The 144,179-nt window shown below is 39.9% G+C and overlaps 2 protein-coding genes and 3 long non-coding RNA genes across 5 annotated transcripts; 4 read left to right on the top strand and 1 right to left on the bottom strand.

Moving 5' to 3' along the window:
- Positions 1 to 2,233: 2,233 nt before the first annotated feature.
- Positions 2,234 to 6,243, bottom strand: LOC135781763 (uncharacterized). Its single transcript, XR_010545234.2, has 4 exons — positions 5,707 to 6,243; positions 5,101 to 5,204; positions 3,002 to 3,073; positions 2,234 to 2,916 (listed from the first exon to the last, which is right to left on the bottom strand). It is a non-coding gene; the product is annotated as an uncharacterized lncRNA (long non-coding RNA).
- Positions 6,244 to 24,260: 18,017 nt separating this feature from the next.
- Positions 24,261 to 41,046, top strand: LOC135787766 (mucin-6-like). The gene is made up of 4 exons (XM_073813402.1): positions 24,261 to 24,329; positions 24,478 to 24,739; positions 38,339 to 38,444; positions 40,945 to 41,046. Exons 1-4 carry the CDS (start codon positions 24,263 to 24,265, stop codon positions 41,044 to 41,046), a joined length of 537 nt encoding a protein of 178 aa, XP_073669503.1. The 5' UTR covers positions 24,261 to 24,262.
- Positions 32,091 to 37,873, top strand: LOC141281524 (uncharacterized). Its single transcript, XR_012335894.1, has 3 exons — positions 32,091 to 32,128; positions 32,221 to 33,178; positions 37,397 to 37,873. It is a non-coding gene; the product is annotated as an uncharacterized lncRNA (long non-coding RNA).
- An 852-nt stretch (positions 41,047 to 41,898) lies between the features above and the next one.
- On the top strand, positions 41,899 to 141,619 carry LOC135781766 (uncharacterized). The gene is made up of 4 exons (XR_012335845.1): positions 41,899 to 42,015; positions 42,117 to 42,231; positions 140,840 to 140,957; positions 141,176 to 141,619. It is a non-coding gene; the product is annotated as an uncharacterized lncRNA (long non-coding RNA).
- On the top strand, positions 121,727 to 126,694 carry LOC135769164 (E3 SUMO-protein ligase ZBED1-like). The gene is made up of 5 exons (XM_073813297.1): positions 121,727 to 122,103; positions 123,055 to 124,118; positions 124,209 to 124,247; positions 125,714 to 125,991; positions 126,167 to 126,694. The coding sequence occupies exons 1-5, from the start codon at positions 121,891 to 121,893 to the stop codon at positions 126,631 to 126,633; spliced, it is 2,061 nt and encodes a 686-aa protein (XP_073669398.1). The 5' UTR covers positions 121,727 to 121,890; the 3' UTR covers positions 126,634 to 126,694.
- Positions 141,620 to 144,179: the final 2,560 nt, after the last annotated feature.

Raw genomic sequence — 144,179 nt, 5'->3', positions numbered from 1 at the left:
AAACAACTTTCCCCAGTGGACAATTAATACATCTATCTATTTATTTATCTATCTATCTGTATATCTCCTTAATTATCTATCTATCTGTCTATGTAATTGCATCTATATCTGCTCCGCCAGAATATCAGTTTTGTACATTATTTCGTTCTGTGAACTATATTCTTTATGAGGATGAATTGCACAACATGCCAATATTATTGCAGAACATATTTCACTTTTCTTTTAGCAAATATATATGTGTTCATTTGAATTTCTGTTGTAATTTTCGATATCTTTATTTTTTTGTTTCACTGCTGATCGATCAAACGGGTGTTCGTGTAAGGCTGTTAATTGTAAGACTTTTGCTTTGTGAAGTCTTCATGTTATTTATGAGAGGCACTGTTGTCACTTTCACGTGTTTCTTCCATCTGCCGACTGTGTCGCCATTTCTCATTTCACCCGTTTTTGTGCGTACGCCTGGGTCAGAGCTTGCGTGACGGACAGCACATTTTCCCGTCAAGTTTGCTTTTTATAAATAACAACTATTGCGTAGAGAGTGGCGTACGCCTTCTTTTGTGCGTACGCAACGTTTATAAATGAGGCCCCAGAGCACTTGGGCACAGGGGCGTAGGCAGAAATTGTATTTTGGGCGGGCCGGAGCAAAAGTGAGTGGGCCAATAGTTTATCAGAATAAAATTACTTAAATAATAATTAAACCTTAGAGTGGAAAAAAAAAAGAATAGACAAACTGCAAAAACAGTGACATCTTTACTTTCAATAGTCAATAATAAAACACTGTCTAAACATGTTCAACCAACAGAGCTCAATAAAGGCTGGACAAACCAGGCTTATTCAGGCTAGTCAGCAGTGCAAAAACAGTTCACCTGAAATAAAGTAGGCTAAAAATAAATTGAAATAACGAAAACACACTGCCTAAGTTATGTTAAATCAACCATATACAGTGCAATCAGCCTGTTGGAAATTAAGCTTTCGTGCCAAATATACCAACTCCTTTAAATTAAACAATGTAAGTTTAATCTATAAGGCTGGCATACATCTATACACAACACACCACTTAGTTAAATCACTTCACGAGCAAAAAATAAGGAAATTAGTTAAACAACATGCCTACCTTTGTTGTTTTCATTCTACAAAACAAGACGCAAACGCCTGGGTTTAATGTTGAAAAAAGAAATGATCTCATTATAGTCCAAAGAGTCAGAGTTCTTTTTCAAAAAACAAAAGGTTGTTGAGGCGGGTAGTAACTCATGGATGCAAATTGGGTTGTGAAGGTGGTTCATCAATTGCAGTTAGATCGGCGGGTAACCTGTGTCAGACTGACCGGGAGAGAGCACTGGAACTGCCGCCAGGGAGCAAGCGGCAGCCGGCGCCACCAGCGCCTGACTAGCCTTCTTGTGGTTTAATGAGTCTGAAGAACTGGGCTGGTAAGACTCGGTAGTTGGAGGCAGTGGCCTATCTTCCTCATCAACTCTTACTTTTTTAAATAACACATTCAAGAAACTTTAGCCATTATTGTGGCAATGTTAATATTAGCTAAAAAAGCAGTTAGCAAAGTTAGCTGGCAGACTGCCAGAGCCCGCCGGCCGCCGCCCCCCACAGTCTATCTGTCAGAACTCCTAGCAACCAAGCAACCAATTACGTTTCGGAGGCTTCCTACAACTTGCTTCAACAATTCCATTTTATTTAGAAAGCAAATTAAACACCCCCCAGTCAACAATAAATCTGGTTTATATTAATATATTTTCCTAAATACATTTGAATAATAAAAATAAACTAAAAATTTATTTTGGTTAAACTTGCCTGGGCGGGCCAGTGAGTTATGTGGGTGGGCCAGTGCCGCCCTGGCCCATTACTGGCTATGCCCCTGCTTGGGCATGACGCGCTTTATTCACCTTATTTTTCACGACAACAAGGGGGATGAATGGTTTTCAATTTGTACACGGTGTGACTATACAAATCACAACACATAAATAGGAAAATGTTCATGTTATTTTGTCACTTATTGGGAGTAGTTTGCTAGCTGGAGCCATTCACTTCCAGTCTTTGTGCTAAGCTAAGCTAGCAAGGGCTGCATCAGACAGAGTTACAGCACGCACAGAGATAAGAAAGGTATGTATGGACTTATCTAACTCTGGGGGATACGGTGAATAAGCTAAGTTCCCAAAATGTGGGCGTGTTCCTTTAAGACAAACTTAAGACAATCTAAGTGTACTCAACTGTGCTATTTTCTAAAATTGTATTCAGTTACAACTTGAAGCACATTTGAACCCACCTTTTAAACATTTATAAATGTAATTTAATAATTTCAGATATAATAATATTACATAAATAATATAGCATACAAAATGAAATAATAATATATTGCCCACACATTTGTATACATAAAATAAATCATTTCTAATGTACTGTATGTGACATTTGAATTACAGTCAAGTTTACTATTAGAATGTTATACATGTACTATTTTACCTGCATGTTTGCCACCAAAACATGTTTTAACTCATTCTAAAATGATACCTATTCTGTATTCATACATACGAACCGGTTTCTTCCATCATTAACAACTAATTAAATGTTAAAGAAACAACTAAGTATGTATTCACTGCTATTGAAATGATTTTACAATATAAAACAAAGATCAGTGAAATGCAATGAGCTACTTTTATCAAATTGTGGAACATTAATACATCAATATGAAAAGTACACTATGAATATGCAACCATTGAATAATTATATAATCATAATGATGTAATTCTCTAAACAAAAAGTTACTGGACAAATGCAGAAGTGCATTTGAACTTACTCGAGATAAACCTACAAATGGCTGAACCAAAACACAGAGCAGTTTAAATGTCACGTTTAAGTGGAGGGTCACTTCTTCTTGCCATTCAGACACTGAAGACTTAATCACAAGGTCTGTGAAAAGGAAACAGAATATATACAAAATTAACCAATAATTAATGAACATATGCATTAGAATTTTGTTAACTTCTCAGTTTACCTTTTAAAGCTTTGACTGTGTCCTCATCAAGCTTGACATGAGTGTCCGTTTGATCCGTCGCTACATGGCACTCTACAAGTTACATCGAACAAAGGGTTATAGGAGGCTTAACTCACTGACACTGATATAATGCAACCTGTGTGTATTACAGGATATTCTTTACTTTGATAATTGTGTTTTATTTTAACCAAGGGCATTTTCCATTGACATGTCTATTGTGGTCTTGCTTACAAGAAAAGTTCACCTCTGTTTAAGGAGATTTAAGGAAATCAGAAGTCATGCCAATGGACTCTATGCACGCTTAACTTCCACATTTGACTCAAGGCTGCTCTTAAGTTTCCGATGCAGGAGATTTAAAGCAGAGTGACAGCAGAATCGCTAAAATTACTTGTTTGCTGGATTTACCCAAATTTACAACCTATGATGTGTGAAGAATTGTCCAGATGTGCAAACTGAGAAAGGTTGCAAGTTTTATGTGTTGTCTTATCTCTGTAATCATTAAGATATATTCAGCTAGCCTGTACTAGCAGTGCTTACATTGTGCTGTTTTTTACAATTCGTCCAGCAGGCTAATCACGTTAGTAATATATTATTGTCTTTGTAATGTTGTCTAAAAGTGTCCGGTCCAACATCCAATAGGAAAATTCAACTGCAGTACAGGGCTCAAAATTAACTTTTTTTTGGTAGCACTGGTGCTCACAACTTTAAAGAGTTAGGAGCACCAGCAAAAATTTAGGCGCATCAATCCAAAAATTAAAAAGCACCACAACTACAATGTTAATAGATTTATTTTATTAAAATAAAATGCAACCACCAGGCTTTACATATCCTATGGCCAGCTTTTAAAATTTGGTCTTTTATTTTATTTTTTTTTACTGCATAGATTCCTAAATTAATACCCAACTGCTTTTGAAATAGTATAGCAATAATAATTTACCAATTACAGATTACAGGTAAAATGATTAAGATTACAATAGAAAATCTAGCAAACACGTAAAACACTGATTAATTGGGACATTTACAAAAGTGACCTTAATATAGAAGGCTAATATTGGTATTGATAACTGCATTACCAGGATGCTATTACTACTAAATATGTTTTAAAAAATATATATTTTTATAAAAACATACCATCAACATTGTCGTGTTCCACATCAACATGGACCACAAGGATGTTTGTCGGATGTCCATTCACCAGCGCATGCGCACATACACTATCAAACACTCTTTGATAGACAGGTCGGTGTCTCCATCAATAATGAACACATTTGTCATGACACTATTTGTGTTTTTGGCACTTTCGCCATGTTTAAGCAAGGTCTGGCGCTTAAAATTTTTTGATTCCGCCACCAACGCCGTTTTACAGGATTTACAGTAAACACATTAAGTTACATAGAGCCATTTTCATAGCGGAGACACTCGAAATCTTTAAGCCACTCTCTCTGAAAGGTTTAACGTCAAGTCTTATTTTCCGGTGGTGGAGTCGCATTTGAATCCGGATCGTCTGATTAATTACAGTAGTAACATTGGCTGTAGTCGGCTTGTTCTCGTCATGCTCGCGGTGCATCTCATTTTCGCGCTTCACGTACCAACGTAGCACGGCAACAAGGAATGACTGACGCTCATATTAGCCAATCTGCGGTCTTCATTAAACGTAAGAACTTAATGGTGAAATTTGATTGGTTATGTAACGTTGGAGAGAACACTGAACCTGGGACAGCAGCACGCAGCATCACAATCTAAATCAAGTCGCACCACAACAAAATGGGCAGTCGCAGAAATGCTCCCAAATATATTTTAAGATCGCACAGATTAAATTTCGGTCGCATATGCGACCAAAATATTCGCAATTTCGAGCCCTGCCAGTAGCCACCGTTCAACCTGAAGAGGGCAGCACTCAGACGTTTTTACAACATATATTGTAGTATTGAAACACTTTATATCCAAATGTCAAAAAACTTACACTAATAAAGCATCATTCTTACAGATCATTAACTAAAAAAGTTGGTTTAGGGTTTAGTTACACTTTAAACATTAGCATTAGAAAAACGTAAAAGTTATCTAAATGTTATACAAATACTGTAGAACTAAAAACTTACCACCAAGAATAAGTATTTTTACGGGCTGTATCTTCATCTGTTCATCTCTACTTCGACTTATTAGATATTCTCGGCTCTGATTGGTCAATTTGAATGCCGCTGTGCTAAAAAAAGACAGGCTGTTATGATTTCTGAAATACAACAAGAGAAATGAAATGCCTAACTTTACTCACAAAAAAAATGTAACGTTATGTTCCAAAAGCCACACAACATACACGCTTTAAGAAACTGGGTTAAAATTAAGACATACTGTAATACTAAAAGTTCTACTTATTTAAAGGAACAGTATGTAAGAAATTTATATCAATTAATCATAAAATGGCCCTGATATGTCACAAGACATTAAGGTATAATTTTCATTTAAATACTTATATCACTGACAACAGTGGTCTGGCCAGGATATTGTCATTTAAAAAGTGGAGTTGCAGCCCTCAACTGATGTTAATGTTGTCATTTTGTGTATTGGCCAAAAGTTGTGTGATTGCAGTACCAGTTTTAGCCACAAGGTTTGTGATTGCAATACCAGTTTTGGCCACAATCCTACATACTGTTCCTTTAATAGTTCACTAAAAATAAAAAGCAAAAATCTGTCATCACTTAACTTACCCTCATGTTCTCTCATTCATCTTCAAACAAAAACCGATGTACTTTAATGAAATCCAAGAAACGTATATTTCCCCTCGATGTCAGATCCACTTGATAACCTACTTAAAAACTGCTCACATTTCAAAAAGTTAATCGCAACAGCAATAAAAAACATCGCCGAAGTAATCCATGTGAATCGCGTTGTTTCAGCCAAGTCCTCTGATGATCACTATATATAATTTAACAGTTTTAGTTTCAACTTTTAATCCACATTTACCAACGATCACGCACGTTGTGTATCGAACAACTGAATCAGGAAGCCAATGTGACGTACTGAATCCCAAGAACCAATGAGGTTTAGTCAGGTCCGTCACGTGTGTTGTTTGAATATAAACACTAACAAATTTATGTGGACTAACTTTGTGAAATCAATATATAATGCAAGTTCAATGATATGATGTTGAAATTGCAATGTTAGCCTATTAAAATTAATGTACATGTTTAAAAAAATATATGTTTTTTTCTAAATACACTAAAACCTCTGTAAAAGTATGCTTGTGTTTAACATACTTTTTTTAAATGTGTAATTAAACATATATTTTTTCCCAGCGTACCTCTACAGTAGTGCTCTTTTTAGAAATACGTTAAATGTATGCTTGAGTTTAGCAGACTTATAAAAAGTGTAAATAAAAATATATTTATTACCAGTGTACCTCTAGTGCACTTTTTAGAAATACATTAAAAGTATGATTGAGTTTAGCATACTTTTTTAAAGTGTAATTAAAGATATAATTATTACCAGCGTACCTCTTGTGTACTTTTTAGAAATACATTAAAAGTATGCTTGAGTTTAGCATACTTGTAAAAAGTGTAATTAAAAATATATTTATTACCAGTGTACCTCTAGTGCACTTTTTAGAAATACATTAAAAGTATGCTTGAGTTTAGCATACTTGTAAAAAGTGTAATTAAAAATATATTTATTACCAGTGTACCTCTAGTGCACTTTTTAGAAATACATTAAAAGTATGCTTGAGTTTAGCATACTTTTTTAAAGTGTAATTAAAGATATAATTATTACCAGCGTACCTCTAGTATACTTTTTAGAAATACATTAAAAGTATGCTTGAGTTTAGCATACTTATAAAAAGTGTAATTAAACATATATTTATTACCAGTGTACCTCTAGTGCACTTTTTAGAAATACATTAAAAGTATGCTTGAGTTTAGCATACTTTTTTAAAGTGTAATTAAAGATATAATTATTACCAGCGTACCTCTAGTATACTTTTTAGAAATACATTAAAAGTATGCTTGAGTTTAGCATACTTATAAAAAGTGTAATTAAACATATATTTATTACCAGTGTACCTCTAGTGCACTTTTTAGAAATACATTAAAAGTATGCTTGAGTTTAGCATACTTTTTTAAAGTGTAATTAAAGATATAATTATTACCAGCGTACCTCTAGTATACTTTTTAGAAATACATTAAAAGTATGCTTGAGTTTAGCATACTTATAAAAAGTGTAATTAAACATATATTTATTACCAGTGTACCTCTAGTGCACTTTTTAGAAATACATTAAAAGTATGCTTGAGTTTAGCATACTTATAAAAAGTGTAATTAAACATATATTTATTACCAGTGTACCTCTAGTGCACTTTTTAGAAATACATTAAAAGTATGCTTGAGTTTAGCATACTTTTTAAAAGTGTAATTAAAGATATAATTATTACCAGCGTACCTCTAGTGCACTTTTTAGAAATACATTAAAAGTATGCTTGAGTTTAGCATACTTATAAAAAGTGTAATTAAAGATATATTTATTACCAGTGTACCTCTAGTGCACTTTTTAGAAATACATTAAAAGTATGCATGAGTTTAGCATAGTTTTTAAAAGTGTAATTAAAGATATAATTATTACCAGCGTACCTCTAGTGCACTTTTTAGAAATACATTAAAAGTATGCTTGAGTTTAGCATACTTATAAAAAGTGTAATTAAAGATATAATTATTACCAGCTTACATCTAGTGCACTTTTTAGAAATACATTAAAAGTATGCTTGAGTTTAGCATACTTTTAAAAAGTGTAATTAAGCATATATTTATTACCAACGTACTTGTAGTACACTTTTTTTAAATACATTTAAAAGCTATTTAACATATTTTTAATACACTTTAAATAAGCACGTTGGGAATACAAATGTACTAAAAACATATTACTTAAATTTTAAGTATATTTTTAATACATTAAATACAACTTTTTTTTCACCTGGGCTATCTGTACAGATGTGAAGCTAAGATTCATCCAAACATTCGCTAAGTTTGTCTAAATGGGCCTAAAAGTCGCTAGATGTAGCAATAAAGTCGCTATTTTAGCAACACAGTCGCTGAGTTGGCAACGCTGCTTCAGCCAATCCCCTTTTTTTAAGCAAGTAAACGCCACCCATTGATTAACATTGAATTTGCATACAAGTTGAAAATGAAAACGAAAAAGAAAATGAAAACAAATAATTTAAACAGAACATAAAATTAAAACTGAACTTTACATTTTAATTTTGTCCCTATTATTGCTTGGGCATGAATAAAAAGCCTTTTAGAAAAATGTATTTACAGATTCCTTTTCAAGCTTGCCTTTTTATTTTAATATTGTCAGTCTTGACTCAAGATTATATTGAAAATGAAATGTCAAATCATCAATTTAATTTTATTTTTTAATTTGGCCGGTATAATGCTTCATCACGTTAAAAATGAAAATGAAATAATTTAATATAATGTTTTAATTTTTATTTTAGCATCTAATTTTCAAATTTGGGACATACTTGCGATTTTATTTTTTATTTTATAATTTAATTAATTATTTTATAATTTAATTAATTAATTTAAAAAAGACCAAAAAAACCTTCTATAGGTTAGAACTTTGATTGTGAACTTTATTGTGGCTTTCTTATAGTAAAGCATATTCAGGGTTCCCATTATCTTCTTAATCTCAATCATCAAATAAAAATCTGTTTTTTCCAGGACTTTTCAGGCACAATTCTCTTAAGCTCAAAGAGCAAACAGCATATTTTTTAGAGCTGACATCAAATAAAAAAGCAGAAATGTCACTTTTGTATGAACTTCAGGTAAAAATGAAAAATAAATAATGACTTATTTCTTTCAAAACATGAGCATATTTTTGAAAAAAGTGGAGTGTCCCTTTAAGTTAGCTGCTCTACTAAGAAAAAATGCCAACTCGTTGTGTGGCAATGAAGCACTGTGACTTTGATCAACAATGCAAGCGTACATTCACAATGTATAACATTAGCACAACATTATCATATAACCACTGAGTTTTGAGTTAATAAACATAAAAGGAAATCTCAAGTTTGACAAAACGTAGGATGCTTTTGAAGACATGAATGTCACAGGTCGGAGCGGACCCAGATGCTATCGAGTCATGCCCCTTCCTAGTTTCCACCTCAAGGAGGTTCCCAAAGCCACCCCAATGACCAGACACACAAGGTACAAGTAAATTTAAAATAGACTTTATTAAATTATTTAAAATGGTATTCAGGGGAGGGAAAGGGAATTTAAAAACAGGGTTTCTTCTGGCCTCCAGGTGAGGGGACGGGACCCTTGGCTGTCCTTCTTGAACCCGTGGCGCCCTCCGCTTCTCCTGGAGGCAGAGTTTAAGAGGGGAAAGGCTGCAGTAAGTCCTCTTCAGGGGACTGGGCTCGTAGTGCCTTCCTTCAGAAGGTTTGTAACTATAACACGGAATCAACACTGTACTGGTAACTTTGGCGTTCCTCTCTTTTACAGATAGCTGGTAACAGTGGATATGGTAGATATTTCTCAAGTAACTGGCTCGTGGTCTCCTTCTTCACAGGGTACGTACTGTAACACAAGATCAACACTCTCACTGTTAATTATGACTTTTCTCTCTCTTACAGGTGGCTGGTAGCAGTGGATATGGTAGGTATTTCTCAGGTAACTGACTCGTGGTCTCCTTCTTTAGAAGGCTCGTGGCTGAAACACAGAATCAACACTTTCACAATTGACTGTGGTTTTTCCACCCACTGTGAGCAGAGCTCACCCCGAAATCAACTGCTCAGAATCAACACTTTCTCAATTAACTGTGGCTTTTCTCTCTTACAGGTGGCTGGTGCGGTGGATACGGTAGGTATTTCTCAGGTAACTGACTCGTGGTCTCCTTCTTTAGAAGGCTCGTGGCTGAAACACAGTGGGTGGAATTACACACAGACATTTTCGTGGCGAGACGTTTACTCGTGAACTTTCCCTCCAAGGCCTCTGCTACGAACGGGGGATTTTAGTGCTGTCACCGTCGAGCCGAACGCTGCCCTCTGCTCTCCGTATGTCTAGCTTCAGAGATACGGACAGGGGCGCACCTTAGAAGAGGCTCCGCGACAGGCAAGTTACTACACACTGTGCTTCATCAACAATGTACTTTTCCTCACACATGCACCAGCACTCTGAAATTTTACTCACATAAAGGTCTGGGTCTTCTGTACAATCCACTACCGTCTCCACGATCTCCAGGACAGGGGCTTTTGGGCGCCACACCTATCTCCACATAGACCCCGAAGCCGCCGCCAGGCGCCGCCATTTCGAAGCTCAGCCGCCACTAGCCAATAATTTCCTAAGCCAAATTGAGCCGCCATCTGATAAAGTTTGGCTGAGCCGGCTAGAATTATTTGCATCAAATAATAATTCTATCACATAGAGACATACACACACGAAATATATTAAAAAATATGCGAGATCTAGCACAGTCTTGTGCTCGTTGCTAGGATACACACAGAGGCCGTTTCTCAATCCAAAGGTTGCAGCCTGTGGAGGTCGGATATGTAGACTGCATACGTCATCAAGCCTGGTTTATTTAAGTTAACTGAGCATTACATTCGCTAACCATACGGATATTACAACAATTTACGATTAACTAAGAATAAGAATAAACTTTATAATTGTTAATATTTTGAAATAAGCATAAAAATGCGACCTCGCAGTCCGGAGGCTGCAGTCTTTGGATTGGGAAACGGCCCGAGAATCACAGTGAATTGGACCAATTAAAATAGCTCATTTTCCGTACAGAAGAAGCAATGCATTTTTTTCTCGCACAGAGGTGAAATGGCGGAAAGACGCAAGCAAGGTAATTTTGATCTCACTTTCATAATTCCTATTTACATTATTTTTTAAACTTTGACCTACCCAGACTTTTGTTAAATCTTCATGGCACGGTTGCACAAACACCTGAATCAAAGATTGATGTTATGAACCAAATCTGGAATGGAGAGATTTAGCACTGAACGTGATATTACTGCAGTAACAAACCACCGTTTTCACATTGCTAATTAAACGACGCATGCTTCAGTGTACATTGAAGTGAAATGTACAAAACTTTGTCCAAAATAATACTGATAACAGTGTGCGTTTATATTACAGTTTTTCTCATTCACTTTGGTGCATTTCTCACATCACTATTTACATTTGCACAACAGTTAGTTCAACCTCCACAACATTTAGTCTTTTTTTTCCTGAAAATGTCTCCTAAATTGAACAATTTCTGAAAATATGTGGCCAGACAGAGAGGAATATGGATGTGCAAGAATGATTACTGTACTATGTATGTTGTATTCAGTTCCAATATGTACTGCAATATTGTTTACAGTTGTGCACAGGGCCACAGGCAGGCACAGCTCTACCCAAAGGGAGTTTATGTTTGTTGTAAATAAGGGTGTATTTATTTCTTTTGCACAATGCAGTGAACAAATTAGAATTGCAAAAAGCATATGCAATAAAAAAGTGAAACATACATATTCAGTGTTGTGTACTCACTTACCTCACAAAATACAGTGATGTGTAACTTTACTGTATTTTTCAAATAGCTGTGCAATAGTATACAGTGCTGTCTTGAGCATTTTCAGGTAGTGTAACCAAGATCTAACTTTTTTGCATGGAAAACATTTATAAAGTAAACTGTCATAATGAAAACAAGCAATTTGACTATCTAGTTCATAAACAATGATGTCAGGACTTTTTATTTTGATGACACTGAGACTTTCATTGACATGAATACTTGCTTTTGAGGACTAACCTATCCATTTTGAGCAAGTGACACGCTTTTGCAAGTTATCAACTAGGTTTTGCAGTTTGTACTAATTGTTTAAAGAAATGCATTAACTGTTGAGCAAATGTAAAAAGTAATGTGAGAAATGCACCAAAGCGACTGAGAAAAACTGTAAGGCAAGACACGGCAGGCAAAAAAAAAAATTTTCCTGGTCAATTTTAAGATTTTTTGATATTTTTCTTCAATAGCACGTGTTCTTTCAGACTTGTGGTGAAAAAATGTCAGAAATACACATTTAGGTCTTTATTTTACTACACTTCGTCTTTTTGCATCTGTAGATTTCTCATAAATTGCATGAATGCGCGTAGCGCTAGCTAATATTACCAAATAGCTCAAGTAGGCTAGTTCTAGTTCTAAATCTTCATTTTAGGTGTTTTGTGCAACTGTTCTTGTAAGTAAGAATGCCTTTTTTCAGAACTATATTGCCATTTTGTCATTATGTCAGGACTAGTGTTTTATGGATATTTTTGTTCTCTTTTAGGACGCGGAATTAACAAATATATCAGCACATCACGAGCACATCTGCTTAAGGATTCTGGTGTGACATGGAGGCCTCACAATGTTGATTCTGCTCGTAGCCTTCGTTCACATTTTTGGACATATATGGGCAATTTGTATGTGAACAACAATCGCATTGATGACAAACTCTACTGCAAACTCTGCTTTGAAGCGGAAATGACAAAAGAACATGGAATGCTGTCAAAAGTGTACAGCTTGGGAGAAAAAACATCAAGTGGAAACTTCCTTGCTCATGCCAAAGCTGCACACAAAGAGAGTACAATATTTCTCAAAGAACAATCAAGTAAACTGACTAACTGGTTCCAAACTGTGCCGAAAGGAAGCCCAGCTACTTCCCAGTTTGATGTTAATCGCGACATCGTGTTGTGGCTGTGCCAGGACCTGCTCCCTTTTGAATTAATAGAAAAGGAAGGTTTTCAAGCATTCAACAAGAAAAATATTCATCTCAATTTGGCAACCAGCAGAGCCCTTGCAACAACAGCCCTGGCAGATGTCTACATGGGTTTGAAGTCCAAAGTCAAAGAACAACTGGCAGACATTGTCAGTGGTACTATAATGTTAGATGTCTGGACTGATGCTCATCATCGATACCCATATGTTGGTGTGAGAATCTGCACTGTAGATGCGAACTGGAATTTCCTTCTGTTTACACTTTGTGTTAAACCTGTAGAAAATCACACATCAGAAAACCTTACAGTGTTTGTAAGGGAATTACTTGAAGAATTCCTTCCCAAAGATAAAAATGTGTTGCTCTTTGACACAACAGATGGGGCAGCGAATATGATTAAGTTGTCCCGGTTACTGGGCCATGAGAGAGTAACATGCGTAGCACACTGTTTACACAACTTACTCATAACAGACACTCTTACCAAAATCCCTGAAGCACAAGCCTTAATTTCCCAATGCAAAGATATTGTCAGTGCACTGCACTTCAAGGCACATCTAATAGAGGAATTTGGGTAACACTTTATTTTGATAGTCCACTTTAGACATTTTACTAATTATATGTAACTTTGCAACTACTTGTCAACTACCAATCTTTAGATAATCAGTAGACTGTCTGCTTAATATCTACTAAAACTTTATTGTGATGATATCTCAACAGACATTCAACTGACTATAAGTATCTTTGCAGGTGCATGTCAACTTATTCCACTAACCCAAACCTCTCCCCTAACCCCAACCCTTACAGTCTACTAATACTCTAATGACAGTTAGTTGACGTATAGTTGCAAATTATTGAAAGTTAGTTGACATGTAGTTGCAAAGTTATTTATAGTTAGCAGAATGTCTAAAGTGGACTATCAAAATAAAGTGTAACCGGAATTTGTGTTGGAGCAGAATGAGGCAGACATATTTGCCAAGATACAAGACCTGCAGGATGAAATTGATGCAGATTCTAATGATCCTATTGATGAAATTGATGATGCAGAGGATCGGCAGCTGGGAACTAAGAAATCAAACCAGGGCTCACAGACACACAAAACACTGAAGACCACAGTGCCAACACGTTGGAACAGTGTCCTCAACATGATCAGAAGCATAGTCAGTATGGAGACAGAAGTCACTGAAATCCTGAAGAGGATAGGAAAGCCCTTGTTATGCCTCCTACCTGATGACATCAAGCTACTTTGTAACTTAGTTAGCTTTTTGGAAGACTTTGAGAAATTCACTCTCATTATAAGTGAAGTCAGTCCAAACCTGAGTGCCATACCACTATTCAGGGCTCGAATCAAGAAAATCTGTGCAGTGGCTCCCAGAGATCCACTACTGATGAAGAGAGTCAAAGAACGAATAGTGAAAAACATGGACAAACGAATTCCTATGTCAGATCTGGTTAGAGTCACCGCAGTGTTTGATCCAGCTGTCAGAGATATCACCATGACAAAAGATGAAAGCAGAGAGCTGCTGCAGAATCTCTATGAGAAACTTAACTCCTCCAGGTGACATTGATATTTGTGTGTATTTGCTAACCACTTACTTTTCTCATGGTTTTGATTTTAAAAGCCATTTCCTTATGCATATATTTCCCTTTTCAGATTCAGTTTAACAGTGTTTGGGGTTGGAGATGAGAGGACAACTACTGATGGTGGTTCTGGCGGTCCTTCTGGTGGGAATGGTGACCACGACGATGGAGATGTGATAGGATGTGCGAAACGCCTCCGACTAGAATTAGCAGAGGCACAAGAAGATGCAGAAGCTCATTCTTTAAGTTCTATCCTTGATCAAGAGATTGATGCTTTTCTGGCAGTGAGAACAAGAGACCAAGGAGCATTGCTACCTCTCCATTTCACCAGGTAGTGTGCCGGTGGAATGCACGTTTAGTTCCACTGGCCTACTGCTCAATGGCAAACGATCATCACTTGCTCCTTCAAGGTGTAATATGATAAGCTTCATCCATGATAATGCCAAGTTATTGTATACAACTTAGCCTACATACATTAAGCCTAAACACAACACATTGTAGGCTATTTGAAAATGTTTAGTAGCATACAGACTACAAAATAAATATGTTCATATGTTGTGAAATTAAAATCTGGTGTTGTCTTTATTACATCGTTTTGCATTTTGTAGAAATATAGTGTAAGCCATGTGTTGCTTGGAAAGATTGAGGTCTAGTTAATCAGTAAAACATAGACATCTGTAGACATGAAGTGGCAGCTTCAGCCATTTGCAGCTATAAAAAGTTTGGCGGCTGCAGCAGCCATTTAGGTTTTGGCTGAGCCGGCTAGCCAGCCAATAACTTAATCAGCCAGCCATAATTCTCAAAACAAATGGCTTCGGGGTCTATCTCCACACTGTATCGCTGAACAGCATATAATTTAAAATCACTTCACCCACCGCACGGCGTCTTCTCTCACGGCCGACTCTGACCTATAATGGCTCCTGACAACAGATATACAGCACTGCACTGCAAGACATCAAGTGTACACACACACTCAGCAAAGTCACTCACCCACGACACACTTCAAGTGAAAAGATAAGGTCAGGCCATGGTCTTCACGGAGCCGGGCTGAGAACCTGTGGGGCGTTGTAGTAGTGAAAGAGCTGATGGTTGTAGGTAACTGTTGTGATGATGACCTTTTCTCCTTATAATGCTATGCTGCCGGCTCACTCACCACTCTGCTCCGTGATAGGGCCGCTATTCTAGTTCGCTGGGGGCTCAAACACACATTAAACAATGCACTCTTAGCAAACACATCCAGCTTTATACTCTTTGTACTTTAAGTAAGTTGTCACACTTCTTCTCTTTGTCTCCTCTGTATCCACACTGGCTGGTTTCCTTTACGCTGCACGTAATCCAGTCGTATTTATCCGACTATCACACTGAAGATATGCATGTCCATACTCTCAAACTGACAAAGACTTCCAATATACTCAGCCGATCTACAACCCCAAATCAGAAAAAGTTGGGACACTGTAGAAATTGTGAGTAAAAAAGGAATGGAATAATTTACAAATCTCATAAACTTATATTTTATTCACAGTAGAATATAAATAACATATCAAATGTAGAAAGTAAGATATTTTGAAATGTCATGCCAAATATTGGCTCATTTTGGATTTCATCAGAGCTACACATTCCAAAAAAAGTTGGGACAGGTAGCAATAAGAGGCCGGAAAATTTAATGTACATATAAGGAATAGCTGGAGGACCAATTTGCAACTTATTAGGTTAACTGGCAACATGATTGGGTATAAAAAAAGCCTGTCAGAGTGGCAGTGTTTCTCAGAATTCAAGATGGGCAGACAATCACCAATTCCCCCAATGCTGTGGTAAAAAATAGTTTTCTCAGTTTCTCAGAGAAAAATTGCAAAGAGTTTGAAGTTATCATCATCTACAGTGCATAATATCATCCAAAGATTGAGAGAATCTGGAAAAATCTCTGTGCGTAAGGGTCAAGGCCGGAAAACCATACTTGATGTCTGTGATCTTCGGGCCCTAAGACAGCGCTGCATCACATACAGGAATGCTACTGTAATGGAAATCATAACATGGGCTCAGGAATACTTCCAGAAAACATTGTCAGTGAACACAATCCACCGTGTCATTCACCGTTGCCAACTAAAACTCTATAGGTCAAACAAGAAGCCATATCTAAACATGATCCAGAAGCACAGGCGTTTTCCCTGGGCAAGGCTCATTTAAAATGGACTTTGGCAAAGTGGAAAACTGTTCTGTGGTCCAACGAATCAAAATTTGAAGTTCTTTTTGAAAAACTGGGATGCCATTTCATCCGGACTAAAGAGGACAATGTCAACCCAAGTTGTTATTAGCGCTCAGTTCAGAAGCCTGAATCTCTGATGGTTTGGGGTTGCATGAGCACGTGTGGCATGGGCAGCTTACACATCTGGAAAGGCACCATCAATGCTGAAAGGTTTATCCAAGTTCTAGATACATATGATCCCATTCAGACGTCGTCTCTTTCAGGGAAGACCTTGCATTTTCCAACATGACAATGCCAGACCACATACTGCATCAATTACAACATCAAGACTGCGTAGAAGAAGGATCTGAGTACTGAAATGGCCAGCCTGCAGTCCAGATCTTTCACCCATAGAAAACATTTGGTGCATCATAAAAAGGAAGATGCGACAAAGAAGACCTAAGACAGTTGAGCAACTAGAAGTCTGTATTAGACAAGAATAGGACAACATTCCTATTCCTAAACATTGATCCTCCTCCAGCTGTTCCTTATATGTACATTTAACTTTTCTGGCCTCTTATTGCTACCTGTCCCAACTTTTTTTGGAATGTGTAGCTCTCATGAAATCCAAAATGAGCCAATATTTGGCATGACATTTCAAAATGTATAACTTTCAACATTTAATTTGTTATCTATATTGTACTGTGAATAAAATATAAGTTTATGAGATTTGTAAATTATTCCATTCCTTTTTTACTCACAATTTCTACTGTGTCCCAACTTTTTCTGTTTTGGGGTTGTATTATCCTCTTCCTTCGCTTCCAACCAGTGTCTCGTTTAGTTCTCCGTCTCCACGCCACAGCAGCTTAATATCCACTTCACCACCGAAACTCAACGTACCGACTGCACCACCACAATACACGGCCAAACTACCGCCACTTACAACCAAACAACGACTCTTCCGTGGCGCTCCTTTAGCAAACACTTTTCACTCCTTCCTTTAGGCTCACTCGGCTGCACTCTTTCCGCTCGCTTTAGCGATCCCCGGATCAACGGCGCCTTCAGAGGAGTGGGTGTTTAATCCGCCCTTGGCGGAGCAGAGCTCACCCCATAATCAACTGCTCACTAGTGTTTTTGCAGTTCTATTTATGTGCCATCTTCACCACCTCCTCCAATCATGAGTTGCCACCTTAATTCATCCACATCTGTCTCTCGTAAGCCCTAAATTGTGCTGCCATGGAAACCAGGAAGTAAAAAGGTGTTCGAAAATTCGAAAATCTCTGGGCGGAACCAATCTTCTCCATTTTAGTTCCGCCCTATATAGTCACCCTGTGACATGAATACAGTCCTTAACACGTTCTTTCTAACCTGCCATTGATTAACATAGTTTAGCAGTTTTTAAAAAAATATTTCTCAATCTAACATTAGCCTACCGGAGGGAATATTTGGCCGGCAGTTATGCTATAATGTTACCATACACAGTTAAGCGTGTTTCAGTTGAGAGTTCTCTGTAAATTAAATAAATCCATGGGAAAATCAGCGGTGTAACGTTAACGTTGACGTTTATTAAACATGTGCACCTGGCCATCACATTAGACAGATAATTATCTAATACGGCTTATGATAACTAATGTTGAATCACATTGACATTGTGGCTTTACTTAATAACTATTATTTTAACGTACCTTGATGTGATTCTTCAGGTTGGACGGGGAGTTTTTAAATGACAAAATGTAAGTGATTTTCGGTAGGCATAAGAGGGACTTTTCCAATGTACAAAAACATTTCTTACAAATACAGCCACGGGTGTATAACGTTAGCTTTCTCACCCTGTTCATCGTCGAGGTGGTCGATTGCAATAACGAGATGGCCTCCAGTAGGTGCTTTCATTGCATTTACAGTTGTGCTTCCTCATCCTTTGGCAACATTACGCTAAAATAGAGTGTGCGTGAAATAGAGTGTGCGGAGTGTGTGTAATGCAATCTAGAAGCACTGATTCGCCAAAACCTCCCTTATTGAGGTCGCACACATTTCTTCTGATTTTATTTTGTAGTAACGAGTAACGAATATGCTTAGTGGAAATGTATCGGAGTAAAAGTATACATTTTATCTAGAAAATGTAGTGGAGTAAAAGTGAAAGTTGACATAAATTTAAATAGCGAAGTAAAGTACAGATACGTGAAATTTCTACTTAAGTATAGTAACGAAGTATTTTTACTTTGTTACATTACAACACTGCTTATTTGTGTTTCATACATATGGGTTTGGGTAAACTGGGTTTGTTACATGTCAGGTGTGTTTGTTTGTGTGTCCGTTGATGGCAGTGTTTACAGAAATTTCGTGGGTTACACTTAAAATTATACATTTCTCAATTGCACATTCGAAAACTTAGCATCATATTATTCACAGCTAGTATTACTGTTAACTAGAAAAAGGCAAAAATATAGATCTTGTATTGCAAAATGTGTCATGACGGTAAACTTAATTAAAACGTCACAGCTTTAGTTTGCAAAGCAATTTGAATTATAAACGGGGGATAACTAATATTAGCTTATTTAAGACGGAAGAATATTCTTATATATTTTGCGAACATGACTGCACTCATACAGGCTAGCAAACAAATTAAAACATTAGCAAAAATACCTTCTGAGCTCCACTACTCCACTGGCGGTTACAACGCATGCGCAGAAGAGCAAAGCTAATCAAATGCCTCATAAACTCGTAATTCTTTTTCATGTAAATGTCCTGCATTTTGCATTATTTTAATTATTATCTTCAAATAAATTGTTTTTAAAAATAAATAAAACTTCAGAAAATATATTTGATAGTTTGGTAGAAAAATTAAGACTAATTTTAGGGGGGCTAAGATTACAGATAGGGTGGCTGGAGCCCCCCTAAAAAGGGTCTAGAACCACCGCTGCCTACCATGTCTGCGAGCCCAGCAGTTATGTTAATTTAATGTTTATATTTGACCCAACATTGGGTTGAAACAACCCTGCATAGGTCAAATTATAACCCAGCAGGGTTGAAAATAACCCAGCATTTTTTTAGAGTGTAGACACTTAAAATGTTGGGTTATTTTCAACACAGTTGAAAATTTTCAACCCATAAGGGATGAACTCAGACAATCCAGGATAGCATTACATACAGTAACAACTAAAAAAGTTGGGTTTGATCGTTTCTTAGGGTGTTATGCTGAAACTACTGAAACAGAGAAATTACACTTTTGAGTGGTGTTTGATCAAAAATCATAATATATATTATAAAATTAAATTCACTCTAATAAGAGCATTCAGGTTTGCAATGAACAGGCCATTACAACTGATTTTACTAACATTATTTTTAATATAATTGTGTGCTGTTGCTTTACTGTATGTGTTTGGATCAGTGCGTAGCCAGAAAATAGACTCTGGGTGTGCGTCTGAAAATCTGGGTGGGCCACATTTATTGTCATATTACTGTGCAAAATTATTAACCATAAGCATATAACCATGCTATAACCATAATGTTCTGAGTGAGAAGGCAGATCCAGATGCAACAATTTATTAGACAAAAAAACCAGGCAAAGGTCAGTATCGGAATAAGAAATATTTAAACTGCTTTTGTGGTTTGGTTGGCACGGAGCCAGAGATGGACACGATCAGTGCTTGTAATATATCACTAATATGCAGTGTTGTTAACCAACCACATGATGTTTATTTTATGTTTCAGACATTTAAATACACATAAGTACTAGTAAAACAATACATTTTTTGTAAAATACACACGGATGTCTATGGAAGGGAAGCAGAAAAAAAAATCCATTTAAATGTAATTGGCTGATGTGTTTTATTCATAAGTCAGACACACATAGCGGAACTATAAAGTCTAAAAATACTTTATTCTTTTCCCAGTTCAACAGCCACTTACTTTCATGTATTTCGGGAGAAACTGGGGAATTCAGGTGCTGTAAATCTGGTTGACAGGACTCTCTGAACTGCAGCGCCCATCTCATTATATATCAAGAAAAGTTATAAAGGTTTTTAAACGAAAAATCGGAATATCAGATAGTTGACATGGACAGAACGAAATAAAACAAATAGCATCCATTTGTTAGGTATTGTGGCTGCGGTGTGTCATGTGACAATCATGATACGTCGCCATGGACCCAATGGGTCAGTTAAAATATTTTTTAACTTGTGACTGTCATGACCTGGTTTCTTTCTCTCTTTTTCTTTACATTCATTCACACATACACGCACATACACACACTCATTAGCCACTCTCATTACCCTCAGCCGCAGCTGTTTCCACTCTCTCCTCTCTCCACCTGTCTCTTATCTTCTCTCATTAACTTTGGCTTTATCTATCGTGCCCAGCCTTTGTCCTATTGTCAGATTGTTAATTCAGTGTGAACTCGTATTGCAAGTTGAGCTGTTACGCTGCATATCGTTTTCTGTCCTGTCCTGTCCTGTCCTGTCGTGTCGTGTCGTGTCGTGTCCTGTCTGAGGTATATTGTCATCTGTGCTGTCTGCTAATTCATTGGAATTACCCTGCATCCTTTATCGTGTGCTATTACAGAACTCTGGCGAGTGTGGTGCTTGAGAGGTACCTGTGAGGGGTGTTCGTTTGCCTCCGGCCTCGCCAACACCTAGACCGGCTGCCCTGTGAAGCCTTGCTGCCACTTTTTGTTTTGGTCTGCCACAGAGGACTATTAACTCTTTCACCGCCAGCGTTTTAAAAAAAAGTTGCCAGCCAGCGCCAGCGTTTTTCATGATTTTCACCAAAGTTTAATGCCTTCCAGAAAATGTTCTTCTTTAAATATATAAACATACTATATACCAAATGAAAGAACAGACCCTCTGCTTTCAAACAAAAAAAACCGTTTCATCCTACCTTTAGTGGTTCTTTTGCAATCAGCTTTTGAATATGGGTAGGTTTTTGCAAAATTTTGCAAGATAATTCCATTTTTATGACGGACTTTTCATAGAGATCTCATTCAGAGCGATCTTTAAAACAGACACGGACATGCAGCAGCTTGCCATAGGGCAATACTTCCGGTTTTAAAAAGTTGCGGAAGGGCGCCACCTGGTGGATAATAGCGGTATTGCGGAAAGACGGAAAATCTCGTCATTGGCGGGGAAGCGTTTTCTCTTAATTGACGAGATATCTCGTCAATGGCGGGGAAAGAGTTAAGTTAACTTTTACCAGCCATCTGGAAATCCTTCTGTTCATCTGAGTCTTTGTTGATGCCGTTATTTTTAGCTGTGGTCAGCTTTATTAAACAGTGAACTTTTTTCTGCTATCCCTGCATTTGAGTCCTTCATTTCCACAACAGTGACTATAAAAAATTATTCTGCATCCCTTTTTAGGTGTGCCAGCCGCCACTGTGGGTGGCACCGGCACACCCTGGCACACCCGTGGTTACGCCACTGGTCTGGATTATGTATGAATCAATTAATTCTCAAAATATGATCTTGCCAGATGTGCCCACTTTGCCATAGGTTTTATTCAAAAACAATTCTTATCTTCTGTAACTTACATCTCATTGAATATGATATGTTGACATTTTAAGTATGATATTCTGTAAATAAAGAGCAAGACTGATCATGCCTTCCAGGAATTGGCAACAGCATGTTTAGGATGCTATATTTTGGTGGCCTGTGAAAAAATTTATTTCATGTTGGGTTAGAGTCACATCCTTGTTTATTTTAAACAAATAACAAATGTATCATTTGACAGAATGTGTTACTCATCGTTTAAATAGATTGTTTAATCTCAAACACCAAAAAAGAGTAAATATTTATTGGGTTCCCAGAATCTACTTGACCCAAGGCAAAATTTAAGTTCCTCCTTCAGTTCCACCCTCTGATCACGAAATAAAAGTCATTGGAAACAGGTGAGCTCGAGCAGAACGGATCTCTATGGGATCAGTGAAGATGTTCCAGATGAAGATGTTGGAATGGGCCATATTCCTACTGGGCTTGCAGTCTGCATATGCAGGTAAGTAGACTACAAGAACGGATCTCAATTCATAAATAGCTCAACTGTTCTGACATAAAAATATTGTAACTTCATCTCTGTCTGTCTCAATGATATTTTAAAGATGTTGGGGACAAGGGGTCAGAAGAATCGGATGTTTTTTTGCCACAATGGGTAACTACTTCATTAAATTGAAACAAATCAGTAGCTACAACAGATTCTACAATATTGACTAACATCAGTGTTTTATCAAATTGCATTTATTTTTTACATTCGAAATTGCTTGATCAAAAACTAATTTTCAATTTAAATTATTATCTAAAGTGACTTACAGTGCATAGAAGGTATACATAAAATGTTTTGTCAGTATAGCCCTTTTCACACAGACATTCCGTTAAATACACGGGACACGCATCCTGGAATTTTCCGGGACCATTTGATTTTTTTGTTCATTCACACTGACATGATTACCCTGCATCTGATGGTCCCGGGAAGACACATGACCCGTTGAAAGTCCCGCCCTCTCTTCTACGCAGCGTCTGAAGTTTGCATATTATTTATTATTTCTTTCTCCAGAAACCACTCAGGTGCATTTTTGTTTATGATAAGACTATGAAGGAGCGCGTGAACGCACAGTTCTATGCTGGTGAATGATTTCAGCTTCAGAGTGGATATTTGACAAGCTCCCTGATCTCTGCTTTAATACAGTTTTCAGACATTTCTCATCGTGATTGTTTATATGCATTTAAAACCCGCAATTTGAGAGGCTGAACGATATATCTTGTTGGGATGACACGCGGGTATTTTCGTTAATAATAGCTCAAATGAGCATGTGACACGATATTCTTTTATGCTGCTGAATGATATCCGTTTCAACGCAGTAAGTAACAAGCTATTAACAAACCTGATATCTGCTTCAGTCCAGTTTGCTGACATTTCTCGTAGTGAATGTTGTAAATCCCTCATTTTAAAGAGTTGAACCAACTTCATGTTGCCATGACAAGCGCGTCCTCACTACGGCACGTGCGTCATTGTTTATGCGTCTCATTTATCATTTCCTGATAACTGCTTCAATCTAGTTTGCAACATTTCTCGTGGTGAATGTTTATATGCATGTTATCTCTCGTTTTAAGGAGCTGAACCATAACTTTTGTACGACACGCCCATTACGGCATTCTTTCAGCTTCTTATTCACACAGAGGGTTTTCCGTATATCTGACTAGGTCCTCTTTCCGGCAACGATCCCAGAAGATTAACGGGACGATTTTGTGTTCACACAGATGCTTGTCTGGCAATTTTACGGGTATTTTCTGGGACCAAAGGTCTGTGTGAATGGGGTTCCAGTGTGGGTTCAAACCCATGGGCTGTTGCGCTGTTCACACAATGTTTCAACAAATTCACAGCGTTTAATGTTTTAAATAAGATTTTTATATGGTAGACTTTTGGATCCCACTGTATGTGTCTTAAACTATACATTAAATACAATTTAATTACTGGTTAAGTAAACCTCATAAACTATGATGGGTCATTTCAACTGTTTCTACAATTCAACTTGCCAACTAATAGATAAATTACTTATATTTTTAATAATAATATTTTAACTTATACTTTCTTACTTTACGTGGAAATTTTAAGGTGAAAAAACTTCACCTAACTTTTGTAAAAATTACTTCAACACCTAAAATATATTTCCAACTTATATTTTTCACTTATAGTTAAAAAAATTATGTTGAAAAAAACATCATTTTTTTACAACTGATGTAAAATTAATCCAACTTTTACTTTTAACAGTACATAGCTTAAAGAATATGGCAAAACAATGACAATTTTCATTTGTCTTCTATTTTCAGTCTCCCCCACTGTGCCAAATCTGGTGACAACGTCAGGTATTAAAAATTGAAAATAGATTTTTAAACGCTGAAATAGCCTGATTCAGTTTTTACAGTGATTAGAAAACTACATTGTGCATATTTGTTCACTAAAAGTGTACTACTACAAACAAACATTAATAAATGCTCTCTCTTGAATTGGCAGTACCTAATCCGGATCATCAATCCACCATCTGTAGCACCTGGGGAAATTTTCACTTCAGGACCTTTGATGGTCATTTCTATCAAATGGCTGACACATGTAACCACATTCTGGCTGGGATGTGTGACACACATGTCTCAGATTTTAACATCCAAATGCAAAGAACAATTGTGAATGGCTCGGTTACTTTCACCTCAGTCACATTAGAGCTGGAGGGGACGTCCATCAAATTTAGTCAAGGCAACATCTTCATGGACGACCAAGTGTGAGTTTATCTTTACATTTTTGAAAGGTGTAAAAATGTCCTTTACTGTTTTGCACCTTTCTGTTTAGACAATTGTATTAATATCTAGTTAAACCAATCATTACACTATGACCACTAATGCCATGAGCAAAACAATGTGACCTGGCCAATAGGACAGCAACAAATACCAAAGTACAATATTGATTACAAAAAAATATTAGTTATTGATTAAAGAGGTTTTTGGTGGCATGTAAGTAAATTTTTTCATCATATGTTTTTTATGTTTCTGAGTTGGGTGTGTAAGATAACAAAACCAATTTTATATCATCTTAATCAGTGTCTTGTTGACTAAAACATAGCATAATTTGAAAATAGCTCTTAGCAACTTTTTGGTAGGCTTGAAAATATTTTCACCCAGCGGGGTTAGTTGTAACGCTAATGCTTGCCGTTGTTTTAAATAGGCTACACACTATTGATTGCTGGCTGACAACAAAATAAATGTGCCTGTCTTATCAATAATTGTGTGTCCAAATTTATTTTTGTTCATATCTTTAATATTGATTGAATAAGGTAATGTCAAAGATTAAAATCATAATGAAATTAATGGCTAAAATCCAACTTTGATTTTCATTATCTCTGAATTTGATTTTGAGACTTAAGTTTGATTTTTACAGACTGGGTCACATATATATATTTTTTTTTTTTTGTCATAATTGTGCTGCTGTTTTCACATATTTAGACATTTGTATCCATTTATAATTGAACTATGGTTATATAAGGGATGAAAAGTGTAGATACCTGTTTATTATAGACAGATATATAAACAATATCCACTTCAAGTATATAGACAAAATAGTATTGAAATATTTTATCAAGTGTTATAACTAACCCCCTGCCTGTTACAATTAACCCTCTGGGGTCTAAGGGGTTTTTAGGGCCCTGGGGAAGTTTTGACATGCACTGACATTTATGCTTTTTTCAGTTGCTTAAAACCATATTAATGGCAAAAGTCTCATAGCACTGTGTTCAGCACAAACTAGGCTACAATATCATATAATCAACATGTATGTACATGTTTGTATTTTTGAGAGAAAAATGTTTATGCGTGGTTTTTGAAAAAGCAAAAATTTTAAGTCACTGATATAACTCCACAAAACTCATTCTAAACATGTTTTCCCAAGACTTTTCAAAACAGGATCTAGTAGTCTAGAGTTTTTTCTTCAAAGTGATGTGAAAATCATATGGCCTACTCAATCACATAAAGCAAGATATTGATTTACAATTTCTAAGACACTTTTGCTTGGGAACGGCTGTATGCATGGAGGCGGGAAAGCTCCTGAATAATCAGTGATTGACAGCTGAGAGACAAAAGAGTTGAATAATGAGCCACATAATGAGCCTTGTGGGGATGTTCAACAGGAATGTAACTTTCTCTGTAGTAAAACCATGATAAGGTTTACTTTTTAATATAATGTAAATACACACACACACACACACACACACACACACACACACACACACACACACACACACACACATTATATATATATATATTTCTATTGAAATATTTTCTATTAATTTCATAAGTATAAGTTACCTTTTAAAAACCATAGTAGCCTAATCATGGTAAACATACTGTTTGGCCATCGTAAAATGAACACACTTCAACACAGGGTTAGTGTTTGGTTGGCCAGCGAGAGGTTTACTTTTGTGCAGTAAAAAGCTCAAAAGAACAACTGCCTATCATTATCTGGACTCTTATTGGTGTTTTTGTAATCATTATAGTAGAAACACAACAAAGGACAAGCGTGATAAACTTATCAATGTTTGTTTACAGCCGCCGCCATTACCTCACGTGTTGATCATGAATGCAGTAAACGTGTGCACATGCGAGTGATCCTGAGTTTAATAAACTTGCGGTGCTGAGATGCTTAGACGCAACTAAATAAGGATTGTACTGTTTGCAATCGCATATTTTATAAGAATACGAAAAAGCGCGTCGAGTTTCCTGACTCGCGTGTTTGTGTATGTGCGTTCCCGTCGCGTCAACTGTTTGACGGAAGACAAAGAAAACATTCGCGTCTGGAGATACTGACACACATACGCAAGTAAATAAGGATTTAGATGTCATGTTTGGTGCACTCGGATAAAAGAACAAGGAGTGGAGAGACTGGATTATGTATTGCGTATCCATTGACTGCAGGAGGCAGGAGTCATGCATATGGATGTTTCTGCTCATTCACTTCAATGGCGCGGGGGTGTGGCGATCTCTTCTCATTACAGATAATGAGGTAACTGGAGAAATACGGTACTTCTCCTCCGTTTACACCGAATGACAATATCTGTTTTCAATCTCACTTACATCATTTAAAAGGAGACATTCCAAGCATTATGTAGACATTTATCTTTTGTAGTATTCGTTAAGTTACAGTTTATTTTTCTGACGCGTTTCTAAAAGGACTTCACTGAGGGAGAGAGAACAAAACGGGCATCATGTTTATTTTCTTAATTTTGCGAAAAGCACAACATTCTCTTTTTATTGGGAGTGGACAGAAAAAAACTAGACACTTTAACGTTTTAAATGATGTATAAATCATATCTGTATGTCAAAACTCAGCAGAGTAATTTAAGTCTCTTTGCGGAGTGATTGAAAAATAAAGAGTTTGCGGCGCCCACGCCGCAGTCGACCCCAGAGTGTAACTGTGGGTTCACACCAGCCGCGGAAGAGGCGGCAACATTAGTTGGACGCTTGAACATTTGAGTTCACTCGCTTCATTCTCGCGTGAAATCCGCGGGTGAAATTCTAGTCATTCGAGAAATTCACGCGGAAATCCGCGTCATGGGAGGGGCTTCTGCGACTCCGCGGAGACTACACCACTCCGCTCGCTTCCTGTAATCACGTCACTACTACAGCAAGCTCCTGATTGGTTAACGCGGCGCGGAATTCCGCCAAAGTTCAGATTTTTGAACTCGCGCGTTTCCCGCGGCAACGCTCAATTCGTGCGGAACGCCCCGCGCCTTCCGCGACATCCGCGCCGCGGCTACCGCGTGTACCGCGCCACAGGATGCCTAATCGCGTGTTTGCATTGACTTAGCATGTATATCATCCGCGCTTGCCGCCTCTTCCGCGGCTGGTGTGAATGCACAGTTAGTTGTAACGTTTGCACTTCTGTCATGTTTGGTGTAATTGTCCAAGAATGGTAAGTACTAAAAACAAACTTAAAATGGTCATTTGTAGCAGATGTGTGTGTTGCTTGTATAAAATATGATTAATCAAACTCAAATATTCTTTAATGATTAAGCCAAAACCAAAAAGCATTAGGTTGTACCCATCCACTACATTTGTAATAAATAAGTTGAAAGACAAATAAGGAGTGAAACCACTAATTGACTTGTAAATAAAACATTACCAGTTTTAACCTCTTCACATAGCCAGAAACAAGCTTAGCATTGTCATACATAACACCAACCAGTTATGTAACATACTGTTAACACGGTGAAGTTTTTTTAAGATATTGTACTGTTTTTTATAGTACAGATATTAAGTACCTTTTGCCTATTCTTTCTATTTGATGGTAGGCAAGGATGGTTGAATCAATATACTAATAACATTTCTCTATTTAAAGTAACACTCTAAAGTGCTTTCCATTGCATAGTTCCCCACGGTTAAGGTCGGGTCAGCTCACCTCACTTTGGCTTGGTTAGCTTTTCCATCGAGTATAACAATGGTTCTCAACTCTGTTCCTTGAGGCCCACTGCTCTGCACATTTTGTATGTCTCTCTCATCTGACACAATCAGTTCAGTTCATAAGATCTCTTCTAATGAGCCGATGATTTGAATCAGGTGTGTTAAATAAGGGAGACATACAAAATGTGCAGAGCAGTGGGCCTCCAGGAATAACGTTGAGAACCACTGGAGTATATAGACAAAACACTTGGGAGTGGGAGGGATTTAATATTGGAGTATAAAATAACAAAAGAAGCTTAAAATAACAAAAACAGGTTTCTATTGTTCATAAGGATTGCATATAAAATTGGCTATAATAATTGGCTTATAAAGGTTGGATTATTTGCATCTTATATAACAATTGCAACATTCATATAACCCAGAGCTATATAGTCCAGTATAATAGGGCTGCAGACACCAAAAGTCTTTAAAATGAAAGAAAATAATGTACTTAAATGAAAACTAGCCAATATTTTATTTATCGTCAATCGATCCTTGGTGTATATGACATATTTCAGCCAAACACAGTTGGAATTATATTAAACAATATCCTGGCGTTTCAGCTTCATAATGGCATAGTGCCTCATTTGTATAGCACATTCATCTATAACAAAAAAATTAACCAATCATGTATTTAATGTCTTCTAAGGCTTTAAAAATGGGGCCCTATCCAATGCAATTATAGACCGTTTCATCATACGCATGCATAAAACACCACATAAAATACACTTTTTTAAATGGATTCATATAAAGGGTTAATCCTGATTTAAAACATTTTACTATTTAAAATTATATACTAATATGTTTGGTTAAAAACAACATATCCTGTCCATAATTCACATGAAAGTTTGTTATAAATATCATTTATAATGTTGTTACATATTTTTTGCACTGCACTGTATTTGTTTCTATATATTACCCTAGTCAGCAAACAAATCTGGCACAGACTTGGCATTCGTCTGGCATAGCTGGCATTCATAGGGCACTGGCTAATAGCATGTGGGCCAAACATGGCCCGGGTTTGGCAGAGATGGCACTGGGTTGAAAACGGCACCCAACACATGGGCCAGATGTCTAATGGAGTATTATGTGGGCCACATAAGTATAGCCGATCTTGACCTACTTTAAAAAAATTTTTGATTAAAATTCAAGATATTTTTATCTTCCTGTTTACATCCTGGGTCTTATGTCTTCAAGTTAAGGCAACAATACATATTTAATTATCTAAATTATGAAAATCAACTGTAATTGATTAACATACTTTTACATTTTCCACTTAGATTTTTTATTAGATATTAAATTCTACATTCAATATTATATCTAATCCTGACAGATTAAATTAAACTATAAGACATAATTTAACACCACATATTATTTAATTACATATCAAATTAACTATGAAATGAATTCATTAGTGTTGTTGCGTTGCACATTTCTACTTACTCTATGGTTACTCTATTACCAGGTGGTTAATATATATTAAGATGATGACAAATTTAACAGATGTGATTAAAAGATTAAATATATTTGAGAGATGACAGAAACGTGTTGCCATTCATGACAGGTTTTCCAGAAACGCATAGCTTCCACATGAATCAGCATCTGTTAACCTGGCTCATGCCAGTCAGGATTTCAAAAACCCGGATATGCGAAATTTGCCTATCAGAGCAAAGTTGGCCAAAAGGCATTTGCAGTGCTTTATAGGATTGTAGTTTTATTTACCCAGTTGGCTGTAACCCAGTCTCATACTTTTGTATTTTTGTCAAGTTTTCAAATATTTTTTTATTTCAGATTGAATATTGTACATGATTAATGGCTTATAACGCTGCAAAGCAACAAATATCCAATGAGGAAAAGTGAATGAAAATACTCCCGGAACCTGTATGTCGAAAAGTGGGCGGGCGCTGCTGTCTTGAACAGAATTTGAAAAGTGAGTGTGATTGAAACGGTCATTTGAACTGAACTGGGAAAAAGCCAGCAGAGTTGGTAAGTGAACACATGTTTTATTAAAGTTTACTTAAGTACTTTTATGGATTTAATGATTGACTGATGTTTGCACGTGCTATCAAAATGATTGCTAATTGTTCTATTTAAAAATTGCACACAAGTGACCTTGTTTAAACTCAATTTTATTCAAGGTGATGTAAATACAATAAACTAACATGTCCAACAAAGTCAGTAACTGTCTTATGTCACTTAAATGTAATCGTCTTTGGCAAATGATGCAAGTTAGGGTTGTAACCGTTGATATTCTGTCAAGTTCAGCTGTTGTGAGTTTTTTTTTTTTTTTTTGGTGTGCTCAACTTTACACAATGCTGCGAGAGATGACAATCAGATGACATCAGAGAACCGCAAGAGATCTTTCGGAGGAGTTTGGTTTCATATCGCTCTCGCTGTAGTCTGATGTCATCTGCTTGTCGTTTCTTACAGCGACACATGAAGTAGTACACACCTTGTAACAAATTCAACTTTTTAGTATACTGTTGATTCATTACCACAAGTTTAACTCAAATATATAATTTTGCTTCTGAATCTCATTCTTATGAACATCACATTCTGAGACAAAGTTTACACTCTTCAAACATTTATATAATTCAAATTAAACAATATATGAAGGGAACAAATCTGAAACGGCTATACACAAAGTGACATGGTATCCCCAAAAACCCATAGTCTACAAACACATACACATCTCATCATTGCAGACACAAAGTCTCTAGAAATCAAATAAAAAAATTATACTCATCAGTCCAAGGGTTGTTCTGCTTTGAAAAAAAAGTAACAAATGTCCTCTGAGATTATCTCCAAAAAGAGAAGAGTATTTCACAGACTGAAAATCTCCAAGCAAAAAAATCTCCAAGTGCCGGGAGTCCTTTAGAGAGTGCTTAGTCCAAAGAAATGCATGTAAAAAGGCTCTACTCTATGCACATATCACATGACGTCTAAGGGATAATTTCTTAAATCATGAAAAAGCTTTGCTACTCTTAAGACACAGTGTTGTCTCCCTGCCACACCAAACAATCTTGTTTCCAAAATCACTGCTCTTCCCCTTCCTTTTTAGCAGGCCCTTAATTATAAAGATTCTCAAAAATATGTATATCATGGTCATGAATATATCACAAATTGCATAACCATACACAAAATAAACAATGATCTTAAATGGTAATTGTAAAGTAAAATAAAATTGTTTAAGGCACTATAAAGGTAGTGTCATAGGGTCCCCCCCAAACAGAGGTTATTTTGGGATATTTTCCCCAAACTACCGTTTAATGTTGACCACATTCACATTGTCCATCTTCTCCCCTGAACTCCATTCAACTCCATTCAAGTAGTTCACTGGCCCCAATTTCCTTCTAATCTTCATGGGGCCTTCCCATTTAGGGGCCAATTTGGATGAAAAGTACCCATCTACTTTGGATATTGGATGGGAACGAACTCATACCCTCTAAGAAGTGCATGAGTTTGCGTTGGGCGTTATAATACTTGGCTTGTTTGGCATGTGCTTTTCTCAACCCATTTTAGGGGCAGGAGCAATCAATTGTTCCAATGGACCCTTCAATCACCTGCCCAGTGCTATTTCAGCTGGTGAGTGCCCTGTGGTCTCACTGGGAGCAGAGTTAATAGCAAAACGGAATTCTGCCAGCTACTCACGATGGTTTTCACCTACAAAGGATGCAATCATGGTATTAATGGTTCTGTAGAATCGCTCTGACAGGTTAGTTCGTGGATGGTAACTTTTGGTGACCTTCCTTGTTATGCCCCATCTTTTGCACAGATCTTCCATCAGCTGGTTTAGGAATTGGGGTCCACGGTCGAATAAAAGGAACTTTGGAACTCCCCATCTAGTAAATATTTCCTTTAGAAGAATCTGGCAGATGTGGTTGGTTTTGCTATCTCTGATGGGGAACAGATCTACCCACTTGGAGAAATAATCAACAACTACCAGAGGATACACATTTCCCTTTTTACTCTTGGGAAGGGGACCCATAAGGTCCATCCCCAACATGTATCCAGGCTCATCTATTTCTGTGGATTGAAGGTAACCAGAGGGTTTGGTATTGGCAGGTTTGTACTTTTGGCAAACCGTGCATTCTCTTACATGCTTCCACACATCTTTGCGAACATCAGGCCACCAGGTAATTCTTATTCTGGGCTTTTAATATTTTTGCCATAAAATGGTTGTTCATTCAAGACTCCAAGAGGAGGTTTTCTCATTAACATACATGATTACTGGGAGACCGTGGCATTGAACTCTTGATAATGCATCGGGCACTACATTCACCTGTCCCTTGCGGTATTGTACTTGAAAGTAAAAAAGTTGAAGTCTCAGAGTCCATCTTGTAAAACGGGAGGTTGTTTTAGAAGAATTGAAGGCAGAGTCAACTTTTACTCCCTCTTCGGACGCCATGTGTCCCAAAAACTTGAGCTCTGTTTTCATGAAGCAGCACTTTTACAGGTTGAGGGTAAGGTTAGCCCTTTAAGCTCCCGGAAAACAGTTTCAAGGTCTTTTAAATGTTGTTGTTGACAATTATGTCATCTATGTAAACAAAACACAGCTTCTCTTTGAGCTTTTCCAAAACCTTCTCCATCAATCTCTGAAATGTGGCACCAGGGTTTTTCAATCCAAAGGGCATGGTCAGGAAATGGAACAATTCAAAAAAGTAATAAAGGTTGTTTTCTCCGTGCTGCTTGATTCCATTTCAACCTGCCAGTATCCTGATTTCAAGTCAAGGGTATTAAAATATTGGACACCTTGTAAAGACTCCAATATTTCATGAATGAGAGGCATCGGATAGGCTCAATGATTCCATCTCGTAACATCTTATGAATCTTTCTCTCCATGACCTCTCTCTTCAATGGTGAAAATCTACAGGCTTTTGAGTGAACAGGGATATCGTCCGTTGTGATAATTCGATGAGTGGTTTGATTGGTTCTCCCTCTAAAGTTTGTGAACAGACAGTCGTCCATGTTATCAGGAGTGCATAAACTTCTGGTGGATGTCTTGCTATTAAGTCTTTCATGTCGGTGGCCAAAGCCAACGTCTCAGGTTCTTCAGCCTCATTCTTTTGCACAGCCATAAATAAAGTGGTAACTGATTGCTCCTTTAGAATACACGGTTGCACCCATTGTGGTTGCTGAAGAAATGGATATACTCTAATTTAACCTTTTACCTTTAGCTCATAGTTCATTGCAGCAACATTGAGCTGTACTCCAGTTCGCCCAGTTCATTCCCAGTCCAAGGACAAAAGGGAATGCTAGGCTTTTATTGGCCATTATGTATGTGTTAAAAGTCCGCCTCTTTCCATGCCATTCAAATGTTATGTGGATTTTACCTTCTGACTCATGAGCTGTTCCATCTGCCACCATGAACGTCCTCCTTGAATTCTGCAGCAACCTTTCTTCTGGTTCCCTCACAGCTTCCCATAATTGCTTTTGCATGAGAGTCATCGTTGAGCCAGTGTGTATGACTGCTTCAATATGATAATTTCCTACATCTATTGTCACTTTGAGTAGTAGAGGAGTGTTTGATTGTATCAATGAAATGTGTTGACCTTGGGCATCGGTCAAATCGGGATGAAGCCCCTTTTTTCCTTCAGTTGATGACTTGAGCTGATTCACTTTAGCCCAGTAGTCTCTCTTTGAATTCAAATCCTTCTCCACCAAAGACCCCACTTCGACTAATTGCTCTACGGTCTGCAATGCACCTCTTAGACAGCTGGCCAATAAAGGGTTACAGCTATTTAGAATGTGTTAGTTGGTAGTTTGGGGGGTGATGAAGGAGGTACTGCAGGTGGCCTAGGCGGCCTGGTAGGCCATGACCAAAAGGAATGGGCAATATCGGGTACTGGCCACTTTTACCTGGGCTATTTCATTTTTGCATTGCTCATCTCACCCTCAGCGCCAGTTACATCCTGCTCACCAGAGTTAACTGATACTTGATCTATAATCAATTTTCCATTAATATTCTTACAAAATTACATTCCCCGTAAGGGCCACCATCTGTAACAAATTAAACTCTTTAGTATATTGTTGCTTCATTACCACAAGTTGAACTCAAAGCTATAATTTTAGTTCTGAATCTCATTCTTATGAACATCACATTCTGAGACAAAGTTTAAACTTTGTCCTTGTCTTTTTTCCATAATGTCAGCTCCTCCCTTTCCTTTTTAGCAGGCCCTACATAATAACGATCCTCAACAAAAAAGGTATATCATGATCATGAATATATCACAAATTGCATAACCAAACACAAAATAAACAAAGATCTTAAATGGTAATTGTAAAGTAAAATAAAATTGTTTAAGGCACCATAAAGGTAGTGTCATAACCTACTCTAGTGGCATTCTACCAGGCAATCAGAAAGAAATTAGAAATTGTTGTTTCTGGTTAAATTACTTTCCCGCTGCAAGCACGCTCATTACTTGGCAACATGGATTTTATGGAATGCAAGTTGGAAGAGCAAGATCCAATGAATACAGTAGATTTAGATTTTACGATTCCTGGATGAAAACACTTTGATCAAAGACACTGGGCCCTATTTTAACGATCTGAAACGCAAGTGCGAAGCGCAACGCGTAAGTGAGTTTGTGGGGGTATCTTGGGCGCTGTTGCTATTTTCCCGGCGTGAGAAATAACTCTTGCGCCGGGCGCAAGTCAATAAGGGGTTGGTCTGAAGTAGGTTCATTATTCATAGGTGTGGTTTGGGCGTAACGTCAAATAAACCAATCAGAACGCTATCCAACATTCCCTTTAAACGCAAGGGCGCAAGTTCCATGGCGGGTTGCTATTATTATGACGGATTTACCAGGTGTACGCCAGGAGCGGTTTGCAGCCGAGGAGACCCATGTTCTTGTAAGAGCAGTCAAAGACAAAGAAGTTGTTTTGTATGGGGATGGGAGAAACCCGCCCAAATCAGCGTAGGTTAAACAGGCGTGAGAGGAAATAGGCATCCCCAGGACGTTGCGCCAAGCGCTACAATGATGTCAGGAGACGGGGGAATCCCAAGCTTGCCAGCAACGGGAGGTGGATCTGCCTCCACACAGCACCTGACGCCAGCAGAGGACATCGCTGCGTCCACCCTCACCGCTGAAAGGGTTTGGGAGCTTTGAAATCGGACCCAAGAAATGTAAGCAAGGTCCAACCCCAAAGTACTCTTTCAAATCAAGTTCATATACATTAAGGTTTCTTATGAAAACATTTTAATTATTATTTACATAAAATAAACGTAATACAGCCACACAATAAACTTATGGAAATATTTTAATCGTTATTTGCATGAGAATTTATTTGCAATGCTCACTACTATGATTCCCCTTATCTCGTGAATTAATATTTTTAAGTGTAACAATTTATGATTTGCAAAAATAACTGTTGCATCTGTGTAGATTAAATAAGCAAAGTGTATTCGCGTTGTGCACGCTATACATTATGGTCAAGCATGCACCCTTAAAATAGCATAATGAACAACGCACAACGCGCCACTGACTTTAAACTTTTTTTTTCTGGTCAGTGGCGCAATTGTTTTTTGAAACTGCAAAATAGCATCAGGGATGGTTTGCGCCTGAACACGCCTCTTTTTTTGCGCTGAACCGCCCAGGGAGCGCAAGTTCATTCCCTAGTTTGCCGACGTGCGTCTGTGGAGGGAAAAACCCGCTGTGCGCCGGTGCAAAATACGAATGATACATGCGTCACTGACAAAGTCAATTGCGCTGGGTGCAAGATAGGGCCCACTGAGTTGATATGGGTGAATACAAAAGATCATAAGCTAAAAAGCCTATATTAAATCTCTCTCACACACATAGAGAGCTTAATATACACACTTAGAGCAAGTTCTGCAATACTGTGTGTGTACAGCATGCCCAGGTGAAAAAGTACACTTCTATAATGTACTTAAAGTGCTCTATTTTCATGTGCTAATTGTCTACTAAAATCTTTAGTATGTGAATATGAACTAAAATATAATCAAATGTATTTAAAAAAATGTATTTAGGTACCACTTGTAGTAAATTTTAAATCATCTTTGTATGAAAGATGGGTAACTTTATAAGTTTATTACAAGTGGTATACATTTTTTACAGAAATAGTGTTCAAACCACATTTCAGTTCATATTTAAGGCATCTCATGAATTTTTGTTGTATTTAGTACAAAACTAGTATGTGAAAAAATAGAGCACTTTAAAGGGATAATTCACCTAAAAATAAAAATTCTCTCAATATTTACTTACTCATGTTGTTCTTTGTTCTGAAGAACATGAAGGAAGATATTTTGAGGAATGTTTGTAACCAAACCGATCATGTGCCCCATTCACTGATAACAAGCGAAATAAATAACAAGTAGAATAGCTCTGGTAAAGTGTATCAAAAACTACACTGAGCTAAGGTTATTGTGTAAAATGTGTACTCTATAATGTATACAATCTTAACTACAGATCGGCTACCAAACCTCCCTTCACGTAGCAGTGATCCATGCCGTTTCCCCTCGTCTTTAGGAAATCAAAACATTTGTTATTTTCGATGAGTTATTTGTTCAGTTTAGCCACTAGCCAGATCATAAAACAGAGAATGAAAGGCGGGTACTGTCCAGACCCGTAACTGCGTGTGTGTCCAATGAAACGGTCTATAGTAGACAGTCAGACTTTCAAAGCTTACAATTTCAGACAATCCAAATAATGAGGGGCTGGGGGAAGGAAGAACAGTATAAAAAAATGGTAATACAGGTAGATGGGAAAAAAAACAATACAATGTTACAATACAATGTTGTGTAAAAGGTGTACAATGTAATGTATACAATCTTAACTACAGATCGGCTGCCAAACCTCCCTTCACGTAGCAGTACAATGTTTTTTCAAAGGTCCTAGGTTCAGGTTTTGTTGTAATATTGCATTTTATTCAATAGCCACATTACCTGATGATGCATAAGTTAGTTAAAAACCATGTGTGCTTATTTTCAGCAGCTGTGAGGCATAACTGTGTAACGCCACAGATAAAAAAATTGATTCCACCGTTAAAAGATGGCTGTGTCTGGCCCTGGACAGAGATGGTGGCCGAAAAGAAAGGATGAAGGACAATATGACTGATTAACAGGCTTTATGCATGGATGTTTAACAGCTCTGTCCAAATTTCAACTTGTTCGATTATAGATTTGTGACTGTTTCAGAGACATTTGAAGAGTGCTTCTTGTTCCTGACCATAAACGTTGATGTTCAAGTGTTATGTGAAGTGGAAATTGATGACTAGAAACATGGATTATCAAGTTACATTTAAATTGAAACATCATGAACCAAAAAGCGGCACCTGTTTTATTTCTGTTTTCATTTATTTTTTGCTGAACTGACAAAGGAATGTTATTTTAGAAACTTGTTTGTACAACTGGAAAATGTCAGATGCCAATGCTTTGATGTTTAACACAATTAAATATTTGTCCAGAATACTGTCTTTTTGTGAATATTTATCTGGGAGGGAGGGGTGTGTTAGTATGGTATTGTTATGGTATTGTTGAGGCTGATATGTGGAACTCATAGGGTATTGGTTTAGTTCACCTGTGTGTCAGGCTCCTTTCTGCTTAAAGAAGTGTTGATATGGTTTACTTGAGTTTATGTTTTGGTTCCAATGTTATATTTTGATCTGGCCCAATCTATGGCCAGTTATGGGTAATTAACCTGACTGAGACTTAGGCCAGTTATGGCCCATGTGTGGGCCTTGTTTGGAATCCAGATCTGGCCCACACTTGGTCTGTCATTCATTGCGGTATAAGGGCCAAGCAAAAGCTGGTTGTACGGGGTGGAGCTGGGCCAGAGAAAAATTGCTATGTGGGACAGTAGTAATGTAATGTAGGGTTACATTATTTTATTTATCTCCATATAAATATATTTTTTTATAATTTTTTCTCGCAGGGTATCTATTCCCATGAATCAGAATAGAATTAAAATCGAGGGAAGCTCATCGAGTGTTAAGATCTCCAAATATGGAGTGACTGTTGAAGGAGATCACTCTATGGTGGTAAGCTACATTGCAGATCTTGCTATCTGAGAACAGCTTAGGTTCTTTTGTAATATGTCATGCATTTTTTTATCTAGTGTATAATCAAAGAGTATAGAAGTACCAAGAGTCAAAACTCAACAGAACGTACCATTGCAAAAAACGCACCCATCAGCTGTCATGGAATTGAACGATACCGGTTCTAATAGGGAATTATCATGCTTCCGAGTTTCGTGGGCGGGACTTGTCAACTTTATGCATGCCCACTTCCGGCGCAGTTCAACAATGGTTGAAACAGAGGCTAGATGTCACTGCTCTGTTCCACTTTGTAAGTCGAACAAACAACGCCAATCCTACTTAAGTTTTCATGGATTCCAGACTGAATTGAGAAAGGAAGAAGTGGATTAAAGTGGTTCGCCAGGATGAAAGGCCAAACTTTAAAATATAACAAGGTAACACGTTTGTTTGTAGACGGCACTTTTGTGAACCAGACTACACTAATGGTAGTGCTAGCAGACTAGCATTAGTTAGCTAGCTTGCTAGTCCCTGCTGAAAAAAAACAGCATACCAGCAAGACCAGCATATGTTGTGTTTTGGTGCTGGTTTGCTAGTGAACACCAGCTAAACCAGCATCAAACCAGCACCAGCATTAGCACCAGCTAAACCAGCACCAAACCAGCATAAGCACCAGCTAAACCAGCATTAGCACCAGCATCCCATGCTGGTATGACCAGCATATGTTGTGTTTTGGTGCTGGTATGCTGTGACCACCAGCTAAACCAGCATAGATCAGCATAATTCCCATGCTGGTTTGATGCCGTTTTTTTCAGCAGGGGTAGCCACTCACCTTCGTAGTGGTATAGGAAGTTCTTGAAGACGAAACTGTATCCATTGTCCACTTTGGAGCACGCTGTGATGGAATGTTGTTCAGTTAGTCGATGTACATCAGAAAAAGTTATTTTAAGTCAATTTAACAGGGATGCAGTAAAACTAAATTTAGGGTCATCCATCAAGTGTTCGATAGAGTGATAAGTCATTCACCGAAAGTGGATGTGCACAAAGATTGCTGAAAGCGGAAGTATTATGTATCAGCATGATAATCCCCTATTCCAAAGCTTAAAGGTTAAGGGTTAAGGTTAAGGGAACTAAATAATAGTTTCTAGTTTTTAATATCTCTATAGCCTATACTAAAACAGCGTGTTGAATAATGTACAATAAAATAATGCTTATGGATCGGTTTATAATTAAATTTACAGTTAATAAATAAAATTGGTGATGGTATGTAGAATAAAATTGGTGATGGTAAGTAGAACACCATATCATTTCTGCCTGCATTACAAACAACAAATCAGACATTGTGCAAACATAAGGTGCACACATTTACTACAAATAGAATGACAATGGAAGTATATTAGCTGTTCTATACGTTTTAGTCTTAAGTTTTATTTAATTATTTAAAAAATGTATTAATCCTGACTGCTAAAAACTTTGTACAACACGTTACATTTGATACATTAAGAAGAGAGAGCTAATGTACAGACTTACAGATGACTTCTGTTTGGGCTGTGAGATTTGTCGATTTTTGGTCCGAAATATATGAGGGATTTTGACACTACTGAATAGTTTACCATGTATACAAGAGTGTTTTTACACTTTTCCTGTACACCTCCATGCCCATATTTAAGCCGTTGGTTCAGTCCAAAATGGCAACAGCAAGACAGCAGTTCCATCTAGCGATTGCTGTTAAAACTGCAACTGAGTTTCGCCTCTTGGTACTTCTATACTCTTTGGTATAAGTGAACCCATAAACACACCCTTTCATCCTCATGTTTGCTCTTAGTAATGAAGCCAGTTATGCTAACATTAAGCAGGATATTGGTTTTAGACAGCATTAAATCAAATATTGAAGAAAGTGAAATGATTACAGATGCAAACTTAGACTTCAAATGCTTATTTCGAATTTTGTCCTAGGGTAGCATACTATAATATTTATATTGGGAATCCATTTTTATATTTACACAAAAAATCTTGGGTTATTTTCATCCCAGCAATGGGGCAAAACGGGACTAGCCCTGCCCGAGGGTTACTTGTATAAATTACATACATTTGGGGGTCCTTACCTCTGGTTTTAACAATTGTTGGGTCAAATATAAACATTTAATTTAACCCAAACACTGGCCTGGTTTCTTTTTGACCCAACGTTGAGTTGAAAAAGCAAGCATTTTTATCTAACATTAAACAATATTTTAGACATAAATAAACATAAATAATTTCTCCAGACTGAACTTGATAAGAAGTACCAGGGTCAGACTTGTGGACTCTGTGAAAACTTCATTGGCAACAACGGATTTTAACAGCTAAATCAGGGAATCACATTTTTTACTTGTTTTAAATAGTGTTTTTTTTTTAAGCATTTATGCATTTGGCAAACACATACTCAAAGTCAACAAAAGCCATTTTCATATGTCAACTTTACAAATAGATCACATGTATAATTAGCATGACGTGTTATTCCTCTCAGATCCAGAGACATGGAAGGTGTCCATATCAGCTGAACCCTGCGAAGAAGTTCCACTTCCCCCTAGCAATCAGTGTGAAAAACAGGTACAATGACAAATGTTAAAGTATTGAAGTACTGAAAAACTGCTACCTTTGCCTGGGGTGCCTAATACGAATTTTATCCCACTGGTTGACATTTGTAAGCAGTATCTGAACAGTTCAGGGTTTGAAGACTGTCGCCATCTGATCGGAGTTCATTTGAGAAAGTTTGGGCAGACAACCTTTGTCAATGTCCTGGCAACCAAGAGTGTGTCTGCAACATGCTTACAGAAATATCACGACAGTGCACGCATGCTGGTTGCAGGCCGGGAAAGTGGAGAACAGACAAACTATGTCGTGAGTATGATTACTACATTATACAGAGAAGCAATGACAACATAGATTGTATCTGATATATTGTTTATGTGTTCTGTGGAGCAGCAAAGACATGTCCACTAAACATGGTATACATGGAGTGTGCTGGCTCATGCAAAATCACCTGTTCGGGCCCAAATGGAACCCTGCTGTGTACAGATCACTGTACAGATGGCTGTTTCTGCCCTGGGGTAAGGCCTTGTTTCAAACAATAATGTTTTCCCACTCTTCAATGAAACCTTTGTGAAGGAGGGTAAAAATTGGCAGATTTAACCTCATCCTATACATAATGGGGCGATTTCCCAGACAGGGATTAGACTAGTCCTAGACTAGAATAAAAGTAAGAGCTGTCCAAACTACAAACAACTTGTAGTGACATATCTTAAAATATATCAGTCCCATTTGATTAGCCTCAAAATGCACACAAGTAATGTTTTTAGTAAGATATGTTTGTTAAAACAGGTTATATTTCCTAATTAAAGTAAGGCCTAGTTCTGGCTTAAGCTAATCCCTGTCTGGGAAACATCCCCATTAACTGTTAATTCCCCCTTTATTTTTACAGGAACTGTGAAAGACAACATTGGTAATGTGGTTGCGTTCCTACAAACAAATGCTCATGGTTGCATGACGGCACAATATACCATACTGAAGAGTCACAAGAACAGGCGTGTAAACAATTGTAAGTCAGACACATGCATCAGTTAACACAAATATAACAGATTTTATTGTGATAACATTGCTGCCGTACCCTAAAAGCAAGTGTGCTGCTGGATACTGGAGTTGCACGGATCTGGACTGTCCTGGAATCTGCTCTGTTGTGGGAGGCTCTCACATCACCACCTAAGATGGAAAAACCTTTAGCTTTAATGGCAACTGTGACTACATCCTCACTAAGGTCAGTGACTGTCAAAACATGTGTACATGTTTTTCACTGTCCAATCAATGATGGGAGAGGCGGACCTTTCATTGTGGGGACAGGAGTTATATTTGAAGAGTTTGGTTACAAAACGCTATAAACTCCATAAAAAAATAAGTTACAACAAAATTCAGTATTGTATCAGGTCAGTATTTAAAAGTAAATTCTTAATTTTACACAAAATCCGATAGCCGCTTTGTTGTTCTGTCATCTTTTCTCCTTTTTTTCCCAAAACGCGATAAACGGCACTCCTCCTTCTCTGCAGAATGCAAGGAATCCGCTCAACAAATCACAGTGCACCATTCCACGCATTGTAAACAACAGTGCTTCTATCAATCTAGAAAATTTGAAAAATATCAACCCAATTACTTAGATTTGGTAAACCATTCTCTACAAGCACATTGAAATTGAAATTTGGCTCTCCTTATGATGTCATAAGGAGCTCTTATTATAATAATACCACCCCTTACTCTGCACTATCCAACCACAGCACTGCCATGTAGTGCAGAGAAAAAGAGAAAGAGAGAGAAAATAATTCACAGCACAATTGATTTTCAACTGCAACAAACCACCATCATTGTGATCAGTGTTTAAATTTCATCATTTACTTTTAAAAGGAAACCCAAAACGGCACATTTTTGCACACACCTACAAAGTGGCAATTTTAACATGCTATAATCAATTATTTATTTCAGGGGTTCTCAAAGTTTACATTCAAAGGTCCAAATCTGAATTCTCATCATTTTCATAGGTCAGGAAAAACTGGTTATTACAAAAATTGTCAAGCATGGTAATAACTTTATGTAAATCATTTGTTTATATAACAAATCAACACAAATAGTTTGGGAAAAACATAACAAGTGTATTTTGCATTTAAAGTAAAAAAAATTTTAAACATAAACACAAGAAATATGCCAAAAGTAACCAGGTGCAAAATACAGAGCAACCTAATTAGAGAAATGGCACAGTTTGTTTTCCATCAGATGGATAAACTATGGCAAAAAAAAGTGTAGTTGGTAGGCAAAAACACTGACCAAAATTAGGGGTGCACCTATAAATTGGCTGATGATGCTTGCTATGCTTCTCAATGAATTACGGTGAAATGCCGCTACATCCAAAAGCCAGGGGGCGCTCTCGTGCAGAAACTCAATATGCGCTGCAGATGAAGAACCAGACACACGCAGCTCCAGGAAATGTCTTAAGGATATATATTGCTGTTCTTCAAACCTTTTCAGGTATTTTCATGATATATATCAACTTTATTCAAGACACAAAGGTCCATAGAGACAACACTATACAAAAATAAAACATACAAAACATTAAGAATGATGCAAATGAGGCATTATTAAAACATATACAGGCTACGGGTCCAATGTTTCCAAAAGCAGGATGTATACCTTGTGTCACTCTTAGAAACATCAAATAAGGACACAATGATTATATTCTTAGATCCTGTTAGTCTGCACATGAATCTATACATAAAATTTCTTAAGACAGCGTTAAAAGTGGGCACATACTACTCCACCTAGGAATTTTAAGCACAATTCTCAGTGCATCATTATAAGCCACTTGGAGTTTTTTCATTTTTGACTCACTAAAATTACACCACAGGTGGGAAGTGTACAATGGAGTGCAATAAGTTTTGAAGAGTGAGATTTTAACATCAGGAGTGCACATGTGAAATTTGCGTGCCAGCATGTTTGCCTGCCCATACAGTTTTCCACACTGACGCTGCAAATCATCATCATCATCACAAAGGTCATCCCTTATCACATGTCCCAGATATTTAATTTTCTTTACAACCTTTAAAGGTTCACCTGCCAATGAAAAAGAGGGATATGTCACAGGGTGACTATGATAGGGCGGAACCAAAAGCGCTGAAGATTGGTTCCGCCCGAAGATGGTTTCCGCCCGGGCCGAACATTACAAACACCTTGACTTCCTGGTTTCTGTGGCAACACAATTGGAGCCTTACCAGCAGCAGGTGAGGAGAATTAATGTGGCGATTTGTGATTGGAGGATGGGCTGAAGATGAGACAGATAAATAGAGCAGTAGAAGCACCAAAGAAGAGAGTTGATTTCGGGGCGAGCTCCGCTCCGCCAAGAGAGCGGTTGACTTGGGGCAGAAGCATTTCCGCCTATGGCGGTCGAATCCGTGGGCGAGCTCCTTTCCGCCTAGGGCGAACCAAACCACACACTCCGAGGGAAAGCCTGATGGCTCTGTTGATCCGGGGATCGCTAAGTGAGCGGAAAGAGTGCGGGGCTGAAGAAGGCGAGAAAGAGGAGTTGGTGTCGGTTGATAAAGGAGCACCACGGAAAAAGTGCTTTTTTTCTCTGCCGTGTTGTGCGTTGTGAGTCTAGCACTCAGAGTTGCGGCCCCACTGTGGAGAGAAGCGTGGACGAGCCGGGGAGAAATACTGGAAGTCTATACAGAGAGCCAACGCTGTGAAGCATTGACATCGCACGTGAGTAACGCTGTACATTGTACTGTGCAGAGTGGAAGAGGGTATATTACCTAACGTGTGTTGTGAGTTCAATGAACTGTTTGCGGCCCCACCGTGGAGAGAAGCGTGGGCGAGCCGGGGAGAATTACTGGAAGTCTATACAGAGAGCCAACGCTGTGAAGCATTGACATCGCACGTGAGTAACGCTGTACATTGTACTGTGCAGAGTGGAAGAGGGTATATTTCCTAACTTGTGTTGTGAGTTCAATGAACAGTTTGCGGCCCCACCGTGGAGAGAAGCATGGGCGGGCCGGGGAGTAATACTGGAAGCATATACAGAGAGCTAACGCTGTGAAGCATTGACATCGCACGTGAGTAACGCTGTACATTGTACTGTGCAGAGTGGAAGAGGGTATATTACCTAATGTGTGTTGTGAGTTCAATGAACAGTTGCGATCCCCACCGTGGAGAGAAGCGTGGGCGAGCCGGGGAGAAATACTGGAAGTCTATACAGAGAGCCAACGCTGTGAAGCATGGACATCGCACGTGAGTAACGCTGTACATTGTACTGTGCAGTGTGGAATAGGGTATATTACCTAATGTGTGTTGTGAGTTCAATGAACAGTTGCGGCCCCACCGTGGAGAGAAACGTGGGTGAGCTGAGGAGTACAATTCAATTAGGAGTAAACGCAGGAGGTCCGACGTCTATAATTAGGTGCTTTTTCCCTCTACTGAGAACACCGTCTAACCAGCCACACGACGACCCCGGGCTGAGTTTGGCTAAGTCCTTAGTAGGGGTGACCCCGTATAGTCGAAGATTCGATGCATCGATAGGAGAAGCCTGATTCGACTACCAATCTCACAGTCGAATCGTCGCAGATGTGTTATGAAATGAGGATCATTCAATTTTGGCCGTATATGTGCACACATTATCTGATTTCACATATAACAGCTTTCTCACAATATATTAATATACTGCATATTATGATAATGCTGCAAATAATATGTGAAGTAGCAGCTTTCAATAAATATTTTTAAAATGCGTTAATAAATCCAACAACCCCTGTGACCGGGCTACACGTCCATAAGAGGTTTTATGTTAATAAACCATTGCCTCTTTGTTTCTACATTTAAAAGACAAAGCTGGCAAATGATATTATGCCTTTCGTTCTTTTAATAATTTCTATATTTTATTTTATTTATAAATCACTTTGGGTTATCTGATTTAACTATTTGGCTTGTGTTTTGTTTCCGTGCACTTGAGGCATTTTGCATATTTGTTCTGCACTTTGTTACTTCTGACCTTATTTTATGTAAAAAATTGTATTTATTTTAAACGTAAATTCTGATCTAATTTAAGTATGTACATTTTGGATAGCTTTTCGTTGTATCGATGTTGCGCTATTGCGTGCTGGCCATGCTTGCGCATGTAATGTAGCCGAACGCGCAAGGTGCTGACATATTTAGGAGTTCATCAGACTAAACATTAAAAAACGGATGTTTTTCGACGAGTATACGTTTTTAAAATGTATTTAAAACATAGTGGTTATCTTGTCAAAACAGGTAAGCCGTTTTTTTTATTTCGGTGATGAAACGGAAGTATCTGCACCGAACCTATTTCTGCCTGACACGAATGTCTTTCTTGTGATTTAATATTATGGTGGGTCGGTGTTCACTTTCAAATGATAGCAAAGAGATTCCTGAAATAAATAATATCATCCGGTCTTTCTGTATCTAAAGTTAATACAGAGATGATCAAAGTCAAAGCAAGCAAGGTATTTCTGTGCTAAATAATAACGCGTAGTGTCTATAAAATCATTAGTTTCAGTGTTTTTCTTGTTATAAACTGAAGTTTAATGAATTGTATATAAAGATTAGTTTTTATCATTTACAGTCACAATCACAAATTATTTGTCATTTCTCATTTGTCGGGTTTTTTAAGTCATGACTGCTTTGACACGCTATCTCTAAATTAAATAAAAACACTGAATTGTAGCCAGAGTTTCCAAGGCAGGATCACCTTTGTTATTTTTTTAGGTTTAGTTATCAAAATGTATTTTTGTGTGATGTTCTGTAGATCGTGGCTTTAAAATGTTATGAGGAATAATTAAATGTTGCCTTACATTTGACCTTAAAAAAAAAAAAAAAAAATATATATATATATATATATATATATATATATAAATGCATCGTCAGTTTTGTCTTCGTTTATTACTTGAAAGACAGTTTTGGTCACTTTATCAGAAAGTTGTTTATGTGTGCTGCTTGTGAAAGAAAATAAAAGTTACCAATTTGTACCTGGTCTGGCCCCCTCCCAACCCATGCACACAAACATGATTCGACTATCGGTCGACTATGGAAAGATTCGACAATTCTGATTCGAATATGTAAATCCTTAGTCGAGGACACCCCTAGTCCTTAGTCACTTAAAGTGTGTGGAGTGTCGTGGGTGAGTCTTTGTCTTCATTGTGTGTGTTTACACTTAAAAGCTTGCAGTGTAGTGCTGTGCTTGTGATGACAGAAGCTGCTTCGAGTCCAGAGGAATCGTGAGGAGATTACAGCACATTGAGGCTAGAAAAACATGAGCCACGGACCTGAGGAGGAAGACCCCACCACGTTTTTTTAAAGACCCCACTCAATTTTACCGTCACCACAAAATTCCCGTTCTCAAAATATTTAATAGCTGACTCCCTCTCTCGTTTTGCCTTCCAGAAATTCAGGCAGCTGGCACCAGAAACGGATCCACACCCAACTCTGGTACCTCACTATTCAGAACTAATATTCCCATAAACCACCCATTGAAACCCTTCCTCAATGCATACCTAGATACCATTCTCCAAGCCGTATCCCCTAGAACCCTAAAAACCTACCTACCACTTGGAAGTGCTTCAAGACCACTTTTCTTACAATCTGATTTTCCCTGACTTTTCCATTCTCACCATGACCTCATTTATATCCTACCTCAATCACCACAAAAACCTCTGAGACATCTCCAGCAAAGGATACCTAAGCAGAATCCAATTTTCCCATAAACTTATCTTCAACTCACCCTCCCAAGTAATAGCCAGCACCCACACATCCATGCTTGTTAAAGGTATCCAGAGAAGTTAACCCACCCGCCTCGATGCAAGACAGCCAATAACCTTAGAAATACTCACTAAATGCATCTCCATCCTCCATTGAGGTTAACACTCCACTAACACCACCCAAACCCTTTTTCCAGCTCTGCTCCTGCAGGAGCTCCGCTTCTCACAATCGCTGCTCCCACAGGAGCCCTGTTTCTCAACCACTGCAGCGGTACTATTTCCTCTGCTCCCACAGGAGCTCAGCTTTTCACAATCTCCACTGCCACAGCAGTGTCATTTCCTCTGCTCCCGCAGGAGCCCTGCTTTTCACAATCTCTGCTCCCACAGGAGCCTTGTTCCTTAACTGCCACAGCAGCAGAGGTGGAAAGAGTAATAAATTATTGTACTCAAGTAAAAGTAAAGTTACTTTAATAATATTTTACTTAAGTAAAAGTAAAGTTACTGGTCTTAAAATCTACTTAAGTAAAAGTAAAAAGTAAGTCATTTTAACTTTACTCAGAGTAAAAGTTACTTTTTTACAGCGGGAGAGGTGGAGGATTCTAGTATAGTTCAAAAACTACAAGGGAATATAAATCTCAAACCAGTTGTTTTTAATTGTAGAAACATCTTAACAATTAAAGTGCAATAACAAAAAGTTAATAAAATAAAAAGCTTTTTGAAACTAAGAAACATTTATGGAAATGTTTAATGATTTTTACATGTGAGTTACGCACTTTTGCAAATGGTCAGCAGCTAGTAAAAACAATTACTATAGTAAGGTTTTAATTGATGTATTGGTGGTAACATACATTATTTTATTTAACTATATATAGTTTAAATGAGCACATAATGAGATGAGTGCCATGGCTATATAGTTTTGACACGTTTATTGTCTTCTAGCGTCCCTGACCTGGGTACCTGATGTCAGACCTTTATCTTCTCTCTCTCTCTCTCTCTCTGCAATGTCTAATGACCTGCGCATTCTTGAGGACATTCTGAAGTTGTGTTTGACTTGACGTGAAGCTGCTAGACCTCGGAAGATAATACGCATGTTATTAAAAACGCGTCGTGCAAATGAGCGGTAAAAACCTGGTCGGCAATTTCGTACTCAAAGCATGAATCCTACCTTTCATAGGAATGAAACACTCGCTCCGTGTCAGTGAAAAGTGGTCGCTTAAATATGACATGGGGTTTCCTTCATAAGATTTGAACTGAGGCGGGTCTGCATTAGCGCGCGCCTGTCTCGTCCGTCTCCATGGTTCTTTTTGCGCATTCCCCCGCCCATCAATCATCCGTTGCGCGTCTTTATCACCTTGCTTTTTTAAATATTTTTTTACTCAGTAACGGATATGATTTAAAATGTAGCGAAGTACAATATTTTAAACTAGATAGTAAAGTTTGAAGACAAACTTTATGTTGGCTTGAGAAAGCGTAGCCTGAACGTTTAAAACGGTTTGACATAAGTTTAGTTTAGTAGGCTATCTGGCTGTTAGTATGTTTAAGTATGAAGGTAGCATGATTTACCATGAAGCTAGCATGATGTTAGCATGATTAGCATGAAGCTAGCATGATGCTAGCATGATTAGAATGAAGCTAGCTTGATGCTAGCATGATTAGCATGAAGCTAGCATGATAAGCATGAAGCTAGCATGATGCTAGCATGATTAGCATGAAGCTAGCATGATGCTAGCATGATTAGTATGAAGCTAGCATGATTAGCATGAAGCTAGTATGATGCTAACATGATGTTAGCATGATTAGCATGAAGCTAGCATGATGCTAGCATGATTAGCATGAAGCTAGCATGATAATAGCATGATTAGCATGAAGCTAGCATGATGCTAGCATGATTAGCATGAAGCTAGCATGATGCTAGCATGATTAGCATGAAGCTAGCATGATGCTAACATGATTTGCATGAAGCTAGCATGATGCTAGCATGATTAGCATGAAGCTAGCATGATGCTAGCATGATTAGCATGAAGCTAGCATGATGCTAGCATGATTAGCATGAAGCTAGCATGATGCTAGCATGATTAGCATGAAGCTAGCATGAAGCTAGCATGATTAGCATGAAGTTAGCATGAAGCTAGCATGATGCTAGTATGATTAGCATGAAGCTAGCATGATGCTAGCATGATTAGCATGAAGCTAGCATGAAGCTAGCATGATTAGCATGAAGTTAGCATGAAGTTAGCATGATGCTAGTATGATTAGCATGAAGCTAGCATGATGCTAGCATGATTAGCATGAAGCTAGCATGATGTTAGCATGATTAGCATGAAGCTAGCATGAAGTTAGCATGATTAGCATGAAGCTAGCATGAAGTTAGCATGATTAGCATGAAGCTAGCATGATGTTAGCATGATTAGCATGAAGCTAGCATGAAGCTAGCATGATTAGCAAGAAGCTAGCATGAAGCTAACATTTATTGCGTTGCTAGGGTACTAAGTTTGGTTGCTAGGGAGAAAATTGGCATCCCATAATGATCACCCTTCAAGCCACAAGTTAAACGGTCCAACCCCCGTGTCTCTACAATGTTCTGATGCGGAGATATAAGGCTTTGTTTATTCCGTTGCTAGGGTACTAAGTTTGGTTGCTAGGGAGAAAATTGGCATCCCATAATGATCACACTTCAAGCCACAAGTAAAACGGTCCAACCCCCGTGTCTCTATGATGTTCTGAAGCGGAGATATCAGGCTTTGTTTATTCCGTTGCTAGGGTACTAAGTTTGGTTTCTAGGGAAAAAATTGGCATCCCATAATGATTACACTTCAAGCCACAAGAAAAACGGTCCAAGCTAACATGAATTAGCATGAAGCTAGCATGATGCTAACATGAATTAGCATGAAGCTAGCATGATGCTAACATGAATTAGCATGAAGCTAACATGAATTAGCATGAAGCTAACATGATGCTAACATGAATTAGCATGAAGCTAGCATGATGCTAACATGAATTAACATGAAGCTAGCATGATGCTAACATGAATTAGCATGAAGCTAGCATGATGCTAACTTGAATTAGCATGAAGCTAACATGAATTAGCATGAAGCTAACATGATGCTAACATGAATTAACATGAAGCTAGCATGATGCTAACATGAATTAACATGAAGCTAGCATGATGCTAACATGAATTAGCATGAAGCTAGCATGATGCTAACATGAATTAGCATGAAGCTAGCATGATGCTTACATGAATTAGCATGAAGCTAGCATGATGTTAGCATGAAGCTAGCATGATGTTAGCATGAAGCTAGCATGATGCTAACATGAATTAGCATGAAGCTAGCATGATGCTAACATGAATTAGCATGAAGCTAGCATGATGCTAACATGAATTAGCATGAAGCTAGCATGATGCTAGCATGATTAGCATGAAGCTATCATGATGCTAGCATGATTAGCAGGAAGCTAGCATGATGTTAGCATGATTAGCATGAAGCTAACATGAATTAGCATGAAGCTAGCACGATGCTAACATGAATTAGCATGAAGCTAGCACGATGCTAACATGAATTAGCATGAAGCTAGCACGATGCTAACATGAATTAGCATGAAGCTAGCACGAAGCTAACATAAATTAGCATGAAGCTAGCACAATGCTAACATGAATTAGCATGAAGCTAGCACGATGCTAACAAGAATTAGCATGAAGCTAGCACGATGCTAACATGAATTAGCATGAAGCTAGCACGATGTTAACATGAATTAGCATGAAGCTAGCACGATGCTAACATGAATTAGCATGAAGCTAGCACGATGCTAACATGAATTAGCATGAAGCTAGCACGATGCTAACATGAATTAGCATGAAGCTAGCACGATGCTAACATGAATTAGCATGAAGCTAGCACGATGCTAACATGAATTAGCATGAAGCTAGCATGAAGCTAACATGAATTAGCATGAAGCTAGCACTATGCTAACATAAATTAGCATGAAGCTAGCATGAAGCTAACATGAATTAGCATGAAGTTAGCATGATGCTAACATGAATTAGTATGAAGCTAGCATGATGCTAACATGATTAGCATGAAGTTAGCAAGATTTATTATGAAATTAGCATAAAGCTAGCACGAAACTAGCATGAAGCTAGTATGACTTAGCATGGAGCTAGCATAAGGCTAACATGACCAAAAGACCCAACCCCCATGTCTCTATGATGTTCGGATCCAGAGATATAAGGCTTTGTTTATTATGTTGCTAGGGTGCTCATATTTGGTTGCTAGGGGCGTGGCTTAATACCTCAATAAGAATCCTCCGAGACTGATTGGATGCCTGAGTAAAATGAGCCCACCCCTATGTCTCTGTGACACTGTGCTGCAAAGATATCCATCTGGGCATTTTATAATGGCAGTCTATGGGATATGTTGCTAGGGTGCCCAAAAATGGTTGCTAGGGGCGTGGCTTAATAGCTATGGGGCGATCCTAAGAGACTGATTGGATGCCTGACTAAATTGAGCCCACCCCCATGTCTCTACGACACTCTAAAGTGAAGATATTCCATCTGGGACGCTTTTATTCCCTTATATGGACATGTTCCCTGCCCCATTATAAGTCAATGGGGAAATTTGGGTGCCCGTTACACCCCAGGGGTGAAACTTACACCCCAATGTGAGGCATGTTCTTACAGAGCCTGCCAGCCTCTTCAAATGTGGTAACCCAGAAGTTTCTACAAATTTCTCGCTCGCAGCTATGACCCGTCAAAGTTTGTCGCAATGTTAAGTCAATGGAAAATTTGGGGTGTTTGAGCGCCCCGTTTAGGAATTCGGTAGGTCCCATCAGTTAGAAAAGTCATAGCACGCTAAGTCAGACCAGTCTGAAGACTTTTGGAAAGTTTGGTGAATGTAGCTTGAAAGCTCTAGGAGGAGTTACAGTCAAAAATTTTGGGGATCAGAAGAATAATAATAACTAGATAGGTACATTTCCTGAAGAAAATGTGAGTGGTGCTTGCCGTGGCAAATTTCGGGGGACAATTTATGATTATACTCCAAGCCAAAAGTAAAACGGTCCAACCCCTGTGTCTCTACGATGTTCTGATGCAGAGATATAAGGCTTTGTTTACTCTGTTGCTAGGGTACTGTATTTGGTTGCTAGGGAAAAAAATTGCATCCACTAGTGATTACCCTCCGAGTCACGAGTCAAACGGTCCAACCCCCGTGTCTCTACGATGTTCTGATGCAGAGATATAAGGCTTTGTTTACTCTGTTGCTAGGGTACTGTATTTGGTTGCTAGGGAAAAAAATGGCATCCACTAGTGATTACCCTCCGAGTCACGAGTCAAACAGTCCAAACCCCATGTCTCTACGATGTTCTGATGCGGAGATATAAGGCTTTGTTTACTCTGTTGCTAGGGTACTGTATTTGGTTGCTAGGGAAAAAAATGGCATCCACTAGTGATTACCCTCCGAGTAACGAGTCAAACGGTCCAACCCCCGTGTCTCTACGATGTTCTGATGCGGAGATATAAGGCTTTGTTTACTCTGTTGCTAGGGTACTGTATTTGGTTGCTAGGGAAAAAAATTGCATCCACTAGTGATTACCCTCCGAGTCACGAGTCAAACGGTCCAACCCCCGTGTCTCTACGATGTTCTGATGCAGAGATATAAGGCTTTGTTTACTCTGTTGCTAGGGTACTGTATTTGGTTGCTAGGGGAAAAAATGGCATCCACTAGTGATTACCCTCCGAGTCACGAGTCAAACAGTCCAAACCCCATGTCTCTACGATGTTCTGATGCGGAGATATAAGGCTTTGTTTACTCTGTTGCTAGGGTACTGTATTTGGTTGCTAGGGAAAAAAATGGCATCCACTAGTGATTACCCTCCGAGTCATGAGTCAAACGGTCCAACCCCCATGTCTCTACGATGTTCTGATGTGGAGATATAAGGCTTTGTTTACTCTGTTGCTAAGGTACTGTATTTGGTTGCTAGGGGCGTGGCTTGGGAGTGGCCAATGATGTGCCCAGTGATTACACTCCGAGTCACAAGTAAAACGGTCCAACCCCCGTGTCTCTACGATGTTCTGATGCGGAGATATAAGGCTTTGTTTACTCTGTTGCTAGGGTACTGTATTTGGTTGCTAGGGGCGTGGCTTGGGAGTGGCCAATGATGTGCCCAGTGATTACACTCCGAGTCACAAGTAAAACGGTCCAACCCCCGTGTCTCTACGATGTTCTGATGCGGAGATATAAGGCTTTGTTTACTCTGTTGCTAGGGTACTGTATTTGGTTGCTAGGGGCGTGGCTTGGGAGTGGCCAATGATGTGCCCAGTGATTACACTCCGAGTCACAAGTAAAACGGTCCAAACCCCGTGTCTCTACGATGTTCTGATGCGGAGATATAAGGCTTTGTTTATTCGGTTGCTAGGGTGCTCAAATTTGGTTGCTAGGGGCGTGGCTTGGGAGTGGCCAATGATGTGCCCAATTGTTACACCCCTAGTCACAAGTAAAACGGTCCAACCCCCGTGTCTCTACGATGTTCTGATGCCGAGATATAACTGTTTGTATTTTATGTTGCTAGGGTGCTCAAAAGTGGTTGCTAGGGGCGTGGCTTAATATCTATGTAAGGATCCTGAGAGACTGATTGGATGCCTGAGTAAAATGAGCCCACCCCCATGTCTCTATGACACTGTGGTGCAAAGATATCCATCCGGGCATTTTATAATGGCAGTCTATGGTATAGGTTGCTAGGGTGCCCAAAATGGTTGCTATGGTAACCTTACACCCCATTGTGGGGGACGTCCTGACAGAGTCTAGCACCCTCTTCAAATTTAGTAACCCACATGTTTCTATGAAATCCTGGCTCGGACCTATGACCCGTCAAAATTTTTGCAATGGTAAGTCTATGGGATTTTGCCCCATTGACTTTTCATTGGGGCACTTTTGGGCACCTCTTACACCCCAGGGGTACAACTTACACCCCATTGTGATCCATGTTTTTACAGCGCCTACCACCCTCTTCAAATGTTGTAACCCACATGTTTCTACAAAATCCTCGAGCGGAGCTATGACTCGTCAAAGTTTGGCGCAATGTTAAGTCAATGGGATTTTTTGGGTGGTTTTTCGCCCCCCTTTCGGAAATCCTGCACCCGATCGCTTATAAAAGTCATAGCACACCTCTCCTCAATAAGCCGGTCGATTTGAGCCCTAATTTATGGGTCTACGACAAAGCGTGCGGGACGAGTTACGCGCCGAAAAAGTGTCCAGAAAAAGAATAATAATAATAATAATAATAATAATAAGTATGCAAGATAGTAATAGTGATGCTTTGCATAAATGCAAGCACCACTAACTAGATAGAAAAGTTTGAAGACAAACTTTATGTTGGCTTGACAAAGCCTAGCCTGAACGTTTAAAACAGATTGAGAGAAATTTAAAACAAGTTTAGTTTAGTATTATAACTTTCCGTAAACATGATACCAAAAGTTACCATGTTAGCATGTTTAGCACTAAGTTAGCATGATGTTAACATGAATTAGCATGAAGCTAGCATGATGTTAACATGAATTAGCATGAAGCTAACATGATGCTAACATGAATTAGCATGAAGCTAACATGAATTAGCATGAAGCTAGCATGATGCTAACATGAATTAGCATGAAGCTAGCATGATGCTAACATGAATTAGCATGAAGCTAACATGAATTAGCATGAAGCTAACATGATGCTAACATGAATTAGCATGAAGCTAGCATGATGCTAACATGAATTAACATGAAGCTAGCATGATGCTAACATGAATTAGCATGAAGCTAGCATGATGCTAACTTGAATTAGCATGAAGCTAACATGAATTAGCATGAAGCTAACATGATGCTAACATGAATTAACATGAAGCTAGCATGATGCTAACATGAATTAACATGAAGCTAGCATGATGCTAACATGAATTAGCATGAAGCTAGCATGATGCTAACATGAATTAGCATGAAGCTAGCATGATGCTTACATGAATTAGCATGAAGCTAGCATGATGTTAGCATGAAGCAAGCATGATGTTAGCATGAAGCTAGCATGATGCTAACATGAATTAGCATGAAGCTAGCATGATGCTAACATGAATTAGCATGAAGCTAGCATGATGCTAACATGAATTAGCATGAAGCTAGCATGATGCTAGCATGATTAGCATGAAGCTATCATGATGCTAGCATGATTAGCAGGAAGCTAGCATGATGTTAGCATGATTAGCATGAAGCTAACATGAATTAGCATGAAGCTAGCACGATGCTAACATGAATTAGCATGAAGCTAGCACGATGCTAACATGAATTAGCATGAAGCTAGCACGATGCTAACATGAATTAGCATGAAGCTAGCACGAAGCTAACATAAATTAGCATGAAGCTAGCACAATGCTAACATGAATTAGCATGAAGCTAGCACGATGCTAACAAGAATTAGCATGAAGCTAGCACGATGCTAACATGAATTAGCATGAAGCTAGCACGATGTTAACATGAATTAGCATGAAGCTAGCACGATGCTAACATGAATTAGCATGAAGCTAGCACGATGCTAACATGAATTAGCATGAAGCTAGCACGATGCTAACATGAATTAGCATGAAGCTAGCACGATGCTAACATGAATTAGCATGAAGCTAGCACGATGCTAACATGAATTAGCATGAAGCTAGCATGAAGCTAACATGAATTAGCATGAAGCTAGCACTATGCTAACATAAATTAGCATGAAGCTAGCATGAAGCTAACATGAATTAGCATGAAGTTAGCATGATGCTAACATGAATTAGTATGAAGCTAGCATGATGCTAACATGATTAGCATGAAGTTAGCAAGATTTATTATGAAATTAGCATAAAGCTAGCACGAAACTAGCATGAAGCTAGTATGACTTAGCATGGAGCTAGCATAAGGCTAACATGACCAAAAGACCCAACCCCCATGTCTCTATGATGTTCGGATCCAGAGATATAAGGCTTTGTTTATTATGTTGCTAGGGTGCTCATATTTGGTTGCTAGGGGCGTGGCTTAATACCTCAATAAGAATCCTCCGAGACTGATTGGATGCCTGAGTAAAATGAGCCCACCCCTATGTCTCTGTGACACTGTGCTGCAAAGATATCCATCTGGGCATTTTATAATGGCAGTCTATGGGATATGTTGCTAGGGTGCCCAAAAATGGTTGCTAGGGGCGTGGCTTAATAGCTATGGGGCGATCCTAAGAGACTGATTGGATGCCTGACTAAATTGAGCCCACCCCCATGTCTCTACGACACTCTAAAGTGAAGATATTCCATCTGGGACGCTTTTATTCCCTTATATGGACATGTTCCCTGCCCCATTATAAGTCAATGGGGAAATTTGGGTGCCCGTTACACCCCAGGGGTGAAACTTACACCCCAATGTGAGGCATGTTCTTACAGAGCCTGCCAGCCTCTTCAAATGTGGTAACCCAGAAGTTTCTACAAATTTCTCGCTCGCAGCTATGACCCGTCAAAGTTTGTCGCAATGTTAAGTCAATGGAAAATTTGGGGTGTTTGAGCGCCCCGTTTAGGAATTCGGTAGGTCCCATCAGTTAGAAAAGTCATAGCACGCTAAGTCAGACCAGTCTGAAGACTTTTGGAAAGTTTGGTGAATGTAGCTTGAAAGCTCTAGGAGGAGTTACAGTCAAAAATTTTGGGGATCAGAAGAATAATAATAACTAGATAGGTACATTTCCTGAAGAAAATGTGAGTGGTGCTTGCCGTGGCAAGTTTCGTGGGACAATTTATGATTATACTCCAAGCCAAAAGTCAAACGATCCAACCCCCGTGTCTCTACGATGTTCTGATGCGGAGATATAAGGCTTTGTTTACTCTGTTGCTAGGGTACTGTATTTGGTTGCTAGGGAAAAAAATGGCATCCACTAGTGATTACCCTCCGAGTCACGAGTCAAACGGTCCAACCCCCGTGTCTCTACAATGTTCTGATGCGGAGATATAAGGCTTTGTTTACTCTGTTGCTAGGGTACTGTATTTGGTTGCTAGGGAAAAAAATTGCATCCACTAGTGATTACCCTCCGAGTCATGAGTCAAACGGTCCAACCCCCGTGTCTCTATGATGTTCTGATGCGGAGATATAAGGCTTTGTTTACTCTGTTGCTAGGGTACTGTATTTGGTTGCTAGGGAAAAAAATGGGATCCACTAGTGATTACCCTCCGAGTCACGAGTCAAACGGTCCAACCCCCATGTCTCTACGATGTTCTGATGCGGAGATATAAGGCTTTGTTTACTCTGTTGCTAGGGTACTGTATTTGGTTGCTAGGGGCGTGGCTTGGGAGTGGCCAATGATGAGCCCAGTGATTACACTCCGAGTCACAAGTAAAACGGTCCAACCCCCGTGTCTCTACGATGTTCTGATGTGGAGATATAAGGCTTTGTTTACTCTGTTGCTAGGGTACTGTATTTGGTTGCTAGGGGCGTGGCTTGGGAGTGGCCAATGATGTGCCCAGTGATTACACTCCGAGTCACAAGTAAAACGGTCCAAACCCCGTGTCTCTACGATGTTCTGATGCGGAGATATAAGGCTTTGTTTATTCGGTTGCTAGGGTGCTCAAATTTGGTTGCTAGGGGCGTGGCTTGGGAGTGGCCAATGATGTGCCCAATTGTTACACCCCTAGTCACAAGTAAAACGGTCCAACCCCCGTATTTCTAAGATGTTCTGATGCTGAGATATAACTGTTTGTATTTTATGTTGCTAGGGTGCTCAAAAGTGGTTGCTAGGGGCGTGGCTTAGTAAGTCTGTAAGGATCCTGAGAGACTGATTGGATGCCTGAGTAAAATGAGCCCACCCCCATGTCTCTATGACACTGTGGTGCGAAGATATCCATCTAGGCATTTTATAATGGCAGTCAATGGTATAGGTTGCTAGGATGCCCAAAATGGTTGCTATGGTAACCTTACACCCCATTGTGGGGTACGTCCTGACAGAGTCTAGCAACCTTTTCAAATTTAGTAACCCACATGTTTCTATGAAATCCTGGCTCGGACCTATGACCCGTCAAAATTTTTGCAATGGTAAGTCTATGGGATTTTGCCCCATTGACTTTTCATTGGGACACTTTTGGGCACCTCTTACACCCCAGGGGTACAACTTACACCCCATTGTGATCTATGATTTTACAGAGCCTACCACCCTCTTCAAATGTTGTAACCCACATGTTTCTACAAAATCCACGAGCGGAGCTATGACCCATCAAAGTTGGGCCCAATGTTAAGTCAATGGGATTTTTGGGGTGGTTTTACGCCCCCCTTTCGGAAATCCTGCACCCGATCCCTTATAAAAGTCATAGCACACCTCTCCTCAATAATTCGGTCAATTTGAGCCCTCTTTCATGGGTCTACAACAAAGCGTGCGGGACGAGTTAATCGCCGAAAAAAGTGTCCGGATGTAAGAATAAAATATAACTAGATATTAAAGTTTGAAGACAAACTTTATGTTGGCTTGAAAAAGCGTAGCTTGAACGTTTAAAACGGTTTGACAGAAGTTTAGTTTAGTAGGCTATCTGGCTGTTAGAATGTTTAAGTATGAAGGTAGCATGATTAACATGAAGTTAGCATGATGTTAGCATGATTAGCATGATGCTAGCATGAAGCTAGCATGATTAACATTAAGCTAGCATGATGCTAGCATGATTAGCATGAAGCTAGCATGATGCTAGCATGATTAGCATGAAGCTAGCATGATGCTAGCATGATGAGCATGAAGCTAGCATGATGCTAGCATGATTAGCATGAAGCTAGCATGATGCTAACATGATTAGCATGAAGCTAGCATGATGCTAGCATGATTAGCATGAAGCTAACATGATGTTAGCATGAAGTTAGCATGATGTTAGCATGATCAGCATGAAGCTAGCATGATTAGCATGAAGCTAGCATGATGCTAGCATGATTAGCATGAAGCTAGCATGATGCTAGCATGATGCAAACATGATTAGCATGAAGCTAGCATGATGTTAGCATGATTAGCATGAAGCTAGCATGATGCTAACATGATTAGCACGAAGCTAGCATGATTAACACGAAGCTAGCATGATGCTAGCATGATTAGCATGAAGCTAGTATGATGTTAGCATGATTAGCATGAAGCTAGCATGATGCTAGCATGATTAGCATGAAGCTAGCATGATGCTAGCATGATTAGCATGAAGCTAGCATGATGTTAGCATGATTAGCATGAAGCTAGCATGATGCTAGCATGATTAGCATGAAGCTAGCATGATGCTAGCATGATTAGCATGAAGCTAGCATGATGTCAGCATGATGCTAGCATGATTAGCATGAAGCTAGCATGATGTTAGCATGATTAGCATGAAGCTAGCATGATGCTAACATGAATAACACGAAGCTAGCATGATGCTAGCATGATTAGCATGAAGCTAACATGATTAGCTAGCATGATTAGCATGATGTTAGCATGAAGCTAGCATGATTAGCATGAAACTAGCATGATGCTAGCATGATTAGCATGAAGCTGGCAAGATGTTAGCATGATTAGCATGAAGCTAGCATGATGCTAGCATGATTAGCATGAAGCTAGCTTGATTAGCATGAAGCTAGCATGATTATCATGCGGCTAGCATGATGTTAGCATGATTAGCATGAAGCTAGCATGATGCTAGCATGATTAGCATGAAGCTAGCATGATGCTAGCATGATTAGCATGAAGCTAGCATGATGTTAACATGATTAGCATGATGCTAGCATGATTAGCATGAAGCTAGCATGATGTTAGCATGATTACCATGAAGCTAGCATGATGCTACCATGAAACTAGCATGATTCTAGCATGATTAGCATGAAGCTAGCATGATGCTAGCATGATTAGCATGAAGCTAGCTTGATTAGCATGAAGCTAGCATGATTATCATGCGGCTAGCATGATGTTAGCATGATTAGCATGAAGCTAGCATGATGCTAGCATGATTAGCATGAAGCTAGCATGATGCTAGCATGATTAGCATGAAGCTAGCATGATGTTAACATGATTAGCATGATGCTAGCATGATTAGCATGAAGCTAGCATGATGCTAGCATGATTAGCATGAAGCTAGCATGATGCTAGCATGATGAGCATGAAGCTAGCATGATGCTAGCATGATTAGCATGAAGCTAGCATGATGCTAACATGATTAGCATGAAGCTAGCATGATGCTAGCATGATTAGCATGAAGCTAGCATGATGTTAGCATGAAGTTAGCATGATGTTAGCATGATCAGCATGAAGCTAGCATGATTAGCATGAAGCTAGCATGATGCTAGCATGATTAGCATGAAGCTAGCATGATGCTAGCATGATGCAAACATGATTAGCATGAAGCTAGCATGATGTTAGCATGATTAGCATGAAGCTAGCATGATGCTAACATGATTAGCACGAAGCTAGCATGATTAACACGAAGCTAGCATGATGCTAGCATGATTAGCATGAAGCTAGCATGATGTTAGCATGATTAGCATGAAGCTAGCATGATGCTAACATGAATAACACAAAGCTAGCATGATGCTAGCATGATTAGCATGAAGCTAACATGATTAGCTAGCATGATTAGCATGATGTTAGCATGAAGCTAGCATGATTAGCATGAAACTAGCATGATGCTAGCATGATTAGCATGAAGCTGGCAAGATGTTAGCATGATTAGCATGAAGCTAGCATGATGCTAGCATGATTAGCATGAAGCTAGCTTGATTAGCATGAAGCTAGCATGATTATCATGCGGCTAGCATGATGTTAGCATGATTAGCATGAAGCTAGCATGATGCTAGCATGATTAGCATGAAGCTAGCATGATGCTAGCATGATTAGCATGAAGCTAGCATGATGTTAACATGATTAGCATGATGCTAGCATGATTAGCATGAAGCTAGCATGATGTTAGCATGATTACCATGAAGCTAGCATGATGCTACCATGAAACTAGCATGATTCTAGCATGATGAGCATGAAGCTAGCATGATTCTACCATGATTAGCATGAAGCTAGCATGATTGTAGCATGATTAGCATGAAGCTAGTATGATGCTAGCATGATTAGCATGAAGCTAGCATGAGGCTACCATGATTAGCATGAAGTAAGCATGAGGTTAGCATGATTAGCATGAAGCTAGCATGATTTAACGTGAAGCTAGCATGATTAGCATGATGCTAACATGATTAGCATGACGCTAGCACTATTTGGCGTGCAGCTAACAAGATTTGACATGAAGTTGGCATGATTTAGCATGAACTTAACAAAATGTATTATGAAATTAGCATAAAGCTAGCATGAAACTAGCATGAAGCTAGTTTGACTTAGCATGGAGCTAGCATGAAGCTAACATGACCCAAAGACCCAACCCCCATGTCTCTATGATGTTCAGATCAAGAGATAAAAGGCTTTGTTTATTATGTTGCTAGGGTGTTCATATTTGGTTGCTAGGGGCGTGGCTTAATGCCTCAATAAGAATCCTATTAAGACTGATTGGATGCCTGAGTAAAATGAGCCCACCCCCATGTCTCTATGACACTCTGGTGTAAAGATATCCATCTGGGCTTTGTATAATGGTAGTCTATGGGAGATGTTGCTAGGGTACCCAAAATTGTTGCTAGGGGCGTGGCTAAATAGCTTTGGGGCGATCCTAAGAGACTGATAGGATGACTGAGTAAAATGAGCCCACCCCCATGTCTCTACAACACTCTAAAGTAAAGATATTCCATCTGGGACGCTTTCATTCCCTTATATGGGCATGTTTCCTGCCCCATTATAAGTCAATGGGAAATTTTGGGGGCCTCTTACACCCCAGGGGTATAGCTTACACCCCATTGTGATGTATGTTCTTACAGAGCCTGTCAGCCTCCTTAAATGTGGTAAGCCACAAGTTTCTACAAGTTTCTTACTCACAGCTATGACCCGTCAAAGTTTGTCTCAATGTTAAGTCAATGGAAATTTTGGGGTGTTCGAGCCCCCCGTTTAGGAATTCGGAAGGTCCCATCAGTTAGAAAAGATATAGCACACTAAGTCAGAGCAGTCTGAAGGTCTGTGGAAAATTTGGTGCATGTAGCTTGAAAGCCCTAGGACGAGTTAGTGTCGGAAATTTAGTCTCAGAAGAAAGCGGAATAATAACTAGATAGTAAAGTTTGAAGACAAACTTTATGTTGGCTTGAGAAAGCGTAGCCTGAACGTTTAAAACGGTTTGACATAAGTTTAGTTTAGTAGGCTATCTGGCTGTTAGTATGTTTAAGTATGAAGGTAGCATGATTTACCATGAAGCTAGCATGATGTTAGCATGATTAGCATGAAGCTAGCATGATGCTAGCATGATTAGAATGAAGCTAGCTTGATGCTAGCATGATTAGCATGAAGCTAGCATGATAAGCATGAAGCTAGCATGATGCTAGCATGATTAGCATGAAGCTAGCATGATGCTAGCATGATTAGCATGAAGCTAGCATGATTAGCATGAAGCTAGTATGATGCTAGCATGATGTTAGCATGATTAGCATGAAGCTAGCATGATTCTAGCATGATTAGCATGAAGCTAGCATGATGCTAGCATGATTAGCATGAAGCTAACATGATGGTAGCATGATTTGCATGAAGCTAGCATGATGCTAGCATGATTAGCATGAAGCTAGCATGATGCTAGCATGATTAGCATGAAGCTAGCATGATGCTAGCATGATTAGCATGAAGCTAGCATGATGCTAGCATGATTAGCATGAAGCTAGCATGATGCTAGCATGATTAGCATGAAGCTAGCATGATGCTAGCATGATTAGCATGAAGCTAGCTTGATGCTAGCATGATTAGCATAAAGTTAGCATGATGCTAGCATGATTAGCATGAAGCTAGCATGATGCTAGCATGATTAGCATGAAGCTAGCATGATGCTAGCATGATTAGCATGAAGCTAGCATGATGCTAGCATGATTAGCATGAAGCTAGCATGAAGCTAGCATGATTAGCATGAAGTTAGCATGAAGCTAGCATGATGCTAGTATGATTAGCATGAAGCTAGCATGATGCTAGCATGATTAGCATGAAGCTAGCATGATGTTAGCATGATTAGCATGAAGCTAGCATGAAGTTAGCATGATTAGCATGAAGCTAGCATGAAGTTAGCATGATTAGCATGAAGCTAGCATGATGTTAGCATGATTAGCATGAAGCTAGCATGAAGCTAGCATGATTAACAAGAAGCTAGCATGAAGCTAACATTTATTGCGTTGCTAGGGTACTAAGTTTGGTTGCTAGGGAGAAAATTGGCATTCCATAATGATCACCCTTCAAGCCACAAGTTAAACGGTCCAACCCCCGTGTCTCTACAATGTTCTGATGCGGAGATATAAGGCTTTGTTTATTCCGTTGCTAGGGTACTAAGTTTGGTTGCTAGGGAGAAAATTGGCATCCCATAATGATCACCCTTCAAGCCACAAGTAAAACGGTCCAACCCCCGTGTCTCTATGATGTTCTGAAGCGGAGATATAAGGCTTTGTTTATTCCGTTGCTAGGGTACTAAGTTTGGTTGCTAGGGAAAAAATTGGCATCCCATAATGATTACACTTCAAGCCACAAGAAAAACGGTCCAACCCCTGTGTCTCTACGATGTTCAGATCCAGAGATATAAGGCTTTGTTTATTATGTTGCTAGGGTCTTCATATTTTGTTGCTAGGGGCGTGGCTTAATACCTCAATAAGAATCCTAAGAGACTGATTGGATGCCTGAGTAAAATGAGCCCACCCCTATGTCTCTATGACACTCTGGTGCAAAGATATCCATCTGGGCTTTTTATAATGGTAGTCTATGGGAGATGTTGCTAGGGTACCCAAAATTGTTGCTAGGGGCGTGCCTTAATATCTCTGGGGTGATCCTAAGAGACTGATTGGATGCTTGAGTGAAATGAGCCCACCCCCATGTCTCTAAGACACTCTAAAGTGAAGATATTCCATCTGGGACGCTTTTTTTCCCTTTTATGGGCATATTTCCTGCCACATTATAAGTCAATGGGAAAATTTGGGGGCCTCTTACACCCCAGGGGTACAGCTTACACCCCATTGTGAGGTATGTTCTTACACAGCCTGTCAGCCTCCTTAAATGTGGTAAGCCACAAGTTTCTACAAGTTTCTCACTCGCAGCTTTGACCCGTCAAAGTTTGTCTCAATGTTAAGTCAATGGAAATTTTGGGGTGTTTCAGCGCCCCGTTTAGGAATTCGGAAGGTCCCATCAGTTAGAAAAGATATAGCACACCTCGTCAGATCAGACCGAAAGTCTGTCCAAAGTTTGATGGCTGTAGCTTGAAAGCTCTAGGACGAGTTAGAGTTAGAAATTTTAGTCTCAGAAGAAAAAGAATAATAATAATAATAATAATAACTAGATATTAAAGTTTGAAGACAAACTTTATGTTGGCTTGAAAAAGCGTAGCCTGAACGTTTAAAACGGATTGACAGAAGTTTAGTTTAGTAGGCTATCTGGCAGTTAGTATGTTTAAGTATAAAGCTAACATGATTAGCATGAAGCTAGCATGAAGCTAGCATGAAGCTACCATGATTAGCATGAAGCTAGCATGATGCTAGCATGATTAGCATGAAGCTAGCATGATGCTAGCATGATTAGCATGAAGCTACCATGATGCTAGCATGAAGCTAGCATGATTAGCATGAAGCTAGCATGATGTTACCATGATTAGCATGAAGCTAGCATGATGCTAGCATGATTAGCATGAAGCTAGCATGATGCTAGCATGATTAGAATGAAGCTAACATGAAGCTAGCATGATTAGCATGTAGCTAGCATGATGTTAGCATGATTAGCATGTAGCTAGCATGAAGCTAGCATGATGCTAGCATGATTAGCATGAAGCTAGCATGATGTTAGCATGATTAGCATGAAGCTAGCATGATGCTAGCATGATTAGCATGAAGCTAGCATGATGCTAGCATGATTAGCATGAAGCTAGCATGATGTTAGCATGATGTTAGCATGATTAGCATGAAGCTAGCATGATGCTAGCATGATTAGCATGAAGCTAGCATGATTAGCATGAAGCTAGCATGATGCTAGCATGATTAGCATGTAGCTAGCATGAAGCTAGCATGAAGCTAGCATGATGCTAGCATGATTAGCATGAAGCTAGCATGATGCTAGCATGATTAGCATGATGCTAGCATGATTAGCATGAAGCTAGCATGATTAGCATGAAGCTAGCATGATGCTAGCATGATTAGCATGTAGCTAGCATGATGCTAGCATGATTAGCATGAAGCTAGCATGATGCTAGCATGATTAGCATGAAGCTAGCATGATGCTAGCATGATTAGCATGAAGCTAGCATGATGCTAGCATGATTAGCATGAAGCTAGCATGAAGCTAGCATGATGCTAGCATGATTAGCATGAAGCTAGCATGATGCTAGCATGATTAGCATGAAGCTAGCATGATTAGCATGAAGCTAGCATGATGCTAGCATGATTAGCATGTAGCTAGCATGATGTTAGCATGATTAGCATGAAGCTAGCATGAAGCTAGCATGATGCTAGCATGATTAGCATGAAGCTAGTATGATGCTAGCATGATTAGCATGAAGCTAGCATGATTAGCATGAAGCTAGCATGATGCTAGCATGATTAGCATGTAGCTAGCATGAATCTAGCATGAAGCTAGCATGATGCTAGCATTGATTAGCATGAAGCTAGCATGATGCTAGCATGATTAGCATGAAGCTAGCATGATTAGCATGAAGCTAGCATGATGCTAACATGATTAGCATGTAGCTAGCATGAAGCTAGCACGATTAGCATGAAGCTAGCATGATGCTAGCACGATTAGCATGAAGCTAGCATAAAGCTAGCATGATTAGCATGAAACTAGCATGATTCTAGCATGATTAGCATGAATCTAGCATAATGCTAGCATGATTAGCATGAAGTTAGCATGATTCTAGCATGATTAGCATGAATCTAGCATAATGCTAGCATGATTAGCATGAATCTAGCATAATGCTAGCATGATTAGCATGAAGCTAGCATGAAACTAGCAAGATTAGCATGAAGCTAGCATGAAGCTAGCATGAGAATAGCATGATTAGCATGAAGCTAGCATGATTTAACGTGAAGCTAGCATGATTAGCATGATGCTAACATGATTAGCATAACGCTAACAATATTTAGCGTGCAGCTAACAAGATTTAACATGAAGTTAGCATGATTTAGCATGAAGTTAGCAAGATTTATTATGAAATTAGCATAAAGCTAGCATTAAACTAGCATGAAGCTAGTATGACTTAGCATGGAGCTAGCTTGAAGCTAACATGACCCAAAGACCCAACCCCCATGTCTCTATGATGTTCAGACCAAGAGATATAAGGCTTTGTTTATTATGTTGCTAGGGTGCTCAAATTTGGTTGCTAGGGGCGTGGCTTAATGCCTCAATAAGAATCCTATTAAGACTGATTGGATGCCTGAGTAAAATGAGCCCACCCCTATGTCTCTATGACACTCTGGTGTAAAGATATCCATCTGGGCTTTTTATGATGGTAGTCTATGGGAGATGTTGCTAGGGTACCCAAAATTGTTGCTAGGGGCGTGGCTAAATAGCTTTGGGGCGATCCTAAGAGACTGATTGGATGACTGAGTAAAATGAGCCCACCCCCATGTCTCTACGACACTCTAAAGTAAAGATATTCCATCTGGGACGCTTTTATTCCCTTATATGGGCATGTTCCCTGCCCCATTATAAGTCAATGGGAAATTTTGGGGGCCTCTTACACCCCAGGGGTATAGCTTACACCCCATTGTGATGTATGTTCTTACAGAGCCTGTCAGCCACCTTAAATGTGGTATGCCACAAGTTTCTACAAGTTTCTCACTCACAGCTATGACCCGTCAAAGTTTGTCTCAATGTTAAGTCAATGGAAATTTTGGGGTGTTCGAGACCCCCGTTTAGGAATTCGGAAGGTCCCATCAGTTAGAAAAGATATAGCACACTAAGTCAGACCAGTCTGAAGGTCTGTGGAAAATTTGGTGCATGTAGCTTGAAAACTCTAGGACGAGTTAGTGTCAGAAATTTTGGGGTAGAATAATAATAATAACTAGATATTAAAGTTTGAGGACAAACTTTATGTTGGCTTGAAAAAGCGTAGGCTGAACATTTAAAACGGTTTGACAGAAGTTTAGTTTAGTAGGCTGGCTGGCAGTTAGTATGTAAGTTTGAAGCTATCATGATGTTATTATGATTAGCATGAAGCTAGCATGATGCTAGTATGATTAGCATGAAGCTAACATGATGCTAGCATGATTAGCATGAAGCTAGCATGATTAGCATGAAGTTAGCATGATGTTAACATGATTAGCATGAAGCTAGCATGATGATAGCATGATAAGCATGAAGCTAACATGATGCTAGCATGATTAGCATGAAGCTAGCATGATTAGCATGAAGCTAGCATGATGTTAACATGATTAGCATGAAGCTAGCATGATGCTAGCATGATTAGCATGAAGCTAACATGATGCTAGCATGATTAGCATGAAGCTAGCATGATTAGCATGAAGCTAGCATGATGTTAACATGATTAGCATGAAGCTAGCATGATGCTAGCATGATTAGCATGATGTTAGCATGTTGTTAGCATGATGCTAGCATGATTAGCATGAAGCTAGCATGATGTTAGCATGATTAGCATGAAGCTAGCATGATTATTATGAAGCTAGCATGATTAGCATGAAGCTAGCATGATGTTAGCATGATTAGCATGAAGCTAGCATGATTATTATGAAGCTAGCATGAAGCTAGCATGATTAGCATGAAGCTAGCATAATGCTAGCATGAATAGCATGAAGCTAGCATGATGTTAGCATGATTAGCATGATGCTAGCATGATTAGCATGAAGCTAGCATGATGCTAGCATGATTAGCATGAAGCTAACATGATGCTAGCATGATTAGCATGAAGCTAGCATGATTAGCATGAAGCTAGCATGATGTTAACATGATTAGTATGAAGCTAGCATGATGATAGCATGATAAGCATGAAGCTAACATGATGCTAGCATGATTAGCATGAAGCTAGCATAATGTTAACATGATTAGCATGAAGCTAGCATGATGCTAGCATGATTAGCATGATGTTAGCATGTTGTTAGCATGATGCTAGCATGATTAGCATGAAGCTAACATGATGCTAGAATGATTAGCATGAAGCTAGCATGATTATTATGAAGCTAGCATGAAGCTAGCATGATTAGCATGAAGCTAGCATAATGCTAGCATGATTAGCATGAAGCTAGCATGATGTTAGCATGATTAGCATGATGCTAGCATGATTAGCATGAAGCTAGCATGATGCTAGCATGATTAGCATGAAGCTAGCATGATGCTAGCATGATTAGCATGATGCTAGCATGATTAGCATGAAGCTAGCATGATGCTAACATTGATTAGCATGAAGCTAGCATGATGGTAGCATGATGCTAGCATGATTATCATGAAGCTAACATGATTAGCATGAAGCTAACATGATGTTAGCATGATTAGCATGATGTTAGCATGATGTTAGCATGTTGTTAGCATGATGCTAGCATGATTAGCATGAAGCTAGCATGATGCTAGCATGATTAGCATGAAGCTAGCATGATGCTAGCATGATTAGCATGAAGCTAGCATGATGCTAACATGATTAGCATGAAGCTAGCATGATTAGCATGAAGCTAGAATGATAAGCATGATGCTAGCATGATTAGCATGATGGTAGCATGATTAGCATGAAGCTAGCATGATGGGAGCATGGTTAGCATGAAGCTAGCATGATGCTAGCATTGATTAGCATGAAGCTAGCATGATGCTAGCATGATTAGCATGAAGCTAGCATGTTGCTAGCATGATTATCATGATGTTAGCATGATTAGCATGAAGCTAGCATGATGCTAGCATTGATTAGCATGAAGCTAGCATGATGCTAGCATGATTAGCATGAAGCTAGCATGTTGCTAGCATGATTATCATGATGCTAGCATGATTAGCATAAAGCTAGCATGTTGCTAGCATGATTAGCATGAAGCTAGCATGATGTTAGCATGATTAGCATGAAGCTAGCATGATGCTAACATGAAACTAGCATGATTATAGCATGATTAGCATGAAGCTAGCATGATTCTAGCATGATTAGCATGAAGCTAGCATGATTCTAGCATGATTAGCATGAAGCTAGCATGATGTTAGCATGATTAGCATGAAGGTAGCATGAGGCTAGCATGATTAGCATGAAGTAAGCATGAGGTTAGCATGATTAGCATGAAGCTAGCATGATTTAACGTGAAGCTAGCATGATTAGCATGATGCTAACATGATTAGCATGACGCTAGCACTATTTAGCGTGCAGCTAACAAGATTTAACATGAAGTTAGCATGATTTAGCATGAAGTTAGCAAGATTTATTATGAAATTAGCATAAAGCTAGCATGAAACTAGCATGAAGCTAGTATGACTTAGCATGGAGCTAGCATGAAGCTAACATGACCCAAAGACCCAACCCCCATGTTTCTATGATGTTCAGATCCAGAGATATAAGGCTTTGTTTATGATGTTGCTAAGGTGCTCATATTTGGTTGCTAGGGGCGTGGCTTAATACCTCAATAAGAATCCTAAGAGACTGATTGGATTCCTGAGTAAAATGAGCCCACCCCTATGTCTCTATGACACTCTGGTGCAAAGATATCCATCTGGGCTTTTTATAATGGTAGTCTATGGGAGATGTTGCTAGGGTACCCAAAATTGTTGCTAGGGGCGTGGCTTAATAGCTTTGGGGTGATCCTAAGAGACTGATTGGATGCCTAAGTATAATGAGCCCACCCCCATGTCTCTACGACACTCTAAAGTGAAGATATTCAATCTGGGACGCTTTTATTCCCTTTTATGGGCATGTTTCCTGCCCCATTATAAGTCAATGGGAAATTTTGGGGGCCTCTTACACCCCAGGGGTACAGCTTACACCCAATTGTGATGTATGTTCTTACACAGCCTGTCAGCCTCCTTAAATGTGGTAAGCCACAAGTTTCTACAAGTTTCTCACTCGCAGCTATGACCCGTCAAAGTTTGTCTCAATGTTAAGTCAATGGAAATTTTGGGGTGTTTGAGCGCCCCGTTTGGGAATTCGGAAGGTCCCATCAGTTAGAAAAGATATAGCACACTAAGTCAGACCAGTCTGAAGGTCTGTGGAAAATTTGGTGCATGTAGCTTGAAAGCTCTAGGACGAGTTAGTGTCAGAAATTTTGGAACAGAAAAAGAATAATAATAACTAGATATTAAAGTTTGAGGACAAACTTTATGTTGGCTTGAAAAAGCGTAGGCTGAACATTTAAAACGGTTTGACAGAAGTTTAGTTTAGTAGGCTGGCTGGCAGTTAGTATGTAAGTTTGAAGCTATCATGATGTTATTATGATTAGCATGAAGCTAGCATGATGCTAGTATGATTAGCATGAAGCTAACATGATGCTAGCATGATTAGCATGAAGCTAGCATGATTAGCATGAAGTTAGCATGATGTTAACATGATTAGCATGAAGCTAGCATGATGATAGCATGATAAGCATGAAGCTAACATGATGCTAGCATGATTAGCATGAAGCTAGCATGATTAGCATGAAGCTAGCATGATGTTAACATGATTAGCATGAAGCTAGCATGATGCTAGCATGATTAGCATGAAGCTAACATGATGCTAGCATGATTAGCATGAAGCTAGCATGATTAGCATGAAGCTAGCATGATGTTAACATGATTAGCATGAAGCTAGCATGATGCTAGCATGATTAGCATGATGTTAGCATGTTGTTAGCATGATGCTAGCATGATTAGCATGAAGCTAGCATGATGTTAGCATGATTAGCATGAAGCTAGCATGATTATTATGAAGCTAGCATGAAGCTAGCATGATTAGCATGAAGCTAGCATAATGCTAGCATGAATAGCATGAAGCTAGCATGATGTTAGCATGATTAGCATGATGCTAGCATGATTAGCATGAAGCTAGCATGATGCTAGCATGATTAGCATGAAGCTAACATGATGCTAGCATGATTAGCATGAAGCTAGCATGATTAGCATGAAGCTAGCATGATGTTAACATGATTAGTATGAAGCTAGCATGATGATAGCATGATAAGCATGAAGCTAACATGATGCTAGCATGATTAGCATGAAGCTAGCATAATGTTAACATGATTAGCATGAAGCTAGCATGATGCTAGCATGATTAGCATGATGTTAGCATGTTGTTAGCATGATGCTAGCATGATTAGCATGAAGCTAACATGATGCTAGAATGATTAGCATGAAGCTAGCATGATTATTATGAAGCTAGCATGAAGCTAGCATGATTAGCATGAAGCTAGCATAATGCTAGCATGATTAGCATGAAGCTAGCATGATGTTAGCATGATTAGCATGATGCTAGCATGATTAGCATGAAGCTAGCATGATGCTAGCATGATTAGCATGAAGCTAGCATGATGCTAGCATGATTAGCATGATGCTAGCATGATTAGCATGAAGCTAGCATGATGGTAGCATGATGCTAGCATGATTATCATGAAGCTAACATGATTAGCATGAAGCTAACATGATGTTAGCATGATTAGCATGATGTTAGCATGATGTTAGCATGTTGTTAGCATGATGCTAGCATGATTAGCATGAAGCTAGCATGATGCTAGCATGATTAGCATGAAGCTAGCATGATGCTAGCATGATTAGCATGAAGCTAGCATGATGCTAACATGATTAGCATGAAGCTAGCATGATTAGCATGAAGCTAGAATGATAAGCATGATGCTAGCATGATTAGCATGATGGTAGCATGATTAGCATGAAGCTAGCATGATGGGAGCATGGTTAGCATGAAGCTAGCATGATGCTAGCATTGATTAGCATGAAGCTAGCATGATGCTAGCATGATTAGCATGAAGCTAGCATGTTGCTAGCATGATTATCATGATGTTAGCATGATTAGCATGAAGCTAGCATGATGCTAGCATTGATTAGCATGAAGCTAGCATGATGCTAGCATGATTAGCATGAAGCTAGCATGTTGCTAGCATGATTATCATGATGCTAGCATGATTAGCATAAAGCTAGCATGTTGCTAGCATGATTAGCATGAAGCTAGCATGATGTTAGCATGATTAGCATGAAGCTAGCATGATGCTAACATGAAACTAGCATGATTATAGCATGATTAGCATGAAGCTAGCATGATTCTAGCATGATTAGCATGAAGCTAGCATGATTCTAGCATGATTAGCATGAAGCTAGCATGATGTTAGCATGATTAGCATGAAGGTAGCATGAGGCTAGCATGATTAGCATGAAGTAAGCATGAGGTTAGCATGATTAGCATGAAGCTAGCATGATTTAACGTGAAGCTAGCATGATTAGCATGATGCTAACATGATTAGCATGACGCTAGCACTATTTAGCGTGCAGCTAACAAGATTTAACATGAAGTTAGCATGATTTAGCATGAAGTTAGCAAGATTTATTATGAAATTAGCATAAAGCTAGCATGAAACTAGCATGAAGCTAGTATGACTTAGCATGGAGCTAGCATGAAGCTAACATGACCCAAAGACCCAACCCCCATGTTTCTATGATGTTCAGATCCAGAGATATAAGGCTTTGTTTATTATGTTGCTAAGGTGCTCATATTTGGTTGCTAGGGGCGTGGCTTAATACCTCAATAAGAATCCTAAGAGACTGATTGGATTCCTGAGTAAAATGAGCCCACCCCTATGTCTCTATGACACTCTGGTGCAAAGATATCCATCTGGGCTTTTTATAATGGTAGTCTATGGGAGATGTTGCTAGGGTACCCAAAATTGTTGCTAGGGGCGTGGCTTAATAGCTTTGGGGTGATCCTAAGAGACTGATTGGATGCCTAAGTATAATGAGCCCACCCCCATGTCTCTACGACACTCTAAAGTGAAGATATTCAATCTGGGACGCTTTTATTCCCTTTTATGGGCATGTTTCCTGCCCCATTATAAGTCAATGGGAAATTTTGGGGGCCTCTTACACCCCAGGGGTACAGCTTACACCCAATTGTGATGTATGTTCTTACACAGCCTGTCAGCCTCCTTAAATGTGGTAAGCCACAAGTTTCTACAAGTTTCTCACTCGCAGCTATGACCCGTCAAAGTTTGTCTCAATGTTAAGTCAATGGAAATTTTGGGGTGTTTGAGCGCCCCGTTTGGGAATTCGGAAGGTCCCATCAGTTAGAAAAGATATAGCACACTAAGTCAGACCAGTCTGAAGGTCTGTGGAAAATTTGGTGCATGTAGCTTGAAAGCTCTAGGACGAGTTAGTGTCAGAAATTTTGGAACAGAAAAAGAATAATAATAATAATAACTAGATAGGTACATTTCCTGAAGAAAATGTGAAGTGGTGCTTGCCGTGGCAAAATTCTCGGGACAATATATGATTATACTCCAACCCAAAAGTAAAACGTTCCAACCCACTATCCACTAGTGATTACACTCAGAGTCACGAGTTAAACGGTCCAACCCCCGTGTCTCTACGATGTTCTGATGCGGAGATATAAGGCTTTGTTTACACTGTTGCTAGGGTACTTATTTGGTTGCTAGGGAAAAAATTGGCATCCACTGGTGATTACACTCTAAGTCACAAGTCAAACGGTCCAACCCCCGTGTCTCTACGATGTTCTGATGCGGAGATATAAGGGTTTGTTTACACTGTTGCTAGGGTACTGTATTTGGTTGCTAGGGAAAAAATTGGCATCCACTAGTGATTACATGCCGAGTCACGAGTAAAACGGTCCAACCCCTGTGTCTCTACGATGTTCTGATGCTGAGTTATAAGGCTTTGTTTACACTGTTGCTAGGGTACTGTATTTGGTTGCTAGGGAAAAAATTGGCATCCACTGGTGATTACACTCTAAGTCACAAGTCAAACGGTCCAACCCCCGTGTCTCTACGATGTTCTGATGCGGAGATATAAGGCTTTGTTTACACTGTTGCTAGGGTACTGTATTTGGTTGCTAGGGAAAAAATTGGCATCCACTAGTGATTACATGCCGAGTCACGGGTAAAACGGTCCAACCCCCGTGTCTCTACGATGTTCTGATGCGGAGATATAAGGCTTTGTTTACACTGTTGCTAGGGTACTGTATTTGGTTGCTAGGGAAAAAATTGGCATCCACTAGTGATTACACTCTGATTCACGAGTCAAACGGTCCAACCCCCGTGTCTCTACGATGTTCTGATGCGGAGATATAAGGCTTTGTTTACTCTGTTGCTAGGGTACTGTATTTGGTTGCTAGGGAAAAAAATGGCATCCCATAATGATTACACTCTGAGTCACGAGTCAAACGGTCCAACCCCCGTGTCTCTACGATGTTCTGATGCGGAGATATAAGGCTTTGTTTACTCTGTTGCTAGAGTACTGTATTTGGTTGCTAGGGAAAAAATTGGCATCCCATAATGATTACACTCTGAGTCACGAGTCAAACGGTCCAACCCCAGTGTCTCTACGATGTTCTGATGCGGAGATATAAGGTTTTGTTTACTCTGTTGCTAGGGTACTGTATTTGGTTGCTAGGGAAAAAATTGGCATCCCATAATGATTACACTCCGAGTCACGAGTCAAACGGTCCAACCCCCGTGTCTCTACGATGTTCTGATGCGGAGATATAAGGCTTTGTTTACTCTGTTGCTAGGGTACTGTATTTGGTTGCTAGGGAAAAAATTGGCATCCCATAATGATTACACTCTGAGTCACTAGTCAAACGGTCCAACCCCCGTGTCTCTACGATGTTCTGGTGCGGAGATATAAGGCTTTGTTTACTCTGTTGCTAGGGTACTGTATTTGGTTGCTAGGGAAAAAAATGGCATCCCATAATGATTACACTCCGAGTCACAAGTCAAAAGGTCCAACCCCCGTGTCTCTACGATGTTCTGGTGCGGAGATATAAGGCTTTGTTTACTCTGTTGCTAGGGTACTGTATTTGGTTGCTAGGGAAAAAAATGGCATCCCATAATGATTACACTCTGAGTCACGAGTCAAACGGTCCAACCCCCGTGTCTCTACGATGTTCTGATGCGGAGATATAAGGCTTTGTTTACTCTGTTGCTAGGGTACTGTATTTGGTTGCTAGGGAAAAAATTGGCATCCCATAATGATTACACTCTGAGTCACGAGTCAAACGGTCCAACCTCCGTGTCTCTACGATGTTCTGATGCGGAGATATAAGGTTTTGTTTACTCTGTTGCTAGGGTACTGTATTTGGTTGCTAGGGAAAAAATTGGCATCCCATAATGATTACACTCCGAGTCACGAGTCAAACGGTCCAACCCCCGTGTCTCTACGATGTTCTGATGCGGAGATATAAGGCTTTGTTTACTCTGTTGCTAGGGTACTGTATTTGGTTGCTAGGGAAAAAATTGGCATCCCATAATGATTACACTCTGAGTCATGAGTAAAACGGTCCAACCCCCGTGTCTCTACGACATTGTAAAGCGAAGATATCCCATCTGGAACTTTTTTATTCCCTTATATGGGCATGTTTCCTGCCCCATTATAAGTCAATGGGCATTTTCGGGTGCCTCTTACACCCCAGGGGTACAGCTTACACCCCTATGTGATGTACGTTCTTACAGAGTCTATCACCCTCTTCAAATGTTGTAACCTACATGTTTCTACAAAATCCTCAAGCGGAGCTATGACCCGTCAAAGTTCGGCCCAATGTTAAGTCAATGGGATTTTTCGGGTGGTTTTTCGCCCCCCTTTCGAAAATCCTGCACCCGATCGCTTATAAAAGTCATAGCACACCTCTCCTTAATAATCCGGTCGATTTGAGCCCTCTTTCATGGGACTGTGGCAAACCGTGCGGGACGAGTTACGCGCCGAAAAATGTGCAGACATAAGAATAAGATATAATAATAATAAGTATGAGCAATAATAATAGTGATGCCTTGCATAAATGCAAGCACCACTAATAAGATATAAGTTTAAAAGCAATAACAATATGTTGGCTTTTTCAAGCCAACATAATAATAATAAGTTTAAGTGCAACAACAGTATGTTGGCTTTCTCAAGCCAACATAATAATAAAAACTAGATATTAAAGTTTGAAGACAAACTTTATGTTGGCTTGAAAAAGCGTAGCCTGAACGTTTAAAACGGTTTGACAGAAGTTTAGTTTAGTAGGCTATCTGGCTGTTAGAATGTTTAAGTATGAAGGTAGCATGATTAGCATGAAGTTAGCCTGATGTTAGCATGATTAGCATGAAGCTAACATGATGTTAGCATGATTAGCATGAAGCTAGCATGATGCTAGCATGATTACCATGAAGCTAGCATGATGCTACCATGATTAGCATGAAGCTAGCATGATGCTAGCATGATTAGCATGAAGCTAGCATGATGCTAGCATGATTAGCATGAAGCTAGCATGATGATAGCATGATTAGCATGAAGCTAACATGATGCTAGCATGATTAGCATGAAGCTAGCATTGAGGCTAACATGATGCTAACATGATTAACATGAAGCTAGCATGATGCTTGCATGATTAGCATGAAGCTAGCATGATGCTAACATGATTAGCATGAAGCTAGCATGATGCTAGCATGATTAGCATGAAGCTAGCATGATGTTAGCATGATAAGCATGAAGCTAGCATGATGTTAGCATGATTAGCATGAAGCTAGCATGAAGCTAGCATGATGCTAACATGATTAACATGAAGCTAGCATGATGCTAGCATGATTAGCATGAAGTTAGCATGATGCTAACATGATTAGCATGAAGCTAGCATGATGTTAGCATGATTAGCATGAAGCTAGCATGATGCTTGCATGATTAGCATGAAGCTAGCATGATGTTAGCATGATTAGCATGAAGCTAGCATGATGTTAGCATGATTAGCATGAAGCTAGCATGATGCTAACATGATTAGCATGAAGCTAGCATGATGCTAGCATGATTAGGATGAAGCTATCATGATGCTAGCATGATTAGCATGAAGCTAGCATGATGCTAGCATGATTAGCTTGAAGATATCATTATGCTAGCATGATTAGCATGAAGCTGGCATGATGTTAGCATGATTAGCATGATGCTAGCATGATTAGCATGATGCTAGCATGATTAGCATGATGCTAACATGATTAGCATGAAGCTAGCATGATGCTAACATGATTAACATGAAGCTAGCATGATGCTAGCATGATTAGCATGAAGCTAGCATGATGCTAACATGATTAGCATGAAGCTAGCATGATGCTAACATGATTAGCATGAAGCTAGCATGATGCTAGCATGATTAGCATGAAGCTAGCATGATGTTAGCATGATTAGCATGAAGCTAGCATGATGTTAGCATGATTAGCATGAAGCTAGCATGAAGCTAGCATGATGCTAACATGATTAACATGAAGCTAGCATGATGCTAGCATGATTAGCATGAAGCTAGCATGATGCTAACATGATTAGCATGTAGCTAACATGATGTTAGCATGATTAGCATGAAGCTAGCATGATGCTAGCATGATTAGCATGAAGTTAGCATGATGTTAGCATGATTAGCATGAAGCTAGCATGATGTTAGCATGATTAGCATGAAGCTAGCATGATGTTAGCATGATTAGCATGAAGCTAGCATGATGATAGCATGATTAGCATGAAGCTAGCATGATGATAGCATGATTAGCATGAAGCTAACATGATGATAGCATGATTAGCATGAAGCTAGCATGATGCTAGCATGATTAGCATGAAGCTAGCATGATGTTAGCATGATTAGCATGAAGCTAGCATGAAACTAGCATGATTCTAACATGATTAGCATGAAGCTAGCATGATTCTAACATGATTAGCATGAAGCTAGCATGATTCTAGCATGATTAGCATGAAGCTAGCATGATTAGCATGACGCTAGCATGAGGCTAGCATGATTAGCATGAAGTAAGCATGAAGTTAGCATGATTTAGCATGAAGTTAGCAAGATTTATTATGAAATTAGCATAAAGCTAGCATGAAACTAGCATGAAGCTAGCATGAATTAGCATGGAGCTAGCATGAAGCTAACATGACCCAAAGACCCAACCCCCATGTCTCTATGATGTTCAGACCAAGAGATATAAGGCTTTGTTTATTATGTTGCTAGGGTGCTCATATTTGGTTGCTAGGGGCGTGGCTTAATGCATCAATAAGAATCCTATTAAGACTGATTGGATGCCTAAGTAAAATGAGCCCACCCGTATGTCTCTATGACACTCTGGTGTAAAGATATCCATCTGGGCTTTTTATAATGGTAGTCTATGGGAGATGTTGCTAGGGGACCCAAAATTGTTGCTAGGGGCGTGGCTTACTAGCTTTGGGGCAATCCTAAGTGACTGATTGGATGACTGAGTAAAATGAGCCCACCCCCATGTCTCTACGACACTCTAAAGTAAAGATATTCCATCTGGGACCCTTTTATTCCCTTATATGGGCATGTTTCCTGCCCCATTATAAGTCAATGGGAAATTTTGGGGGCCTCTTACACCCCAGGGGTACAGCTTATACCCCATTGTGAGGTATGTTCTTACAGAGCCTCTCAGCCTCCTTAAATGTGGTAAGCCACATGTTTCTACAAGTTTCTCACTCGCAGCTATGACCCGTCAAAGTTTGTCTCAATGCTAAGTCAATGGAAATTTTGGGGTGTTCGAGACCCCCGTTTAGGAATTCGGAAGGTCCCATCAGTTAGAAAAGATATAGCACACTAAGTCAGACCAGTCTGAAGGTCTGTGGAAAATTTGGTGCATGTAGCTTGAAAGCCCTAGGACGAGTTAGTGTCAGAAATTTTGGGGGGAGAAAAAGAATAATAATAAGTTTAAAAGCAATAACAATATATTGGCTTTTTCAAAGCCAACATAATAAGTTTAATAGCAATAACAATATATTGGCTTTTTCAAAGCCAACATAATAATAATAATAATATCCCTGAGCAATAGTAATAGTGATGCTTTGCATAAATGCAAGCACCACTAACTAGATAGAAAAGTTTGAAGACAAACTTTATGTTGGCTTGACAAAGCCTAGCCTGAACGTTTAAAACAGATTGAGAGAAATTTAAAACAAGTTTAGTTTAGTATTATAACTTTCCGTAAACATGATACCAAAAGTTACCATGTTAGCATGTTTAGCACTAAGTTAGCATGATGTTAACATGAATTAGCATGAAGCTAGCATGATGTTAACATGAATTAGCATGAAGCTAGCATGATGCTAACATAAATTATCATGACGCTAACATGAATTAGCATGAAGCTAACATGATGCTAACATGAATTAGCATGAAGCTACCATGATGCTAACATGAATTAGCATGAAGCTAGCATGATGCTAACATGACTTAGCATGAAGCTAACATGAATTAGCATGAAGCTAACATGATGCTAACATGAATTAGCATGAAGCTAGCATGATGCTAACATGAATTAACATGAAGCTAGCATGATGCTAACATGAATTAGCATGAAGCTAGCATGATGCTAACTTGAATTAACATGAAGCTAACATGAATTAGCATGAAGCTAACATGATGCTAACATGAATTAACATGAAGCTAGCATGATGCTAACATGAATTAACATGAAGCTAGCATGATGCTAACATGAATTAGCATGAAGCTAGCATGATGCTTACATGAATTAGCATGAAGCTAGCATGATGTTAGCATGAAGCTAGCATGATGTTAGCATGAAGCTAGCATGATGCTAACATGAATTAGCATGAAGCTAGCATGATGCTAACATGAATTAGCATGAAGCTAGCATGATGCTAACATGAATTAGCATGAAGCTAGCATGATGCTAGCATGATTAGCATGAAGCTAGCATGATGCTAGCATGATTAGCAGGAAGCTAGCATGATGTTAGCATGATTAGCATGAAGCTAACATGAATTAGCATGAAGCTAGCACGATGCTAACATGAATTAGCATGAAGCTAGCACGATGCTAACATGAATTAGCATGAAGCTAGCACGATGCTAACATGAATTAGCATGAAGCTAGCATGATGCTAACATGACTTAGCATGAAGCTAGCATGATGCTAACATGAATTAGCATGAAGCTAGCATGATGCTAACATGAATTAGCATGAAGCTAGCATGATGCTAGCATGATTAGCATGAAGCTAGCATGATGCTAGCATGATTAGCAGGAAGCTAGCATGATGTTAGCATGATTAGCATGAAGCTAACATGAATTAGCATGAAGCTAGCACGATGCTAACATGAATTAGCATGAAGCTAGCACGATGCTAACATGAATTAGCATGAAGCTAGCATGATGCTAACATGACTTAGCATGAAGCTAACATGAATTAGCATGATGCTAACATGACTTAGCATGATGCTAACATGAATTAGCATGAAGCTAACATGATGCTAACATGAATTAGCATGAAGCTAGCATGATGCTAACATGAATTAACATGAAGCTAGCATGATGCTAACTTGAATTAGCATGAAGCTAGCATGATGCTAACTTGAATTAGCATGAAGCTAGCATGATGCTAGCATGATTAGCAGGAAGCTAGCATGATGTTAGCATGATTAGCAGGAAGCTAGCATGATGTTAGCATGATTAGCATGAAGCTAGCATGATGCTAACATGAATTAGCATGAAGCTAGCATGATGCTAACATGAATTAGCATGAAGCTAGCATGATGCTAGCATGATTAGCATGAAGCTAGCATGATGCTAGCATGATTAGCAGGAAGCTAGCATGATGTTAGCATGATTAGCATGAAGCTAACATGAATTAGCATGAAGCTAGCACGATGCTAACATGAATTAGCATGAAGCTAGCACGATGCTAACATGAATTAGCATGAAACTAGCACGAAGCTAACATAAATTAGCATGAAGCTAGCACAATGCTAACATGAATTAGCATGAAGCTAGCACGATGCTAACAAGAATTAGCATGAAGCTAGCACGATGCTAACATGAATTAACATGAAGCTAGCACGATGCTAACATGAATTAGCATGAAGCTAGCACGATGCTAACATGAATTAGCATGAAGCTAGCACGATGCTAACATGAATTAGCATGAAGCTAGCACGATGCTAACATGAATTAGCATGAAGCTAGCACGATGCTAACATGAATTAGCATGAAGCTAGCACGATGCTAACATGAATTAGCATGAAGCTAGCATGAAGCTAACATGAATTAGCATGAAGCTAGCACTATGCTAACATAAATTAGCATGAAGCTAGCATGAAGCTAACATGAATTAGCATGAAGTTAGCATGATGCTAACATGAATAAGTATGAAGCTAGCATGAAGCTAACATGATGCTAACATGAATTAGCATGAAGCTACCATGATGCTAACATGAATTAGCATGAAGCTAGCATGATGCTAACATGACTTAGCATGAAGCTAACATGAATTAGCATGAAGCTAACATGATGCTAACATGAATTAGCATGAAGCTAGCATGATGCTAACATGAATTAACATGAAGCTAGCATGATGCTAACATGAATTAGCATGAAGCTAGCATGATGCTAACTTGAATTAACATGAAGCTAACATGAATTAGCATGAAGCTAACATGATGCTAACATGAATTAACATGAAGCTAGCATGATGCTAACATGAATTAACATGAAGCTAGCATGATGCTAACATGAATTAGCATGAAGCTAGCATGATGCTTACATGAATTAGCATGAAGCTAGCATGATGTTAGCATGAAGCTAGCATGATGTTAGCATGAAGCTAGCATGATGCTAACATGAATTAGCATGAAGCTAGCATGATGCTAACATGAATTAGCATGAAGCTAGCATGATGCTAACATGAATTAGCATGAAGCTAGCATGATGCTAGCATGATTAGCATGAAGCTAGCATGATGCTAGCATGATTAGCAGGAAGCTAGCATGATGTTAGCATGATTAGCATGAAGCTAACATGAATTAGCATGAAGCTAGCACGATGCTAACATGAATTAGCATGAAGCTAGCACGATGCTAACATGAATTAGCATGAAGCTAGCACGATGCTAACATGAATTAGCATGAAGCTAGCACGATGCTAACATGAATTAGCATGAAGCTAGCATGATGCTAACATGAATTAGCATGAAGCTAGCATGATGCTAGCATGATTAGCATGAAGCTAGCATGATGTTAGCATGATTAGCAGGAAGCTAGCATGATGTTAGCATGATTAGCATGAAGCTAACATGAATTAGCATGAAGCTAGCACGATGCTAACATGAATTAGCATGAAGCTAGCACGATGCTAACATGAATTAGCATGAAGCTAGCATGATGCTAACATGACTTAGCATGAAGCTAACATGAATTAGCATGAAGCTAACATGATGCTAACATGAATTAGCATGAAGCTAGCATGATGCTAACATGAATTAACATGAAGCTAGCATGATGCTAACATGAATTAGCATGAAGCTAGCATGATGCTAACTTGAATTAGCATGAAGCTAACATGATGCTAGCATGATTAGCATGAAGCTAGCATGATGCTAGCATGATTAGCAGGAAGCTAGCATGATGTTAGCATGATTAGCATGAAGCTAGCATGATGCTAACATGAATTAGCATGAAGCTAGCATGATGCTAACATGAATTAGCATGAAGCTAGCATGATGCTAGCATGATTAGCATGAAGCTAGCATGATGCTAGCATGATTAGCAGGAAGCTAGCATGATGTTAGCATGATTAGCATGAAGCTAACATGAATTAGCATGAAGCTAGCACGATGCTAACATGAATTAGCATGAAGCTAGCACGATGCTAACATGAATTAGCATGAAACTAGCACGAAGCTAACATAAATTAGCATGAAGCTAGCACAATGCTAACATGAATTAGCATGAAGCTAGCACGATGCTAACAAGAATTAGCATGAAGCTAGCACGATGCTAACATGAATTAACATGAAGCTAGCACGATGCTAACATGAATTAGCATGAAGCTAGCACGATGCTAACATGAATTAGCATGAAGCTAGCACGATGCTAACATGAATTAGCATGAAGCTAGCACGATGCTAACATGAATTAGCATGAAGCTAGCACGATGCTAACATGAATTAGCATGAAGCTAGCACGATGCTAACATGAATTAGCATGAAGCTAGCATGAAGCTAACATGAATTAGCATGAAGCTAGCACTATGCTAACATAAATTAGCATGAAGCTAGCATGAAGCTAACATGAATTAGCATGAAGTTAGCATGATGCTAACATGAATAAGTATGAAGCTAGCATGATGCTAACATGATTAGCATGAAGTTAGCAAGATTTATTATGAAATTAGCATAAAGCTAGCACGAAACTAGCATGAAGCTAGTATGACTTAGCATGGAGCTAGCATAAGGCTAACATGACCAAAAGACCCAACCCCCATGTCTCTATGATGTTCGGATCCAGAGATATAAGGCTTTGTTTATTATGTTGCTAGGGTGCTCATATTTGGTTGCTAGGGGCGTGGCTTAATACCTCAATAAGAATCCTCCGAGACTGATTGGATGCGTGAGTAAAATGAGCCCACCCCTATGTCTCTGTGACACTGTGCTGCAAAGATATCCATCTGGGCATTTTATAATGGCAGTCTATGGGATATGTTGCTAGGGTGCCCAAAAATGGTTGCTAGGGGCGTGGCTTAATAGCTATGGGGCGATCCTGAGAGACTGATTGGATGCCTGACTAAATTGAGCCCACCCCCATGTCTCTACGACAATCTAAAGTGAAGATATTCCATCTGGGACGCTTTTATTCCCTTATATGGACATGTTCCCTGCCCCATTATAAGTCAATGGGGAAATTTGGGTGCCCCTTACACCCCAGGGGTGAAACTTACACCCCAATGTGAGGCATGTTCTTACAGAGCCTGCCAGCCTCTTCAAATGTGGTAACCCAGAAGTTTCTACAAATTTCTCGCTCGCAGCTATGACCCGTCAAAGTTTGTCGCAATGTTAAGTCAATGGAAAATTTGGGGTGTTTGAGCGCCCCGTTTAGGAATTCGGTAGGTCCCATCAGTTAGAAAAGTCATAGCACGCTAAGTCAGACCAGTCTGAAGACTTTTGGAAAGTTTGGTGAATGTAGCTTGAAAGCTCTAGGAGGAGTTACAGTCAAAAATTTTGGGGATCAGAAGAATAATAATAACTAGATAGGTACATTTCCTGAAGAAAATGTGAAGTGGTGCTTGCCGTGGCAAAATTCTCGGGACAATATATGATTATACTCCAACCCAAAAGTAAAACGTTCCAACCCACTATCCACTAGTGATTACACTCAGAGTCACGAGTTAAACGGTCCAACCCCCGTGTCTCTACGATGTTCTGATGCGGAGATATAAGGCTTTGTTTACACTGTTGCTAGGGTACTTATTTGGTTGCTAGGGAAAAAATTGGCATCCACTGGTGATTACACTCTAAGTCACAAGTCAAACGGTCCAACCCCCGTGTCTCTACGATGTTCTGATGCGGAGATATAAGGGTTTGTTTACACTGTTGCTAGGGTACTGTATTTGGTTGCTAGGGAAAAAATTGGCATCCACTAGTGATTACATGCCGAGTCACGAGTAAAACGGTCCAACCCCTGTGTCTCTACGATGTTCTGATGCTGAGTTATAAGGCTTTGTTTACACTGTTGCTAGGGTACTGTATTTGGTTGCTAGGGAAAAAATTGGCATCCACTGGTGATTACACTCTAAGTCACAAGTCAAACGGTCCAACCCCCGTGTCTCTACGATGTTCTGATGCGGAGATATAAGGCTTTGTTTACACTGTTGCTAGGGTACTGTATTTGGTTGCTAGGGAAAAAATTGGCATCCACTAGTGATTACATGCCGAGTCACGGGTAAAACGGTCCAACCCCCGTGTCTCTACGATGTTCTGATGCGGAGATATAAGGCTTTGTTTACACTGTTGCTAGGGTACTGTATTTGGTTGCTAGGGAAAAAATTGGCATCCACTAGTGATTACACTCTGATTCACGAGTCAAACGGTCCAACCCCCGTGTCTCTACGATGTTCTGATGCGGAGATATAAGGCTTTGTTTACTCTGTTGCTAGGGTACTGTATTTGGTTGCTAGGGAAAAAAATGGCATCCCATAATGATTACACTCTGAGTCACGAGTCAAACGGTCCAACCCCCGTGTCTCTACGATGTTCTGATGCGGAGATATAAGGCTTTGTTTACTCTGTTGCTAGAGTACTGTATTTGGTTGCTAGGGAAAAAATTGGCATCCCATAATGATTACACTCTGAGTCACGAGTCAAACGGTCCAACCCCAGTGTCTCTACGATGTTCTGATGCGGAGATATAAGGTTTTGTTTACTCTGTTGCTAGGGTACTGTATTTGGTTGCTAGGGAAAAAATTGGCATCCCATAATGATTACACTCCGAGTCACGAGTCAAACGGTCCAACCCCCGTGTCTCTACGATGTTCTGATGCGGAGATATAAGGCTTTGTTTACTCTGTTGCTAGGGTACTGTATTTGGTTGCTAGGGAAAAAATTGGCATCCCATAATGATTACACTCTGAGTCACTAGTCAAACGGTCCAACCCCCGTGTCTCTACGATGTTCTGGTGCGGAGATATAAGGCTTTGTTTACTCTGTTGCTAGGGTACTGTATTTGGTTGCTAGGGAAAAAAATGGCATCCCATAATGATTACACTCCGAGTCACAAGTCAAAAGGTCCAACCCCCGTGTCTCTACGATGTTCTGGTGCGGAGATATAAGGCTTTGTTTACTCTGTTGCTAGGGTACTGTATTTGGTTGCTAGGGAAAAAAATGGCATCCCATAATGATTACACTCTGAGTCACGAGTCAAACGGTCCAACCCCCGTGTCTCTACGATGTTCTGATGCGGAGATATAAGGCTTTGTTTACTCTGTTGCTAGGGTACTGTATTTGGTTGCTAGGGAAAAAATTGGCATCCCATAATGATTACACTCTGAGTCACGAGTCAAACGGTCCAACCTCCGTGTCTCTACGATGTTCTGATGCGGAGATATAAGGTTTTGTTTACTCTGTTGCTAGGGTACTGTATTTGGTTGCTAGGGAAAAAATTGGCATCCCATAATGATTACACTCCGAGTCACGAGTCAAACGGTCCAACCCCCGTGTCTCTACGATGTTCTGATGCGGAGATATAAGGCTTTGTTTACTCTGTTGCTAGGGTACTGTATTTGGTTGCTAGGGAAAAAATTGGCATCCCATAATGATTACACTCTGAGTCATGAGTAAAACGGTCCAACCCCCGTGTCTCTACGACATTGTAAAGCGAAGATATCCCATCTGGAACTTTTTTATTCCCTTATATGGGCATGTTTCCTGCCCCATTATAAGTCAATGGGCATTTTCGGGTGCCTCTTACACCCCAGGGGTACAGCTTACACCCCTATGTGATGTACGTTCTTACAGAGTCTATCACCCTCTTCAAATGTTGTAACCTACATGTTTCTACAAAATCCTCAAGCGGAGCTATGACCCGTCAAAGTTCGGCCCAATGTTAAGTCAATGGGATTTTTCGGGTGGTTTTTCGCCCCCCTTTCGAAAATCCTGCACCCGATCGCTTATAAAAGTCATAGCACACCTCTCCTTAATAATCCGGTCGATTTGAGCCCTCTTTCATGGGACTGTGGCAAACCGTGCGGGACGAGTTACGCGCCGAAAAATGTGCAGACATAAGAATAAGATATAATAATAATAAGTATGAGCAATAATAATAGTGATGCCTTGCATAAATGCAAGCACCACTAACTAGATAGAAAAGTTTGAAGACAAACTTTATGTTGGCTTGACAAAGCCTAGCCTGAATGTTTAAAACAGATTGAGAGAAATTTAAAACAAGTTTAGTTTAGTATTATAACTTTCCGTAAACATGATACCAAAAGTTACCATGTTAGCATGTTTAGCACTAAGTTAGCATGATGTTAACATGAATTAGCATGAAGCTAGCATGATGTTAACATGAATTAGCATGAAGCTAGCATGATGCTAACATGAATTAGCATGAAGCTAGCATGATGCTAGCATGATTAGCATGAAGCTAGCATGATGCTAGCATGATTAGCAGGAAGCTAGCATGATGTTAGCATGATTAGCATGAAGCTAACATGAATTAGCATGAAGCTAGCACGATGCTAACATGAATTAGCATGAAGCTAGCACGATGCTAACATGAATTAGCATGAAGCTAGCATGATGCTAACATGACTTAGCATGAAGCTAACATGAATTAGCATGAAGCTAAAATGATGCTAACATGAATTAGCATGAAGCTAGCATGATGCTAACATGAATTAACATGAAGCTAGCATGATGCTAACATGAATTAGCATGAAGCTAGCATGATGCTAACTTGAATTAGCATGAAGCTAACATGATGCTAGCATGATTAGCAGGAAGCTAGCATGATGTTAGCATGATTAGCATGAAGCTAGCATGATGCTAACATGAATTAGCATGAAGCTAGCATGATGCTAACATGAATTAGCATGAAGCTAGCATGATGCTAGCATGATTAGCATGAAGCTAGCATGATGCTAGCATGATTAGCAGGAAGCTAGCATGATGTTAGCATGATTAGCATGAAGCTAACATGAATTAGCATGAAGCTAGCACGATGCTAACATGAATTAGCATGAAGCTAGCACGATGCTAACATGAATTAGCATGAAGCTAGCACAAAGCTAACATAAATTAGCATGAAGCTAGCACAATGCTAACATGAATTAGCATGAAGCTAGCACGATGCTAACAAGAATTAGCATGAAGCTAGCACGATGCTAACATGAATTAGCATGAAGCTAACACGATGCTAACATGAATTAGCATGAAGCTAGCACGATGCTAACATGAATTAGCATGAAGCTAGCACGATGCTAACATGAATTAGCATGAAGCTAGCACGATGCTAACATGAATTAGCATGAAGCTAGCACGATGCTAACATGAATTAGCATGAAGCTAGCACGATGCTAACATGAATTAGCATGAAGCTAGCATGAAGCTAACATGAATTAGCATGAAGCTAGCACTATGCTAACATAAATTAGCATGAAGCTAGCATGAAGCTAACATGAATTAGCATGAAGTTAGCATGATGCTAACATAAATTAGTATAAAGCTAGCATGATTCTAACATGATTAGCATGAAGTTAGCAAGATTTATTATGAAATTAGCATAAAGCTAGCACGAAACTAGCATGAAGCTAGTATGACTTAGCATGGAGCTAGCATAAGGCTAACATGACCAAAAGACCCAACCCCCATGTCTCTATGATGTTCGGATCCAGAGATATAAGGCTTTGTTTATTATGTTGCTAGGGTGCTCATATTTGGTTGCTAGGGGCGTGGCTTAATACCTCAATAAGAATCCTCCGAGACTGATTGGATGCCTGAGTAAAATGAGCCCACCCCTATGTCTCTGTGACACTGTGCTGCAAAGATATCCATCTGGGCATTTTATAATGGCAGTCTATGGGATATGTTGCTAGGGTGCCCAAAAATGGTTGCTAGGGGCGTGGCTTAATAGCTATGGGGCGATCCTGAGAGACTGATTGGATGCCTGACTAAATTGAGCCCACCCCCATGTCTCTACGACACTCTAAAGTGAAGATATTCCATCTGGGACGCTTTTATTCCCTTATATGGACATGTTCCCTGCCCCATTATAAGTCAATGGGGAAATTTGGGTGCCCCTTACACCCCAGGGGTGAAACTTACACCCCAATGTGAGGCATGTTCTTACAGAGCCTGCCAGCCTCTTCAAATGTGGTAACCCAGAAGTTTCTACAAATTTCTCGCTCGCAGCTATGACCCGTCAAAGTTTGTCGCAATGTTAAGTCAATGGAAAATTTGGGGTGTTTGAGCGCCCCGTTTAGGAATTCGGTAGGTCCCATCAGTTAGAAAAGTCATAGCACGCTAAGTCAGACCAGTCTGAAGACTTTTGGAAAGTTTGGTGAATGTAGCTTGAAAGCTCTAGGAGGAGTTACAGTCAAAAATTTTGGGGATCAGAAGAATAATAATAACTAGATAGAAAAGTTTGAAGACAAACTTTATGTTGGCTTGACAAAGCCTAGCCTGAACGTTTAAAACAGATTGAGAGAAATTTAAAACAAGTTTAGTTTAGTATTATAACTTTCCGTAAACATGATACCAAAAGTTACCATGTTAGCATGTTTAGCACTAAGTTAGCATGATGTTAACATGAATTAGCATGAAGCTAGCATGATGTTAACATGAATTAGCATGAAGCTAGCATGATGCTAACATAAATTAGCATGACGCTAACATGAATTAGCATGAAGCTAACATGATGCTAACATGAATTAGCATGAAGCTAGCATGATGCTAACATGAATTAGCATGAAGCTAGCATGATGCTAACATGAATTAGCATAAAGCTAACATGAATTAGCATGAAGCTAACATGATGCTAACATGAATTAGCATGAAGCTAGCATGATGCTAACATGAATTAGCATGAAGCTAGCATGATGCTAACATGAATTAGCATGAAGCTAGCATGATGCTAACTTGAATTAGCATGAAGCTAACATGAATTAGCATGAAGCTAACATGATGCTAACATGAATTAACATGAAGCTAGCATGATGCTAACATGAATTAGCATGAAGCTAGCATGATGCTAACATGAATTAGCATGAAGCTAGCATGATGCTAACATGAATTAGCATGAAGCTAGCATGATGCTAACATGAATTAGCATGAAGCTAGCATGATGCTAGCATGATTAGCATGAAGCTAGCATGATGCTAGCATGATTAGCAGGAAGCTAGCATGATGTTAGCATGATTAGCATGAAGCTAACATGAATTAGCATGAAGCTAGCACGATGCTAACATGAATTAGCATGAAGCTAGCACGATGCTAACATGAATTAGCATGAAGCTAGCACGATGCTAACATGAATTAGCATGAAGCTAGCACGAAGCTAACATAAATTAGCATGAAGCTAGCACAATGCTAACATGAATTAGCATGAAGCTAGCACGATGCTAACAAGAATTAGCATGAAGCTAGCACGATGCTAACATGAATTAGCATAAAGCTAGCACGATGCTAACATGAATTAGCATGAAGCTAGCATGATGCTAACATGAATTAGCATGAAGCTAGCACGATGCTAACATGAATTAGCATGAAGCTAGCACGATGCTAACATGAATTAGCATGAAGCTAGCACGATGCTAACATGAATTAGCATGAAGCTAGCACGATGCTAACATGAATTAGCATGAAGCTAGCACTATGCTAACATAAATTAGCATGAAGCTAGCATGAAGCTAACATGAATTAGCATGAAGTTAGCATGATGCTAACATGAATTAGTATGAAGCTAGCATGATGCTAACATGATTAGCATGAAGTTAGCAAGATTTATTATGAAATTAGCATAAAGCTAGCACGAAACTAGCATGAAGCTAGTATGACTTAGCATGGAGCTAGCATAAGGCTAACATGACCAAAAGACCCAACCCCCATGTCTCTATGATGTTCGGATCCAGAGATATAAGGCTTTGTTTATTATGTTGCTAGGGTGCTCATATTTGGTTGCTAGGGGCGTGGCTTAATACCTCAATAAGAATCCTTCGAGACTGATTGGATGCCTGAGTAAAATGAGCCCACCCCTATGTCTCTGTGACACTGTGCTGCAAAGATATCCATCTGGGCATTTTATAATGGCAGTCTATGGGATATGTTGCTAGGGTGCCCAAAAATGGTTGCTAGGGGCGTGGCTTAATAGCTATGGGGCGATCCTGAGAGACTGATTGGATGCCTGACTAAATTGAGCCCACCCCCATGTCTCTACGACACTCTAAAGTGAAGATATTCCATCTGGGACGCTTTTATTCCCTTATATGGACATGTTCCCTGCCCCATTATAAGTCAATGGGGAAATTTGGGTGCCCCTTACACCCCAGGGGTGAAACTTACACCCCAATGTGAGGCATGTTCTTACAGAGCCTGCCAGCCTCTTCAAATGTGGTAACCCAGAAGTTTCTACAAATTTCTCGCTCGCAGCTATGACCCGTCAAAGTTTGTCGCAATGTTAAGTCAATGGAAAATTTGGGGTGTTTGAGCGCCCCGTTTAGGAATTCGGTAGGTCCCATCAGTTAGAAAAGTCATAGCACGCTAAGTCAGACCAGTCTGAAGACTTTTGGAAAGTTTGGTGAATGTAGCTTGAAAGCTCTAGGAGGAGTTACAGTCAAAAATTTTGGGGATCAGAAGAATAATAATAACTAGATAGGTACATTTCCTGAAGAAAATGTGAGTGGTGCTTGCCGTGGCAAGTTTCGTGGGACAATTTACTGTTATACTCCAAGCCAAAAGTCAAACGATCCAACCCCCGTGTCTCTACGATGTTCTGATGCGGAGATATAAGGCTTTGTTTACTCTGTTGCTAGAGTACTGTATTTGGTTGCTAGGGAAAAAAATGGCATCCACTAGTGATTACCCTCCGAGTCACGAGTCAAACGGTCCAACCCCCATGTCTCTACGATGTTCTGATGCGGAGATATAAGGCTTTGTTTACTCTGTTGCTAGGGTACTGTATTTGGTTGCTAGGGGCGTGGCTTGGGAGTGGCCAATGATGAGCCCAGTGATTACACTCCGAGTCACAAGTAAAAAGGTCCAATTCCCGTGTCTCTACGATGTTCTGATGCGGAGATATAAGGCTTTGTTTACTCTGTTGCTAGGGTATTGTATTTGGTTGCTAGGGGCGTGGCTTGGGAGTGGCCAATGATGTGCCCAGTGATTACACTCCGAGTCACAAGTAAAACGGTCCAACCCCCGTGTCTCTGCGATGTTCTGATGTGGAGATATAAGGCTTTGTTTACTCTGTTGCTAGGGTACTGTATTTGGTTGCTAGGGGCGTGGCTTGGGAGTGGCCAATGATGTGCCCAGTGATTACACTCTGAGTCACAAGTAAAACGGTCCAACCCCCGTGTCTCTACGATGTTCTGATGCGGAGATATAAGGCTTTGTTTTTTGGTTGCTAGGGTACTGTATTTGGTTGCTAGGGGCGTGGCTTGGGAGTGGCCAATGATGTGCCCAGTGATTACACTCCGAGTCACAAGTAAAACGGTCCAAACCCCATGTCTCTACGATGTTCTGATGCGGAGATATAAGGCTTTGTTTATTCGGTTGCTAGGGTGCTCAAATTTGGTTGCTAGGGGCGTGGCTTGGGAGTGGCCAATGATGTGCCCAGTGATTACACTCTGAGTCACAAGTAAAACGGTCCAAACCCCGTGTCTCTACGATGTTCTGATGCGGAGATATAAGGCTTTGTTTATTCGGTTGCTAGGGTGCTCAAATTTGGTTGCTAGGGGCGTGGCTTAATACCTCAATAAGGATCCTGAGAGACTGATTGGATGCCTGAGTAAAATGAGCCCACCCCCATGTCTCTGTGACACTGTGGTGCAAAGATATCCATCTGGGCATTTTATAATGGCAGTCTATGGGATAGGTTGCTAGGGTGCCCAAAATGGTTGCTAGGGTAACCTTACACCCCATTGTGGGGGACGTCCTGACAGAGTCTAGCACCCTCTTTAATTTTAGCAACCCACATGTTTCTACAAAATCCTCGCTCGTACCTATGACCCGTCAAAGTTTTTGCAATGGTAAGTCTATGGGATTTTCGCCCCATTGACTTTTCATTGGGGCACTTTTGGGCGCCTCTTACACCCCAGGGGTACAACTTACACCCCATTGTGATATATGTTCTTACAGAGTCTACCACCCTCTCCAAATGTTGTAACCTACATGTTTCTACAAAATCCTCGAGCGGAGCTATGACTCGTCAAAGTTGGGCTCAATGTTAAGTCAATGGGATTTTTCGGGTGGTTTTTCGCCCCCCTTTCGAAAATCCTGCACCCGATCGCTTATAAAAGTCATAGCAGTCGTGTCCTTAATAAGCCCGTCGATTTGAGCCCTCTTTCATGGGTCTACGACAAACCGTGCGGGACGAGTTAGGTGCCGAAAAAACGTGCAGATGTAAGAATAAAATATAATAATAATAACTAGATAGGTACATTTCCTGAAGAAAATGTGAAGTGGTGCTTGCCGTGGCAAAATTCTCGGGACAATATATGATTATACTCCAACCCAAAAGTAAAACGTTCCAACCCACTATCCACTAGTGATTACACTCAGAGTCACGAGTTAAACGGTCCAACCCCCGTGTCTCTACGATGTTCTGATGCGGAGATATAAGGCTTTGTTTACACTGTTGCTAGGGTACTTATTTGGTTGCTAGGGAAAAAATTGGCATCCACTGGTGATTACACTCTAAGTCACAAGTCAAACGGTCCAACCCCCGTGTCTCTACGATGTTCTGATGCGGAGATATAAGGGTTTGTTTACACTGTTGCTAGGGTACTGTATTTGGTTGCTAGGGAAAAAATTGGCATCCACTAGTGATTACATGCCGAGTCACGAGTAAAACGGTCCAACCCCTGTGTCTCTACGATGTTCTGATGCTGAGTTATAAGGCTTTGTTTACACTGTTGCTAGGGTACTGTATTTGGTTGCTAGGGAAAAAATTGGCATCCACTGGTGATTACACTCTAAGTCACAAGTCAAACGGTCCAACCCCCGTGTCTCTACGATGTTCTGATGCGGAGATATAAGGCTTTGTTTACACTGTTGCTAGGGTACTGTATTTGGTTGCTAGGGAAAAAATTGGCATCCACTAGTGATTACATGCCGAGTCACGGGTAAAACGGTCCAACCCCCGTGTCTCTACGATGTTCTGATGCGGAGATATAAGGCTTTGTTTACACTGTTGCTAGGGTACTGTATTTGGTTGCTAGGGAAAAAATTGGCATCCACTAGTGATTACACTCTGATTCACGAGTCAAACGGTCCAACCCCCGTGTCTCTACGATGTTCTGATGCGGAGATATAAGGCTTTGTTTACTCTGTTGCTAGGGTACTGTATTTGGTTGCTAGGGAAAAAAATGGCATCCCATAATGATTACACTCTGAGTCACGAGTCAAACGGTCCAACCCCCGTGTCTCTACGATGTTCTGATGCGGAGATATAAGGCTTTGTTTACTCTGTTGCTAGAGTACTGTATTTGGTTGCTAGGGAAAAAATTGGCATCCCATAATGATTACACTCTGAGTCACGAGTCAAACGGTCCAACCCCAGTGTCTCTACGATGTTCTGATGCGGAGATATAAGGTTTTGTTTACTCTGTTGCTAGGGTACTGTATTTGGTTGCTAGGGAAAAAATTGGCATCCCATAATGATTACACTCCGAGTCACGAGTCAAACGGTCCAACCCCCGTGTCTCTACGATGTTCTGATGCGGAGATATAAGGCTTTGTTTACTCTGTTGCTAGGGTACTGTATTTGGTTGCTAGGGAAAAAATTGGCATCCCATAATGATTACACTCTGAGTCACTAGTCAAACGGTCCAACCCCCGTGTCTCTACGATGTTCTGGTGCGGAGATATAAGGCTTTGTTTACTCTGTTGCTAGGGTACTGTATTTGGTTGCTAGGGAAAAAAATGGCATCCCATAATGATTACACTCCGAGTCACAAGTCAAAAGGTCCAACCCCCGTGTCTCTACGATGTTCTGGTGCGGAGATATAAGGCTTTGTTTACTCTGTTGCTAGGGTACTGTATTTGGTTGCTAGGGAAAAAAATGGCATCCCATAATGATTACACTCTGAGTCACGAGTCAAACGGTCCAACCCCCGTGTCTCTACGATGTTCTGATGCGGAGATATAAGGCTTTGTTTACTCTGTTGCTAGGGTACTGTATTTGGTTGCTAGGGAAAAAATTGGCATCCCATAATGATTACACTCCGAGTCACGAGTCAAACGGTCCAACCCCCGTGTCTCTACGATGTTCTGATGCGGAGATATAAGGCTTTGTTTACTCTGTTGCTAGGGTACTGTATTTGGTTGCTAGGGAAAAAATTGGCATCCCATAATGATTACACTCTGAGTCACGAGTCAAACGGTCCAACCTCCGTGTCTCTACGATGTTCTGATGCGGAGATATAAGGTTTTGTTTACTCTGTTGCTAGGGTACTGTATTTGGTTGCTAGGGAAAAAATTGGCATCCCATAATGATTACACTCCGAGTCACGAGTCAAACGGTCCAACCCCCGTGTCTCTACGATGTTCTGATGCGGAGATATAAGGCTTTGTTTACTCTGTTGCTAGGGTACTGTATTTGGTTGCTAGGGAAAAAATTGGCATCCCATAATGATTACACTCTGAGTCATGAGTAAAACGGTCCAACCCCCGTGTCTCTACGACATTGTAAAGCGAAGATATCCCATCTGGAACTTTTTTATTCCCTTATATGGGCATGTTTCCTGCCCCATTATAAGTCAATGGGCATTTTCGGGTGCCTCTTACACCCCAGGGGTACAGCTTACACCCCTATGTGATGTACGTTCTTACAGAGTCTATCACCCTCTTCAAATGTTGTAACCTACATGTTTCTACAAAATCCTCAAGCGGAGCTATGACCCGTCAAAGTTCGGCCCAATGTTAAGTCAATGGGATTTTTCGGGTGGTTTTTCGCCCCCCTTTCGAAAATCCTGCACCCGATCGCTTATAAAAGTCATAGCACACCTCTCCTTAATAATCCGGTCGATTTGAGCCCTCTTTCATGGGACTGTGGCAAACCGTGCGGGACGAGTTACGCGCCGAAAAATGTGCAGACATAAGAATAAGATATAATAATAATAAGTATGAGCAATAATAATAGTGATGCCTTGCATAAATGCAAGCACCACTAATAATAATATCCCTGAGGAATAGTAATAGTGATGCCTTGCATAAATGCAAGCACCACTAATAATAATAAGCTTAGATCGAAGAACAGTATGTTGGCTTTGTCAAGCCAACATAATAATAATAAGCTTAGATCGAAGAACAGTATGTTGGCTTTGTCAAGCCAACATAATAATAATAAGCTTAGATCGAAGAACAGTATGTTGGCTTTGTCAAGCCAACATAATAAGTTTAAATACAATATCAGTATGTTGGCTTTGTCAAGCCAACATAATAATAAGTTTAAGTGCAACAACAGTATGTTGGCTTTCTCAAGCCAACATAATAAAACATACTTAAGTAAAAGTAAAATTACACATTTTAAAAACTACTCAAAAAAGTAAAAGTACACAAAAAACTACTCAATTACGGTAACGTGAGTAAATGTAATTAGTTACTTTCCACCTCTGCACAGCAGTACTATTTACTCTGCTCCCGGAGACGCCCTGCTTTTCACAATCTCCACTGCCACAGCAATGATGTTGTCTCTGCTCCCGCAGGAGCCCTGCTCTCCACTAATTTCCACTGCCATAGCAGTGATGTATCCTCTGCTCCTGCAGGAGCCTTCCTCTCCACAATTTCTCAGCAGTGATGTTTTCCCTGCTCCCACAGGAGCCCTGTTTCTCCACCGACATGGGAGCAAGGAAGTATATCGCTATCTGAAATATTGTCAAAGATGCCGTTACAGGGATGCAGGAAGTATGGCAGGGGGGACACAGCATCTTGTTCCCTTCTCAGGGAACAACAGTTACATACGTAACCTTAGACGTTTTCATGTGTTAAACACAACTATGCAAAAAAGCATTTAGGTATGAATCAACATTTGCATACAGAAGATATAAGCATTTAAAGTGAACAGTTTAGCACGTGTGCTTAAAGTCTAGAATTTTTATGAAAATATCCTACACTACACAGGGATATGGATTTTTTTCCAGAAAACTTCTTGCATAAAATAGATTCAAGCACTTTCAATGAGCTGTATTATGTATGTAGATTTTCAAAAACTTCTCAGGGCCTTGAATTTTTTCCCCCAGATTCACAAACTTTCAAGGATTTCAAGGATCCATGGGAACCTTGCGAATTTCCCCCAGCCATTAATTCCATGTGTCGGAATAGCGGAATCCCGGTCATCGGAAATTCGGGAACATGTAGCTCATGTCAGCGGGATTCTGTTTTGGAAGTGGGAAAAATAACAGTTTTGTGGTCACAGACAAATAAAGTGGCAAATAGACAGAATAGTGGTTTCAGAGACATTTTCAGCAAAAGCTCTATTCTGATAAAACGTTTTTTTTTTTTTACGACACTCAGGGCAATGTCCTGATCTCACTTCCCGGGGGCCTCAGACTTTGATGTGACAAAAAAGTGAGTTGGGGGCTTAATAGTTGTTGGTGGGTGGAGGGGGGTGGGGTCTTGGGTCCCCATCCGGGGCCTTTGGGGCATCAAGTGACAAAATAGCAAGTCAGGGGGCCAAATAGTTGCTCTGTGGGCAGGGAGGGTGTTGCCATTCACCCAAGAGGGCATGGACAAATTTTGGAATTAGTGGGTCAGGGGGCAAAATAATGGGTCTCTGGGCTGTGGGGGGTGAAATCTTGCGACCCAGGGTGAAGACCAACCTTTGCATGACGTAAATAGGGTGTGGACTGTTCTGTATTGCTCAGGAAATTTACTCAAATGGGTTACAGCCTATTCAAATAAACTAGGACTGGGCACTGGGGGCACCACCCAGTAGATCCCCTCTGAACTGCAAGCTCTGGCCTCAAATCAGATGCAACAAAAGTGCAGCTTCCTGGGGCCTGAGAGGCTTGACGCGACTTTTCCCCTTCTCAGGGAGGACACAATGGCCTTAGGCATGTGAGTTTTATCCCTCTGCTTCTGTCCAAGGTCAGAAAGGACGAGGAGCAAGTCCACCTGATTGCAGCTTATTGGCCCATCCGGACTTGGTGGTCGTAACTGGTGCTCCACGTGTCCTCTCCTCCTTGGTGGATCCCCCTGATGAAGGATCTTCTTTCTCAGGGTCAGGGCACAATCTGGCATCCTCGACCAGACCTGTGGAACCTCCACGTCTGGCCCCTTGACGGGACATGGAAGACTTGACCAGCCTTTTGCCGGCTCTGGTGAATACTACCAGGGGGCTCTATTATCTCAAATGCCTAGAGTATGGAGTGGTGCTCCTCCCGTGGTGAGGCCCACAGAGGTGTCCAGTGTCATCCGTGCTTATATTTTTTAAGGAAAGGGTGGACAAGCATTTGTCCATTTCTACTCTAAAGGTTTATGTGGCAGCTTTTTCAGCCTACCATGTATTACTGGTAGGGAAGCATGACCTGGTTGTCAGGTTCCTTAGGCTTAACCCTCCTAGATCTAGCCTTGTCCCTTTTTGGGATCTTTCTGTCATCCTTTCTGGACTTCAGAAACCTCCTTTTGAGCCCTTGGAATCAGTCGAGCTCAGTGCCCTCTCTCAGAAGAGCCCCCTCCTGATTAAGCTCACTTCTATCAAGCGGGTTGGACACCAGCAAGCTTTCTCTATCGCCAGTGGATGCCTAGAGTGTGGGCCAGCTTTCTCTCACATTATACTGAGACCCCGTCTCGGTTATTTGCACAAGATTCATACCACCCCTTTTCAAGATCAGGCTGTGAACCTCACGGCCCTTTCTGATGGTGGTGACCCAGCCTTATCTTTATTGTGAGCTTTAGATAATCTGATCAGCTCTTCGTTTGTTCCCCTTGGTTCCAGTTGAGCTCCATTTCCCAGCTTGCTGCTCTTGGGAGTATTTTCTCTGTTGAGAGAGAGAGAAAGAGAGAGAAAACTTTATTAATCCCCAAGGGGAAACTGGTTTACCACCAACTAAACCATACAGCCAACAAGCACATCACACAACTAACACACAGAATAAATAAATAGATCTACATTTAGAGACTATTAAAACATGATTAAGAAACCAGTAAGACATGATTATACAGATGTGGCCTTTAAAAATGCACGTTTTCTCCCGCGGCATTCGCCAATTCGTCTTGCAGAATCTCGCAGCATTCTGCAAGTGCTTTCTGGGGGGGGCTACTTTCCGTTTTCCCTTAATGTGTTTCGCCTCACAGGATATCCACCAGGTGGCGCATAAAAACATTGCTTTGCCGTTGTTTCCAGAAGTTAATAAGGGCATTGCTGGATATTTTACATTGCTACTGTATTAAAACAGCAAAGTGATATGTCAACCCCTTCTTGCCAGTATAACAGCGCATACAACTATTAAGATACGTGCAATGCGAATTTATAGGAAGTGCAACAGAGAATTTAGTGTGAGCCTAATAAACGCGACTCTATTTACAATTAATATCTTAATTATTTGTGTTGTCGAATTTTGACACCATTTCATTGTTTGTTCATAATATTTATAATTGTCAGTTTTTCTAAAAGTATTAATATTTTAAAGAGATTAATGTGGTATAAAAAAGACATGTTTTAACGTTAACAAAATATAGTAGTATTCTTATATTTTAAGAATAACAATATGATACATTTATACTGCGCTAAAATGCTTTACATATGGAAAGAGGAATTCTTCTCAACCACCACCAATAAAGTTTACAAATTATTCTTTAGAAAAAAGGTGTTTAAACCCATGCGGGTGTACAGTTGGCATATGATATCTTTTTTATTTCGTTTTTACATATTTATATTTATAAAATCTTTAATAATAGGCTACCTTTCTTGCGCATATGCAGTCAATGTTTCTATGTAATTCATAATTGTAAAAAATATTATTGTAAAATAGAATATCACTAAAATAATTTATTAAAGTAACTTAATAAAATGTCTTAATGTCACTTATGTGTTTTTTTAGTTGTTCAAACCAAAATAATTGACTTAAAATAGAACAGATATTTGTAGGTTATTATTAAGACGTAGGCTACATCTAATAAAATAGCGAACAGAGAAACTGTGCCTTTTGCGGACGAAAAACACCTCCGAAATGTTGAGTTTATGAATATTTACAATATGTACTTTGTGAAACGTGTGTGTAAAATAATCAATTTTATAACATGTGGCTGTAGACACAAACACGCCGCATCGCCTTCCAGATATCTTACACGTTTGCATTCAACACTTTTCAAAACTTATTTATATTAAATCTAATTAATAATTATAAATTATGACATGAGAAAATTAGAAGTGTGCAAAAGAGCAAATTCAGATATTGTTAATTAAAGCGGTTTTATACACCTTTCTGCCTTGTTTAAATTAACAAGCATTTTATTTGCCACTGTCAACACGATTTGTGAATGATTTAATGATTTATTACAGAAACTTCTATGAAGCAAAGCTATTGTACTAAGCATCTTTATATATATAAATTTATATATATGTTATAAATGTTGTAAAAAAATATATTAGTATTCTTATATATTAAGAATAACAATATGATACATTTATATTGCGCTAAAATGCGTTACATATGGAAAGAGGAATTATTCTCAACCACCACCAATAAAGTTTATACATTATTCTTTAGAAAAACGCCTCCGAAGTGTTGAGTTTATGAATATTTACACTTACAATATATACTTTGTGAAATGTGTGTTTAAAATAATAAATTTCATAACTGTAAAGACAAACACGCCGCATTGCATGATTTTATAAATTCTGAGGTCCATATAGGTATTTTCCAGGGCATGCACCCCAGGAAAAAAAGCTTCTTATTTCCCTGCTCTACATATATGAATTTTAATACATCAGAAAACCAAAGAATCAAATACCTATAGATTTCAAACCATGTCAGTATGCAGAAGACTTGTGTTGGTCATTAGGAATACATTGTAATAATTATTTTACCATCCTGGGCACACTGCTGCACACTTTCTCTTCTTTTGTTATTTATTTAACTTTAATGACTTCAACAGGTACTGTTTATTAGGCTTTAAGACTGAATGCAATAAAATGTTCAAGCCAAAATATGAACATTTAAACTCCGTGCACGCGCGATACGGGTGGATGAAGCGTTGTACCGCGCACGTGATGCATCGCGTTTTCAAGTTCAAGCTTAGCAGAAGTCCAGTGCAACAAAGGGAATCTAATCATTATACAGGTAAAAACATATCTTCAAGAATTAAAGGGTGGCGTTGAATGTTGTTAATAAACATGCTGAATAACAGAAAGTGAATTACTGGAGGGAGAGAAAGCAGCGCATTAAATTTGGACACCCAAGTGCTCAGCTGCAGGACGTCACCTTGACAGTCACTACGGTTTCATATTTCTCGTCAATAAACTGCTGTATAATAGTCAGCGTTTGATTACTTACATCTCTCTTGCACTTCCACTAACTGCGCATCTGACCTCTGTGTTGCACCTCTGTCTGCCTGGTTTGATTTTATTGGTCATCTCGGTTTCATTTTGACTTTATCTTACTTAATAGACCCTTTAACTGTTTGTACACCATGATGACATGGCACCGTATGCGTGCGCATTTAGGCAACGGAGGTATGGCAAGAATCAGCAGTGAAGCAACCTACCCATTACACAAAAAATTCACACGGCCGTGCCGCTCTCAGTGTGTCTGCATCTATGAACAAAATGTGCACCACCTGCATGCAGAGAGCACGCGCGCTGCCTGCACGACATCTAATGACTGCAGTCCAACATTGGTTTGGATGTTGGGACCGTACCAGTACAGCTCAGCAGTGGTGTAGTCTATAGGAACTGTAAAGGATTTCCGTATACCCGCTAAAAATAGCGTGAGGATGCGTAACAGCATGGTTTTGTGACATTTCAAACTTTTAGTAATAGTGAAGCACTGACCATTAGCATGCTACACTTGCTACTTTAGCGGGTTGAAATGCATATACATATTAGGCTATATATTTGGTGTGTTTGACTTTCTGCCAAACTGCGCGATCCGATCGGCATATGAAATTACTATATCGGCGCGAAAGTGACTGGGGAGCAGAGTGGTGTGGCGCTACAAAAACCCACAGGCGAGTGACAGCAAAGTACCGCGAGAGCGATTCCAGTTATCACGTGGATAAATCCGCTTTGAATCGCTCTCGCGGTACTTTGACATCACCAAGAGATCTGCTTAGTGCAAATGAAGTGTAACCTGCAGTGTAGCTGCTCACGCGACACTGTAAACAAACAGTCCATGTGTAGAAGTGAACGAGTGGAGCAGTGCTGCAGAGTTAACAACGCACATGTGAGTAAACAACATTTAAATCATCAGTCCAGTTTATTACTTTATCTGGAGGTAAGGCTCCAAATGCAATAAATAATATTAACAGATAATATCTATTGAAAGAGTGGATATTTTCTCCTTCAATGCATGTGTTAGCCACGGATTGAAGATTGTAAACAGTTTATTTAATTTTAATTAACAGTTGAGTAACTTTTGGCACTGAGTTAGATGTTAATTAACACTAAACCAGTCTAAAAATTTGTCCAGTTTCCCCAGCTGTAAACCCATTGGCTGTTTAAGTCTTTTTTTCTTATAATAAACTGATAACACATTCAGTTTATGTGTTTGTGAGTACACTTTCAGAACGCTCTCAGTTACATGAAGTTCCATAATGTATGCATCTGTGAGTGTAGTGGTGCGTATGGGGTGTTGTGCTGGGACGAATGAGCATAAGGGTGAGAGGGAAAACAAAAATCTAGACTATACCACTGCAGCTAAGTCACTACATTGACATGGCAGATGGACAGAATGCCATTTTGTTCTGGGCACTCTTCCTTCACTCTTTCAAGTAGCCTTGGCAGTGCCTGCTTCTAGTGCTACAGTGGAGCGAGTTTTCAGCCATGGTGGCATCATGGCCAATTTGATCTTTTGCAAATGCAATGCAGTATAGGGGCCTCCCTCCACCTGTCCACAGCACGCATTTTATTTCTGTGGTAAGAGGACTTGACATGACTCGAAACTAAAATGGTAGGACTTTGGACTCAACTTGAGACTTGTTGGCTTTGACTTTTGACTTGACTTGGGACTTGCCTCATCTTTGACTCGACTTGACTCAGGACTCAAAGGCAAAGACTTACTTGTGACTTGCATAACAATGACTTTGTCCCACCTCTGCTTATAAGACGTCACATGCCGATTGGTCTGCGCGGCGCAGCAAGAAGCCACATGAGCGCTGAGCGTTGAGTCAAATTATAAGACAAGCGTAAGAAAATAACCGAGGTCTGGTCAGGGATTTAACCCAACACAAAAGTGAAAATGATAGCAATGACTCTTTAGATAAGATCTATAGACATGCACGTCAGTGTTTTATTTGTCTGGAGAAAAGGACAATTTGATATCCAAAATAGTGTCCAACACAATACTTACTCTATCATTATATTCAAATAAGTAGGGCCTACATGCACTGCTATCAAACGTGATGTGTTTTTGGTGTTTGTTGTAATCTGGAACTTGGTGTATTTCAAATGTGTTTGTAAAGTGTCTCCACATGGAAACGGAATGCCCTCCCCCCGCACAGTCCTGCAATGAGAACCAGAAAAACCGGTTTCTAACCATTTTATTTACATGTGAATGGTGAGAGCACCCCCTCAGGAGCTGTAGCAGGGTTTTTGCGGGGTCTTTATAAGCTTAAGCCAGGACTAAGCCTTCGTTTAAATAGGAAATATAACTAGTTTTAACAAACATGCCTTACTAAAAACATTATTTGTCTGCATTTTGAGGCAAAACAAAGGGCATGGCCATCCGGACCTCGTTAATTTTCTGACGCGTGTCTTGTTTGACTCAATGCTCAGCGCTCGTTTGACGACTTGCGGCGCCACGCAGCACCATCGGACGGCATGTGACGTCTTAGCACCACGAGACAGTAGGCCTACAGTATGCTTTTGAATAGATCTCGCGGTAGTGTGATGTCACAGGCCAACGGGTTTGCGCTGCGCCCCATTAACCCTGTAAGACCCAAATATAGAAAAAATGAGCAAAAAAATTTTTGACCTCCCAGATATTGTTTTAGGAGGACTCTGATGTAGAAATGAAAGAGTTTTCTGATTTTTTACGTTTTAGTAAGTTTTTAGGAAAATGTTGTAAATTTGCAACATTGGGCATTGCTGGGAGCAGATCTTCTGTGTTTGTACTCACTTTGTCTGAACAGATATACAGAACATTTAAGCATTCATTTGCAGGGTTGATTGCTTACTTAGCCCCATAACAGTACATATCATGAGTAATAACCACACAACAATCATAGTTTTATGAATAAGCATTTATTAATAAAAAATATTGGGAAAAAAATATTTACAAAACTTTTCGTAAAAAAAAACTGTGGTTTGAAGCAGTCTGTGTTCACTTACAGTGATAGTCCCTAAAACAGTTATTTTCATCTGTTAAGCACAGGCAAACATTGCACTTGATACACAGTGTGTTTGTGTATCCATTGTTGCAGTGTCTGCAACGTCCTCTCTTTGACTTTTCTGGGAAATGTGCAATCATGTCTTTGCGTACATCCAGTGGGGCGTGGTCCGATGACCTCTTGGCTGGGGGACTCACATCTGTTGAGGATGGTCTCTTCTGAGGAACCAAAGGCCTCCCTGATGTCACCGTCTTTGTGAATGTGTCTTACTTGAAGATGGTCGCCCTCTCTTGGGTGTTGTGTTGTGTGTGTTTGTCACACCCCGAGGCGGACCCAAATAGACTAAAGGGTCACACCCCTCTTAACTCTTCCACCTCGAGGAGTTTCCCAAGACCACCCCAATGACCAGACAGACGAGTATACTACTATTAAAACAGACTTTATTAAATATTTAAAAAGGGAAAAAGGGGAAGGGAAAAAGGGAAACTTAAAACTAATGTGGCTCTTCTTTGCCTCCAGGGCCACTTGGGGAAAGGACTGGGGACCGGGGCTCTGGCCCAGCAATCCGTGGCGCGCTCCGCTTCTCCTGGAGGCAGAATCAAACACAGTCAGACCAGGGTAAGTACTCCTTTGCTACTCACAGTACTGGGGGATCCTCGTTCCCACACAGAGCTTCACTGATGCAGGTAGGTAGTTGCTATAATCACAGCACCGGTTTATCCCACAGGTTGTGTTACTCACAGTGCCGGGGGATCCTCGTTCCCACACAGAGCTTCACTGGTTCCGGTAGGTAGTTGCTGTAAGCACAGTACAGGTTTAATTCACAGGTGGCGTTACTCACAATGCCGGGGGATCCTCGTTCCCACACAGAGCTCCACTAGTTCAGGTAGGTAGTTGCTATAAGCACAGCACAGGTTTATTTCACAGGTTGCATTACTCACAGTGCCGGGGGATCCTCGTTCCCACACAAAGCTTCACTGGTTTCAGGTAGGTAGTTGCTATAAGCACAGAACAGGTTTATTTCACAGGTTGCGTTACTCACAGTGCCGGGGGATCCTCGTTCCCACACAAAGCTTCACTGGTTTCAGGTAGGTAGTTGCTATAAGCACAGCACAGGTTTATTTCACAGGTTGCATTACTCACAGTGCCGGGGGATCCTCGTTCCCACACAAAGCTTCACTGGTTTCAGGTAGGTAGTTACTATAAGCACAGAACAGGTTTATTTCACAGGTGGCGTTACTCACAGTGCCGGGGGATCCTCGTTCCCACACGAAGCTTCACTGGTTTCAGGTAGGTAGTTGCTACATACAGTGGATTTTGCTACAGTGTCAGTGTACCGTATTCCTTCGCCCTTCCAGTATGGCTGTCCGGGCGTCGTAGGGACTAGTGAGTCCGATGACCGGAGCCGAACGCTTCCCAAACTCCCCCTCCTTCTTCCACGACCGGGGTCCCGAGCTGGGGCGAACTTTCGTCGAGGCTCCGTTCACCACAAGCTTCTGTTGACGAGGTCAGTACACACACCGTTACGACCCACAATCCGCACGGTACACACTTGATACTACTCACTGTGTTCTACCACTGTCTGTTCTGTGTACAAACGAAGCTTCTCGTTGTCACACCCCGGGCACAGGGCTTGGTTTTCTCTCTCTCTGTAGGACTCAGGCCACAACGGATGTCGTCCTCTCGTGACTCGTCGGAGGCTCGGCAGTTTGAACGCTACAAGCACAGCATATACACAGCAAGTAAAGCGTAAACACCATCAGCCAGTGAAACTCACCCACAGCACTCTTATACAATTTCACGTGAATTTTAGATCGTCCTTGCCACCGGACTACGACGACCTCGAGAGGATGGTTGGGTAACAACTGGATCACAATTGAGGAAGAGATATGTGATGTTCACAGGCCCGGCGTGTTGGTTATCACTCCCCTGGCTCACCTGCACTTCCTTTTTCCCACAGGGCCACTGACTTACTGGTAAACGGTGCGTCGTCCGTGCTTCCGGTCAACCCGCGGCTCACCCACGCTTTCCTCTCCAGTGGGGCCAGGGACCTCAAGAAACACAAAAAGCACACACCAGGACAACTCTTCATACAAGTTATGTACAGATAAGTACCACCACGGTTACTCACGCTTTGTTTCCCATAACCTCGGTTCACTGCGTTCTTGATGGCTCTGTGTCCACTCTTTCTCCCTGAAACTCCACAATATTCCTTCGTCAGCTGATTGTCTCTTTCTCTCTTCCCCAGGAGAGCGATCCAACCAGCGTGGTCCGTCTGCAAAGCAGCAACACAGCGTACACAAATTACCACCAGCACGTTCCGGTGCAGTGTTCCTTTAAAATCCACCGCTCCGTCCTTTTCGCCCTTCTTGGCTGCCGCACTCTTTCCATGTGCTATAAGCACCTCCGTGGATCGACGGCACCCTCCGGCTCCTCTAAAAGGACGGAGCGTGTGATCGGTGTCTGCCCTAGGCAGTGTAGCAACTCGTGCCCAAAACGACTTCCCTCTTTGGGCTTCTTTGGGCCTTTTTATGTCCGTTGTCTCTGTTCCATCCTCCAATCATGAGTACTCAGCTTGAATGGTCACACCTGTTGCTCGTTTATCCATCATCTGTGTCGCTAGGGAGACCAGGAAATAAAATGGTGCAGTTAAAAATCGGGCCCGGGCGGAAACCATCTTCACGGAACCTTTCTCCGCCACTTTTGGTTCCCGCCCTCCCATAGTCACCTGGTGACATGTTCACCAGAATGAGAGAGGATGCAAGTTGTGCCTGAAACTGTCTCCTGTTCAGTATCTCTTTCTTGGTCATCTTCAGAGCTTTACAGTCCCGATTGTAGAGGAGCCAGGCGTTAATCACAGCAAGGATGATGGTGTGCCAGAAGATGTACAAGTACCAGCGACGGGATATCATGGGGAACTTGTACTTGGCAGCAAATGAGTCGCGCATATATTGCTTGATGTTACTGAATCTCCCCTTGAAAGGAATCATCATTTCATCCACAGAGTTGTGCTCTTCGGGTACCACCTGCAGGCATCTCTCCCTGAATGAATTCAGCCATGGTCTGAGTTTCCAGAGTTTGTCCTTCTTTTCCATCTCTGACACAGTCAAGTTGTTTACAAAGTGTAATGAAGTCAACAGAGATTGGAATCTGTTGCAGGACATCACATCAGAAACAGGAGTGTACCGTGTGTCTGTCTCCCAATACATGCGGACTCCAGGCATTTGCATTAGGCCCATCTTCAGGTACATGCCAAGCATCTTCTCAATTTTCTTACTATTGGTGTTGACAGATGTACCACTTTTTTGCAAGCTGTACTCATCAGAGACGCAAGAGAGAGAGACGCAAGAGAGAGAGACGCAAGAGAGAGAGACGCAAGAGAGAGAGACGCAAGAGAGAGAGACGCAAGAGAGTGGCCACACTGTTGTCGGAGCTCCGTCGAGATCATCATCTAAATCCTATTTTTCTACTATCTTGTTCCTATCTATATAATATAACTCACTAGTTCATCTTAGGAATACCTTACCGTGACGATTATTTAACAGTATCAGTAACTGAAACGATTTATCGCTGGTAAACACCCAGTATTAGCATATAGCCCGCTAGCGTAAACAAACGGGGAAACGCTGCTCCGTGCATTGGAGCTCCGTCGAGTTCATCATCTAAATCCTATTTTCTTACTATCTCGTTCCTATCTATATAATATAACGTACAAATTTATCTTAGGAATACTTTACCGTGACGATTATTGAACAGTATTAATAAGTAAAACGATCTGTCACTAGTAAACACCTAGTGTTAGCATATAGCCTGTTTGTTTACTGTAAATCTGCCTTCCTTTTCGATCTAATGGCGGACACATCCGATGTATGTTTTTCAGACCTTTCCTCACCAGAGCGGGAAGCTGTGGAGGAGTTGTTGCCCGCCATTCGCACCAGACGGTACAGCTTGCCACACATCACCCTGGCTCCAGGCACCCGGAGACGACCAAGGCATGCAACGAGCGAGCACCCATCTCGATGCAGCTTCACGGACCGCGTTCGGGCGAACGGAGACGCTATCGCACAGCATGAAAACGGTAAGACTCCGCTTGTCATTGTAACCTGCACTACTTGCCACATGTACAGTTTAGCTTCTTCCGTCAGCACAGAGGGGTTTACATGTGTTAAATGTATTGAAGTAGTAAGGCTAACGGAGAAGGTTGCAGAACTAGAAGCGCACATCCGAACGCTCATTGAGGACGGTAAAACCGCTAATGTTTCTAACACTGTTTCGGGTGCGCCTACGGTAACGCGTAGTATACATAGCTCGGTTTCGGCAACTGAGTTAACACGGCCGACTAACTGGGTGACTATCAGGCGGCGTAGTCATATTCGATGCCCATCGAAGTCCCCCCTAGTAATTTCTAACAGATTCGACATCCTAAGCAATACACCGGCTGAGACATCTGTTAAAGGTGCCCTTGTTATTGGAGACTCGATACTAAAGAACGTGAACATTGAGGCACCAGCCACCATAGTTGACTGTATACCGGGAGCCAGATCGTCAGACATTAGATCCAAACTTAAAATGCTGGCTAATGCTAAGCGTAAGTTTTCAAAAATTGTTATTCATGCCGGCGCAAATGACACCAGACTCCGCCAGTCGGAGATCACAAAAGAAACTATTAAAGAGGTGTGTGAAATTGCAAAAACAATGTCAGATAATGTAATATGCTCTGGTCCCCTCCCCGCCTACCGGGGTGATGAAACTTATAGCAGATTAGTGTCTCTTCACCACTGGATGTCAAAATGGTGCCCTCAGCATAACGTAGTGTTTATAGACAACTGGAAGCACTTCAGGGGGAGACCTGACCTGCTAAAGAGAGATGGCCTTCATCCGTCATCGGAAGGAAATGCTATACTCTCTAGAAATCTGACCAATACTCTTAATTCTAATACAGTCTGACTACCCAGGGCCCAGGTCAGGAAACAGATAGATCGGCCTACCCGTCCATCTGTTAGCTGCTCTGACATGTCAAGATCACATATATCGCAGAACTTAGAGTCTATCTTACCAGAGTATCAACACATTTCAACTGTGTGCGTTCCTCGAACAAACGAATACAGAGCACCGTTTACCTCGTCTCGTACAAATCTTACTAACATAAAATTAGAAAACAATACGTTTACATATGAACCTCGAATGTTAAAATTCGGCCTTCTTAACATTAGATCGCTTACCAATAAGGAACCCATTGTCAATGAAATAATTACTGACCTAAACTTAGATGCACTCTCTTTAACAGAAACCTGGCTTAAAGCAGACGATTACATTAGTTTAAACGAATCCACCCCACAAGACTACTATTACAAACATGAACCGCGATTAAAGGGGAGAGGGGGTGGTGTAGCTACAATATACAACAACATTTTTAAAGTTAACCAAAAATCTGAACTAAAATTTAATTCATTTGAAATAATGCTATTAAATATGGAAATAACTGATAGTAACCATAAACAGCTTTCTTTTGTCCTTGCTACAATCTATAGACCTCCGGGCCATCATGCAGATTTTCTTAAAGAAATATCAAATTTCCTGTCTGACCTCGTAGTCACTGTAGATAAAGCTCTTATCGTTGGTGACTTTAATATACACGTTGATAACCCAACAGATACATTAGGATTAGCGTTTATAGATATTCTAAATTCTCTCGATATTAGACAAAACGTGACAGGGCCCACGCATACCCGTAGGCACACATTAGACTTAATTCTGTCACTCGGGCTCAATATTAATGATATCGAGATATCACCTCAGAGCGATGCAGTTTCAGACCATTGCCTTATCTCATACACGGTACTTCTAGATAGGATCACTCGATCCACAATATGCTACCGACTAGCCAGAACAATAATTTCAACCACTAAAGATAACTTTATTAGCACTCTTCCAGACCTGTCCCAAATGAAACATGTAGCAGATAATCCTGAAGATCTAGATATTGTAATAGAAAACCTGAACAGTATTTGTTCTAACACATTGGATGCCGTAGCTCCAATTCGAAAAAAGAGAATCAAAGAAAAAACGCCAGCTCCATGGTACGACCATCATACCGCATCCCTTAAAAAGGCTGCTAGAAAAATGGAAAGAAACTATAGAAGCACAAAGTTAGAGGTATGGCGTGCAGCATGGAAAGAGAGTGTTAAACACTACAGACAGGCTATAAAAATTGCCAGATCTACGTATCTCAGCAATCTTATTAAAGAAAATCATAATAACCCTCGCTTCCTCTTTAGCACAGTTGCGAAACTGACTAGAAATAAAGAACAAACAGAACCCACTAATAAACTCCCACACAATAGTAACGACTTCATGAACTTCTTTACTAAGAAAATTATGATTATTAGGGAAAACATTGTAGGTACCCAAGCAGCCACCACTCTACCCAGTAATATATTTAACGCTAGCTTACCATACGAACATCTTGAGTCATTTAAACCTACTACAATAGAAGAGCTATCTAAATTAGTAGCGTCATCCAAATCATCATCCTGTATATTGGACCCTGTTCCCACAAAATTACTCAAAGAGGTATTCCCTATAGTGTCTAACCCAGTACTAAATGTATTTAACTCATCACTAGAATTAGGCTACGTTCCAACAGCTTTCAAATTAGCAGTTATTAGACCGCTCATTAAAAAACCAAACCTTGACCAGGGAGATCTAAATAACTTTAGACCAATCTCAAATCTCCCTTTTCTTTCCAAAATATTAGAAAAAGTAGTGGCAAGCCAGCTACGTACATTCTTAGCAAATAATAGTACATATGAAAAGTTCCAATCAGGATTCAGGCCCCACCATAGCACAGAGACAGCGCTGCTTAGAGTTACAAATGACCTTCTCCTAACATCTGATCGTGGCGAAATATCACTCCTTATATTATTAGATCTTAGTGCAGCCTTTGACACAATAGATCACACAATCTTACTTAATAGGCTAAAAAACTATGTTGGCATCAGTGGTCAAGCGCTAGCCTGGTTCAGATCGTATCTAACCAATCGCTATCACTTTGTTTATGTAAATGAGGAGGAGTCACATCACTCCCTGGTTAAATACGGCGTACCGCAGGGATCAGTTTTAGGTCCTATCCTGTTCTCATTATATATGTTACCTCTGGGAGATATCATCAGGAATCATAACATACAGTTTCACTGCTACGCAGATGACACACAGCTTTACATCTCCTCACATCCTAGCGAAACATACCATTTTTCTAAGCTATCAGACTGCATCAGCGATATAAGTGACTGGATGGCACATAACTTTCTTATGCTAAACTCCAATAAGACAGAGATACTTGTTATCGAACCGAATCGCTACAAAAATAATATGACAGACTACAAGTTGCCCATAGATGGCTGCACTGTGGTGCCAACCTCCTCGGTTAAGAATTTAGGTGTGATGTTCGACAGAAATTTATCCTTCGACAGCCATATCTCCAACGTCTGCCGCACAGCATTCTTCCACCTTAGAAATATCTCAAAAATACGCCATATGTTGTCTGCATCAGATGCAGAGAAGCTTATCCACGCTTTTATGACCTCTAGAATAGATTATTGTAACTCGTTACTCGGAGGATGCCATGCAAATCAGGTAAACAAGCTTCAGCTAGTTCAAAACGCTTCTGCGAGAGTTCTTACTCGATCTAAGAAGTATGACCGCATAAGCCCAATTCTGGCATCTTTACACTGGCTACCAGTTAAATATCGTATACAATTTAAAATATTACTAATCACCTACAAAGCCTTAAAGGGCCTAGCACCCTCATATCTTAGAGAATTATTATCAGAATACAATCCATCACGTGCATTGCGGTCACAAAATTCTGGCCTCTTAATAATCCCTAAAATATCAAAAGTGTCTAAAGGTGGCAGATCCTTTTCCTACTTAGCCCCTAAGCTATGGAATGATTTACCAACCGACGTCCGAAAATCAGAGACAGTAGATAACTTTAAATCTAGACTTAAAACTTTTCTCTTTAACAAGGCATTTGCATAGTTTGTTTTAGCAATAGTACTTATCTCCCAATAGCTAGCTTGTACAACCTAATAAATTAATGAATAAATTAAAACCTTTTTTCGTCAACACTCCAAAGCATGGTAAATGTCATTAATACTCTTTAGTAATATGCTGAAACTTTGAATTGGTTGTCGATTGAGTCTTAATTGCCAAATATGGTCGGTTTGCAATTTTGGCCTTTTTCCCATGGCCTTAAAATAGTATGTCATACAGAACCGTTTGTCACTGTATGTTAGTATTAACGACGGCAGTGGGGCCTCTGGCCTTAGTCAAACGAGTTCTGTTTCTGTTTCTAAAATCATCAACTATATGTAATACACTTATTTCCCAATAGCTAGCTTGTACAACCTAATAAATAAATAAATAATAAATTAATGAATAAACTAAAACCTTTTTTTCGTCAACATTCCAAAACATGGTAAATGTCATTAATACTCTTTAGTAATATGCTGAAACTTTGCATTGGTTGTCGATTGAGTCTTAATTGCCAAATATGGTCGGTTTGCAATTTTTGGCCTTTTCCCCTGGCCTTAAAATAGTATAAAGAACCGCTTGCCACTGTACGTTAGTATTAACGACGGCAGTGGGGCCTCTGGCCTTAGTCAAACGAGTTCTGTTTCTGTTTCTAAAATCATCAACTATATGTAATACACTTATTTCCCAATAGCTAGCTTGTACAACCTAATAAATAAATAAATAATAAATTAATGAATAAACTAAAACCTTTTTTTCGTCAACATTCCAAAAACATGGTAAATGTCATTAATACTCTTTAGTAATATGCTGAAACTTTGCATTGGTTGTCGATTGAGTCTTAATTGCCAAAGATGGTCGGTTTGCAATTTTTGGCCTTTTCCCCTGGCCTTAAAATAGTATACAGAACCGCTTGCCACTGTACGTTAGTATTAACGACGGCAGTGGGGCCTCTGGCCTTAGTCAAACGAGCTCTGTTTCTAAAATCATCAACTATATGTAATACACTTAACCAGCAATAGTTAGCCTGCCCGGAACCGAGCTGACTAAAATCCACATTACTGTGTAACACTTGCTTTTTATGTGAACGGCCCCTACGCTAATAAGATTTTGTTTCTCTCTCCCTGTCTCGTCCTCGATCACGAGGACAATAAGACAAACAGATCCAGTTCCGGTAAATGTGAAAGTCGGCACACCACTGATCTACTGGCTGTTCTTCAACGTGATGTCCAGCTGATGCCTGACCAAAGACCACCGGCAGAACCCGCTTAATCTCCGCTTAATCTCCTTCCGTTTCAATGTGTATATATATATATCTCCCAAGGGTTTTTTCCTCCTAGGACTTTTTTTTTACTTCCCCGGAAAAAATTCCGGGGTTTTTTTTCTCCTAGGGGGTTTTTCAACCCGGGGAGGCAGCCTTTTTGGGCTTAACTTCTATACGTTACATTAGTAATACGTTTGCTTATAATGTTGATTTATAGCCGCAGCAAATTTAGCTGCTTGTGCTATCGTGTATTATGTTATGCTATCTGTCGATTTTCTGTGCTTTTCACTACATCTATTATGTAAAGCTGCTTTGATACAATTACCAAATTGTGAAAAGCGCTATATAAATAAAATTGAATTGAATTGAATTGAATTGAATTTGTGTTTCTTGTCAAAGCCTCAATCATGTCTTCTGTCACAAACTTTTGGAAGTATGCCAGTGGGGTAAGGAGGGAGGTGGCATCATTGGTAATTTCTGAACCAGAGAAATCGGTATTGGGACTGATAAAATCCTTTTTCAGCCAGCGAAATCTGTCCCGGGGCACAGTGTGTTTAATTGGTTGGGGCTTGATTTCCACATCATCATTGGCTGGGCAGTCAATGGGTTGGTGGTTTTCTTTGTCCATTTCACCTGCATCTTCATTCTCTGAGTCACTTGAATCAGTGTCGTCTGAGTCGATTTCAAAATCGCTATCTCCATTTTGGACAAAAGCAATCACATCCTGCACACTGAATAAAATACCTTTCTGCGCTGGTGGCATTCTGAAATGGAAAAAGTAAAAAAAAAAAAGAAGTTAAATATGTGAATAATACATATGGGTCTTACATTGTAGTAGATAAACTGAAAGAATAGACAGGGTATTAGACCATGTGGGTAGAAATCTAAGTATTGCCATTAGCATGCCCATAAGTATTATAATTTCAATGAAGTGATGCAGCCTATTATGCTCTCTACTTATCATACTAAAGGAACACATGTATCCCCCCAGAGCACTTACAGGTTCACATTCAAGACCATTCGCACCTGTCCCTGGACAATGCAACAGGCATCCCAAAAATTCCAGAACATTCAGAATCTGTTTTTCTATCTCCTAATGCTACTAACAGCTGCTTGGGCAACATTGAGAAAAAATGGCTCAGGATCATTTAGAAGTTAAAAAACAAACAAAAAAACTACAAAGATACAGGGAGTTTCAAATACTGCTTTAGATGCTGAAGTTTCAAATATCCCATAACATTTTTTCTTGTGTTTAATAATGGTCTAAGCTAAACTAAGTAAAACAATTAACAGAAAAACACATTTAGAGCTTAGTTACAATTAATCATGTAACACTACATTTCTACTACATTTATTTTTCAATTTGTAATCATTTGAAAAGTGCAGTGTCCTTATGTAATGTGTAAGGTGCACAGCGTATTTTGACTACCATTCTGACCCAATGTTGTAGAATTACAACATAGACATAACAAGCTCTAAATCAAATTTGATGAAAGTTTTCCAAAATAACTAAATATGTACATGTTCTAGACATTGTAATAAACACCCAAAAAAAAATATTTAAGCAATTGTCACACCGAGGGGCTGGCTGTCAATAGGCTAAAGCCACGCCCCTCTTCAACTTCCACCTCGAGGAGGTCCCCAAAGCCAACCCAATGACCAGACAGCAACAAGGACAGGTAAGTATAAAAATAATTCTTTATTGATTTAATAAATAGTTAAAATGTTCTTGGAAAATGGGGAAGGGGGAATTAAAACTAATATCCGTCTCTGCCCTCCAGGTGGGCCGCGGACAGGGAACAAGGGGCAACGGAATGTCCAGGACACTGAGGACCAGGGGGGAGGCGTGGGACTCAGGCTCCAACCTGGTCTCTGCTATCCGTGGCGCGCTCCTTTGTCCTCCTCTCTGCTGGACACAGCGTCCCGTAAGTACAGGTTTCTTCGATCTCTCCTCAGGTTATTCACTCTCTCGCTGTTCTCTCCTTCACAGGTATCAACTTGGACACAGAAGCACAGTTAATCGGCTTTGAATGGCTCTCACCTCTCTGCTGGACTCAGCGTACCGTAAGTACAGGTTTCTTCGATCTCTCCTCAGATTATTCACTCTCTCTGTCCTTCCCTTCACAGGTATCAACTTGGACACAGAAGCACAGTTAATCGGCTTTGAATGGCTCTCACCTCTCTCTCTGCTGGACACAGCGTACCGTAAGTACAGGTTTCTTCGATCTCTCCTCAGATTATTCACTCTCTCTGTTCTTCCCTTCACAGGTATCAACTTGGACACAGTGTCTAGTGGAGCAAGTCGTCCCTACGTGGCGTCGGGGGCGAACCCTCTCGACGGCTGTGCGGTGGCAGGGGGGTGGGATAGCGCAACGTCTCACCGGGCCGAGCGCTTCCCTTTCCTCGCTGCCGTCAGGCGTTCGAACGCTGGACAGGGGCGCCCCTTTGTAGAGGCCACGGGACGATGAGATCGCTTCACCTCGCTCTCTGCAACAATAAGACTCGCACAGTTGACAGTATTGAATGATAATAGCCACCAATCGTACTCACAATGCTGCTGCTTCTCCAGCTCTTCGTTTCCGCTCGCCACACCCACCAAATGTCTAGGCGGGCAAGGATCGTCCCGGGGCACAGTGCTACTTTCTGGGATCCGAAACACGCTCACAACATATGTAAAGTTGTATTAAGCTAAGGCCGGCAGCCTCTTGGTCTTCCCTTAGCGAAGTGTGTGAAGGCGGGGGTCTGTCAGACAGGACATACAGCAATCCACAGCAACCCACAGCAACGTACAACACCACGTCAAAATTAAAGGTTTTCACAGCACAAAAACTCACCCACCACGCTCAGTGCACAAAAAGGACTCCCGTCTTCCTTCGCTTCACTTCAGGCAGATCTGGCGATCGATAATGCGGCCCAGCTAGTGGTGTCGTCGTTGTGGCTGCTTCGGTAAAACGTCCACTCGGCTCACCCACCACGCTATTATAGGGGCGGGGCCGTTTTCTTCCTCCTGGAAGAGTCTAACATACAGTTAGAACGATACACAAGACATTTACAACTTGCACTTGGTACTCACAACAATGTCAGTTTCAATCCCCGGTTTCTCTTGGTCTCCATTCACCAAACACTCCGTGTGTTTTCCAACCTTTAAGGTTCGGGATGCCTTCGTAAGTATACTAAGGTAATCAACAAGACTTCGGATCAACGTTTCTAAAAAGCCTCCGTTGCAGTGCTCCTTTAACTCACAGCCCCGTCCTTTTCGCCTCCCCTGGCTGCCGCACTCTTTCCTCTCGCTATAAGCGCTCTTGTGGATCAACGGCGCCCTCCGGCTCTTCCAAGGACGGGGCGTGTGGTTCAGTCTGCCCTAGGCAATAAAAAGGCGCTCATGCCCGAAACAACAACTCTCTTGTGTGCTGCTACAGCTCCATTTATGTGTCCCGTCCTCATCTCTTCCTCTAATCAGAGCTGCTACCTAAATGGGCTGCACCTGTGGCTCGTTTCTTCCTGATTTGTGTTGCCAGGGAGACTGGGAAGTGAAAGGTGCACTTAAAAATTCTGTCCGGACGGAACCTCTCCTCTCCCTTTTTGGTTCCGCCCTAAGTCACCCTGTGACACAATGTTACTTACTTTAATCCTGACAAATCCAGTCATGCAAAAAAAGGAGATGAGCTCAGCGGGAAGTTTGCAGGTAGAGTGAGTTCATAGCCAGATGACCGGACCTATAAACACTTCTTCTATCCAATAGGATTTTGAGGACAAACAATAGGACCCATTAACTATGTAAATGTGGTTTTGAGAGGAAAAAAACATTTGCAGGCATTTTTTTAAATTGTTAAAAGTGATGTTGTAAATTTGCAACCGTGGGTCTTACAGGGTTAAGTAAGATAAAGTGAAAATTATTCCTAGATGACCAATAAAATCATACCAGGCAGACAGCAAAGGAGGAAGGATACCTCAATTAAGGGAAGTAATAGGTTAAATTGGGCCGGAGCGCAGCTCCGCCTCCTCGGGTCCACAACACACCTTGCCGGAGCCGTCTCCTTCAGCAACAGGGTTTGACGCAAAGCGAATAATAACGTTTTCATAGGCTTCAAACTCGTGCTTGGGGGGCACCCTCGACAAAAATCATTTAGAGAAAATCATGCTTCTCAGAGGTCCACTGTGTTTTTAATCCCGTCTGAATCGGCGATGTCTGTGTTTTTCTCTGACGACCTCTGTAATCTGTAAATTTCAGAGCATTTTACCTACTGTTTTTCGCCGAACTCAGAGGTCATCTGAGAAATGTTATCCCGTCCGGATGAAGACGTCTGTGTTTGCCTTGACGTTCGTATAAAACAAGTCAATAATATTGTCACCCCTCGTAGGACACGTCACCATTTGTTTAAAAGATGGTAAGGTGGTAGAGAGAGAGCAGTGATTAAAGTCCCCATTCAAATTAACTAACACATCTGGAGAGGAGTAATTCGTAATTCTTAAAATTGTCTCAGTGGCACACTTCCCATTACCCGATGGGGGGATATACACCACCATGACAATAACATGGGAGAACTCCCTAGGTAGGTAGTAGGGTCCACAGCTCACCGCAATGAGCTCAATATTCGGGTCACAAACTCTTTCTTTTACCGTAACATGTTGGGTATGACACCAGCGGTTGTTCACATACTGTACAGACAGACACCTCCACCTTGCTTCTTACCCGTACTTGCTTGGTCTCTGTCCATCCTGTGAAGTGCAAAACCTTCCATCTCCAGATGAGAATCAGGTATCCTAGCAGACAGCCACGTCTCAGAAAAACAGAGTAAGCTGGTTTGCTGAAACATGCGATCGAACTTCAAACATGCTGTCAATTGTTACGCCTTATTGACAAGAGAGTGGACATTCTCCATAATAACCGAGGGTAAAACGGGTTTATAACCCCGACAGCGGTTTCTGACCCGGACACCTCCTCTGCTGCATCTCTTCCTTTCTTTGGCCCTGGGCTTGATTTCTGATAGATCAACATCGGGATCCAATGGGCTTGATGCTGAAAACCGCAACTGAAGAAGCTCATGCCGGCTGTACACTATGACAGACAGGCCCGGCTCTCTCATCATGTGAAGTGTTTGTGCAGCTTTCCAAACAATCAGTATCCACAGCCACAGGAGGCAACCAAGTGTACAGTTATAAAGTGAAACCATAATCATGTAAACTGGGATCGATCAAGCTAATAATCCACAGTTTGAAATACTTCCAAACAACTTTAAAACACGTAAAACACAGACGATCACACGCACAGGGGTAGCAGAGTCGCCACCGAGGTGGGCGGCGCCTCGTATGCGAATTAACATTTATATGTTAATTCGGTCTTTTCCACAATAACCTCCCTCCAGTAGGTTGTGGTCTCTGCATGCCTCTTAGAGGCTTCCCAGTGCTTGGCTAGTATTTTTATGGATTTTGCCTCGCTAAAGGTTTCTAACACAGTCAGTTTCTGTGGGGGTTTGCAGAGGGACCCTTAGTGTCACATCATCGACACAACGTCAAGTGAGGGACAGAAAGGGAACATCTTAGTTATGTATGTAACCTCCGTTCCCTGCCTGACTGACCGCTGATTGGCCATTACTATTTCGGCTCCTCAGCATTCAAATCTAATGGATGAGCATACCGTTCTCCTGTTATACCCAGAAGTCTGGGCAGAGTGACGATATGCATATTTAATTCGCCAATGTTTATTTATCATTCATTGGCCATTTTTAGTTAGTAAAGATTCAAGTATTATTACCTTTTGTTTCATGTAATGCTTAACTAATTAAGTAGTGGTGCTGTGAGATCCAAATTTAATATCTTGTATGACTTCCATGAGCTTGAAGGACTGCATCCATGCGGTTTGGCAAGGATTCATACAATGTATTGATGAAGTCATCAGGAATAGCAAAGAAAGCAGTCTTGTAGGGCTGGGCGGTATGACGGTATATTCCGTTACCGCGGAATGCAAATAAGTGGGCGTGGCTAACTCTGCCCTCCAGCATGTTCGACTGAGTGTGACGGAGAAACATGTAAAATAGTTCTAATACTTTATAAAAAATGAATGAGATATTTGTGTAATTTTTATAATAAGTGCCAGTGAATCCACCGCAGGTCACGCAGCGAGACTCTTGTCTTGCTCCCTCTCGCGCTCTCTCTCGCACTCTCTCTCTCTCTCTCCTCATGCAGCAGCCGGCCGGTCTCTCGCGTTCAGAGGTCTCTCTAGGCAAGCGCAAGGAGCTGCGACGCCAAATAAAGAGTTCTTCTCGCACATAATGCTAATAGTTGTAAAGTTTTCTGAACTTTAAGCAAGCTAAGACAAAACTCCCGTTTATATCAGTGATACGTGCGCTGCTGGAGTGACGTAGTTTGACGCGCCATTTGCTTATACAAACATATTTGATCGGAAAGACAAGAAAGAGATGCAAATGTTAAGGTCTAATAGAAAGTAAAGGGCGTTAAGACCTTAAAACAAACTTCATGATCATCACATCATAGCACCTGTCACATTTATAATATCTAGACTAGAGCTTCTTTTCTCATATACAGGTATTTATCCTGTCTGTAGGTTTTTGCATATATTTTATACCTGTTCATTTTACATATTGCCTATTTTTAATGTAATGTATGCATACATTCAAAATACAATGAAGTTATACTATAGCTTCATTAGTCTATAAAATTAATAACTCAATTAAAAACAAGATTCTGTCTAATCAAGACTTAGCTGTTGTTATCTTCTGGGCATTTTCACTTTAACATTATTAACTTTAAATTGCTCATATTTTAAAACTGTGGAGAGCATTTAGTTAAAAGCTATAGTGAGTGGTGTATTTCTGTATTTTTATCTAATATTTTTATCATTAAAAAACAATATAAACTGAAAAACACGTATACCGTCATATATTCCGTTCCGTGAAATAAAATGACTCATTCCGTGAAACAGATTTTTGGTCATTCCGCCCACCCCTACAGTCTTGCATGCCTCCCAGAGTTCATCAGTATTCTTTGGTTTCATCTTCCATGCTTCGTTTTCAGAGGTGGAAGTAACGAATTACAACTACTCACGTTACTGTAATTAAGTAGTTTTTTTGTGTACTTGTACTTTTATGAGTAAATTTTGAAGTCTGTAATTTTCCTTGTACTTAAACCAACACTATGTAGTTTCCATTTTAAAAATGACTTACAGCTCCCCCATGTGGTTGAAAAGCGCAACAGTGCCTGGTATCAGACTCTCTTCTGCAGGCAGGGGGAGGGGCGGGGCTGTGTTTCCTACCCTCCACCGCCACTTTCAGAGTGTGCTTGTAGCAGCTAGGAGGCTGCTCAGGTTGCAGCAACAGTACAATTTGTCCAGTTAAAAGTTGTTCTATCACTGAAATAATTTTAGAGACATTATTTAAAGGTAAAAAAATTACATAGTGTTGCTTTAAGTACAAATTAAGTTAATTAATGTACTTCACTACTTTAAGAATCACATTCGTTACTAAGTACTTGTAGAATTTGAATTCAATAATATTCAAATCTTTGACAGCATTTTGGTATCCAATAGAAATAACTGATCGTGGGCGGGCCAATAAGAAGGCTTGTATTTTGACCAGGAGAAAAGGCGGTTTCTGGAGAGCTATTTAATCGATCCTCGCACGTCTTTGCACTGTGACATTGTATTTTAGTGTTTTTAATGTCAAATAACTTGACTGAATTGATGGCTGAATTAATTGAAAATTCACAAGAAATACCAGATGATGAGTGCCCATGGCCGCACCTGGAGGAGTTGTTCACATACAGAGGAAGGAAAGGAGACAGCGTGCAAATGCAATGCAAACTTTGTTTGCCATCTGCAGTGATTTCGGCTTACAAGACTTCAGCCTCTAATCTCAAAAAGCATATTATGGTAAGAAGACTTCTAACTATATTTATGTGATCGTTGTTTTCGTTTTTAATGTTGGGTAGACCTCACGATAAATTGACTAAAAACATCACTTGAAACATGAGCTTCAGTGTTACCTAGGTGGTGAGCACATAGACCGTAAAAAAGATTTAGCATTGTAAAATGGCACTCAAAGTTAAATATTATAACTTTTAATTGTCAACATTGTATTAATCATATTGAATCAGTGTTTTATAATAATAAACAGTCTAATAAGGACTCTTTCATCAAATTCGTCTCCTGCCAAGTCCCACTGGCGTAACAGTGGAACTGCACTGACAGTCTGTCTAGATTGCACGTGTCAGTGCTAAATGGTGATAACTTTGGAAATATAAGTAAGGTACTTTTGGAAAGCTTTCTTGTCCAATCAAATTTTTTAAACTCTCTTCCCCGCTATTGACAAGTTATCTCGTCAATTGAGAAAAAACATGTTCATAAAAACGTGTTTCTGAAGAATTTATGTTAATGTGCAATACCGCGATTGTCCACTAGATAGCGGACTTACCCAATTTATGGAAAAACTGAAGCCAAAACGTTATTTACTAATTGTATGTTTGATCTCGTTCTGAATATGATCTCTAACAAGATTCCTTCATAAAAATTCAATTATTTCAGCTTTTTGCTAAAAAAAAATATTTTTAAAGAAAATACCAATATTTCAGAGCTTATAAGCAGAGAAAAAAAACAGGATGAAACGGTTTTGTAAACCTTTTGTGAAAATCATAAAAAATGCTGGAAGGGAATGAGTTAATTAAAAAAAATCTGTTTTTAAATAAAATAACCCTACAAGCTTATTTATGTTGCATCATAATTCATTAATAATAGTAATAACATTAGACCATTTTTATAACTTGATAGAAAATTATATGAAGAAATAATATGAAATAATATAAAATTCCTTTGTTATCTTTTCAGAGAAAACATCCATCAAAGATTGATCAGTACGATGACATTGTGACAGCAGCAGCACGTAGTCAACGTAAGACCACAGCCACACCAAACAAGCTCTCATCAAGTAAGCAAGCCAAGTTACCAGATGTGATGTTGGCAGCTGCAAGCAAACGTGTCCCTCAAACAACTATTGACAAGCTAATCATCAATTTTATATGTGAAAGTGTACAGCCATTTTCAGTGGTAGAACAGCCAACTTTCAAAGAATTAATTACCACACTGCAACCTCAAGCCAAAGTCATCTCCAGATCCACCGTCCGTACCAGAATCTGTGATGCTGCTGATGAAATGAAGAAGACTTTAATTGCAGAATTGGCTAAAACCAAATTTGTTGCAACCACCACAGATTGTTGGTCAGCTCATCAGAAAAGTTACCTTGGTGTAACGTGCCACTGGATTGATGAGGAGACCTTAGAAAGAAGATCTGCAGCACTAGCATGCAAAAGATTAAGGGGGTCTCAAACATTTGACGTGATTGCTGGTGCTCTTGATGATGTCCATTGTCAATACAAGATTAGAGACAAAGTTGTAAGGACCACAACCGATAGTGGATCCAACTTCCTCAAAGCTTTCCATGTGTTTGGAATGCAGAAAGATGCAGAGGTAGATGATGATGACGAAGACATGGATGCTCTCGATGTAAGTGACCATATTGAGTATCATGATGCAAGTACAATCCTCGATGAAGACTCTGGTATGGAATATCAACTACCCCCTCATCAACGTTGTGCATGTCACTTGCTCAATCTTGTGGCAACAACTGATGCTTCCCTTGCAGAGGACATGAATGACAACTACAAGAGGCTTTTCCGTGCTACATTTGCAAAATGCCAGGCCATTTGGAACAAAACTGGGCGCTCTCATTTGGCTAGTGAAGTGGTAGAGGACAAGTGTGGGCTACAGATCATCCACCCCAATGCAACACAGTGGAATTCCACCTGTCTTGCCACTGAAAGAATTATACGCATCATTGATGAGAAAGGTGAAGATTCCATTAGGGGTGTATGTGACGAACTCAAGGTGAAAATGTGAGTAATATTAGTTAACCATGTTTGCAGTCTTTCCCTATAGTCATGATGTGGCTGAGTTGTTTGTAATAAACATGTTGTATCTTTCAGGTTGAGTCCTGCAGAAGTTGCATTCCTCCGGGAGTATAGACAAGTTTACGCGCCAATTCGTGGGCGGCGCCATTACTCTACACATATGCATTTCATTTCCGCCGGAAGTGCTTTGCGCAGCGTCTGCCGATGTAAACACAGCAATTTGGGAACACGGTTCTACTACTTTGACTGGAGATTGCGTTACTCTCCGCCACCCGAATTCAGTGCAGAACAGGGAGGATAACATAACGACGTGGCCCAGCATAACATACAGCAAGATTTGCTCCTAACTTACTTCGTACAATCCATGGCAATAGATGGAAAAGCAATGGACAATCTGAAATCCTCCGAGGCATGAACTGGATCTGATATCATCATGAACCGAACACTTGTTTATTAATAAACAATGAAAATGTCTCATTGAAATATTTTACATATTCATTACTTTTGCTGGTTGTATGAGACAGCTTTTAGGTGCTGTTTATATGAACGTCTTAACACTGCATCAGCACCGAAAAAATTGAGAGGGAGAGAATAAGATTTGGTTGACTTATTGCGGTTTGGAAAGAAACTGCTTGTTGCAGTACATTTTAAATATAGTGAGTTGTCATGAAACGTTGATGGAGCAGCAAAATGACATGACAAAGTCATTTTTTTTTAAATAGTGTTTATTGCGTTTTGGAAAAGAGCTCTTCATATTTAAAATGAACACAAACATATATAACATATTCCATATTAAATAAGCAGAGGTGGACACTACTTGAGTATGTATTTGTATTTTATCAGTGTTTTTCTTTGGAAAACATACATTACAAAGCATATTATCATAATTTTTACTCCACTACATTTCATATTTTCAAGTTTTTGGTTTATAATTAATATTTAAGTACATTGAACATTTAGAATTATTTTTACTTAAGTAAAAAGTACTTACTTTTACTCAAGAAAGTAAAAGTACACATTTTTTATGTAATTAGGTATTAAATACATTTTAATATGCAATATAAAAGGAATACACAGATTATATGCTTTAGAATGTAGTGAACATTTATTAGTAAAGTAAAGTAAAAAAAATTCCCAAGACAAACACTCTGATAAAGCACAGATGCCTGGAAAATTTACTCAAAGTACTCAAGTAGTGTCCGCCTCTGCAAATAAATAATAACCTGTTTTTACTATATCTCTCTAGGTCCGAGTCGGTATCAGGCTTGCGAAAAAATGTAAACAATGGAGCGCATGGACATTGCCTTTTCGTAGCTGGTTTGTGGTCGTAGCACTCTATCTAACCACTCGTTCAGGTGCTTTCTCGAGTGTTTGCAACCAACTATCGCACACGTCGTTCCCGAACCACCTTTCTTCATGTTATAATTGTTATATCCTCTTTGTCAATGCGATATCAGTGCTTTCTCAGCACAACAGAGCTAGCTAGCAAAACAAACCCAGCCCGCCAGAACGGAAGTGAGTTGCATCGATGGGAGGAGTTTAAGACGTAGAGCGGAAACGGCTCAAAAACTTGTCTATAGCATCACCATGAAGCCACTGATGAAAGCTTCAAACATCCTCCAGTCAGAATCCAGTGTTTACATGGGATGGCTGCTGCCAGTAATCCACCAGCTTCTATCCAAACTCAACAGGCTAGAGACATCAAGCAAGACCTGCACACCACTCATCAGAGCCCTGCAAAATGGCCTGCATAAGCGTTTTGGACAGATGATGGAGGATCCAGAATTGGCTGCTGCTGCAGTCCTCTTACCCAAGTTCAAGACCTCCTGGACTGACAGAGCAGATGTTATTGAAGCTGGTAATTTCAAATTTATGATCTCATTTGTGTCTATAACTGCACACCTGTATAAGCATGTATACTTTTATAACATCTCTGTCATGGCAGGCCTAAAAGGTTGTTATTAAAGTATAATTCGTTGTGATTTAGATAATTTAAATGTGGGTTTACAAAAATTTATTGTTTTCAATTGCAGCCTTGACATACTTGAAACAACATCTTGAAACTTCAGAGAATGAGGGTGAACTTCAAAGAGAGTCATCTGATGATGACGATTTCTTCTCCAGACCACTCTCCAAAAGGTCGCAAAGTCCATTTGAGCTTGATGGTTACCTTGCATGTGCCTCGGACAGCATAGACCTGCTTCACTCCTTCCCAGCCATCAAGAAGCTGTCTCTGAAGTTAAACACAGCTCTGCCTGCCTCTGCTGCATGTGAACGGCTTTTTAGCTGTGCTGGTCTACTTTTCACATCCAAACGAAGCCGGATAGACTCTGTGAACTTTGAAAATCAGCTTCTGCTGAAACTGAACAAAAGGTTAGAAAGTGAAATGTTCCAGAGTTTAAGGCCTTTGCCCAGTTGTTGGTTTGCACTGAGAAGTTTATATTGTTTATACATGTTTAAAAATCATTTAACATTCTTTAAACAGACAAAATTCCTGTAAAACACAAATTGCCTGTTTTTAATCCATTCATATGTCTGATTTCATTCAATGGATTTGATGTTTATACAATAAATATCACCGGCTAAAAAGTAATTAGTACTTGAGTAGTTTTTGAGAGGGGTACTTTGTACTTTTACTTAAGTACATTTTTAACACCAGTACTTTTACTTGTAATTGAGTATTATTTTAGCAACTACTTGTACTTGTACTTGAGTACAAATTTTCAGTACTCTTTCCACCTCTGTTCGTTTTTAATCCTACCCCACATATGCTCAATGATGTTCATGTCTGGTGACTGTGCTGGCCAATCCTGGAGCATCTTGATCTTATTCGCCTTGAGGAACATTGATGTTGAGATGGAAGTATGCGATGGAGCACCATCCTGCTTCAGAATTTGGCCTCTTTTGTGGTTAGGAATATAGGAGATAGATAAGATTTCTTGGTATTTTAGACTATTGATGTTGCCTTCCACCCTGCAGATCTCTTGCACACCCCCATACTGGATGTAACCAGACCATGATTTTTCTGCCACTTCAAACGATCAATGCGGGCTCCAGTAGGTCTCCTGCAATATTTGAGGCGACTGTGGTGTAATTCAATAGAAGTTTCATCTGAAAAATCACCCTTCTGCGTTTCCAGCGTCCATCCTTTTAGCTGGATGTGGGCCTTGGCAAATGCCACATGGGGCCCTATCTTGCACCCAGCGCAATTGACTTTGTCAGTGACGCATGTATCATTCGTATTTAAATAATAATTTAAATGTTTTCATAAGAAACCTTAATGTATATGAACTTGATTTGTTAGTCTACTTTGGGGTTGGACCTTGCGTTTCTTGGGTCCGATTTCAAAGCCCCCAAACCCTTTCAGCGGTGAGGGTGGACGCAGCGATGTCCTCTGCTGGCGTCAGGTCCTGAGGCAGATCCACCCCCCGTTACACGGCGTGCCCGATTTATGCTGGCAAGCTTGGGATTCCCCCGTACAAGGACGTCGGTCTCCTCGGCTGTGAACCGCTCCTGGCATGCGCCTGGTAAATCCGTCATAATAATAGCAACCCGCCACGGAACTTGCGCCCTTGCGTTTAAAGGGAATGTTGGATAGCGTTCTGATTGGTTTATTTGACGTTACGTCCAAACCACACCTATGAATAATGAACCTACTTCAGACCAACCCCTTATTGATTTGCGCCCGGCGCAAGAGTTATTTCTCACGCCGGGAAAATAGCAACAGCGCCCAAGATCCGCCCACAAACTCACTTGCGCGTTGCGCTTCGCACTTGCGTTTCAGATCGTTAAAATAGGGCCCATGGTGTTTCAATTGTCTTTTGTTTAGTGCTGGCTTCTGGGCACTGATTCGACCATGGAGGCTATTACGAGACAAAAATCCGACAAACTGTTCTGGTTGACACAGGGAGTTCAGGTGACCAGGTCTCGTGGAGCTCTGCTGCAGTGGAAAATGGACTGGCCTTGGATTTTCGAGCCAACAAACGGTCCTCTCGAGCTGTTGTCTTGTGGGGTCTGCCTGACCTGGGCTTGTCAAAAACATCTTCAGTTTCTACAAATCTTTTTTTAAATCATCTGTACTTGATGTTGAGACACATTGAAGGTGTCTGCCACAATAGCAGTGAATCTGGTCTTCAGTCTCTTAATAATCAAAACTTTAGTCTTAGGGTGAATATTAGGCATGGTTGCAGAGGTCTAGTTGCAGTTGATGTGAAGGTCTAGTGTACTGGGGTTCTGTTTATACACACCTGAGACCTAATTGATCCATTATTAGTCACAGATGAAGCTCATATGACAAGGCGACAACACTTATGTCTTTGCAAAAATGGACTCAATAGGCTTTACCAAGCTCTGAATATTAGAATACTTTTTGACAGTTTCGTTTTGCACTGAAACATTATTACAAAAGCTGTTGGGATTAAAATGAGCCATTTCTTGAAAACAAATCTTGATTAGAAATATATTTTAGCAGCACTTCAGGTCAATTTGTACACAAGCGACAAGACTTTTGTCAGGGAGTGTAAAGGCAAAGCAAAATATCGCATATATCGCGGGCGCCGCAAACTCTTTATTTTTCAAACACTCCGTAAAGAGACTTAGATTACTCTGCTGATTTTGGACATACAGATAGGATTTATACATCATTTAAACGTTAAAGTGTCTAGTTTTTTTCTGTCCATGATGCATGTTTTGTTCTCTCTCCCTCAGTGAAGTCCTATAAAATGTCATAAAAATGAACTGTAACTTAACGAATCCTTGTCATAGAAACAAAACATAAATGTCTACATAATGCTTGGTATGTCTCCTTTTAAATGATGTAAGTGAGATCGAAAACAGATATTGTCATTCGGTGTAAACTGTATGAGAAGGAGGAGAGGTACCGTCTTTCTCCTGTTACCTGTTTAACTGTAATGAGATGAGATCGCCACACCCCCGCGTCATTGAAGTGAATGAGCAGAGACATCCATATGCATTACTCGTGCCTCCTTGGATACGCAATCCACAACCCAGTCTCTCCATTCCTTGTTGTTTCATCCGATTGCACCAAACATGACATCTAAATCCTTATTTACTTGCGTATGTGTGTCAGTATCTCCAGGCGCGAGTGTTTTCTTTGTCTTCCGTCAAACAGTTCACACGAAGGGAAACACACATACACAAACACACGAGTCAGGAAACTAGAGGCAGTTTTTGGAATTCTTATAAAATACGCGATTGCAAACAATACAATCCTTATTTAGTTGCATCTAAGCGTAAATCTCTGCACATCAAGTTTATTAATCACAGGATCACTCATTTTGCATGCATGCATTCATTTGTACTGCTTTCATGATCAACACGTAAGGGATTAATGGCGGTGGCGGCTGTAAACAAACATTGATAAATTTATCACGCTTGTCCCTTGTTGTGGTTCTACTATCCAAATAGTGATACTTTTGCCATTAATATGTTTTTAAGCAACTGAAAAAAACACAAATGTCAGTGCAGGTCAAAACTTCCCCAGGGCCCTAAAACCCCCTTAGACCCCAGAGGGTTAACAGGTTCCTCCAAGAAAGACTCAGATGCCAGATTTCGTTTGAGTGAGCCCACTATCCTCATAGATCATTCTCATGGTCCTGTCTTATATGGACATACAACTACACAAAGCAGTGTCTGTCCTGAAACTCAGATGCATGTGAAATCCCCTACTTTACCAGCTCCAGGACAACCTCTATACTGGACCACAGGAAATGATGATATGCAACTTCCTACATCAACTGAGGTCACTTCACTGTCTTCAGTAGTCCAACAGGATCTGCCTAGGGTCCTTTCAACCCCTGGGACAGAATGACCACAACGTTTCACAGCTCAGTTTCAGAGTAACTGGGACCAATTGATGGTATCTATGGACTAACAGGAGGAAACTGTGAAAGAACTTACTCAAGCCATGAAGACTTCCTCTTCACACCACAAGGTACAGATCACAGAACTTGCTGCTCAAGTGGAGTCAAATAAGCAACAGGGCTGCGTTCCCCGAAACCTTCTTAGCTCTACGTCGTTCTTAAGTTGTACCTTAAGCTGTACCTTATCGTTAATACGTGTTTCCCGAAACGTTCTTAGTTACGTATTCCTTCTGTAAGTCATACTTTCGGAAGGTTGGTCTGGAGCACTCTTAGCTATACCTTATCCCACTTGACTCCGCTAGGGGCCATCACTGTGATAAAAGCTTACATTGCAGTCTGTGGTATATAAATATATATTATTATTGCTTTAGATTTTAGCTTTGATTAGATTTAATGTGGAACATTTGTTGACCTAAACAAGCAGTAGATATTCAAGTGGATAATCAAACTATGGCAGGCAGCTATACAACGAATCTTACCATTTGTGCATTTCATATCCGTTAAATCTTTACTTTACTGGCTATTTTAGCTGCAATAAAACAAATCAACAAAAAATTGCATGCCATGGGAGCACATTCATTACGAAATCATAATTGTTGATATTCCTTAATATTATTATTGATGTTAAGTCGACTTTGCATCAAAGTTTTTTAATGTTTTCTAACTTTGAGGCAACTGCATGCCATATTCTTTAATAAACACTCAAAAGAAACTGCTACACTTGATTATCTACTGCTTGTATAGGTCAACAAATGTTCCACATTAAATCTAATCAAAGCTAAAATCTAAAGCAATCATAATATATATTTATATATCACATAATATATATTTTTATGTTATATTTAAGGTAAACAGACAGGCCCGGCTCCAGAAATGCGTCCATTAAGCGTTATCCGCATTGTTAACGCGCTGCTTGCGCATCCAGTGTCCAAGCACAATAAACGCGTGATCTAATGAACAACAGTTTGTTTTTATATATTTTAAGTGTAATGCACAGCCAACCCAGGTGACTTGCATGACCCACTTTTGCCCTGTGCAACGCATTTATTGGGAACCCCTAATATAAATTATCCTTTAAAGTAAAGGAATAATGGATGCATTGGAGCAGTTTATGCATGATACTTTTGGACATGAAGTTGCGGGTTTTGCACGCGTTTGATATAAAATAAAATATACAATGTTTATATTTAGTTGTTTGCCGTTTGAAATATTTTTACAAGATATTCCTAATAAATTTAACTTGAACTATTTCTGAAATGTTTCTTTAATAAATAACACCGCTATCTCATAACGCAGCGAAGTCCCTATTACATAAAGTGAATAATTGATTGTCGAGCAATCGATATCAACCTATTCAGCACCATCGCCATGGACAGCACCTGGTAACGTCATACGTAAGAAAGAATCCCGCTAAGGTACAGTTCGGGAAACACGCCTAGAAAAGGTATACCTGTAGTTAAGGTTTAACTTAAGAGTCTTCGTAGCGCGCTAAGAGACAACGTTATCGGGAAACGCAGCCCAGGTCATTACACTTCTGACAGCTGATAAACAGCAAGTGACTTCTGAAGTTTATCAACTACTTAAGGCTGTGAAATTAATTATTTCAGAGGAGGCCCAGCAGGACTTAAAAGAGATGAAGGATACATTTCTGAAAAGCTTTGATCAACTAATATTAAAATTGTAACAATGTGCAATTCAAGCAGACAAGTGTCTTCGTGGTGTGGCAGATCTGAATAAAAAATTTTGAGCTTCTCATGGAGAAACTGTGGAAACTCAAACCACTCAAGTTCTTGATACTAGCCATTCATTACCTCTCAACCAAAACTGTTCCAAATTTATTACATAACCCCAAAATTAAGAGTGATCACATCAGATTAACCTTCCCCACGTTTGGACAACCAATGGATGATGTTGATCCTTTATTGTACTTAACCAAGTGTCATGATTTTCTAGCTCTTCATCCTTGGTCTGAGGCAGATCTCATGGCTACTCTCCGCACAATGCTGCATGGCACTGCACGAGAGTGGTGGGAGGTCAGTTGCTCCAGCACAGCGAAATGGAAGGAGTTTGAGAGAGCATTTCATTCTGCTTTCCTATCCGAAATATATGAGGATGAATTGGCTAAATGAGTCCACCCTAAAATACAGGGTAAGAAAGAAACAATTAGAGATGTTGCATTCACGTACTGAGCACTATGTAAAAGATGGAAAGCAGATTTTATAGGAAATGAGATCATTAAAATGATCTTAAAGAATAGCAAACCTTACTTTGCAAGCCAGCTACGAGGGTTAGTGAATACAGTAGAGGATTTGGTCAGGCTGGGTAACCAACTAGTGAGAGACCATGAGCAACAGACCATGAGCAACAGCTTCATTACGAAGTCAAATCACTACCCAACCGTCAGACTGAGAAACCTCCAGTTCTATGTTAGAGATGCAATGGACAACATTCCCCAGGAAACTGTCCATTGTATGCACCCCCAGCATCCCAACAGTCATCCGGTCAGCATTTTAACCATTCAAAATCTTCCCACCACTCTGCAATGTCAGGTGTACGATTGACTAATAACACTGTAACCACTTCTTCAAAAAACACTCAACCTCAAAAAGAACTCCAGAGAAATCTTGCTCCCATGACCATACCACAACATTTGGTAGTAACTGTCTGCCTTGCTACATGGATGGGAAAAGCCATTGTGGATACTGGTGCCAGTTACACACTTATTCATTAAAGCCTTCTAAAACAATTTGCAACCCTTGAACAAGTACAGCAATAATTCAATTCAATTCTATTTTATTTATATAGCGCTTTTCACAATTGTTACTTGTTTCAAAGCAGCTTTACATGAGTAGATGTAGGTGAATACACAGAATAATCAATAGATAATATAAGAAGTAGAATACAGCGGCTAAGAATAAACCGTACAAGAGAGCGTAGTTATAATGTAACGTATACAGTAAAGTGCTAAGTTAAGCCAATGTTGGCTGACTCTCCCGGGGATGAAAAAACCCCTAGGAGAAAAACCCTGTGTGAAAACTCCTAGAAGGACAAAAACCCTTTGGAGAGATAAATATATATTTATATATATAAGCACGGTAGGGATAGGTAAGCTGATTAAACTGGTTCAGCCGGTGGTCGTTGGTCGCGTACTGGCTGGGCATCACGTTGAAGGACAGCCAGTAGATCAGTGGTGCGATGACCTTCACAGCAGCAGGTACTGGGTCTGTTTGTCTCATTGCCCTTGGGGTCGAGGACGAGACAGGGAGAGAAAAACAGAACTATATTAGCGTAGGGGCCGTTCGCATGTAATGGAAGTGTCATACAGTATTGTGGTTTAAAATCCGCTCGATTCCAGACAGGCTACCTATTGCGGCATGAGTATATTACCCATATGAGGTATGTGAGTGCTTTGTTCTAGACAAACTAACTATTGTGGGATAAGTACATTTACTGGACATTTTATGTGAATGCTTTGTTAAAGAAGAATGTCTTAAGTTAAGCTTTAAATTGATATACTGTTTTTGATACTCGAACATTATTTGGTAAATCATTCCAGAGATTAGGGGCTAAGTAGGAGAAGGATCTACCACCTTTAGACACTTTTGATATTCTAGGGATAATTAAGTGGCCAGAATTTTGTGATTGCAGTGTACGTGGTGGATTGTATTCTGATAGTAATTCTTTAATATACAAGGGTGCTAGGCCATTTAAGGCTTTGTAGGTGATAGTAATATTTTAAATTGTATGCAATATTTAACTGGTAGCCAATGTAAAGATGCCAGAATTGGACTTATGTGGTCATACTTTTTAGATCGAGTAAGCACTCTTGCGGCGTCATTTTGAACCAGCTGTAATTGGTTTACCTGATTTGCGTCAGATTTGCGACATCCCCCGAGTAACGAGTTACAATAGTCTATTCTAGAGGTCATAAAAGCGTTGATAAGCTTTTCTGCATCTGATGCAGACAGCATATGGCGTATTTTTGAGATATTTCTAAGATGGAAGAATGTTGTGCGGCAGACGTTGGAGATATGAATATCGAAAGATAGATTGCTGTCAAACATCATGCCTAAGTTGTTAACTCTTTCCCCGCCATTGACGAGATATCTCGTCAATTAAGAGAAAGCGCTTCCCCGCCAATGAGGAGATTTTCCGTCTCTCCACAATACCGCTATTATCCACCAGGTGGCGCCCTTCCGCAACTTTTTAAAACCGGAAGTATTGCCCTATGGCAAGCTGCTGCATGTCCGTGTCTGTTTTAAAGATCTCTCTGAATGTGATCTCTATGAAAAGTCCTTCATAAAAATGGAATTATCTCTGCTTTTTGCTCAAAATGTGGTGTTTTTGCAAAAACCTACCCATATTCAAAAGCTGATTGCAAAAGAACCACTAAAGGTAGGATGAAACGGTTTTGTTTGAAAGCAGAGGGTCTGTTCTTTCATTTGGTATATTGTATGTTTATATATTTAAAGAAAAACATTTTCTGGAAGGCATTAAACTTTGGTGAAAATCATGAAAAACGCTGGCGCTGGCTGGCAACTTTTTTTAAAAACGCTGGTGGTGAAAGAGTTAACTGTGGAAGATGGCACCACCGTGCAGCCATCTATGGGCAACTTGTAATCTGACATATTATGTTTGGAGCTATTTGGTTCAATAATAAGTATCTCTGTCTTATCTCTGTGCCATCCAGTCCCTAATATTAATGCAGTCTGTTAGCTTAGAACAGTGTTTCTCAACTCCGTTTCTGGAGGCCCACAGCTCTGCACATTTTGTATGTCTCTCTTATCTGCCGGCCTCAGTTCAGTTCATGGAGATCTCTGCTAATGAGCTGATGATTTGAATTTGAACGGGGGAGTGATATGACTCTTCCTCATTTACATAAACAAAGTGATATCGATTAATTAGATACAATCTAAACCAGGCTAATGCCTGACCACTGATGCCAACATAGTTTTCTAGTCTATTGAGTAAGATTCTGTGATCTATTGTGTCAAAGGCTGCACTAAGGTCTAGTAATATAAGGATTGAGATTTCACCACGATCGGATGTTAAAAGGAGGTCATTTGTAACTCTTAGCAGTGCTGTCTCTGTGCTGTAGTGGGGCCTGAATCCTGATTGGAACTTTTCATATGTATTATTATTAACTATGAATGTGCGTTGCTGGCTTGCCACTACTTTTTCTAATATTTTAGAAAGAAAAGGTAGATTTGAGATTGGTCCAAAGTTATTAAGATCTCCCTGGTCAAGGTTTGGTTTTTTAATGGGCGGTCTAATAACTGCTAGTTTGAAAGCTGTTGGAACGTATCCTAATTCTAGAGATGAGTTAAAGATATTTAGTACCGTGTCTGACACTACAGGAAATACCTCTTTAAGTAATTTTGTGGGAACGGGGTCTACTATACAATAGACAATCTGAGACTCCTATAGGATGTTAAAGGCCACTATTTAGCTGCAAGATAAAACTGTTACATTACCTGTGGTTATCATCTCTTCCTAAGCTTTAGTTTATGCCATAGTCCTGGGTTTGAACATTTTTTAGTGGACTGCAAATTGATGTCAGTGAACTGTAATACTACTTTAAGTGTGAACCTACTAACGGTTGTCCATTTCTGCAAGGATATGCCAGTGAACCTCTTATGAGCCTACCTCTTAAGGAAAAGGGAAAACTACCTAAGGAAGTGCCATTCACCTGTAGTCATGGTACCAAAGAAAGACGGAAAGCTAAGATTTTGTGTAGATTACTGTAAAGTTAATGCAGTAACAGAAAATGATGCCTACCTAATACCACTTTCTTTTAGCTGAAAGCAAACCTCATCATACCTCCTGTTCTTGGACATCCTGATCTTCAGGTTCCTTTCATCCTATATACTGGATGCCCAACTCACACAACGAAAGGATCCTAACAATGAAGTTGTCACTGCATATTCCAGCCAAACATTAAACAGAGCTGAGGTTAACTACAGTGCCACAAAAAAGGAATGTTTGACAATTGTTTGGGCCTAAGAAAAGTGCCAACATTACATTGAACACAAACTCTTCACAGTAGTCACATACCATGCAGCCCTGCAATGGGTCATGGGATCCAAAAAGGCCAACAGTCGTCTTATTCAATGGGTTTTGAGACTTCAAAAATTAAACTTCGTCATTGAATATCGTAAGGGAAAACTCAATGCAGCCCCTGATGCTATGTCTAGGTCACCAATCCCAGCCAAATGCACCTTGTATACCAAGCAACAGATGGTCCAACACTTCCAGTGACCAATGTTGTCTTGTGGGAGGAACAACATAAGGATGATGAGTTTTTTAAACTATTCCAAGAAATAGTCGACAAATAAATCCCACAAATAGAACAATATGAAGTAATCAAAGACAAGTTTTACGGCAAAATGACACTGGCAAATGATCAGACACAGCACAGAGTGTATGTTCCTACCAGTCTTAGACCAACTCTCCTTGAGCATTACCATTCTCATCCTTTGAGTGGCCATCAAGGAATCTGTAAAACCTATAGATGGCTCTAGGAGGTTGTGTTTTTGGCCTAGACTGTGGTCAGATGTCAGGCAACATGTCAAGAGATGTGTGAAGTGTTAAACACTTAAACATGATAACCAGAAACCTGCAGGGAAACTCGAATCCATTACTGTCACTCATCCAAATGAAATGTTGGCGGTTGATATCATGGGTCCGCTGCCTAAAAGCACACAGCAAAATGAGTACCTGATAGTTTTTGTTGACCATTTCACCCGATGGACTGAGTTTTTTCCAATGCATAAGGCGACTGCACAAAATATTGCATAAATTGTAAGAAAAGAAATCCTAATCTGTTGGGGGTTCCTTTATTTTGTCTGACAGAGGATCCCAATTCATGCCCTCTGTGTTCAAAGAAATCTGTATGAAATGGAAAGTCACTCCTAAGTTAACAACCGCATATCACACACAAACCAATATGACAGAACAAGTAAACAGGACACTCAAAAACATGGTTTCAGTTTATGTAGATGACAATCACAGTAAGTGGGACCAATTCCTACCAGAATAACGTTTTGCCATGAACTCAGCCATTCACACTAAACCATTGGTATAAGCCCAGCCAAACTGCAGCTTAGGAGAAAAGTCTCCCTCCTGATGATTCCTTCTACGATGTAGTTACTCACCTTAAGCACCTGCAAGCACATGCAAGAGAGAGTATTAGGAGATCCCAACACAGACAGCTCTGCAACTACAACAAAAAAAGACAAGATGTGACATTCAAGAATAAACAGTGAGTATGGCTTTGTAACTTTCCTCTTTCTAGTGCACCAAAAAAATTCAGTGCCAAGTTAGCCCCAAAATGAAAGGACCATATCATGTGTTAAAGCAACTCTAACCTTTAAATTACTGCATAACACTAGAAGCTACAGGAGAAGATGTGCGCACAGCTCATGTGTGCAATCTTAAAATGTGCTATCCCACTGCTAAAAACTCGAAAGCCAAGAGAGAATTCGACTTCAGGATCTTTTCCAGAAGACTTCAGATGAAGAAGATTGCCTGGGTTTCTGAGCTCTTTAAACAACCATGGGTTTTTTCAGCAAGGGAGGGAGACTGTGACAGAATGGAAAAGCTCATCGAGTAGTTGGAGGCGTGTGTTAGAAATTAACCACGCAGGTATAAAGGCAAAGCTCATGTCATGCGGAGAATTATTGAAAACCGGAATATTTGCAATAACCCAGTCGCACACGGCCATGTAAACACCGGCAAAACACAAATATGCTCATATTCCTGTTTTTAAAAACCTGAATATGATCCCTGGGTTACCCCTTTTCTATCCCATATTTTTTTAGATTAAAATACTTTAATCTAACTGATCAACACAAAAACAAAACGCCATAATATAACTGATTGCTTACCAGCATTAAAACCACTTAAAATAAAAACCTTTATAGGTTTTTTCTTTGTATATGCGTCCGCTCCGTGGATGAGGAAGCTGCAGCCAATAACGGCGGTGGCTTTATTATTAACTGACTCAACTCTTGACTCTTACCTTTTTTGTTCTGTATTTTTTTACTCGCATGGGCTATATATCTACATATTTTCGACCAAGTAAAACTCAGGATATAATGTAAGTTATTATAGATAGTACTAAACTTAAGAAATGATGACAAATCAGTCTGACTAAAAATGATCTATCCAGCTTAATTTAGCCAAAAGACTGATTTATTCGTTTTCATACTTTATAGATACACATTAATTTATCTACTTATATACTATTGAAAATGCAATGAATAAATATTCATTGCCTTCTGTATTGCATTCCTTTTGCACATTTACAGGTGCATAAATACTGTCTAGTTTCCTTTCTTTAAGACACTGCTGTGTTCTGTATTTACCGATGCTCTGTAAATTTGCACTTAAAAAACCTTTTAAAGAAATTGTTCTTCAATTTATTTTTTTATTTTTTTCAAAAGTATTTTTAACTGTAGTATAGCTTGTTATGGGGTTAGATATGTAGCCTACCCTGCTTCTACATCTGTGCACCTTGTTGTTCTGGATTTAAATAATAATTTTATTTTAGAAATGAAGGCGTAAAACCGCATAGCACGCTAGTGAGCCATGCAAAATCACCGCAAGGCAAATTCCATCACCGTGACAGCCCTATCTTAAGGTTGTCCATCCAGACGCTAAACCTGCGTTGATGTTTACATTGGGATATTGCCAATTGATTACAGATTCCATGTTTACAGGAGTAACTCTCTCTTCTCACGCATGTAAACAGGTTATTCCGAATGTTGACCGCATGTAAACATAGTCAGTGGCTGAGGACGGGGCTTTATTAGTGTGACATCACATTAACAAGAGAATGCTTTGGTTTAATATGGACTTTTCATGTAGGGTTGTGTTTTATTTTTCATCGTAGGGTTGTTGTGTTAATACACAGCCCACACACATTTATGTCCAAAACCTTGTAAAAGTGGATTTTGCATAATAGGTGCCCTTTTATATTGACTGACTAAGACAGGGCTCCATACAAAAAAAAAAACACTATGGAGCGCCTGGCTTCTATGAGGTGGATAACAGGCAACAAATGTATTAATTTTATAATTAGAAGGTAAAAGTATTAAAAACAAGCCTCCATAGTTAAAGTACCCTTTAAACGGGAAGTGTACCACTTTTAAAATATCAAAACACTTCACCTTAACACCAGTTTAACACGTAGCCATCTATAAACAAAACATTTCAATGTTTACTTTTCCAAATTCGTGTAAACACTGCGGCTCTTTCTTAAAGCATTCTGGGCGTTCAAAACATTGCGGGCTTAACCAATGACATACTATAAACACGGGGTGGGGCAATCTTCAATTATTTACAGTCATTGGGCGGTTGTGTATCAGTACCATTAGTGTTGCTGGCAGTACAGAAATGGCAATTCACCTGGGTATAAACATGTCATGCTGACGTCTGAAGAAACTTCTATTTGTGTTCTTGCAGGAAAGCGAGACATCAGACGCAAATGGATAAGTACCGTAAAACTTCAAAAAATAGCCCGGGCTTTTATTTTCCCAAACCTATCGCCACACCAGGCGTCTAAAAGAGACAGGCGTCTTTAAGAGAAAGGCTTTTAATTTAATTATTCCAGCATGACAGCAGGAGGTTACCACATATTACGTTGTATTTATAATTTGAATGTGTTTAACAAATTAGTTTGTGTAAAAATAACAGTCTTAAATTATTGGCAGCATAAATAAAGCAAACGGGGATATGCTTTTTTATTGGTTGTTGCGTGAAATCTTACCAAGATACAACAGTGCTATTTTCTGATTGGCATTGTGTAGCCTCTTTCTTTTTTTTGGGATTGGCTCGCTCGTTTAGAACTCCAGGGGAGACGGGCTTGATAGAGAGAGCAGTCCAGATACATTTTGGGCGCTGCAGCATATTAAATATGATAAATCGTGTTTCCGCGTAGGAAATACAATGTATGGCGGGAGTGCATGCATGACAAAAGACTGAAAGCCTGGCTATTTTCAGCGGCCTCTAAACACTACCGGCCCACCGGGAAAAGTCCAGACTCTCCCGATTGCCACTTCGCTACTGTGATCATCACTTCAATCCTGACGACAAACCTTGTTGTGTTGTCATAGTGATGAATAATGGAACAACTGCGTCTGTCACGTGACATCTACCGGTAATAAAAACTTAAGCGTGTGCTATCTGCACCATAGAACTGGCTTAAACAGACAATCTGACGGGTTTTAGGCCGGTGACACACTGGATGCGTGGCGTATCTGTTGCATGTCAGTTGCGTGGCGGCTGCGTCGCGTTTTCTGTGTCTGTACATACCAGAAGCATGCCTGACTCGGCGCTGACGCGCTGCTGTTGCTATAGGTGACATATATTTTGGCTGGAAACGCTTCCAAGACGCTTGCGTGTGGCGTGAAAAATAGGCGTCGGTTCTATTTCTAGCAAGCACGCGTCTCATGCAGGCAGTCTGCAAGCTCTAACCTGTTAACATGGAAGCCGAATTAAAAACGGACACGCCACGCAGCTGAGACGCTCACGCCACGCATCCAGTGTGTCACCGGCCTTAGAAGATTAAATACAACCCGAAACTAAAAAACAGACCAGGCCTTTATTTGAGACAGAAGTTTATTTACCCAAACCTGTCGTCACACCAGGCGTCTAAAAGAGACAGGCATCTATTTGGGACTCGGCTATTATTTGAAGTTTTACGGTAACTATATTATCTACCTATATTCATTTTAATGAGAAAATAATTTCATGCACTTCATAAAACACAATGCATGAGATGTATCGTTCATGACACAAGCTTGCATGTTTCTTGCTTGTCAGGTGAGCACAGTAACTGTGTTCGAGTGAGGAATACGACCCAAATACTTGTTAATGGCTGCACCTCCATTGGGCCTATAGAAGTGACTTCCTGCAGTGGTGACTGTGACACCCAGTCAATGTGAGAGCATACACGCACCTGTTCAATAACAAACAAGAAGTCTTATGAGCTCTCCAAAAAACCTCTTACTGTTGACACTCATAGCACAAATATGTAGTCCCTAACACACTGACATGTTAATAGCTGATGTAGTTATGGGGTTATTCCTGTTAGACCACTAAATAAGATGACATCTGTTTACACACATTTGACTGTCTTTTATTTCTAATCCCGCACAGGTATTCCATGGAGGCTAACAAAATGATGACCAGCTGCTCTTGTTGCCGAGAGAGTAAAATCAGCACTAAAGAAGTGAAGCTGAAGTGTCCCGATAACAGCGAGATCATGTACAGCTACGGCTACACTGAGAGCTGTGAATGCACACTAACAAAGTGCATAGACTAGAATACTTCTAGCATAAAATGTCTTTCAGTTTTTGCCTTGATTACTGTTGATTTAAACATTATCTGTTGAATAAGAAAGCTATTAAAATAATTTAAGCGATTGTAGTGCATAATTCACAAACATTACTTTAATAGGGTGCTAACTTTAGGGAATTTTGGGAACTATATTTTTCTGCTTTAGTTTAATAATATAAATTGAATGCCAAAATGAATGATGAATCCAATAAAGCAAAATAAACAGCAACAGCTAAAAATCTTCATGAGTGGCTCTTCTAATAAGCAAACATTTTTTTTCATAAAAATTAAATTACTCTGGTATTTGTGTGTATAATAAATAAAAATATAAAAAAATTTTTTTAATTAAAATAGACAGGAAAATGTAATGTGTTTTAAGTTACCTTTCAGTTGGTCATTACGATGTCACAATGTGACCAACGAATTGGGAATGTGCTTCGCGGGACCAAACTACTATTGTTGTCTCTCGGGCCTGGGTATAGCGCACGCTGAGGCCGCATTCGTGGAGGGCTCATGCTCCGTCTGCAGGATAGAACTCAGAAAGATCTGTTTGCCTATCCAGAGACAACCCATTGTCGCATGTTTTATTCACTGACCAAGGGCCCCCCTCACCTTAAACAGATAAAACAGTGACATTCAGCCCATGTGTCGGCTTCCACCTCCGTTTTGGTGCTACACTATAGAGTCATTATGGAACACTGTAAGTACCAAAATGCTTACAAAAATCTGGTACTCCTCCACCGCTTTGGCGGCCAATAATGCGGAGCATCGGCTGTCAGCCTCTCACTAGATGTATTCTCTGTAAAACTGTGTGAGGCTGGGCGTCCACGCTGGGTTCCTATGTTTGTATTTCCGTGGAGTTTAATTCTACCACATTTTCCAGCTCTGCGTCTCTCTCTCTCTCTCTCTCTCTCTCTCTCTCTCTAGTATGTTACTTAGAGAGTTTTCATGTGTAAAAAACCTGTCGGATGTTACGCCACCCCAGGGTAACCTCCTTCCCAGTTTGCCTAGTTCACTATTGTGGGTTAAGGAACATGTAGTGACCGGCCTTTCTGCAGTAAGCCCAGGTTCCGCCTCTTTAAGATAGAAGACAAAAGGTTTACGCAGGCACTGGAGTGCCACATAGTTATGGACTGAAAGGGAATATCTCGGTTACATGTGTAACCCTCATTCCCTGAAGGAAGAAATCGGATACGTCACGTCCCGTTGCCATAGTTTGCTGTTCCACCACTGATACCAGACGTGCACTAGATGCTCGGCTTTCTCAGCAAAAATAGCTGATTTGGTATTGCACCTGGTGGTCGTTAAATACTCGCGCAGTGGGGTGGTGCCCGGGGTATACAAATACAGCACTTGCATGCCAAGTGAATTGTCATTTTAGTAGCTTCTTGAAGCAGAATGGTTCCCAATTTGTCAGTCACGAAATGACGTCTCTGTTCCCTTCGTTCAGGGAACGAGGGTTATATACGTAATTTTTACATCATGACCGGAAAGTATTAGGCTGTTTACACCTGGTATTAAGATGTGTTTTCATTAATCGGATCACAAGCGGACGAGAGAGACACATTCCCGTTCACACCTGGTGTTTTAATCCATCTCTTTTGTCCACTTTCGACCACTCTGTCTTGTTTATAATGAGGGGATGGTCTGTGGACGAGTCATTAAAACACTAGCATGAGAAATAACGGATTTAAATTGATATTTTAGAGCACTTGAAGAAACTGTCACACGCTCGCAAAATGAGGCAAAAATTAAATGAGGCTGAGAGCAGCCGCTTTAGTTTTATAAATGACAGCCTAAAGGCTGTGCCGAACACAGTGGGTTCGAGCTAGAAGTCAGGTCAAATGAAAAAACATTGTGCCTGGTACATCACATTAGACCAATAGCCAGAAAGTAGGCGGTCTTTCGACATTCGACTACAGGAGCATCTACACCACAAAAGCAATCCAGTCTAATGCGTTTTTGGCTACCTCTGGATGTGGTCAAAAGTGGACGAGTTCAAAACGTTTAACCTATTTACACCTGTCTTTGTCACCTGTCAAAACGCATCTTAATACCATTCTCTATGATCAGTACCAAACACTGAGAATGTAAACAATCAGGTTTGTTTCATTTGTATGTTAATAATTATTTGTTGTGTTAGCAGGTACAATTATTAAACTTTCTCCCCCCAAAAAATCTGGAAAAATGTAACTTGCGTCAGATGTCATTACAATAAAAAACAGCATATTTGGGAATCCTGGAACTAGGACTTTCCTACAGTACAACAGTATTTAGATGAACAAACTTAGAAATTATAATTATAACCTTGTGAAATTATTTACTGCAAATTAAAGAATTGACATCAGTCTGTTTTTGAAATGTTTTAAATAAGCACACCACACATTCTATCAAAATGTACTTGCAGGCAGATCAATGCCATCATAACTGTATTTTAGGACATATGATGAATGTTTTATATATTTTATGAAGACAAATTTTTAGATGCCTTGTCGCTGAACTGGTATACACTATTGCCAAGGAACAAACACACAAAGCAATAAAATTTAAAAGACAAATTAAATCTAGTCATTAATTTATGTTTGTTCAGTTTACACACCCACTAATTACATCTAACATTATATAAATTACCATACAGTAACATTAAGCTGTATCATAATATTAAGGTGTACCTGTCCAGAAGGTGTAGCCTGTTGTTTAAAGAACATGTTTTATAAACACATATTTCATATGTATCAGTTTACTTTACAATATTAAAAAGAAAATGACAAATCAAATATCATATTTTATGATGCTTATTTACACAGAAAAGTTGATGGAACAT

The sequence above is a fragment of the Paramisgurnus dabryanus genome, chromosome 23, assembly GCF_030506205.2.
Source record: "Paramisgurnus dabryanus chromosome 23, PD_genome_1.1, whole genome shotgun sequence".
Taxonomy (NCBI): Eukaryota; Metazoa; Chordata; class Actinopteri; order Cypriniformes; family Cobitidae; genus Paramisgurnus; species Paramisgurnus dabryanus.
The sequence above is the reverse complement of the archived record's forward strand: the minus strand, read 5'-3'. Positions and strand labels throughout refer to the sequence as shown.

What these genes read in the sequence shown, in the direction of transcription:
- LOC135787766 (XM_073813402.1), top strand. Translation starts at nt 24,263, where the DNA reads ATGACAATTTTCATTTGTCTTCTATTTTCAGTCTCCCCCACTGTGCCA. An exon ending in AAATCTGGTGACAACGTCAG is followed by an intron (nt 24,330 to 24,477) that starts GTATTAAAAATT and finishes TTGAATTGGCAG; the next exon opens with TACCTAATCCGGATCATCAA. An exon ending in ATCTTCATGGACGACCAAGT is followed by an intron (nt 24,740 to 38,338) that starts GTGAGTTTATCT and finishes TTTTTCTCGCAG; the next exon opens with GGTATCTATTCCCATGAATC.
- LOC135769164 (XM_073813297.1), top strand. Translation starts at nt 121,891, where the DNA reads ATGTCAAATAACTTGACTGAATTGATGGCTGAATTAATTGAAAATTCA. An exon ending in GACGAACTCAAGGTGAAAAT is followed by an intron (nt 124,119 to 124,208) that starts GTGAGTAATATT and finishes TGTATCTTTCAG; the next exon opens with GTTGAGTCCTGCAGAAGTTG. An exon ending in GCATTCCTCCGGGAGTATAG is followed by an intron (nt 124,248 to 125,713) that starts ACAAGTTTACGC and finishes ACTTGTCTATAG; the next exon opens with CATCACCATGAAGCCACTGA.